The 144179-nt window shown below is 39.1% G+C and overlaps 6 protein-coding genes and 1 pseudogene across 10 annotated transcripts; 1 reads left to right on the plus strand and 6 right to left on the minus strand.

Moving 5' to 3' along the window:
- Positions 1–7590: 7590 nt before the first annotated feature.
- On the minus strand, positions 7591–34427 carry tmprss2 (transmembrane serine protease 2). Of its 4 annotated transcripts, none has more exons than XM_052117373.1 (14): positions 34335–34427; positions 33991–34062; positions 25202–25469; positions 23592–23684; positions 23397–23510; positions 23120–23249; positions 22810–22932; positions 21708–21751; positions 19085–19247; positions 18828–18997; positions 18095–18190; positions 17635–17777; positions 17377–17529; positions 7591–7753 (listed from the first exon to the last, which is right to left on the minus strand). In XM_052117373.1, exons 2-14 carry the CDS (start codon positions 34003–34005, stop codon positions 7742–7744), a joined length of 1524 nt encoding a protein of 507 aa, XP_051973333.1. In that variant the 5' UTR covers positions 34006–34062; positions 34335–34427; the 3' UTR covers positions 7591–7741. The 4 variants fall into 4 exon arrangements, with proteins under 4 accessions (XP_051973333.1, XP_051973335.1, XP_051973334.1 ...); XM_052117375.1 differs by lacking the exon at positions 34335–34427 and adding an exon at positions 34295–34320; XM_052117374.1 differs by lacking the exon at positions 7591–7753 and adding an exon at positions 10677–11403.
- A 10849-nt stretch (positions 34428–45276) lies between these two features.
- On the minus strand, positions 45277–54278 carry LOC127636356 (acetyl-CoA acetyltransferase, mitochondrial-like; annotated as a pseudogene).
- A 6349-nt stretch (positions 54279–60627) lies between these two features.
- LOC127636703 (collagenase 3-like) lies at positions 60628–64282 on the minus strand. Its single transcript, XM_052117378.1, has 10 exons — positions 64143–64282; positions 63776–64017; positions 63542–63690; positions 62537–62665; positions 62274–62435; positions 61985–62114; positions 61758–61891; positions 61261–61420; positions 61072–61175; positions 60628–60967 (listed from the first exon to the last, which is right to left on the minus strand). The coding sequence occupies exons 1-10, from the start codon at positions 64242–64244 to the stop codon at positions 60867–60869; spliced, it is 1413 nt and encodes a 470-aa protein (XP_051973338.1). The 5' UTR covers positions 64245–64282; the 3' UTR covers positions 60628–60866.
- Positions 64283–75655: 11373 nt separating this feature from the next.
- On the minus strand, positions 75656–86727 carry acer3 (alkaline ceramidase 3). The gene is made up of 11 exons (XM_052117446.1): positions 86580–86727; positions 84431–84541; positions 82853–82905; positions 82610–82662; positions 82273–82354; positions 81787–81822; positions 80882–80940; positions 80694–80795; positions 80495–80599; positions 78039–78084; positions 75656–77939 (listed from the first exon to the last, which is right to left on the minus strand). The coding sequence occupies exons 1-11, from the start codon at positions 86680–86682 to the stop codon at positions 77886–77888; spliced, it is 804 nt and encodes a 267-aa protein (XP_051973406.1). The 5' UTR covers positions 86683–86727; the 3' UTR covers positions 75656–77885.
- Positions 86728–90239: 3512 nt separating this feature from the next.
- serpinh1a (serpin peptidase inhibitor, clade H (heat shock protein 47), member 1a) lies at positions 90240–95873 on the minus strand. The gene is made up of 5 exons (XM_052117464.1): positions 95719–95873; positions 92397–93000; positions 92207–92305; positions 91243–91475; positions 90240–91144 (listed from the first exon to the last, which is right to left on the minus strand). The coding sequence occupies exons 2-5, from the start codon at positions 92971–92973 to the stop codon at positions 90842–90844; spliced, it is 1212 nt and encodes a 403-aa protein (XP_051973424.1). The 5' UTR covers positions 92974–93000; positions 95719–95873; the 3' UTR covers positions 90240–90841.
- Positions 95874–104693: 8820 nt separating this feature from the next.
- Positions 104694–130326, plus strand: gdpd5a (glycerophosphodiester phosphodiesterase domain containing 5a). Of its 2 annotated transcripts, XM_052117787.1 has the most exons (17): positions 104694–105022; positions 113340–113504; positions 123635–123738; positions 124037–124130; positions 125146–125205; positions 125303–125401; positions 125571–125664; positions 125884–126029; positions 126272–126354; positions 127052–127202; positions 127305–127526; positions 128115–128272; positions 128599–128746; positions 129078–129160; positions 129491–129505; positions 129628–129740; positions 130186–130326. In XM_052117787.1, exons 2-17 carry the CDS (start codon positions 113388–113390, stop codon positions 130299–130301), a joined length of 1803 nt encoding a protein of 600 aa, XP_051973747.1. In that variant the 5' UTR covers positions 104694–105022; positions 113340–113387; the 3' UTR covers positions 130302–130326. The 2 variants fall into 2 exon arrangements, with proteins under 2 accessions (XP_051973747.1, XP_051973748.1); XM_052117788.1 differs by lacking the exon at positions 129491–129505.
- Positions 130327–132820: 2494 nt separating this feature from the next.
- samsn1b (SAM domain, SH3 domain and nuclear localisation signals 1b) lies at positions 132821–137921 on the minus strand. Its single transcript, XM_052117789.1, has 8 exons — positions 137727–137921; positions 137582–137650; positions 137362–137493; positions 135430–135556; positions 135082–135230; positions 134790–134996; positions 134015–134165; positions 132821–133014 (listed from the first exon to the last, which is right to left on the minus strand). Exons 1-8 carry the CDS (start codon positions 137778–137780, stop codon positions 132830–132832), a joined length of 1074 nt encoding a protein of 357 aa, XP_051973749.1. The 5' UTR covers positions 137781–137921; the 3' UTR covers positions 132821–132829.
- Between the last annotated feature and the right edge of the window lie 6258 nt (positions 137922–144179).

The raw sequence follows: 144179 nt of genomic DNA on the forward strand, positions 1-144179 counted from the left end.
GCAATATTTCTTAGGTGGAAGAATGCTGTTCTACAAACATTTGTAATTTGATTTTCAAAGGACAGATTGGTATCAAATATAACACCTAAGTTCTTTGCTGTTGAAGATGATGTAACAGTACATCCATCTGGAGTCAAATTATATTTTAGTGGCTTATTTTTAGAGGTTTTTGGTCCAATAATTAGAACCTCTGTTTTGTCAGAATTGAGTAGAAGGAAATTTCTGGCCATGCAATCTTTTATTTCATTGATACACTCTGCTAATTTTGAGAATTGTGAAATCTCATCAGGTTTTGAAGAAATATAAAGTTGTGTATCGTCAGCATAGCAGTGGAAACTTATTCCACGATTCCTGATAATATCTCCCAGGGGAAGCATATACATGGAGAAAAGCAGAGGCCCTAAAACTGATCCCTGTGGCACTCCATACTTTACTTTTGTTTGGTTTGACAATTCCTCATTTAAATAGACAAAGTGGTAGCGGTCTGCTAAATATGACCTAAACCATGCTAATGCCACTCCACAAATTCCAACATAATTCTCCAGCCTATTCAAGAGAATGTTGTGATCTATCAGTGTCGAATGCAGCACTAAGATCTAAAAGCACTAGAAGAGAAATGCAGCCGCGATCAGATGATAAGAGCAAGTCATTTGTAACTCTGATAAGTGCAGTCTCTGTACTGTGATGAGGCCTAAATCCTGATTGAAATTCTTCATATATACTATTTCTCTGTAGAAATGAACATATTTGGGAGGATACTACCTTTTCTAGTATTTTTGACATAAGCGGGAGATTTGAAATCGGTCTATAATTAGCAAGTTCTCCAGGATCAAGTTGTGGCTTCTTAATTAGCGGTTTGATAATTGCCATTTTAAAGTTTCTTGGGACATGTCCTAAGCATAGCGAGGAGTTAATGATATTAAGAAGAGGTTCTGATATTACAGGAGATACCTCTTTTAAGAGCTTAGTTGGTATAGGATCTAACAAACAAGTTGTGGCTTTTGATGTTTCGATAAGTTTTGTTAGCTCTTCATGACCTATGATAGCGAAGGATTGAAGTTGCACATGAGGGAAATTATTCGACACTGTTTTCTGAGGTGCTATGACAGATGATTGCATAATTCCAATTTTATTTCTGATTATTTCAATTTTATCTGTAAAGAAATTCATGAAGTCATTACTCTTGAGCTGTGGCGTAATATCTGGTTCGGTTGAGGCTTTATTCCTAACCAATTTAGCCACAGTACTGAATAAACATCTAGGATTGTTGTGGTTATTTTCTATGAGTTTACTAAAATATGCTGACCTGGCAGCTTTGAGTGCGTGTTTGTAGCTACAGACACTATCCTTCCATGCACCCTGAAATACTTCTAATTTTGTATTTTTCCACATAAGCTCCATTTTCCGAGCTGCTCTCTTGAGAGCATGAGTGTGATCATTGTACCATGGTGCAGGGCTTATTTCTTTAATTTTCTTTAATCGAAGTGGGGCGACAACATCAAGGGTGCTAGAGAAGACTGCATTTAAATTTTTTGTTATTTCATCAAGTTCTTCTGGGCTTTGGGGTTTATTGAGTATATGAGATAGATCTGGAAGAGTATTAGTGAAGTCATCTTTAGTGGTCGAAAGAATAGTTCTACCTGAACGATAGCGTGGTGTAGATTGAGTAACATTAGCTGATTGCAGCATGCAAGAGACGAGGGTGTTTGCCTACAGTTTCGTCTGGACAGGAACCTCTTTAACCTTTGCCGCCTGCAAGCCATCACCAAGTGCACCGTAATCACAATTCATGAACTGCAATATGCCGATGACTGTGCCCTCCTAGCCCACAGCCCTACCGCAATGCAGCACACATTGGATGTTGTATGCGCAGTGTATCAAGCTTGTGGCCTACAAGTCAACATCCAAAAGACAGAGATCATTGCACAGACCACGGTCCCAACCCCCACACCCCCTGAATTCTACATTCATGGCACACCAGTAAAGGTAGTTCAGCACTTCTGCTACCTTGGAAGCATTCTAACACCCACCTGCCTCATAGACAACGAGATCCAGGCACGCATAAATCTCGCCTCCTCTGCCTTTGGCAGATTTCAATCTCGAGTCTTTGTTAATAAAGATCTCCGTACCTTCACCAAAGCGGCCGTCTACCAGGCAGTCTGTGTTTCCACCCTGCTGTTTGGTGCAGAAGCATGGACTCCCTACCGCAGGCATATTCGGTGTCTTGAGGGTTTTCACATCAGATGCCTCCAGCGCATACTAGGAGTCACATGGAAAGACAAAATCCCCCACACGGACATCCTACAGTGCACCAACTCCAGCAGCATGGAGGCAATCCTTGCTAGGCGGCAACTGCGATGGGTTGGACATGTTATCCGCATGCCCTCCCACTGCCTACACCGGCAGGTCCTCTATGGGCAGATATACGCAGCCAACAGGAGACCTGGGGGTCAGAAGCGTCGCTACAAGGATCACCTCAAGGAGACCCTGAAAAGCTGTGGCATCAACCCTGGAGTCCTAGAAACAACAGCTGCCAACCGTCAGGCATGGAGTTCTGCATGCGATCTGGGGGCCCGACAGATCGAATTACAGCACGCTCAACACAGAACTGAGCTGCATCAGCGCAGACACCAACGCGCACAGCCACAACTATATCCATACCCAGACTCAGCATTCACATGTCCCTACTGCTGCAGGACATGTGGCTCCCGGATTGTTCTTCACAGCCACCTTCAATGGCACCGCCGACAGCAGCGGTTGCCTCAACATTCCAACAATGCATCTTAGAAATGACGTCATCTTCGAAATCGATGGACTGCATAAGAGAGTGTGTGTGTGAGTGTGTGAATGGGTGAATGAGTCACAGTGTAAGGTTTAAAAAGCTATTAATATATGTGCAGACCATATTAGGAACACTATGGTCCTATCAAAGTGCCTGACATGATCTTCTGCTGTTGTAGCCTCTCTGCCTCAAGGTTTGACATGTTGTGCTATTCTGCTCACTGCTCAAATGATGATGTAATCCTAAATCCATGTAAACAACTTTACACCCCAAATAATACAGAAGTTTTAACAGAAGAATTAATTTACGAGATTTTACAAAATTATAAGCTTCACATTTCTGCCTTCAAAACCCTCCAAAAATTGGCCTCACTGTAACATGAGTCAAGGGTCGGCGTGTTGTCCATTTTGAGATGCCATTCCGCTCACTACAACTGTACATCAACAAGGTATTTCCATCTGCAGAACTGCTGCTCAGTGGATGTTTTTGTTTTTGGCACCATTCTCAGTAAATTCTAGAAACTGTTGCGTGTGATTATCCCAAGAGCTTAGCAGTTACAGAAATAATCACACCAGCCATCTTGCACCAACAATCATGCCATGGTCGAAATCACTGAAGTCACATTTCCTCCCATTCTGATGGTTGATGTGAATAAGCTGAAGCTCCTGACCCGTATCTGCATAATTTCATGCAGTGGGTCTCAAACTGTGGTGTGCCCTCAGGTGGTATGCAGCATGAATATTTACATTACAAAATTAAAATATACATTTTATACAAATGTTTTCCATGTTTTATTTCTAATATATGATTACAATTGTAATATATCTTTAATATAGTCCACCTTTTTCTTCTTTTTTTTTTACATCGGCAGTGTAGGATGTGAATAGGTAACGTTCTTGTTGCGTTAGGCTGTGCTGATGTCTCTGATGTGCGCACACCACTATATTATTCCCATGTAGAAAACAGATCATCAAAAACGGATGTGATTGAGGCAAGATATCATTCCGTATATTTTACACATTCTCAGACTTCCTTAAAATCTATGATGTTAAATGGTGCTTTTGATCCAGAGACACTGGGTTTGGCAGTATTTTTTTGTTTTATTTCACTGGAAGACAGAGTGAACGTCTGACAGCTGAGCGCAAGGCAGCACTATGTGAAGAACTGCTATGTCACATATGGCTGAGTGTCACGTGAATAGGTACAGTAGGTGTAGAGGTGTTAGAGGTGCTAAGTGAGTGCATATATGTACAATTTCATCATCAGGAAATAACTGGATCATGAAAAGTGGCTATTCCAAAATTTCAAAATTCTAAATTCACTTCTACCAGATATACAAATATTTGTTTTCTATGTCTTATACACAACAAATTCTTCTGAGAAAATGGAAAAAATATATTGATGACTCATACTACACTCCATCATTTTGTCCAATCAAATGCTCTCTAGAATGGGAATGTCTCTCCTCCTAATATCAACTGCCTCTGACTAATAATAGCAAGTACCAAATCATGTTCATGACTGTGATGTGAATTAAAGGCAACTGGCTGCCCTTTAAGTTCTGTAATTTTGCCTGTTTATTATTGCTGTAATACTTGTTATTGTTTCTGTTTTTTCTGTGCATGAATGAGGAACTGCTTTTACTCTGATTATTACACAGTAACCCCACCCTGCCTCATTGGCCACTGACCGCAACCCACCTGCCGGTTTGCCATTGGCTCTCTGCACCGATCCACTCCCAGCAGGACACTACTAGCACAATGTAATAAAGCAGCACTCTGTTAGAAAGAAAGCGAGAGAGAGAGAGAGAGAGAGAGAGAGAGAGAGAGAGAGAGAGAGAGAGAGACAGGAGAGAATGAAAGGAACCATTGAATGAAAGAAGCCTTTGAAAAGCATCAAAGCATCAAATAGAACCTTTGATACGTCATTGCAGCTGAAATTTCATTTTATGACGTGGGGTCATCGTTCCAATATTGATTCATGAGTAGAACATTAAACTGAAACACTGAAATAATAATTTAAATAAAGGAAAACAGAACTGGAAAAAGGAAAATAAGGTAACAAATGGCCTGGGAATCTTTCATGTTTTGAAGATATGAATGATATTTTTATATAACAAATTTAATGTTCAATTGATGTGCAAACTGAACAATTCCAGAGTTTTCTGTGATTAATCGCAATTATTAATGGTACATTGAACATAAGAGCAAACATTAAAATATAATCCTAAATATTTACTTTATACTTTGTCTCAAGGGTTTTTGATTAGTCATCATTTATATGTTTTAATTATTTAAATATATACATATTCAAATTTTCAGTTTTTAGTCAATTTGACCATTTCAACCTTTGATAAGAGTGCATATTTACATACCATAAAATGAGATTAAAGTTGGGCAAAATCTTGTTTTCCAGTGGACATTTTTTAATAATAGGATCAAATTGGAAGATTCAATTTATATCAAGCTTTACTGGAAAGATAAATGGGCCCACTTTATAGTAGGTGTCTTTAACTATGTACTTAAGCATTTGATACAATGCACTTATTATGTACATATGTGTTGATACATTGTACTTAAATTTAAAGTACCTGCATTTAGCCCCAACACTATACCTACCCCACCCCATCCCTTACGCTAAACCCTAACCCTAACCCTAACCTTAACCTTATTCCTAAACCTACCTTTACTTCAACCTCAGTATAAGCAAATCTGAATCTTGTGAGAATTTTGCATAACAACATATAATTACACAAATATGTATTTGAATGTTATATTTTAATGTTAGTACATAGTAGGTATAATACCAAATATAAAGTGAGACCAGAAAAACATAAGTGTACATTGCTGAAGCATTATAAGATACCATAAATACAGACGTAAAACAAATTGAATGCTGAAGTTTAATTTGCTTGTGTTTAAAAGACTCAAAACTATTATTTTCTCTTGCTGATGTTCAGTCTCTGTCCACGCTGTGTCTCTCATCGTCTTCAGGCAGTGCAAAGATATACGGCAGCTTATCCATATCTCTCCTACACCTGGCTCACCACTTGCAGGTGAAGTTTCCATTCTCCCTATAGTAAATCCGCTCCTTTGCTTATTAATGCCCAGGACATGTGCTGAGCGTAATGAATAACCATGCACTACTACACATAATAAGTTTCTGTGCTAGGATGTGCAGTCGAGAAAGACGTGTACCTCCTAGAAATGTTTATGTGACAATTTTAGCCATAGAAGTCGGGAAAAACAGTAAAACAACATTAACATTAAAAATGTTTTATATCATGTTAAACAGTAAACCATAAATCGCAGAAATGTATGCATTACATTTCCCAGCCCTAGATCAGTTTGATCTCTTCTATTCCAATCTATGTACTTACTGGGTAATATATAAAAATTGTGCAATTTTAACTTTTCCTTTGTAATCTGGGAGCACAAGCCAGATTCATAGAGGGTTCAGCTCATGTGCAGCTGCAGTGGGGTTTGATGCTGCGTGGTAATCAAAGCCTGATTGTCACTCTCACGGCCATAAAAACACATCTGAGTCAACTTCTGACAAACCCTCAGACACAGGTTGCAGTGTTGCTTAGTAACCAAAGCACATGGCTGACCTTATATTTGTGGTCATAAAAATGTATGAAGTTCTTTTTATTTATTGATTGATCTCTTTCTTTTCATTTTGTCTCAAACATTTTCTGTAGTTCTCTATAGACCACTGACATATTTTGAGCTGTGTGCTGAGACTATTTTGTTGGATATGGTTTTTCGTCCATACACCAACATATTGTGTTGCATTGTCGTTTTTCAGAAAAGGACAATAAATGTGGATTTATTATAATTTTCCAAAGATAAATGTTATGGTTATTCTATTCTATTCTATTCTGTTTGTCTTTAACCTACCCTATCCTACCATATTCTATATTTTATTCTATTCTATTAAATGTCTAAAAATGGCTTTAGGAAATGGAAAAGTTTTAAATCCTGAATATGCTTCTTATTATGAATTTTAAACATTTCTTGCCATTCTTTGTGTTTTTACAAAGTATATTTTTGGTTGTTAAGAAATTGTCCAGTAAGAAATATTAGGCAGGGAACTCTTTTCAATTCAACACTTACTGTACCTTTTTGGCAAAATCTCGGCCCAAGAACTAGTGGCCCATAGCTGTGCTTTAGGCCGACTGCAGCTGATTGGATCATCGGGACATTCCCTCCATCTGTCCCACAGGATACACAGATGTTGGACTGGCTGTCTGCTCAGCTGCAGGCATGCCACGCACGGTGGAACCTGCAACTGTCTAATGGAGAGAAGGTAGGTTGGCACAGATGGTGCAGAGTGGAGGTGAAGGCTGGCAGAAAAAAAGGGAAGGATAGGTACCAGCATATCCTCCATCTGGACTCATTGCTGGAGAACAGCCACGGGACGTTAACATTGTTTGAGCTGAAGAGCTGTCAACATGACAGACAGATGAAAGAACAGGGTTGGGTTTGGTACATGTATTTGTTACATGTGCTGAGACAGTTAAAAGTCTCTGCTGTGCACTTGAATAAAATAAATAATGCTCCTATTATTACATATTGAGCTCTACAGTTTGTGCTTTTTTTGTTCACCCAAAAATGAAAATTCTGTCATTGTGTACTCACCCTCATGTCTTTGGAAACCTGTGACATTCTTTTTTCGGTGGAACACAAAATTAATTAGTTACAGCAGAATGCCAATGCTGCCCCTTCCAAAATCAGTCAATGTATGTAAACTTATTTCATATTGTGGCCAATACCGGTCAATTTCTACATAAATCATTGAATTCATAAATGAGACGAGGGCAAAGTGTCAGTGTGAAGCTCTGGTTTATTATTGTGGCTGGAGCCCAGAGAAGCTGGAGACTTCATTCACTATCAGAGAAGGTGTCAATCACTCCTATGGAGGACGTGCTTTTCTGCAGCCTGAGGGCTCCTGTGTGACCTAAATACAAAACTGTCAACAGAAAAAATGACCAGCACAGAACAGCACAGAGAATATTCAGTCTTCACATAATCTTATAGATAGATGATCCAACATATATCTTTCGATTTGCATTGCATATACTGTAGAAGAAATAAAAAGCAAGGCTTGTTATTCATTATAGCATCATGGACGTGCCACTATTTTTTCAATTTATAATCTATCAACTTATAAAAAATTTATTTTTGAATGTCATAATACTTTGATTATTATCTTATATATATATTACTGTGTCTTTTTTAAACAGTAAAATGTGAAGCAGTTTTGTTTAAAAATAGTCTTTTAAAATATGAAAAATGTGTCCACCATATCAAAAGTCAGTAACCAACATGCAGGGAGCCATTTGTTGTGATTTGAGAAGAGAACCATAAAACAGGAAATGATGTCACAGAGATGACCCCTGTAAGGCGGGGTCATCAAAAAAAAGAATTAGTAGACCCGCTGACCTCAAGGTCAGCAACTCTATTAAAAATATCATAGAATTAGAATTTTTATAACATGGCAAGGTTAGTTCAGATGGTCAAATGTCAAATGGTGTAAAGACTTATATTCAAGATTGAAATTCATGCCTACTATTTATCTTGAAATATATGTTTGAAAACATTTAAAAAAGAATAATGATTAAGATTTCTATGCATATATTCAAGGTTATTATTATTATGTTTTTCTTGGTGGTTACTAATAGGAGAGTCATTAAAACGAAAACAGAACCATTTAGTTACAATTTTGTCATTTTAAATATATTATACATATGCACCATGAATTAAAAAATTTTAAGAGCAAGATTTTAAAATACTTTAATTTACATAATATTAAAAAGGTCCTTATTTGCCATTTTTAGGTTTGAATTTTATATTGCAAACAAAAATGTCGGATTTGAAAAATCTTGAATCGTAGCTTTACTGCTGTCTTTTTTTATTTACTAAAATTAATCTAGATCTCTTTGTTATGATATATTAATCACAGCTTTATTCATACCATTTTGTTATATGACGTTTGTGAAGCTTTGAGATCTTTCTATTATTAACAGAAGATTTGTGAAAGAAAATGCAAGGAAACCCACAGCTCGGATCTGACGCTGTCAGTGGTTTATTTCTCCTGACAGTGACGCCCCCTCCTGTCTGCCAGAGGAACTCTGCATCAAATCACGAACACTGGCGCACGCTAGGCTTTCCTGTTATTCTGTTTCCGCTTACTAAAATCAAATGAACTAATATTGTTTTGCCATAACGTATTGTCATTAATTGTTTTAAATTAAAAACAAGTTAATTCTAAGGTTAAAACTGTCATTATAATATATCTGACAAAATTTCAAAACAAAAACAGCCTATATTTGGATTCGTAAAACGGTAAAATGCTAATGAAAAGACAAGAAAGGAATAAAGTGACGACATATCCTTTGAAATGTCCTATATGTTGACATATTTTGATGTCAGCAAAAAGTGTTCCTCTAATAAGACTATATTGTGTGTGTTGCTGAGGTGAGCTAATAGTTGATGTTATTAGCTGATCTTAAAAGCTGCACAGACTGCTGATGTTCAGTAGAATCGCACACAGCTAGCACAGGGAATCTATGAACGCTGATGTATGACATCGACCTCAAGAAGAGAGAGAGAGAGAGAGAGAGAGAGAGAGAGAGAGAGAGAGAGAGAGAGAGAGAGAGAGAGAGAGACCCATAACTGCCCAGTAACAAGCTCTCCCCCTCATTGGCTGCAGAGGCAAGTGTATTTGATCAGACCCTCACACACTCCATTTGATCGGCAGACACACAAACTACATGTGAGAGCTGTTGAAAGACTAAAGGGATGACCTCAGCATATGTCCTCTCTGGAGAATATTTGACCTACTCACACCTGGACGACTCCTTAGTTCAGCCAAAATGGAAATATCTGCCATCATTTACTCACCCTCATACCGTTCCAAACCCCTATGATTTGGAACAAAAAACACCTCAAAGGTAGCTAATCCATCAAACTTGTTTGCTATATTGCAATCAAGCTATCTTATGAAGCCATAAGCTTGATTGTTATTCATTCTTTCTCTGCGCACTTGTTCAGTTAAAAATGGCACCATTAGGGTCCGTTCACACAAACATGTTTTTAACCGCTCTCATCTTGCTGGATTTCAGCGTCTTGCACAGAAGTGCTGCAGTTTTTAGATGGCATGTGACATTAAAAAGAACTTCAACTTTATAAACACGTCTCGAGACATCTGCGTTCTGGTACATTATTGCGCTGCGTCCAGCTTATTTAGTGTAAGAATCAGGAGCAGTTTTATGTTTAGTGGATGTTTGTGGCTTAGCCCAGGCCTCTGTGGATACAAATGGGGCCGTACTTTGCTAAAATATAGGAATATAATACACTTTATGATAAAAGTTTAAATGTTACATCTGTCAGATATCAGGCTTTTGTCTCAGCTTTAGAAATTGCATGCTTTTAACACTGATTTTAAAAAGACACTACAATTGACCCCTTTGGCTTTCCATAATTTGATGTGTGCTTTAAGATAATTCAGGAGATAGCAAACTGTAAATGGGCTAAAATAGGTAGCCTACTTTTGAGGGAAAATGTGTTGCTAGATTTGCCAAAGTTTGCAAGGTTTATTTCACCATGTCTGAAATGTTTAGCAAAAAATGCAAATGTCTTAGCACGTGATGTGACAAATTATATGTTCACCCAAAAATGAAAATTCTCTTATCGTTTACTTACCCTCATGCCATCCCAGATGTGAATGACTTTCTTTCTTCTGCTGAACATAAATGAAGATTTTTAGAAAAATATCTCTGTAAGTCTATATACAATGCAAGTAAATGGTGACCAGAACTTTGAAGCTCTAAAAATCACATAAAGGCAGCATAAAAGTAATCCACTGGACAGTGGTTTAATGGGACTCCAGTGGTTTAATGTCTTCTGAAGCGATGCAATCACTTTGGATGAGAAACAGATTCATATTTCAATCCTTTTTACTAGTCAAGTGAAGTCAATTTTATTTGTATAGCGCCTTTCACAACACACATCGTTTCAAAGCAGCTTTACAGAATATCAGCATTAACAGACGATAAAACTGTAATGTCTATAAAGTCTATTAATCATCATTGTGTAATTTAGATAAAATACGATTTTTAATAGTGTTTACAAATAATCAAATGATAATTGTATTAATAACCCCAGTGAGCAAGCTGTAGGCGACTGTGGCAAGGAACACAAAACTCCATAAGATGTAGATTAATGGAGAAAAATAACCTTGGGAGAAACCAGATTCACTGTGAGGGCCAGTTCCCCTCTGGCTAACATTATGAATGTAATGTAAATATTAATTATGTATAGGTAAAATCATGGTTTAAAATTATTAAACTAAGTGTTAAAGGTCAGTGATTAAACATAGATTGTGTTTGAACTGTAAGATTAATGACCAAAGTCTTTGAAGTCCATCTTGATTAATTGCAGAAGTTCACATAGATGCAAAAAATCTCCACTTTCACTTTCAGAGTGAAAGTAGAGATTTAGGATGTGTTCACAATTGTTCTTCGGTTCTCTTGGTCCTCTTGGTCCGGACCAAAAAAGAAAATGATTCATTTAGTCCTGGTTCGCTTATCGTTCACACTGGCATTTTTAACACCGAACCTAATGATACAAAACCAAAGGCATCAGGAAAAAGTCACAACCTGATTGGACAGCTTTTATGACGTATATTTTTTGACGGAACTTGAAATCATTCAAAACAATGCTGGCTGCTGGGCGAAATGCGCTCGTTATATTTATATATGTATATATGGTGGCATGTTTACCAGCTGAGAACAAACAAAGAGCCAATAAAATGTGTAAAGGAGTCAAAACAGTGCCAGGAATTCCTCCGTCGCACACAAAACGAAGATATGCCGCAAGGACGGCGGACGGTGGTTCCGACTCCTGTACCGAACTGTGATGGGCAACACAGCTCCTATAATGAGAAGAACCAGGTGTGCTTGAAGTAAGTATTAGTCAAATTTCTTCCTGTTTTTGGTCCGTTTAGATATCTTTGGTCCATACTGCGTACATATATCAATAAAACCGCACCAGAGTTCGCTTGGAAGCGCACCGAAACCCACTTTTCAGTGGGTCTGTTTGGTGCGCACCAAGGTTCGTGTGACAGCATTCACACTTGTTCAAATTAACCGCACTAACAGAGCAATCGCACCATAGTTCGTTTTAATCGAACCAAACTTGCCAAGTGTGAACACACCCTTACAGGCAAAAAATTACTTAAATATTAATATGTTTCTCTCCCAAATCTAATATATTGCATCTGAAGACTTTAAAGTCTTTAAACCACTGGAGTCATATAGATTACTTTTATGCTGCATCTATGTGATTTTTGGAGCTTGAAAGGTCTGGCCACCTTTCACTTGCATGGATTTACAGAGCTGAACTATTCTTCTAAAAATCTTTGTTTGTGTTCTGCTGAAGAAAGAAAGTCATACACAACTGGTATGGCATGAGAGTGAGTAAATGATGAGAGAATTTTCATTTTTGTGTGAACTATCCCTTTAAAACACTCTACGTGGGCAAAACTATGGAAAGCCGAAAGGGACAATATAGTGAATGTTTTTTTGTTTTTTTCAATCACGTTTTAAAGTATATAGTATTAAAAGCACCCAATTTTTGATCTTGGACTGCATCTGAAGCTGAGACAAAAGTTAGTGGGACCTTTTAGTTTTAATGTAATTAGTAAAACTGTATATTATATTATATTATTTTATTCTGATATTTCATTAAAGGATGTATCCACAGAGGTCTAGGATACATATTAATTTATGTTCCATGGAAAAAAAGAAAGTCAAGGTGAATAAATTATTTCAGAATTACATTTTTGAGTGAACTATCCCTTAAACCATGATAGAAAACAATATACAGAATTCTTAAAAATCTAATTTAGTCATTTTCAACTAAACTTGTCAGCCAGAGTAGCCAGAATGGACTAAATCAGCCAGACATTTTGGGGTTTACTGAACTCTAAGCATATTTTCCCCTGGTGGGAAAAAAAATCCCAGCAAGCAGATTTGTTTGTCAACACACTGTGGGTTCCCTGCCAACACTTTTCTCTCACAGAGACCGAGAATCAAGCTGAAGATGAAATGGGTTCCCGGGCTGCCGTGTAATTGCACAGCCCTTATGTTGGACCCCTTGAGCATTCATTCAAATGAGTCCATAATTGCCACATCTGTTAACCCTCTGAAGAGCCGTCAGCCGAGTGTCACGCATCTGCTAATTGGTACAAACAGGTAGCAGACGCTGATCTCCTCCGCTGAGCATCTGCCGATTAGAGACGCAAATTCAATGAGTGGTGATTAAAGGTCCTGCTAAAATGACATAGGAGTGGTTTAAATTCTGCCACTGAATATGCTATAACACTTCATAATGGTGATTAACTGTGAGCCAGGAATGGCGGTGCTCTGTGGGTTGGTGTGAATTCATATTTTTAGGTGTGAAGAAAAGACATGGAAAACGTCTTGGTTACTGATGTAACCTCCGTTCCCTGATGGAAGGAACGAGACGTTGTGTCGATGAATTGATACTAGGGGTCGCTCCTGCGGAGCCCAGACATCTCTGATCTTGAGAAAAGGCCAATGGAAATTGCTGTGTGGAATTTGCATGCCACTCCCCCGGACATACTGGTATAAAAGGAGTGACACTGCAAACACACATCAGGTATCACACTGAGGAGCCGAGCCAAAGACCCGGCCATTTCAGTGGTTGATTCAGTGTTGTGGCAGGAGGGACACAACGTCTCGTTTCTTCCATCAGGGAACAGAGGTTACATCAGTAACTGAGACGTTCCCTATCTGTCACTCACTCAACGTTGTGTCGATGAGTTGACACTAGGGGTCCCAATGGAAAACGCCACAAGAGCTGAACCGAGTTACGCAAACTGCCGGTGCGAGACGGGCAGACCTCTTTGTAGCCTGGTAGCCAGTGCAGCAAGCCGTCGCATAACTACCCCCAACACACTGGCAGGCATGAATCGGTCCCCTGCACCTAGGGGAACGGCAAACTGCTCAGAAGTATAAGGACTGGCTGGCCCAGCCATGGGCTGGGGGCCAAATATATGGTCCAAGCTGGGGGGTGTCCCTCCAAAAAGGAAGACACCGCGGAGACCACACCCGGCCCTGAGAGGGGGGAGGTCTTACCGGTTAGGAGTGGAAGCACATTATGCGGAGCGGCGTCGTGGTAGGTCCTACCCAAGGGGGGAGGAGTTACTACAAACAAGCACGATGTGCTTCCACTCCTAACCGGTAAGACCTTACACACGCACGCTCGTTGGTGAGGCACGCCAACATTGAGACAGAGTCCAACTCCATACCAAGAAAAGAGATGCTCTGAATTGGGACGAGCTTGCTCTTTTCCCAGTTGACCCGAAGCCACAAACGGCTGAGGTGCCTGAGCACCAGGTCCCTGTGAGCACACAACATGTCCCACATGTGAGCTAAGATTAGCCAGTCGTCGAGATAGTTGAGGATGCAGATGCCCACTTCCCTTAGTGGAGCAAGGGCTGCCTCTGCGACTTTCATGAAGGCACGAGAGGACAAGGACAGGCCGAAGGGGAGAACTTTGTACTGATATGCCTGACCCTCAAAGGCAAACCGGAGAAAGGGTCTGTGTCATGGAAAGATCGAGTCCTTCAGGTCTACCGCCGTGAACCAATCCAGATGCCGGACGCTCACTAGAATGCGTTTCTGCATGAGCATCTTGAATGGGAATCTGTGCAGAGCCCGGTTCATAACTCGCAGGTCAAGGATTGGCCGCAACCCGCCACCTTTTTAGGGTACGATGAAGTAGGGGCTGTAAAACCCCTTCTTCACCTCGGCTGGACGGACAGGCTCTATCGCGAGAGGGACCAAGGGGACTACAGCGTCGGACATACCAGCAGGTGGGGCCTCAAGACGGGGTGGAGCCAGTGGAGCTGAATCCTTGTGACTGCTCCCGAAACAGCCTGGGATGTCCTCGATTCCACTCCAGCCCGACACTAAGCAGCTGCCCGGGCAAGCATGGCCATCAGCTCCGCGTCAGAGCGACTGAGACTGAGCCACCACACCTGAGGGTAGGAGTCCAGCCGAGTCCTCAGTGTCAGACATGAAAGGCAGCGATCGTGGCCATCAGATATCGAGAGACATCGACCAGGAAATAAACCAGGAAATAAACACAAACGGAAAGACATCTTGAAAAAGACGCTTTCCGTTTGCGACACTCTTTTAGAGAAATATTACTGTTTTTGTGTGTTTTATATACCTATATATATATATATATAGGTATATAAATATATATATAAACGAAGTTATTCACTCCGTGAACTTTTTCTGCTGCTGAAGCGCCCAGGGGTGTGTGCTCAGCACAACGTAGTGTTCGAGGGCGAGTACTGCTAGAAAGCATCGTAGATCCAACAGCGTGTAGAGATGAATGGAGGCAGCAGAGGAATTCAGATCTGTGGCTCGGCTCCGAAGAAGATATCTGATGTGTGTTTGCAGCGTCACTCCTTTTATACCTGTATGTCCGGGGGAGTGGAATGCAAATTCCACACGCCAATTTCCAATTTCCATTCTCAAGATCAGAGATGTCTGGGGTCTGCATGAGCAACCCCTAGTGTCAACTCATCGACACAATGTCGAGCGAGTGACCAATAGGGAACTAGGACAAGAGACTTTTACGGACTCCTGTGGTTTGGTCAGCTGATTCTGAGCCATAATGCTTCATAAAGCCATGAAGATACCTCAAGATCTACGTATATCTCTTGCAGTGCAATGCATAAAATAATACTGGTCAGGAGCTTCTGTTAATGTTCACATCAACCATCAGAATGGGGAAAGAAATCTCAGTGATTTCAACCGTTGCATGATTGTTTGTGCCAGACAGGCTGTTTGAGTGTTTCTGGATCTGCTGATCTCCTGGGATTGTCATGGACAACAGTCTCTAGAGTTTACTCAGAATGGTGCCAAAAGCAAAATAAATCCAGTGAGTAGCAGTTCTGCAGATGGAAATGCCTTATTAATGAGAGAGGTCAGCAGAGAATGACCAGACTGGTTCAAGCTGACAGAAAGGCTACGGTAACTCAGATAACCACTCTGTACAATTTTAATGAGCAAAATAGCGTCTCAGAATGCACAACATGTCGAACCTTGTGCGTGAAAATCAGTATGAGTGAGATCAGCAGTTAAAGAAATACTCAAACCAGCCCGTCTGGCACTAACAATCCTGCCATTGTCCAAATCACTAAGATCACAATTTTCCTTATTCTAATGGTTGATGTGAACATTAACTGATGCTCCTGACCCATATCTGCATGATTTTATACCACCACATGATTGGCTGATTAGATATTTGCATGAATAAGTTGCTGTGCAGGTGTACGTAACAAAGTGGTCGGTGAGTGTATAATCCATTATAGTGTCAAAATAAAGTCTAATATTAATATTTTTTTATATTTTTAAAATTATGTCTAAAAATAATATCTTGCAAATAGAATGAAGACAACATCTGTATATTAAAGTCCGACTGTATATGCATACATTCATCTAAAACTTGTAATGTTTTTGGCTTATTTATTAGCTTTTTCAATTGAAAGAATGCAGTATTCAAATGGATATTGCATTTGTTAAGCTTGTAGGGTTTAAGGGTAGTGCAATACTTTTTAAAACATTTACATGTCCTGTGGTGTGACATGCTGTACGCCACATCAGCATTTTCTGATTATTTTTAAATTATTATTCATGCGGCTTTTATGACCTCATAATAATTGAGAGACTTCATTACATTTTTGTACTTGTAAAAATTCTCACTAATAGCGAAGACAAAAAGGGGATTAAAAATGGCTCAAAACTTACAATTGGGGACATAAGATTAATGTTAACGCAAAATTAAGTCTTGATGTTGATAAGAAAACAGTCCCACTACCCACAGCTAACAGAGGCATCAGTTTACAGTACGGTCTGTACACTTTGCACCTCACACCCTGTTATATTCTCAAACACTTGTGTTATCTTTTAGAATGTGTTTACAAAAAATATAAATGATGCTTTTGTACATTTTTGTAAATTTGACAAACCCAGAAACATGTCAGTGACATCAGTCTCAGTTCTACATTTTTATTAAATTGTTTGTACAAATGTGTTCTTTATACATAATTTACATTAAAAAAAAAACAAGGTGCATATTGAAGCAAACTGTGCAATTCACAAATTTATGGTACTAGTGAAAATAATACTTGGTTATTTTAGATTTATGGTCCGGAAGAAAAAAATAATAAAATAAAAAAGTGAGCACCCATGAAAATCTCTTACTCCCAGAGTGTCAGTAGTTTTGATCAGTCGCTCTTTGAAACTTCTTTATAAATATTATTAATATTTCTGAAAATAAAATAAAAAAATATATAAAAAGTGATTTTCTTCTCTCTTATGGATGATAATAATAATACAAATAATGACAATAATTATTATTAATAATAATAACAATAGCATTGGTATTATTGGTTATTAGTGGTAATAGCATATAATAAATGCACTCTAATTAAAAATAAAAATAAGATTTTTCAGTGACACGGTTTACATTTTTTACTTCAAATCTTACCCGCATTTGTTCATATATCCAGTTAAGGAAGTAGGTCACATTTCCGTAGACTCCGGGCTTATTTCTGAAAGCACATCCATCACCCCAGCTAGTGTCCCCGAGCAGCCACCATTGAGAATTCTCCAGTATGACCAGAGGACCCCCGCTGTCCCCCTGTGTGGAACAGCAGTCATTTTATTTGTGCTTTAGAATGCATTTAACATTTAGTTACACTTTAGAGGAACCCCTAATTGCATTTTTACAGTGGGTGTTTCTGACCTGACAGGAGTCCACTCCACCTGCCAGCTTGCCAGCACAGATCATGTTGTCTGTGATTTGTCCGTTATACACCGGCGGACTATTACAGGTCTTACTGTCAATCAGCTCGATTTTGACTTCTTGTAGAGTTTCTGAAGTAGTTCCTTTAGGAAAATATTGAGTTCACGAATGCTTTTCAGTTTCAGTGGTTTAACATAAACAATGCTTCAGTTTTAATGGTGAATTCACTAAATAGTTGAGCCACTATTGCATGTGGTATTTCAGCACAAACACTGGTGTCTTATTCACTGACCACCTGCAATCAAGTTTAACCAGTTACTGAATGCACTAAAATAGCACCGCACCATGAGTATTTCAATTAAAACTCATTGTCATTCTTTTCAGCACAAACTTGCCTCCTTTATATGTCAATTATGACTAATTATAGAGTTGTGATTATTATAAATTAAACTTTGCATACCTCCATTAGTCAGTGACCCCCATCCTGTGATGTAACACTGTCTCGGAGCAGAGAAGTACATGCCCGCATTGGGTAAACACACTGGCCTGATGTTTGCTAAAAGAAACAAACACAGAATTATTTGCCCAAAAATTTTAATTCTGTTTGCTTAAAACTGAAAAAAAAAAAAAAAAAAAACTATGGAACACACAAACAAAATTAGATTTAACAAAGTTCAAACTGCTCTTTTCCATACAAAGAAAATGGACAGTTATTCACACTGTGAAGCTCCAAAAAAAGGTAACATAAAAGGATCATATGACTTAAACATATTCCATTTGACACATATGCTATATTCCAAGTCTTCTAAATCCCAACAATAGCTTGTGTGAAGGACAAACTGGAAATTTAAGACTATATTCACTAAAAGTCTTTTATAGAAAAATGCGGCTTGGACATTCTGTAAAATATCTCATTTTGTGTTCTACAGAAAAAAGAAAGACATCCCTTTAAGGGATTAAAAGCAGGGTGACTATTTGCACTAGGTGTAAATATCATCTGCCACACAGAGTGACTATTTGCACTCCAATAGTCTGGTGGAAACAGAAATTGAAAATCAACAAGTTCTCCATATCAAGACAATTTTCACATGTTACCAGAATCAAATATGCTGATTTCCTTTATTGTAAGTATTATAAAATTATCACAGAAATTTTAGAATTTTTTATGAAAAACTTGTGTTGCTGAGTCTTACATGAAATCATGAGTGGACTGTTTAGCTTCATTAAAGCCACATCATTGTTGTTAGTGTCCGGGTCAAATTTGTGCATAACAATTCGTTTTACTGAATTGCCGGTTACGAACTGCATCTCTATACGAGTCAGATACCCAGCATACACAGTCCAGTACCTTGGATCTGAATTCCTACACATGGAGAGTTCAGCATTTAATTTATTATAGTTTATAATGATCTCATAAAATAAATGAGTTGGACTAAATGAGAGCACTTACTCATAAACACAGTGAGCTGCTGTGAGGATCCAGTAGGGGGTGATAACAGACCCTCCACACAAATGTCTTCTGGCAATCTGCAGGCTGACCAGCCATGGCCACACCCCCTTAGTGGTCACTGTGGTTCCTCCCACAATACGGTTCCTGATGTTATGTCCACAATCTAAAAGTGAATGCCTAGATTAGCACTTAAAGTAGTTTTGCTTAACTCAAGTCACTCTTTTGATAAAGTAGCTGTCAGGCTACTGATAAATGTAGTTAGATTAGTAATGAGGTGCTTCTCAATGCAAATTTCTAAATGATCTGCAAGAGGTTGAGTGGCTAATTTGTATTTAGCTTTAACAATGTACAGAGTTAATTCATCTAGACATCTAGAGATTCAGACCTCATTACTTTTTTCAGGTGACATACACATAAACAGAATGCTATGCATGAATATTGTATTTAAAAACATCTCAGCTACATATGTAACTTCGGTTCCCTGAGACAAAGGGAACGAGACATTGCGCTTATTAACGCATATGGAGTGCCTTCTTACACAACCTAGTTGAAACCTCTCTACAATTATCCCAATACTCTAATATTGGCTATGATATTTAAGCTCTGTCTGTTTTGGAGCAAAGCTGTCTGCTTTAAAAACAGGTGCACAAACACCATTTCTTCAGAATTTCTGACTGAGAACAAGGAGCGCATCGCTCGTGCCTCAAGAACTCTTGAGTCTTGTAGTGCGGCTAGCATTTGCAATGTCTCGTTCACTTCGTCTCTTGGAACCCAATGTTATGTATATAACCGAGACATTACCTTATGACTCAGCTTAAGGAGCTTGTCCTTAAAGGGAGGAGCATAAGTAAATATATTTGGTCAATGAACTAGCAAGCACTCTAAATAGAGACAACTTGTAAAGATAGAAATGTTACGTCTAGGTTGTAAAATGTCTTTGGACGAAAATGTGGAAGAGAGCCCACCATTGAAACGGTGTGCACATTGGATCGTATAACAATGTTCGATCGTTCTTTATACCCATTCTGAAATATCTGTTAGGCTTCACCACGCGTCTGCATAGCGGGACAGAGGGCAAATTGGATGATACCAATACCATATGTTATAATGAATTGCTCACCATAGTGAAGCGGTTGCGCATAATGTGTGTTCTTTGAAGAGGAAAAGGCTCCTTTTTGAGAATGTATGAACATCTCGTGCATTTGCAGCGAGTTCTGTAATCTTTATTGCATATTTTATTGCATTTATTAGAATGTAAGACACAGAAACAACATTTTGCATAACATTGTAAACAACAATATTACTTTCCCAACCAACAGCAGTGGGGAGATGGCAGTGGCAGGTGCTGGGGCATTTAGCTGGGCACTGGCTCGAAACAGAGCGAGGGCGAGCCGGCAGAAATATGCTCTGTTTGGGCATGAAGTGCCTCATAGCTTGTGACTGCTGCTGAGTCACGACATAATGCTCAGCAAACGTATTCACCGAGCTTCCAAAGAGGCTGGTTGGAGACACTGAAGCATCCAACAGAGAGGCTTTTTCCCTGTCACTCATGTCCGTGAGGGTCAGCCATATATGTCAATCCAGAATGACCAGGTTGCCCATGGACTTGCCGATGATCTGTGCCGTGAATTTCGTGGCATGCAGTCTGTACCGGTGTGGATCAAAGCCTTGCTTGTCCATTTGCCTGAGGAGCTTGGCATGAAATATATGGTGCATTGCCATTGCAAACATGCGCTTCGTGGAGATTGAGGGACTCGCGGGCATGTTCATCCTGCTAGACCTCGTGGCCCTGCTGCGCCTCTTCGTGTGAATCCTTGGGTATCACAGAAGAGGCAGGTGGGAGGGTGCGAGAGGCTGAATCGTCCCTCAGAACGAAGGCGGTTTGCAAACGAAGCGACTTGAGACTCATGCCCTCACAGTGAGGACAGTCTGTCTCCATGAGAGCTGACTCTACATGGGCATGGCCCAGACAGTAAACTCAGCTCTAATGCTGATCTGATGGCAGGATGTGTCTCTTGCACAATGAACACTTACAGAACGACATCTTTAAAAAGACGCAAACATGTAAGCAACTCTTTTAGATATATAAATATATTAATAAATATACTGTATATTTATATTTATATCACACAAAATACAATATGCAATTGCTTTATAAGGATACACAACACCTGCCAAAGCGCTGTGGGGAATCAGGATGCTGAGGCCTGTTCACCAGCGAAGCATCAAGTGGCGAGGTGGAGTGATGTTCGCATGAGTACTGCAATGGAGCTGAGAGTCTCATTGCTGCGATGATTCCGCCTGCTGACTCATGTATTTCGACGGTGAAGGTAGAGGGCTTCTAGACAAGAGATGATTGCTGTCTTGAAGGAAGAGATTCTGAAGAAATTGTGTTTGTGCACCTGTTTTTATAGCAGACAGTTTCGTGCCAAAACAGGCAGGGCTGAAACACCATAGCCAATATTAGAACACTGGCGTTATTGTAGAGAGGTTTAAACTAGATCGTTTAAGAAGGCACTCCCATATGCATTAATAAACACAGTGTCAAGTGTACTGAGTCATAAGGGGACTGCTCAAGCTGACACAAAGAAAAAAGGAAATAGATGCAAAACTGTTCTCTTACCAATACATTTGAGTGCAACTACACTGTTAGATGGGCAGTCTGAACTGGAATGCCAAAATAGAAATGACAGAGAATGTTTACACAAGCTGATTCTATGAAAAACAGCACTAACAAAAAATGGTTTTCGGACATGGTTCCATAATGTCTTATTCTCATGCTTAGCTCAGATTCACCCACAATAAAACAAAACAATACAAGACAAAAACAAACTAGAAAAAAACCACACGTTATAACGACTTTAAGGGATAGTTCAACCAAAAATGTTCTCGTCATTTACTCACCCTCATGCCAACCTAGATGTGAAAGTGGAGAGTTATAGTAAAAAAAGTAAAAAAGTGGGTGTTTCTCACCCATACCTGTTAAATCTCTTTTGAAGATATGGATTTAAAGGTGGAGTGTGTAATTTTCATCCAATACACTTTTTGTCAAATTCCGTGAATATCTCTTCATGGTCCACTACTGAAGGAGCACTGAAGGGAGGGGTGTTTGTTTGGCTGTTCAAATATCAACAGTATTTCTCAGGAATCGCTTACTCTACCTTTAACTTGAAAACCAGTTGAACCGTAACATTGGCAATGTTATCGGACAAGCTGATTCCTCTGCAACCCTTTCTGTCTGGTGTGTTTATGTTATAGTTAAGATCTTGTTTATTAAACACGTATCTTCTTTTATTCAGAATGGCCTATTTGTTCATAGGGAATCAGAGAGTGCGAAAGGGTGTGATGAGACTGAGAGATTCAGATTGTTTGAAAACATACTTTTTTTTGTAATTCTGTTTGGTGCCACTAGTAGCGCAGAAATTACACACTCCACATTTAACCACTGGAGTTGTATGGATTACTTTTGTGCTGCCTTTATGTACTTTTTGGACCTTCAGATTTCTGGCCACCATTCACTTGCATTGAAAGGACCAACAGAGCTGAGATATTCTTCTAAAAATCATGGGTTGTGTTTGGCAGAAGAAAAATAAGTCTTATACATCTGGGATGGCATGAGGGTGAGTAAGTGATGAGATCATTTTCATTTTTGGGTGAACTATCCCTTTAATAAACATTTGAGAAATCATCTGAACAATCTGAAAAAAACAACAACTGTAATGTACCTTTTAGTGAGAAAACTGTGTGTGGACATATTCAGGTTGGAAGAGTTGAGAGAATCTGTATTAACCATCATGTAGTCTAGTAATGCTCTTGAGGATACTGTATCATAGCCTACATAAGTATCCCTGTGAGAGAAGCAAGAATTTCAGGCCAAATATTGCTGTTAAATAAAAAAAAAAACAATTCTGAAATCTGTGACAAAGGAGCCCAAAGTATCGAAAACTGTCGGTCTTTGACAGAAAAAGGGATCCATACCCTTATATGCCTTTAATTTATCTATGAATCTTGTTTCAAAAGTCAGGCTAATGTTACCTGCTGTATCCGATCTCCTTACATGCTTGTCTTCCGAGGTTGTTATTCCATCCAAGAGAACACACATTCTCCCACTTATGGCTCTCATTTGAGTACATTTGAAGAAGGAAATTTGATCCATACAGACGAACTACAAAAAGTCACATACAGTAGTCAGACATTCACCTGACATTACAGGAAATTTGAGGTAAAAAGAGAAGGCAAATGGGATTGGAATGTGTTGCAAGCTAGGCCATGTGATACTAAAGGTTTTTTATATGTTGGTGCAAAGGCTTACAGCAATGAGCTTCATCTTCTCTTGATGGACAGTCTGGAACCCCATTACACCACTGAGAGTGGCTGATGCATTTGTTATCTGCTTTGCAGCGCCGCCCTTGACAATCGAACACACCTGTCAAAGTCAGGGCATTAGAAAGGAAAAGGCACAAAGGTGTGGATATACTGTATGACATCGAGTAAGTGGGATTCTTACCGAAATACCAAAACAATGCAACTATAACTGCGACAATGATCAGGAGGGTGATGACAGTGCCCACGACATAAGGCCATATTCTTTTCCTGGGAACTGCCAGAGAGTCAGAATGTCACTTTATGAAAATCTGCATTGTGATCACATGGGAAATTGACATGTTGCTTCTGAATGTTTTTGTTCTCTTAACCCCATTCAGCCAAATCACTGACAAGCGGCATCCCCCTCATCCAAAATTTTTTGCATGAACACACTTCCCTTTAGTGCTACTGATCTGAGCAACATCCGAGACCATGAGGTGGCAACACTTAAGTATGTCCACCATTGTGGACATGCTCCTGGAGTTCTGGTGATGTGGGAACCAGGAAGTAATTGGGTTCACATAAAAATAGGTGAGCGCTAAACTTGGGATCGATGCCTTTTTCACGCATCGATAATCAGAAGATTTTCACGATGGTTAGTAATGTATATTTTTTTCAGATAAATAGGGTCTGCTCGTTGCACAATAGTCTTTGTCTTTAAAAATATATATTTCTCAACACAATTTTAGTGATGTGAGAGTGGCAGGGTAAATTGTCATGTTCTATAATTCAAAACAATTATTTTCTACAAAGGTACACACACACACACACACACACACACACACACACACACCACCAATGCTCAGCATCAAAATTCTGCAGTGGCATGCTGACGCAACTCGCATAGTTTTCCATCAAATTAAACCCAAATCATTATCAAAGGACAAAGATTATTTACTCAAGCATCACTGGATGATATATTGTGTATATGCGTCTCTCATATAACCTACACAATGTATTTTCAGTTACAAGTATGTCATTTTGTTGGTTTACAGTTTAAATGAAAGACCTATTCAAGGCTACATACAGAGAAATTGCTAAATAAACATCGCCATTTCGAATCATTCAGTTTGCGCATTTTCACCAGTTTCATACACTAACCTGCAAACTCATCATTGTCGCTTTGTTAATTCTTGAACAAGTACAAAAATCTTCATAACTTTGGACTGCCATCTGCCTGCAACATCAGATTATCCATTGTGTTGTGATATTTGTGCCATTCCTAACCAAGACAGAGACTTTTAAACAGAAAGCCAATTGAGTAAATTGGAAAGCTCGCAAATTAGGCTTCTAATTTAAATGTTGGCTAATTTTTATATATTAATGCCTCAAAAATATATCGATAAAATAACATGCCGATCAATCATTTATTTATCAATATTTTATAACCCCTAGTGAGCGCATTTTAGACGTTGTATTTTTGTAAAACAAAGTTAAATTTTATCTCCTCTGATGGTTAGGTTTAGGGTTTGGGTTAGGGGGAATGGTTACTAAAATATGCATTCCTGTTGACTGTATTACATAATTTCTATCTAAAACTATCACTCACATTTGCGCCACTCTGTGGACATTTCACCCAGAAACTGAAGCTCACAGGTGCCCATACATTCAACAACACTTCCAGCTTCAGCCATTGGGGGAAGCGATTAGAATTTCGGTAAGCACAGACAGATTTCAGCAGCAAAACCTTCAACATACTGTCTGAAATCTGAAACTTAGTACTTGAAAAATGTTGGAAGAAGAATTAAGTACCTTTGTGAATGGCAGGGTGTAATCCAAGTGTGGAAGTGGAGTGGGTATTTACAGGTGCTGTTTGAGGTGTATACTGATGTAGGCCCTGAGCAGGTGAGTATCTGTCAGATGGATATGAGGGAGAGGTATTCAAGTATAGAGGCGATGGGTTTTGTTGACCAGGGTACGGGGGTAAAGCAGGGTACATCCCAGATGAAGGTGCATATGGAAGAGGCTGCTCTTCCTTGTGTTGGAACGCATAGTTCACATGAGCAACATTGTCATAGATCTGAAAGAAATATACAGGGTTTGGTCTGTTTTCAGATACTTTTAAAGTCACCATGACATAGCATTTGCAACCCATTTTACTGCTACAATGTGATGTATAGTAATTTTGAGTTCAATTCGATATTCAACGAGAAACAAATGCAGGGCAGCACTTGATTTTATCCATATCCACTTGCAATTAAGGATTATGGAAATTGACAATTCCATAATAAATGGAGTTGTATAGAATAACTCTCTTACACAACTGGCATAAAATTTTTGACCAGGACGTCAAATTCCCTCTCCAGAGTCCCTCTACATATCTTAATAGAAATGCTTATTTTTTTCAAATCTATTGTTATTATGTTGGCTTGACAAATCCAACAAACATTTACTCTACCGATTGGATTTTCCCTAAACCAAGACCAAATTTTCTGACTGTAACTCACCCTAGAGCTTTCAAGCTACATCTACCAAGCTTGGCACAGTCCTTCAGACTGTTCTAATATTCTGTTCTGAGAGCTCTATCTTTTCTAACTGATAAGAATTTACAGTTTTCACAATGCAAATGTTCCAAAATCCCCCAAATTCCTTAGACTTAGGCAACGTCCACACTAATCCGTTTAAGTTTGAATCCTCCATTTTCAGTTTTCTAACGTTGTCGTTTTCCAAAATATGCAGTTCCCTCTCGAGAGGTCTCTCCTATTGCGTAAGTAGCTTACGCTATGGGAAAACTCAGTTTCTCGAGAAATATTGAAGTCTTTATGTAAAACGCATTGCAGCTGCACAGCAGACAGCAATGAGCGAGGCAGCTCGGTCATTGGCTGTGCTGCGGCAACTTGCTCGAACCAATGGCGGGGGCGACTCTGAACGCGCGACCAATGGGCGCTCGCTTCGCGCTCGCGCGCTCAGAGCCCGCCAAGATGGGCGTGGCTAGGGCTATATATTAGGCGCCCCGTCGTGAGAGTTCTTTAGATTTAATCTCCTTCAGCAAAGACCTTCTCTTCGCTGGATCCTCCGGATTATTGGAGTCTTTTCACCCGCCGTCGACAAGCCTACAGCAGGACTGCTACGAGGACGCCGGCGCCTTCAGCCGCCTTCAAAGCCTTCTGCTACGCCATCCGGCGCGCATCACCCTGATATCCTTTTGCTAAGCTACTTTGCAAGTGTTCGCCTCTGCGACGCTTTTTGTATTTTAGTAAAAGAGCAATTTTGAGGCGTTGTTCCAAATGCCTTCCACCTGCGCCTCGTGCAGAGGCCTTCTTCCTGACGGGGACCGTCACATTATCTGCACTCGCTGCCTGGGACCCGACCACGCAGAAGCTGCTCTCACTCGAGGCGGATGCCCCGAATGTGACTCCCTGGGCCTCACCGAGCTGCGCGCTCACTTCGCCGCCTTCGCCGCGAACGAGCCTGCTACCACCGTGCTGCCGTCCCCTCTGTTCGAGCCGCACAAGAAAAAGCGCCACTCACAGAGGCCGCCAGAGCCACTACCCGAGAACTCCCCGCCGCCAGTCCATTTCACGCAGGTGGACCAGCACCCCTCCAACAGAGCGGTGGGTCTCGTCTCGTTCGGCGCGTCAGGGGACGACGGTGAAAAGGATGACAGCCTTTCCATTGACGCTGCATCCGACGACTGGCCGGGCTCGGCCTTCGACCCCGCGCCGTCGACATTAGTGGACACGAGCACGGGCACCAGCATGGACTCGGAGATCGTCCGCATCCTATCTAAAGCCGTGGAAGACCTCGGGCTGGACTGGTCTTCTCCGGAAGAACCCGCCCGCAGCCGGCTGGACGAGTGGTTCCTACAGGGGGCGCCGGCAGGCCCCCTCGACAGAGACCCTCCCCTTTCTTCCCCGAAGTTCACGACGAACTCACAAAGTCGTGGAAAGCCCCGCACTCTGCTCGCCTGAAGCCTTCTTTCTCTTCCTCGCTCTCCTCGGTAGACGCCATGAGAGAAAGAGGCTACGAGGGAACCCCGCCCCTCGAGGAGACTGTGGCCAACCATCTGTGCCCACCCTCCACCGCTGGATGGAAAGCTAAAGCTTCTCATCCCTCGAAGCCCTGCTGATCTACCTCAGCTCTCGCCGGTCGCGCATACGCCGCCGCCGGCCAAGCTGCGTCAGCGCTTCATTCCATGGCTGTTCTGCAAGTTTATCAGGCCAAACTTCTCCGCACCATGGATGAGTCTGGACCTGAACCTGAGGCTTTCAAGGACCTGCGCAGCGCCACTGATGTAGCCCTGCGAGCCACAAAGGCCACCGCCCAATCCATCGGCCGGGCCATGGCTAACCGGACTGTCCTTGAGCGCCATCTGTGGCTGACGCTAACGGAGATGAAGGACGCAGATAAGGCGCCATTCCTCGACGCGCCTATCACTCCAAGCGGCCTGTTCGGACCGGCAGTAAGAGAGTTCGCGGAACGCTTCACTGAAGCTCGGAAGGATTTGCAGGCTATGCGTCACTTCCTGCCCAAGCGCTCCAGCTCGTCACAGAGCCGCCAGAGACCGCAGCAGCAGCGAGCCAGAGCGGCGCCTCCAGTCTCCCAGCCAAAAAACAGACCTGAAACAGACGCTCGACGCCGCTCGACGCCGCTCGCATTCCGCTAACCGAAAGCAGCCGCCTGAGCGATGGGGACCTCGGCCCAAGATCGTGCTGAACCCGGAGCCTCGTAAGTCTTCCTAGCCATAGGAAGAAAAAGAGAGAGTGCGTGTCTCGCAAAAGCCGGACCACTCCAAAACGTGTAAAACATTACCCAGTCCCCTTACAGGCGGCTGGAAATGTCTGTACAGCAGTCAATGGGCCAGTCACAGAACTCGCTCACCTGCAATCAAACGCCGTTTTCACGGCGACACACAAAAATCACAAAAATAATCATTTTCTGCTTGTGTCACTAAGGGGTCACGTGTCCACACTAAAGTGCGCATTCCCACATATCAATACTGTCCAAACAGTGCTGAATACTTCCCCAGCTCCAGCTGGACGCCCCATAAATGTAGATCGTGTGCCTATTGTCATGTATGCACCACTACACACAAGCACTGTTCCCACAGTTATAAACACTTTCCCAGTAAAAGCGGGAAATACTATAAAGGTAGCACGCGTGCCTGCTGTCATGCATGCACCCCTACACACAAACACTGTATGCATGGCCAGAAACCCCCCGCCGCGAGCGGGAGGCTTTATGAAATTGGCGCGCGTGCCTACTACAGTATATGCACCCCCACCCATAAGCGCTGCCCATACAGTTTCAAACAGTTCTCTGGCTCATGCCGCGAGCATCACAGATGCGACGCGCGAGCCAAGAAACTCCCCGCTAAGAGCGGGAAGCTTTATGAAAGTGGCGCGCGTGCCTATTACAATGTATGCACCCCCCCGTAAACACTGTCGATACAGTTTCAAACATTTCTCCAGCTCATGCTGCGAGCATTACGGAGATAGCACGCGTGCCTGTAATCTCACACGCACCCCTGCACTCGGCACTCAACAAAGCTGCTCAGCGCGTCCGCGCTTCTGAGAGCTGTAAGCTCAGTGTTAGCACAAGGCGATTCGACCCATACGTCACTGCGACACGCCCCCAGCCAGCATTCAGCCCATATCTGTGCGAGCAAAACCCTGGGAAAAAATCCCCGACATACCGAAATGGGTTTTGAACATAATAAAACACGGTTACTCGCTTCAATTCGCTCGCAGACCACCCCGCTTTTCAGCGGTGGTCGAGACGAAAGTGAGGAAACATGTTTCACATGTTCTACGCACCAAGGTGCTCAAACTGATAGAGAAGGGCGCTATAGAAACTGTCCCTCCCTCTATGAGCGAGGCGGGTTTTTTCAGACGCTATTTTCTCGTCCCGACAAAGGACGGTGGCCTCCGCCCCATCCTAGATCTCAGACATCTGAACAAAGCTTTAATGATTCGCTCGTTCAGAATGTTAACGACCAAACATATCCTCATGCAAGTTCGCCCCGGGGATTGGTTCCTATCAGTGGATTTGAAAGACGCTTACTTTCACATCCCGATAGCGCCTCATCACAGGCCTTTTCTGAGATTCGCTTTCGAGGGACAGTCATACCAGTACACAGTACTACCATTCGGCCTATCATTGGCCCTCCGTACATTCACGAAATGTATGGACACAGCACTTTCCCCCCTGAGACAGCGGGGAGTGCGAATACTGAATTACCTCGACGATTGGCTAATCATAGCACAATCAGAGAGTCAGTTAACAACGCACAGATCTTGGATTATCAGCCATCTAGAATGCCTGGGTCTGAGAATCAATTCTGCAAAGAGCATGCTATCCCCCAGCCAAAATATCTCTTTTCTGGGAATAGTGCTAGACTCAGTGCAGATGACGGCGCGCCTCTCATCAGAGCGCGCGCTCGCTATTCGGCGCCTTGCAACATCATTCAGAGCGGGCGCGCACGCCCCCGTCAAACGATTTCAAAGGATGCGCGGTCTCATGGCCTCGGCATCAGCTGTACTCCAGCTAGGATTGTTGCACATGCGTCCTCTCCAACGCTGGCTCAAGAGCCGTGTCCCCACTCACGCGTGGCGCTCAGGCCACTTTTTAATCAGAGCGAATCACGGCTGTATAAAAGCCCTGACGCCCTGGAAAGCCGTCGACTGGTATCAAACCGGCGTGAGTCTGGGTGTGAACACACGGAGAAAAATGATCACGACAGATGCCTCCAAAATAGGATGGGGGGCCCTTTACGAGGGCAGGCCTGTCTCCGGCTTTTGGTCAAACCCGGAAAAGTGCCTACATATAAACTGTCTGGAAATGAAAGCGGTTGCCTTGGCTCTCAGAGCCCTGCTTCCGTACCTGAAAAACGAACACGTCCTGGTCCGAACGGACAACATGACGGTAGTATCGTATATAAATCGCCAGGGTGGACTCAGGTCGAGCTCCCTGCACTCTATGGCCAGGGAGCTCATCTTATGGTCACAGCACAACCTGCGCTCGCTGAGAGCAGCGTATGTGCCAGGCGTCCTGAACCAGGGAGCGGACATGCTGTCCAGAGACAAAGTTCTCCCAGGGGAATGGTCTCTCCACCCCCTGACGGCTCAGTGGTTATGGCAAACCTTTGGCGAGGCAGAGGTCGACCTCTTCGCCTCCAGGGAAAATGCAATGCGCACTGCCCTCTTTTCTTCTCAAAAAGCACGGACGCGCTCGCCCAAGTCCGGCCGAACCGCCCCTTGTATGCTTTTCCCCCGATCGCGATGCTACCTCAGGTCATCAGTCGGATCAGGGAAGTGAAATGTGCAGTGCTCCTGGTAGCCCCACTCTGGAAGAACCAGACGTGGTTTCCAGAACTGATGCAGATGATGCAATCTGCCCCATGGCCGATTCCGTTGAGGCTGGACCTCCTCAGGCAGGCCAATGGGATGATTCTTCATCCCCGCCCCGATCTGTGGGCCCTTCATGCATGGCCCCTCAACGGGTTCCCGAGAACCTCCCCATTGGAGTGTTGAGAACCATCACTGAGGCGCGAGCGCCCTCTACGAGGCGCTTATATGCCCAAAAGTGGAAAGTGTTCAGTGACTGGTGTGATACCAAGAGCTTGAACCCCAAATCGTGCGAGATACCAAGTGTACTCGCCTTCTTGCAAGAGCTGCTGGAGGCGGGCCGCACACCCTCCACGCTCAAAGTCTATGTGGCTGCCATAGCGGCGTCACACAATCCTGACAAGGGACGCTCATTAGGGAAAAACGACCTAATCATTAGTTTCCTAAGAGGCGCTAGGAGGATGAACCCTCCTCGCCCCCCCTCGGTGCCGATCTGGGACCTGGCGACGGTCCTGGATGCACTCAAGAGTGCCCCGTTTGAACCTCTCCGAACCTTAAACAGCTCTCGCTCAAAACTGCGCTCTTGCTGGCGCTCGCCTCAGTCAAGAGAGTGGGCGACCTGCACGCGCTGTCATCAAGCGCTGCTTGCCTGGAATTTGGACCTAACGACTGCAGAGTTGTCCTTAGGCCAAAGCACGGGTATATTCCTAAAGTGCTCTCCACACCCTTCAGAATACAGGTTATATCTCTGGCAGCGCTATCGTCTCCAGCAAACGAAAGCGACGCTAATTTACTCTGCCCGGTCAGGGCGCTCAGAGTATATTTGGAACGTTCTGCCCCGTTCAGACAGATGGAACAATTATTCATATGCTTTGGCGGCCGCACTAAAGGTCTCGCAGTTTCAAAGCAAAGAATATCGCTCTGGATAGTGGATGCTATAGCGCTGGCTTATGAAGCCAAGGGCCTTCAATGCCCCTTAGGCGTCAGAGCTCACTCTACGAGGAGCATGGCCTCCTCGTGGGCGTGGTCGTGTGGGATACCCATTGAAGATATTTGTGCGGCGGCAGGCTGGGCCTCGCCTTCGACATTTATCAGGTTTTATAACCTACAGGTCCCCTCATGGCATTCCAACATTCTATCAGCCTGACTGTAGTTTGAACTGGAGTATGTATTTGCTGAGCATTATCTCCTCCCTTATAAGGTCCGTCTCTGACTGACTTAGAGGGTTTTTTATGCATATCAGTAACTAAAAAAAATCAGTACATAAGATATGTGCTTATGTTTTTACAATGAGCACCCCACCATGGGCCACCTTGGGGCAAAGGCGCTCTGTATTATCCCATTATATAGCTCGCCGTTGGCCGGCTCCTTGAATAATCACTTTGCTTTAAGGCTCAGGCATCTGCCTCTGGCTTTATAGAGCGAAGTCAGCACGCACAGCGTTTTGCATGGTGTTCCCATAGCGTAAGCTACTTACGCAATAGGAGAGACCTCTCGAGAGGGAACGACTCGGTAACGTAACCTCGGTTCCCCGAGAGGAGGGAACGAGTATTGCGTAAGCTGCTGTGCTTGTGCTTGGTCAGTTCGCTTCAGTCGATTGAACCTAAAGAACTCTCATGACGGGGCGCCTAATATATAGCCCTAGCCGCGCCCATCTTGGCGGGCTCTGAGCGCGCGAGCGCAAAGCGCGCGCCCATTGGTCGCGCGTTCAGAGTCGCCCCGCCATTGGTTCGAGCAAGTTGCCGCAGCACAGCCAATGACCGAGCTGCCTCTCTCATTGCTGTCCGCTGTCTGCTGCCGTTTTACATAAAGACTTCAATATTTCTCGAGCAACGGAGTTTTCCCATAGCGTAAGCTACTTACGCAATACTCGTTCCCTCCTCTCAGGGAACCGAGGTTACGTTAGTAACCGAGTCGTTATGGAGTATGTTTTCAAACACTCAGTTCAAACACGGTTAATCATACAAGACTTTGTCAAGCCAAAACCATTGCTATTATTGTTTTAATCTTTATTACATGAATGTTAACCAACTTTAAAATATTGCATTCATTATTTTAGAAAGACTGCATTACCCACAGTAGTAGCGTAAAGCAATGCTTAAATAACTGTTTGGCTATTGATTAACATTAACTAATTGCCTGTGTGGTCTTGGTGACATCATCCAAAAAGTAATTTAAGAGGCACAATGAGTTTTTACTGTACATTTTTCTGAAAGATTATAAAAGTGTTTTCTTTTCTTTTTTCTTTATAAAAATGTGCGTTGATGAATTGTGCACAATAAAACTGGGGAATGTGTATTGTGAACATTTTGACTTTAAGCATATTTGTCTTTGCCATGACTATAAAGTTCCCTGTAGCTCATTCAGCATATACTATTGCCTCAAACAAAACAGAAACTCATTAAACAATGTCACTTGGTCAAACACTGATAAGACATTTGAATGTTATCTTAGTTATTTAAAGTGTATTGTTTTCTGATGGCCAGATCTAACTGACTTTGTTCTGTATATAAAGTTCAAATGACCTGGCCGATGAATCATTCATGAAGTGTTCCATTTGTCATTTTCAAGTTGGTTAATGCTTGATAAATATATGTTGCATTTCTGAGAAAATAGTCTCGCAGTGTGATCAACTGACATTACCCAACAAACAGCTTATAAAATCAACACAAATAAATTTCATTGGTGACTGATAGATAAAATGATGTCAGACAAGGATAAACAGTAACACTAGTTTCTATTCACACTATTAACATTGTAGCATAGATACATTAACATTAGTTGAAGCATTTATTAATATTTGTTAATGTTCATTTATCAAAATACAATTCTTTATTTTTTATTCCTGTTCATAATGCATTAACTAATGTTAGCATGTAAAACTTTTTATAAATGTACACCTATATGTAGAAAGAAACATTAAATATGATTAATAAATGCTGTATATGTATTGTTCATTGTTAGCTCATTTGAACTATTCCATTAACAAATACAAAGTTATTGTTAAGTATACTAATAATTTTGAACTAATGTTCACATAATATACATAACATTTGCTACATAAATGTGCTACTATTTGTTAAAATTAACATTAGCCAAGATTAATCAATTCTGTAAAAGCATTCTTCAAAGTTACTACATGTTAACTATTACATTAATTAATGTTATACAATGTTAACATATATTAACTTAGGTATATATATAAACAAGGTCAGAAAGATGGAAGGATCAGAAAACAACTGGATCCATTATTACCGTCTTGTTATTCATCTTCTGCCCTTTGTTTCTTGTTAGGGTTGTAAAACTCAATCCAAGAGGTTCTGTAGACTGAACATACAGTAAAATAAACATTATTAGACTAGTTTCTATATTAAACCACCCACATATGCACACACACACAGAGTGGAGGACTTTTTTTAGGTTACAAACTGGTAATTACAAGGGTATTATGCTATAAATGTGGTTTATGAGGACATTTCTTGTGTCCCCATAATTAAAATAGCTTAAAACTAAATACTAAAATATATATACATACATAGACATATATAATATATATTACCAGACATATTGTATATTATATATTTATTTTCCAAACTTACCTCCCAGAACTCCTCTCCTATTTGAATGTTAACGGAGTGTCTGCCTCTCTGTCTGCTCTCTTTAATGAGCAGCCCATGCCACGCCTTTGCTGGTTAAACTTGCTGAAAATTCCCAGTCATGTAATGGGTGATATCAAGTTTCTTATCATTATTATTGTATTTTTATGTATATATTTATTTATCTTTAAAATGTTTTCTCAATGTGTCGGGTTTGCTGTATTCTTGTTTAGATATTGTGTTGTTTTTGAAGCACAGCTGTAGACCTATATTAACTACCCTGTCAGGATTAGTACAATAATAATAATAATAATAATAATAATAATAATAATAATAATAATAGGTAAATGTAAATATGCAAATCTATAATATCACTTGGTGATCTGCACTGGGCATTCCAATGTACCATAGTACCATGTTCTCTTACAGATTATATAGATAGGGAGTGGTGGTGGTGTAGTGGGCTAAAGCACATAACTGATAATCAGAAGGTCACTGGTTTGATCCCCACAGCCACCACCATTGTGTCCTTGAGCAAGGCACTTAACTCCAGGTTGCTCTGGGGGGGATTGTCCCTGTAATAAGTGCACTGTAAGTCGCTTTGGATAAAAGCATCTGCCAAATGCATAAATGTAAATGTCACATTTTGCATTGAAATTTCCCAACCAAACGAGGTGTGACATAAACAGAAATAGGAGAAAATGGAAATCAGCTAAACTTCCTTCTTCTTAAAAAAAGAAAAGACACTTTCCCCTTGCCCGATTTGTTTCACGAGACGGTTTTGTATATAAGGCAGTGATATGATAATTTTGTGTTTGTTATATAAGTAAGCATTGTTCTCTGTGCTTGCATTTGAAAATCTTTCCTGTTCCTAAAATCAAGTGGGCCCAAAAAAGTACAAAACAATTATGTTGATCACCACAAATAAAATATTTCAACTTGTCCCTTATTTTATATATATATATATATATATATATATATATATATATATATATATATATATATATATATATATATATATAAAAATAAGAACAAAAAAAAAGGAAATGTCTTGGTTAAAAGTGAGGCATTTACAGTGGAATTGAATGGAGCCAAACTGTAAACAACTTTTCAAAAGTATAGCCACAAGACAAATAATATGCGTGTTAACATGATTTTAGTGAGATAATGTCACGAACCCCATTCCTCTGCCCCATCTCCGCTTCCTCACACACGCACACTATCTCCCTTCTCACACACGCGCACTCCCTTGTGCTTACTCGCTCGTTCCGCCCCCTTCGAGTTCGGACGCTCGCATTGCTCGCTCGAGCCCTCACGCCCACTATGCTTCCCCGGGCTCTCTTGTTCGTAAAATATCTCCTCCCTCTGGCGAACTCGCCTCAATCAGCCTGAACATTATGACCACTTGCACTCACGCGCTTCCAATCTTCACACATTGTTTACACCTGCACTCACGCGCTTCTTGTCCCCACACATTAGTTACACCTGCACTCGTCTCGTCACCTGTCATTGTCTACACCTGCACTCGCCCCTATAAATACACTATCCCTCCGTTTGAATCCCGTTGGTTATTGTATTTAGTTCCCCGTATCGTTGCCCTGCTAGTCTCGTCTAGTTTTGACCACCCCTCTGTTTGATTACCTCTTAGCTTGCCAACTCCCTTTTCCTCTCGTTTCCCTGTCTTTGTTCCCGCTAGTCTCGTCTAGTTCATCGCCCTACTTGTTAACTGTTTTCCCCGCTATCGTTCACCTCCCTCATTGGATCTTCCCCTTGTTATATCTTTGATTCCCGGCTTTTGACCCTACGCTTCCCACGACTACTCTTCATTGGATTTGCCCCTTGTTTGTACTTTTGTCTGGACTGCCTTTTATTAATAAAGCAGTTTTCATCCAACATTGTGACTGTCTCATCTTGTGTGGGTGTGTTCGCTACAGAATAACCAACCTCACCGTTGACAGTCACAATGCCCCGCGCTAAGGATTCGCGCGGCTCAATAGAGCGGAGGAACACGTCACATTCAGCGCGAGGAGCTACGGTGTGGAAGCATGATCGCGCGCTCACAGCCCAGGGCCAGCAGGTACGTGCGATTTTTGATTTTTGTCACCCTGCGTCACCTGTGTCTGCCCCTGAGCCCGTTTATGCTTCCCATGCGTTTTTGAGCGCCGTAAGCTCTCCACCCCCGGAGAGGTTTTACGGCTCTTCAGACGCTGACCAAGGGGTTTTTATGCGAGGCAGCGGTTGTGTAACCCATAACCCCGCCCTCGGCATTATGGACCCAGCGGCCCAACTCGTGGGTTTGCGTCAGGGAGCCAAACCGTGGAGGCTTATATTATGGATTTTTGTGTCCTAGCGTACCAGGTGAATTTTAATGAGGTGGCTCTGAAGACCATTTTTCAATGTGGTCTGAATGAGCCAACCTCATCATTAATGCCTGGTGGTCGCTGCCCCCTTAACCTGGCTCAGTTTATTGACCTCGCCCTACTGTACTCTGGTTCCTCGTTCACTGTGGGGGAGGCAGACACTGAACCAGCGCTCCACACCACGGCCCCCGTCTCGAAGCCTGTCACGGCCCCCGTCTCGAAGCCTGTCACGGCCCCCGTCTCGAAGCCTGTCACGGCCCCCGTCTCGAAGCCTGTCACGGCCCCCGTCCCTAAGCCTGACACGGCCCCAGTCCCTAAGCCTGACACGGCCCCAGTCACGAGGCCTGTCACGGCCCCAGCCTCGAAGCCTGGCACGGCCAGCGAGCCAGCGCCCATGCCCGCCACGGCCAACGAGCCAGCGCCCATGCCCGCCACGGCCAACGAGCCAGCGCCCATGCCCGCCACGGCCAACGAGCCAGCGCCCATGTCTGCCACGGTCAGCGAGCCAGGGCCTGTAGCCTCGACCGTCCCCATGGCCACGTCCCCTGTTGGCCGAAGACGTAAGAGAAGGAAGAGGGCCCCTTCTCCCCAGTCTCGTCTTGTGCTCAAGACCGCAGAGGGTCCCGCAGAGTCTCCCACGGCTCTGCAGACCTCTGCTCCACCCTCAGGGTCTCCCACGGCTCTGCCGGGTTCTGCTCCGCCCTCAGAGTCTCCCACGGCTCTGCCGGGTTCTGCTCGCCCCTCTGAGCCCTCCCGGGCTCCGCCTCACGAGTCTCCAAGGGCCCCTCACGAGCCTCCTAGGGCTCCTCCTCACGAGCCTCCCAGGGCTCCACCCCTCAAGCCTCTCACGGCTTCGCCTCTCGAGTCCCTCAGGGCTCCATCCCTCGAGTCTTTCATGGCTCCACCCCTCAAGCCTCTCACGGCTTCGCCTCTCGAGTCTCTCAGGGCTCCATCCCTCGAGTCTTTCATGGCTCCACCCCTCAAGCCTCTCACGGCTTCGCCTCTCGAGTCTCTCAGGGCTCCATCCCTCGAGTCTTTCATGGCTCCACCCCTCAAGCCTCTCACGGCCGCCTCTCGAGTCTCTCAAGGCTCCATCCCTCGAGTCTTTCATGGCTCCACCCCTCAAGCCTCTCACGGCTCGCCTCTCGAGTCTCTCAAGGCTCCATCCCTCGAGTCTTTCATGGCTCCACCCCTCAAGCCTCTCACGGCTCGCCTCTCGAGTCTCTCAAGGCTCCATCCCTCGAGTCTTTCATGGCTCCACCCCTCAAGCCTCTCACGGCTTCGCCTCTCGAGTCTCTCAAGGCTCCATCCCTCGAGTCTTTCATGGCTCCACCCCTCAAGCCTCTCACGGCTTCGCCTCTCGAGTCTCTCAGGGCTCCTCCGCCTCTCAGGGCGTCCCCTCTCGAGTCTTTCATGGCTCCACCCCTCAAGCCTCTCACGGCTTCGCCCCTCGAGTCTCTCAGGGCTCCTCCCCCTCTCAAGCCTCTCAGGGCTCCCCCTCTCGAGTCTTTCATGGCTCCACCCCTCAAGCCTCTCACGGCTTCGCCCCTCGAGTCTTTCAAGGCTCCCCCCCTCAAGCCTCTCGAGCCTCCCAGGGCTCTGCCTCCCGAGCCTCCTATGGCTCTGCCTCCCGAGCCTCCTATGGCTCTGCCTCCCGAGCCTCCTACGGCTCCCCTCCAGAGCCTCCTACGGCTCCACCTCCCGAGCCTCCCAGGGCTCGGCCACTAGAGGCTCCTATGGCTCTGCCTCCCGAGCCTCCTACGGCTCCCCCTCCAGAGCCTCCTACGGCTCCACCTCCCGAGCCTCTCATGGCTCTGCTCCCAAAGACTCCAGAGCTTCCTAGGGCTCCGCCTCTCGAGCCTTCCACGGCTCCGCCACCCGAGCCTCCTACGGCTCTGCTCCCTAAGACTCCAGAGCCTTCTAGAGATTCGCCTCCCGAGCCTTCTACGGCGCCACCTCCCACGGCGTCACCTCCCCCGGCTCTGCCTCCAGAGCCTACCAGGGCTTCACTCCTGGAGCCTTCTACGGCGCCACCTCCCACGGCGTCACCTCCCTCGGCTCTGCCTCCAGAGCCTACCAGGGCTTCACTCATGGAGCCTTCTACGGCGCCACCTCCCACGGCGTCACCTCCCTCGGCTCTGCCTCCAGAGCCTTCCAGGGCTTCACCTCTGGAGCCTCCTACTGGCGCCACTTCCATGGGCTCCACTTCCTGAGCCTTCCAGGCCTTCGCCCCTAAAGCCCCCCTTGGCTCCACCTCCAGAGCCTTCCAGGCCTTCGCCCCTAAAGCCTCCTTCGGCTCCACCTCCAGAGCCTTCCAGGCCTTCGCCCCTAAAGCCTCCTTCGGCTCCACCTCCAGAGCCTTCCAGGCCTTCGCCCCTAAAGCCTCCGTCGGCTCCACTTCCAGAGCCTTCCAGGCCTTCGCCCCTAAAGCCTCCGTCGGCTCCACCTCCGGAGCCTTCCAGGACCCCACCTCCAGAGCCACCTACGGTGCCACCTCTGATGGCTCCGCCTTTCACGGCTCAGCCCGGACTTCCTGACCCTCTACCTGTCCTGTGGCCTCTTCCCTGGCCTCCGGACCCTATTCCTGTCCGGTGGTCACCTTCCAGACCCCCAGACCCAGTCCCTGTCCTCCAGTCGCCTTCCAGACCTCCTGACCCAGTCTCTGCCCTATGGCTGCCCCCTAGACCTCCCGACCACCCGCCTGTCCACTATGTTCCCCCTGACCTTGTCTTGAACTGCCCATTGACCCCCATGGACTGTTTCATTTCCCTTTTGTGCCTTCTGCCCCCCGCGAGCTCACACGCTCGTTCTGTTCCCCGCGAGCTCACACTCTCGTTCTGTTCCCCGCGAGCTCACACTCTCGTTCTGTTCCCCGCGAGCTCACACTCTCGTTCTGTTCCCCGCGAGCTCACACGCTCGTTCTGTCCCCTCGAGCTCACACGCTCGTTCTGTCCCCTCGAGCTCACACGCTCGTTCTGTCCCCTTGCGCTCCTCGCAGCCGAGCGCGGCCGTCAGGAGCCGTCCTATTCAGAGGGGGGAGTACTGTCACGAACCCCATTCCTCTGCCCCATCTCCGCTTCCTCACACACGCACACTATCTCCCTTCTCACACACGCGCACTCCCTTGTGCTTACTCGCTCGTTCCGCCCCCTTCGAGTTCGGACGCTCGCATTGCTCGCTCGAGCCCTCACGCCCACTATGCTTCCCGGGCTCTCTTGTTCAGTAAAATATCTCCTCCCTCTGGCGAACTTCGCCTCAATCAGCCTGAACATTATGACCACTTGCACTCACGCGCTTCCAATCTTCACACATTGTTTACACCTGCACTCACGCGCTTCTTGTCCCCACACATTAGTTACACCTGCACTCGTCTCGTCACCTGTCATTGTCTACACCTGCACTCGCCCCTATAAATACACTATCCCTCCGTTTGAATCCCGTTGGTTATTGTATTTAGTTCCCCGTATCGTTGCCCTGCTAGTCTCGTCTAGTTTTGACCACCCCTCTGTTTGATTACCTCTTAGCTTGCCAACTCCCTTTTCCTCTCGTTTCCCTGTCTTTGTTCCCGCTAGTCTCGTCTAGTTCATCGCCCTACTTGTTAACTGTTTTCCCCGCTATCGTTCACCTCCCTCATTGGATCTTCCCCCTTGTTATATCTTTGATTCCCCGGCTTTTGACCCTACGCTTCCCACGACTACTCTTCATTGGATTTGCCCCTTGTTTGTACTTTTGTCTGGACTGCCTTTTATTAATAAAGCAGTTTTCATCCAACATTGTGACTGTCTCATCTTGTGTGGGTGTGTTCGCTACAGATAAAGTGTGTACAGTTATATTCAATTTTATAACTTTGTTGTCATGACAATGTAACATTAACCCTAACATTACAGCAAAAATTACTTTACAGCTCAAATAAACACAAGTTTTAACAGAAAAAATGAATGTTAAATGAATAAAATTATGCACTTCACATTTCTGCCTTTAAACCAAAACAGTGTCCTCATTTGCTTCTATTATAAGTGCTTCACTGTAACCTCGATTTTAGCTTTTTTATTTAAAGAAAAATAGGGACAAGTTAATTTTTGTGGTAATCAACACTATGCCACAGATGCTGTCGATTGAGCTTAACTTTATATTCAGTGTCCAAATACTTTTTGGGGCCATCTTATTATAAATTCTAGCTGAAGTCAAAACCAAATAACACACCAAACACTCTTTCCCATTTGTGTCAATAGATATGACCTTTGCAGAACTTTTCATCTTGTGTATCAGAGAGAGATAGAGAGTTAAACAAACATAGTTATTTTACACAGTGTAAACGGTTTACACAGTTTAACTCTCTCACTGTTTTTAGCTAAAGCTTCAGAACCAATCAAATATGACATGGAAATACGACCATTTATTTTACAGATGCAAAACATGGACAAACAAGCATATGCACAGACAACAAACATCAACAAATGCAATGAAAGAATAGACATGCATAAAAGGTTTCCTCAGTATTTTTCAACCACTAGAACAATGCCCGCCACAAAATGCAGGAAATAATTTGACGTATTTCCAGGATTCACTCGAAAGCTATAAAACCATTGACACCTGCACGTGACTTAGGCCCTGTTTTTATTAAAAGCCCTGCTGTTACTCTGTAACTGAGTCATTGGGGGCGATACTTTGTAATCCATGACTTTGCAAGTGCTCTTACAATGTTTTGTTAATATTTGAATTGCTGATCAACACGGAGATGTAGCAACACAATAACTTTTTAATTATATGAATAATGAAGAAACTGAAAATTAGAAGCTAAACATTGTTTGTCAGGATAAGTGTGACGTTGGGCACATTAATAGAGGAGACATTTTTTAGGTGTGCAACTGGTGGATTATTTATAGTGATCCTGAAAAGAACTTGCTCAGTCAGGATAACTAGAAAAAATGAATGTTCCCCTTCTTTTGCAGAAATCCAGCTTTCAGTCCAGAGAATAGTAAACACATCTTTTGCTTGTTACACAGTTAAAGTTGGTGCAATGGATGAACCATTTTTTGTTGTTCCAAATATGACATTCTAACTTCTGTGGAACACAAAAAGACATCCTGCATCCTTCCTTAACCTACAGTGAACATTAATGGGGACGGGGGATTTAAGGCTTTTTTGTCCCTGTAATAAGTGCAGTGTAAGTCGCTTTGGATAAAAGCGTCTGCCAAATGAATAAATGTAAATGTAAATGTATTCCACAGGAGAAACATGAGGCTAACTAAATTATGCCAGCATTTTTATTTTTGTTAATTATTCCTTTAACGATCTCTGTTAGTGTTCCCTACATTTGGCGAACAGTCATGCGCACAACACTTGCACGCGCTGGATAAACAAAAACACCTGTAAAAGCATTTGCATGCAAGACGAAATCAGTGTTGTTCAAAAGGCCCAGGTATTCTCAGAAGTGATGGAGAATTCTGACCAATCAGATTGCTTGATGTTACTGCAGCCTCACGTGCCTGAAGTGAAAACAACGTGAGCGTTGAGCAATATAGCAAGTTAGAGTGAACGGTTCGCTAACTTCACTCTTCGCACGTTCTTTGGCAGTACTTTTGAGTTTTCCCTGGGGATATGGTGTGCGTGCATATGAAGTAAGTGCAAGTGGACTTTCTGTTCTTAATCAGTTGTTTGATCTGATGCATCATAGTATTAAACTAGCGACATTCTACCTTCATTAATATTCAATCTAGAATGGTATGAGTGTCTGAGGACTGTGCTTCGCTGTATGTTTGAATCTGTATTGCACACTACTCTTTAATGATGATTACATGCCATTCAAGGTGTTGTGTTGAAGATTTTCGTAATAGTTGCACAACGTTCACGTCTACTGATGTTTAGATGGACTCTATTTACGGTTCAGAGGCGCCACCCTGTGGGCATATGAAGAATAACCATCCAACAGTGTAATTTACCTACTTTATTATTATCACCTTTTGTTGTGGTAGTCAATGTAGACATAAAAGGTATTGTTATATATTCAATTGGGTATTTATGTTGTGAATAAGAATGTGTACTAAGTTTATTTACTGTGTTAATTTGTTCCAGAACCACATGTATGCCCAACGAAGTGAATTTCAGTAAACTCATTGAAAGAACTTGGAAACTGCCTGGTGATTCTCTTCAAATAAGTGTCATCACACACAGTTCAGACCAACTGTCTGCAGCGTTGTGAATCCATCCGAATTAGTGTCTATTTCTAAAACCCCTCTATTTCTAGGGTAATGGGCAAAATATCTACCAGTGATAATTAGATTTTATTTTATACCATTTATGAAGATATCCCATTAAAAAAACATTGTTTAAGGAGAATACATGATTAATCATTATCGGTGAGAATGTGCATGTAAACGTGCTGATTTCACTTCATTAAAAGGGTACAAAGGGGCTGTGTTTTTTAACTTATGTGTAAAATAAGGTCCATGGTAAACATTACTTGACAATACGTGGACTTTTGTTCCTCAACATAAATTGCACACTCATACCTCAAATGTGAATTTTGAAGCCATATTTAATTATACCTTTTTTTTTTCTTTTTTTTTTTTGAGGCATGAATGAGTAATTTATGTAGACCAAAATGTCCACATATTGTCAAGTAATGTATACCACAGACCTTATTTTAAACACAAGTTAAAAAACCTTATTATATTTGAAGATTCACCTTATTCACGGTGGTTTATTTTATAGTTACAATAACATACATTGCGATCTTCTTTTTACTTTTCACTGAACATTATGTTCACAGACAGGCTATTGGCTTCTATCATTCCGCATAAGTTCGGAACTGCACTCCTGCATTAAATGCTGTATCCCGTCGCCCCTCTTGTTTAAAGTAAACTATCCTAGTATGTAACCCTCTCGCTCACGGAGCTGAACTGTACTTCCCTCCCCTGTGCTGCTTTTTATCTGTCTGAAAAGACTCACACAATAGAGGCCAAATGAGCTCAAGGGATGGATGTTATGTAAAGAAGGAATGAGAAATCACAAAACATAATGTAACCAAATGCTTGAATTTACTTAATAATATCTCAATATGTTAAATAATTGTAATGTTAATTAAGACTTTATTATTGCAACTGTAATACAACAATACATGAACAGAACAACCACTTTTATTTTTTGAATCAATCATATTTCTCACTAAACACTGTGAGAAATGTTTATTTTTGCCTTATTTTATTCAGTTGGCATGTAGGAGTTGATAGCAGTTTGCTTAATAATCTCATTCCATATCTGGATAATTGCTGCAATATTGTAGAGGATAAGTTTCCTCTATATGATATTGCATTATATTAGTTTTGTTCAGTATGTTAACTTAATAGCCAAAATACTTGGACATACATGAATGAGAATAAACCTGCAATAGGAATGTGTTTCAGTCACAAAGCACGTTATGTCGTTTAGAGACGATTTAGAGATATTTTGAATGTTACAAATGGCTAATTCTATGTTGTGTTCTTAAAATGTTCTGTTTGTCCAAGAATACTCTTGCAGCAATGCAGGCCTTTGTCATTAATAAGTTGCTAGTTTAGGACCTGTGAGGAGTCTGTTTCTCAAATTAGAGACTGTGATTGACTTGACTTTTTGATGTGCATCTGGGCCGTCCACTTCCCTCTCTGTCCTGGCTAGAGATTATTTTTTCAAAACAATAATGAATGTAATAGCCTTCATCTCTCTAAAACAATAGACTTTAGGATAAAATAGAAATTCAGAAGAAAAGTGTTTCTTTTTGCACATTTTTAAAACCAGAATTTGACTTGCAAGTGTAAAGCAACTTGTATGAACTCAATACCTCAGCAAATGGGGAAAAAACTCCATTGTGAATTTCGCATGGTAGCGCAACCATTTACAATTGTTCTAATAATAAGAAAATGTTCTTGAGTACCAAATACGCACTTTAGAATGCTTTTGTAAGGAATAGGTGACGCAGTATATGTCTACATCCTTGGTGAAAGTAAGACCAAAAATGTCAATGTCAAAAATGGAAGTGTATTTACTATATATAATTTTCATAAAGTAACTTGTATCGTAATTACTTGAGCAGTTTTTCTGCAAACTACTCATTTACTCTTATTTGAGTCATATTTCTCAGTACTTCTTGTACTCAAGTGAATTATTTCTTCAGTAGCAGTACTTTTACTTAAGTAAAAAGAAATCAGTACTCTTTCCACCACTGTCTATCCCTCACAGCAAATAAGGTCTATGGCCACACAATATATTATAGGACAAACGCCATCTGGTGTTCGTTCAGAAGAACTGCATTGTGTCTTATTTTGAGCATCTCAACTTCAGAGACCCAGAAGCTTTGTTTTTAGAATAATAATCACATTCAACAGCAACACAAAAAAACAAAAACAATCTATTTTATTGCAGTTACAGAATGTAACAATTTAATACCTTTTCAATAAAAACTATATTTTGAGAAAGACATCAAATAAAGAGAAATGCAAGCTATGACATTTCAGAATAAATACTTCTATTTGAATACAGTTTCAGTGATCACTGTGTGAGTTTTAACAATTTAGTTTTTAGTGAAAAACAGGAGTAACCTTGTCCGGAGAGATCGACAGCTCACAGTTCGGCTCTAGGCATGGAGATATGGAGACTCTGGTGTAGTCTAAAAATCCCATCATACATTCTGTTAACCTTATGAGATTTACAGTCCTAATGTTTCTGGATCAGAATAGAGGAGGCGCCACCTCCTCCGTTGCAGATTCCAGCAAGTCCGTACTGCTCCGATTTCAGATTGTGCACCATATGTCCTACGATTCTCGCACCTGACATTCTAGAAAATCACGTCATCAGCAAATTAATTAAAGAGCAAATGTAGTTATAGCTTGTCTATGTAATCTACAGTGATGCATTAGAACAATGTTGCTTATTACCCAATTGGATGTCCGAGGAAAACTGCTCTACCATTGATATTGACTTTGATGGGGTCGACGTCTAACATCTTGATGTTGGCCAGAACCACAACACTAAAGGCTTCATTGATCTCCCACATGGCAATGTCTTCTTTCTGCACACCTGCTGACTTCAGAACCTGCGCAAAACAGACATTAATGCAGTGAACGACTTCAGAAGCGCTTTAGCTTAGCAATAAACACACAAATTTCAGCTCACCTTGGGGACGGCAAAGGCTGGAGTGATGGGGAAGTCAATGGGGGCAACAGCGGCATCAGCAAAAGCTGGGAATCGAGATTAATATGGTGGTTTAGAGGTGTGAAAAAAGCCAACAAACAAGCTTTTCTGAACAAATAGACCCAGTATGGCTTGCTTTAAACGCAGGACAATACCTTCACACTGTGAATGATACAGCCATATTGAGCAGTGTTACAACCAACTTACTACCAGCTATTGTTTCCAGCAGGGAAGCTTGACAAAATGCTATCAGCATGAATCTCATGAAAATATTTAATGTCAAAACAAATCCTTCTAAAGACATAGATTAAACCACTGGAGCTTCAGGTAAAACTTCTGGAAGATGTACTTGATGTAACTTAAGCTAACAACTAAAGCTACTATCATAAATACAATCTGTCGTTGTTAATGTAAATGTGTTTGACAGCACTACCATCTTAGTACCTGTTCAAATCAAATGCTTATGCCATATAATTGTTGAAAATGGTCTGAAATGCCTCACCAGCGATCCTTGCGAGTGGTGTTATGTTTAGCCTCTTTGCAGCATCCGCTGACATTAGCAAGAGTGCAGCCGCACCATCGTTCAGGGTGCTAGCGTTACCGGCCGTCACAGTGCCTACAAACACATGGACCCATTAGTTGGTCAAATCATCTTTGGACCTTTAAAATTATTTCTGAGTTAGAGTATTAATCAGATAAGTAAAGTACCGTTCTCTTTCTGGAACACAGTCTTCATAGTTTGGGGACTTTGAAGTTTTAAAATGAAGACATGGAGAGGGTCCGCACATGGGGGCTGCCTTGTTAGAGTCACATGACCAGCTAAATACTACTCCCTTAATCTCAGTAACCATCCAGTTATATGACACTTTCAATCATTGATTAAAGTAATCATGGCTGACTGTGAATACTGAATTTCTACAATGGCAACTGAAACTGAAAACTATTGATTTTAAATTGTGCTGCATCTGTTGTGGAAAATTTATATTTTACTTTCTTTAAGGCATTATGTGGATTTTCTTTCGATTCAATTTCTCTCCTCTAAGTATTTTCTTTTTCACCTGGCAGGCACAGAGACACACACACACACACACACAGTAAAACAGATGGTCAAGGGAAAAAAGTCTTTTGAACTCCTCAATATGAGTATGGGAAAGACAGAGTGATTATTTAGCCATAAATAAAGCCTTTTGTTGAGTTTCACGGGTGTGAAACTCAGTGAAGCTCAACAAAGGACCACTGTCTTCAGGACAAGATAGCATTTATATGGCCTTTTGTTGACCTCACAGATGTAAAGATCGTAAACCCAGAGGGCTTAGAAGAACCATTGGTATTTCTAAAAACTAGCTAGATCGGGTTTTACTGGGATTGAGTGGAAAATTATGGAAGAGGGGACTTTGAGGACGGGGGTATAAATAGGCCATGTGTTTTCTGTGTGAGTTAGGGTTTTTTGTTCCTACTGCGAGGTAGCTGTCGCAGTATTTTTGTGAACAAACCTCTTTTAAAAGAATAAACTATCTTTTAAAATATAATTTGGACCTTGATGTCTCTTATTCTTGATGCATATTTGTTTAATGATTGTTTTTGCCACAACACATCCAAGCCGCTAGGTGTCAGTGTAACTCCAAGATGACACTAAGACAAAAGTTACTGAGTGCACCTTTAAACCTTCTGACTGACCTTCTTAATTTATAAAACCTATCATACAATTATAATACACTGTCCCCAAAAAGTGTTTGGAACCACACACATTTCATTACATTAGATAACAAAATACAGTAAAAAATCAAGTGTGTTTTTGCTTTATATCTTACAACTTGCACAAATACTAACTGTTGTGATAATTTGCAATAGAATTCAAATCCATAAATGTTTAAGTGCAACTTAAATGTCCAAATATTTTTTGAATTCAAATGACATATTTTCACTCATCATATGGGAGACCTGTAAGTCATTGTGAATGATTTAGAATCAAACAGCTACAACAGTTAAACCAACCTCTCTGAGGGATGCTCACAGGAACTACTTGGCAAGGATGCCAGACTCCCATGCTGCTTTGCTGTGGCTGTAAGAGTTAATGGCATACACGTCCTGTTCCTCTATGGAGATGCTGCTGTTTTTGGCTGTATTTTTGGCACAGTTGCCCTAAGAATGGGTTGAAAATGTAGGTATTTTACACAATCATGGCATCTCCAGTGTGGCCTTGCATTACACTATTATTTGTTGTACAATGTTTTTACACTACCACAGAGGCGTTTTTCATTTTGTTTTGTATTCGAAACCTTTGCACCTTAGTATTTGTAAATGTTTAATTTTGAGTGGTGTCACACTGTATTATAACAATGGTCTATTATAAAATAAACTGTAAAGGACATAATATAAAATGATATACAGCACAGTTACTGTACCTCTTCCTTACAGGTGAACTATGAAATTTCAGAGCCACTAGAGTCACCAAACGGAAATGCAAAATTAAGCGTTCCAAAAACACAGTCAAAGACTTAATATTAACCTCCTGAGACCCCACATCTACATGTGTGGACATTACGTTTAGTCTTCACTATAGGCTATGCGTAATTTAAAGGGGTCATGACATGAGAAACCAAATTTGCCTTGATCTTTTGGTATATAAGAGGTCTTTGTATCATTAAAACGTCCTGCAAGTTTAATATTTTAAGACGTCCTCCCCATTCTAAACGAATCATTTATTTAATCAAGCTCAAAATACAGCTCGTTCTGGATTCATGGTTAGAAGTGACGTGTCGGTTAGAAGTGACGTAACAGCGTTTGCATATGACCGCCTCCAGCACAAGATAACTACGCTTTAAGCGCAAAGAGAGCTACGCTCATTTCAGTATCGCCGTGCGCCTCACAAGTGTTCAGTCGATGGACAGCGAGCTCTGACAGAGACTACTTGTGCACAGGAAAATTACGATGCCACACAGATGTGCTGTTCCTGGCTGTGGTCAAACAAAACCTCTGAATAAGCTGCCGAAAGATCCAGACGTCAGGGAAAAATGGATGCAGTTTATTTTTTGCAGACGTTCCAGTCACGGCAGTGTTAACTTAAGCGTTTGTTCTGTACATTTTAAGGATGACTGTTTTGAGAACAAATCTCAATATGATGCTTTCTTTGCCAGAAAACTGTTGCTCAAAGATAAGTCCGTGCCGACTATTCTGGGAACAACGACGACGCAAACTGTAAGTAGGCTAATCTATTTTAAACTTTAAACTACTTTTTAAAGCGCAATTTCATTCATTATGAATAATCACAGTGTTTTTACTTAGTTTACTTGCATATTGTTCTGGCTGGAGGCGTCAATAATTGATACATAGGCACTGACGTTAGCCAATCATAACAGTGGGCGTTAACACTGAAGTCTTAAATGGAAAACGCCCCCAAAACAGACTGTTTGAATCAGAGGATGAGAAACAGGGTGGGAAAAGGTCATAAATCACTAGATTTTAAAAGTTTTTCTTAAAAAAAAATATATTAAAACTATAATTGCACCTAAGGGAACATAATAATACAATAAAAAAAACCATGTCATGACCCCTTTAATTTAAACTGACTGATCTCAGTTTAGGAGACTCTAGGCTGTCCTTAAAGGGGTCATGAAACTGAGAATCAAATTTTCCTTGATATTTAGACATATAAGAGGTAACTGTACTATAAAAACATACTGTAAATTTCAGAACTCAAAACTTCCTTTTATATTTATAGTTGCAACCCTGCTGAAATGTCTCATTTTGAAATCTGTCTGTTCGTGACATCATGAAACATTAATAATTTGTATTTACACATACCACAACATGCGTCATCGCACCCTTGGCCCCGCCCACTGATGCACAGTTAAAGTCAAGGGAGCAGAGGACTTACATGACTAACTATTCCTAACATAATACCAAAAGGGACAGATCTCAACTATTTTGAATTATAATGTATATAAACATGAACTACGCAGACTCTTTGCAGCTGCCATGAACAGTAATTTGCCACTTTTAAAAGACGCATTGTTAAGTTACAACTCTGAAAGGGAGAAGCAATTCGTTCATTCAGCTGCTGCATCTTGTTATTTTGAGCACAAATATGTCATGGATGTGTTGTTACACCAATCTGCACAATTTTTAATTGTTGTGTATGTAAATAGGACATCTTTGATGATGGACATCTTCATCTCGTTGTCTTTTTGGCGATATGCACCTCAGTGCGCCTACGGTAAGTGTGTGCGCATTTCACCATTCTTTGGACTACAATGTTTTCATTTTTTCCGGCATGTCAGCATGGATTGTTTTTGAACAGTCATATGATTCAAGCTTTGCAAACAAACTGTTATAAACACCTCAAAAACGTAAGTGAATATTTCAAATGTCATGACTGTTTGATAGTTTATGGTGCTGAGTGATAACAGTTGTGCTTGAGATGAACAGTTTAATATATTCAGATGCAATGTGTTAGATGTGCTTTATGTGTAAACCCTGAAATTTTGAATGAATCTCGACATTTTGATAAATGTCGAGATTCATTTTCTGAGCTACCTTTTTTATAACATTATCATTGGACCTCAGGCAGGGAAGATAATAAATTAATGAAAAAAAAGCACTTTATGACCTCTTTAAATGGTTAAAATTTTGACAGACAGAGTCATGTGACAAAACATCATGGTGCCGATCTCAGCAGAGTTTGTCTTTGGGAGAAACCAAGTTTTTACAATAAAACATGTTTAAGTCAAAAGAATAGTGTCTAGTTTCATCCAATATGGCATTTTAAAACTTTCAATAATTTATCGCAAAACAGAACGCTGTTAAACACAATGATCATGTACGTGGACTATAGGGAAAATGCGCACAACAGTCACACTCGGTCTCAGGAGGTTAAAATGACAATGCATCTCTTCCATAAAGGTAAAATTAACTTGTAAAGAAATTACTAACATCACCTTTAACTTTCTGTACTAACACCTAATCTTTTTGCAATTTAATATATTTTTAAATGGATAATATTGGGCCAAGTAGCATCACTCATTCTAAAACAAAGGCCAATTATAGAACTTTCCTACGGTCTTACTGGAGAATCGTAAAATAATTAGCATGCAAAATTTGTTATAGACATCAGTCAACCCATCCTTTACAATCAAATCATCCATCTTCACTCCACCATAAGGAGGCGTTTCTCTGGCCATCACATAAAGCACATGAGACATACTTTCCCTTCCACCAGCAAACATCACATCCTGAAGAAACATAGATTTACGACCTTTGCTTCATAAGCTTATTAGATATATACAAATAGGCTATAAAAGTAGTTTGAGAGTGTATGGATACTCAAACCTGATTACCTGATGTCCACACATGAGACTTTGAGCGGCCATCATGATGGACTTCCTCCCAGAGGCACAGACTTTGTTGTTGCTGGAGTGGAAAATCGGAGGCCTAAAAGAGGAAGAACATAAACATTACACACATACTATGCAGCCTAAGTGAAACCCTTTCATCTGCACACACAGCCTAAATAAGGCAAATTCCTTATTTAGAATTATTTTAATTTCAGTAAACCAAAGTTAAAGGGGTTAAATATCATGAGGAAAAGTGATACTATTGAAAAAATACAATGAAAACATACTGTAACATTCAGAACTCAAATCTTGCTATTCTAAGTATCAGAGAGAAGGTGGAAAATGGTTGTGCTTTTGGCATAAACAATTAAAAAACTTTATAAGTGGGGGGAACACAATGTTAAATATGTTTGATAGGACCATAAATCCATAATACATACTGTGCATGCTGTCTATGTGATACACCTCAGTGCTCAACCTGTGCAAAGAAATGATAAATGATTTCTGTATTTCCATTCTTGCCATTTTATTTACAAGATTAATCCTGCAGCATTGTGTTCTTTTATATGGTTCTCTGAAGAACTCTGGGGCCCGAGTGTGTGCGTTTTACAATGTTTGTGTTTGTTTACGCATGTGATATATGACACATTCACCTGCGCCCAGAAGAGCTTGTCTGGTTGGTGCTTGTCCTTCTCCTGCCTGTAACACATTTCCCATGTACACTTCCTTCATCTCCTCCACAGGGATTCCTGATATTGGTGGAGGTAAAACAAATTTCCAAACATGAGGTCAGAACAAAATAAATAAACATACAGTGACCCCAAATTACGAAAGATAAGAATGATTTGTTGGCATTCTTTAAAATTAGTACTAATTGAACTTGAATTTATGAGCTACGTATTTCAAATGAGTGTATTAATACATTTGCCCCAGAAGCTTATAGGGCACTTAAAAGTGATAGTTCACCCAAAAATGAAAATTCTCTCATTTACTCACCCTCATGCAATCCCTGATGTGTATGACTTTCTTTCTTCTGCAGAACACAAAATTTTGAATCACCAAAAAGCACACAACAGCAGCATATAGTTTATTCATAAGCCTCCAGTGTTTTAATCCATGTTGTCTTAAGCGATCAAATACATTTTGTGTGACCAAAATATATCTAAATTGTCACTATAAATCTTGACATCAGCAAGCTCCATAGCGATCAAGATTTCAAGCATTATTAAACTTCCTGGCGCAATCATCAAACACAAGGAACTGAAATCAAGCTTGAAATTCTGATCGTGCCTAGAGACTGCAATGGCAAGATGTACAGTGAAAAAGGAGTTACATTTTGGTCTGTTCTCATTTAAAACCAATTGGATAGCTTCAGAAGACATTGATTAAACCACTTTAGTCTTATGGATTACTTTTATGCTGCCTTTATTAATTTTTTTTAAGCTTCAAAAATGTGGCCACCATTCACTTGCATTGTATGGACCTACAAAACTGAGATATTCTTCTAAAAATCTTCATTTGTGTTTGATAAACAATAGATTTACTGTTAAAAATGTAGACAAAACTTTTTTGTTTTGTAGTCAAATGGCAGTGGAACATGTATATATTTTAAAATAATGTGTGTGATGAACTACACATTACTCTTCTAGAACACCTGTTTAAACTTGAGGGGAACAGACTTTAATCATCCATCAAAAAGTGGTTAAAAGTTATTGCAAAAATGGCTAAGAAATGTGAATTTAATTCTGAGAAAAGGTAAAAAAAATGTGTTTCCAGATGCCACTTGGCTTGATATTGTGTGACCTAATGCAATGACATTTATAGATTTTTAAGTGTGGCTCAAATCAAGTGTCCAAACACTTCTTGCTAATATTTAAAAGACCATCTACTCTGTGGACATACACCAATCAGCCACAACATTAAAACCACCTTCATAATATCGTGTAGGTCCCCCTTGTGCCGCCAAAACAGATCTGACCCATCGAGACTTGGATTCCACAAGACCTCTGAATGTGTCCTGTGGTGTCTGGCACCAAAACATTAGCAGCAGATCCTTTAAGTCCTGTAAGTTGTGAGGTGGAGCCTCCATGGATCGGACTTGTTGGTCCAGCACATCCCATAGATGCTCAATCTGATTGAGATCTGGAGAATTTGGAGGCCAAGACCAACACCGTGGTCCAGTTCTGATGCTTATATGCGCATTGTAGGCACTTTCGGTGGAGACAGCCAGGGGTCAGCATGAGCACTCAGGTCTGTAGCTATGCAGCAAGCTGCGATGCCCTGTGTGTTCTGACACCTTTCTATCATAGCCAGCATTAAGTTTTTCAGCAATTTGTGCTACAGCAGCTCTTCTGTGGGATCGGACAAGAAGAGGTAGCCTTCGCTCCCCACGTGCATCAATGAGCCTTGGGCGCCCATGACCCTGTCACCGGTTAACTGGTTATCCTTCCTTGGACCACTTTTAATAGGTACTAACCACTGCATACTGGGAACACCCCACAAGACCTGCCGTTTTGGAGATGTCTTGACCCAGTCGTCTAGCCATCACAATTTGTCCCTTTTCAAAGTCGCTCAGATCCTTAGGCATGCCCATTTTTCCTGCTTCCAACACATGAAATTCATCCCTTGACAGGTGCTATTGTATTGTTATTCACTTCACCTGTCAGTGGATTTAATATTGTGGCTGATCAATGTATTAAGCTGTAGAACCTTCCCGACATGCATTCCACTTGTCAAAACCATCCAGATTCAACAGACTATCAGTTATCTACCTGCTTGCTCAATGGCCCCTTTTATGTAAATGGAACCCAGTTTGGTTGCAGGAATGGTGGAGAGGCTTCCCTGGAAAGACCTTATAGGGGTTCTGACAGCACTGACGATGACAACTTCCTATTCAGAGAAAGATCACAAAGGAAAACATTTATTCAATCAATGCACACCTGACAGAAACCGCTCTAGATCCATGCGCTGATAAATGCACTTAAGTGTCTCACTCACATTTAGAGATGGTCTTGTTTATAGGTCCTGCTTAGATATTTATGTGCCAGCAAGTGCAGATTCAAAAGTAGGTTTGCTGGTATAATCATTGGCTGTTAATGTGTTAAAGCGTTATATATGAGTAGTTTAAATTATGAAAAGCTATACAAACATCTAATGAATTCTACTGCATGTCTTTTAAAGGTAAACAGTCCTGCAACTAAACTGCAATATGTGCTGTCACATTGATTTCGCTGTATCTTGTATAAACTCAGCAGTTGTCAGCACAGATGTGTGCCCATGCTGTAGAGGGCACAGGATGACCTAATCGCAATGGAAAACCGCAGACACAGGGGGACAGACTTCCCCTTCAACCCTCCAATCGAGTGAAATCACAGTGAGACGTGTGTCTGCATTACATAGTGATGCCCCAAAGTATTATGGGTAGTGTAGTTTACCCCACGAGTAGAAAGAAAAATGTGTAAAGTGGGACTTTAGGAACCACTCTCTCTCTCAAAGGGATTTTAAGGGACATTTTTGTATTACCTTTATAATGTGTCAGTTTGAGAGAAAAAAATATTGTGCCATTATAACATTTCTGACAATAGAGCGCAACAGTCTGATAACATTCTACACTTTTAAAGACATAACTACTATGAGCTCAGAAAATTGTTAAACACTAGCTGGGTTTCCATAAATATGTTTATCATTTTTTTAAAAACTCGACTGAAGAAAATGAGAGTTGTAGCACGTTTCCATCCACTACGTCATGCGCATATTCTTGAGGGAGTCTGCCTTGTCATGATGGAGCAGCTGAATGAGTGTAATATCTGAAATAATGAGGGCTGAAATGGCTGTGATGCCCTCACACGGTCACCATGCTCAAAACTGTTCTGGTGGATTTGAGGACTAACTGTAATGACCAGTTGTAGGTTAAACACTTCCGAATTTCAAGGGCTATGTTCGAAGAATTGTGTGCAAAGTTTGAGCCTTTCATATGGCCAGTCACATCAAGCTAGCGCACACTCATACTATATGCACAAATTGTCAAAACATGTCATCGCTTTGCGAATAAACTGTATCTATTATCTTAATGCACATTTTAACTAATTTGAAACACCAGAAAATCGACCTTCTCCTATTGCATAAAATTTTAAGCTAATGTTTAGAGTTTATTCACATATCAAATGTTTCAGGATTTCTTATGCTCAATTTAAAAATGTGCATAAAATAGTTTATGGACACCCAAAAAATTATGAATGCTTTTCTTGAAGCCATCAGTCCACAATATTTTAACTTTCAACAATTTTTTTTAAATAGGTGTTTAATAGTAGAATTTATGGTGAAGAACTACACTACCCATAATCCAGCAGAGAAAAATCCACCAATTAAGAGAATTGCTAAAAACACAATGAGCAAAATGAGCCAAGCAGTGACCGCCCGCTCCCACAACACACTGTGAATAACGCCATTGAGTCGAGTCTTCCTGAACGGTCAAACCATTTTTATATTTTTATAAATCTGAATATTTTGATAATATTGTTTCAGCACTTCTAATCAACATCTTTAATTCAGTAGTTTTTTTTTCCATTATTTTGTTTTGTCGTTTGTAATGCTTCATTGGGTTGTAGTTTATTCCCTCATGAAGACGGTAAATAGTCTTATACCTTTGTATTTTTGTTAGATTTTCCAATACTTTTTTCTAAAATTCAAAGTTTGTAATGCTGTGAATCATGTCGGAGCTGTTGGTTTGGTTCATTGCTTAGAACACTTTTATGAAGAATTTTATAAAATTCCTATGAAATAAAATGAATAAGAAAAATACCTAAGACAGTTAAAAAAGTTGCATTCTGTTACATCCAAATGCCTGCTATATCCTTGTTTTCTAAAATAACTGACAGGTGTGTTTAGTTTGAATTAAATGCATTGGTGTTTACATTTTTTGCCTTTTATGTCAGGATCTGAGTCAAGGTTTTTGTCAAAAATAATCTTATTTCTTTATGAAACAATTTGTACATTTACATTTCTGACATTTAGAGGTACTTTATTAGAATGCATATAAAGGAAACATTTACAAATTTTTGATTCAATGTTTAGTAACATTACAGCCATCCATAATTCAACTAAATACGATTAACTTTTTTTGAGCCAAAGTCATACTCCGTTTGTTGTGCACCATCTGAGAAATACAGTTAACCTAAAAAGAAGGTAGAAAAAAGACACAAGCAATAATTCACTCAATACAAACAAACATTCATTCATATTTATGCATAAACAGGGTTGGGGAGTACTGAAATACATATATTTAAAATACAAAATATAAGTAACTGAATTCTACTACAGTTACAATTTAAATAATTGGTAATTAGAATACCATTACATTCAAAAGATATTTTGATTGCTGAAGAGATTACTTTGCATTTTATTGTCATTTGTTTCATTTAATAATTAGTCCTTTCAGATGGAAAACATTTATACATATAAATGATGAGATCCAAACGTGCATTTGAACAGCAGTGAAACACTTTCTTATGATGTGTCACATTAATACGAGCAGACAGAGAAGTAAGTTTGAAGTAAGTTTGGAGCAGAAGAAATAGAAATAAACCTTGTGTAAATTGTCAGCTTTACTCTAAGCTAAAATGCTATTTCTTGCAATTTTACATGCACGTTACCAGGCACAATTATTTTTTTTTATCAAGCAAATTCACGTTGGATCATAATTTAGTTTTTCTAGTAAGACCTTTGATATTAGGGCACAAATCTCATTCTTGATAACAATTTTTGTATTGTTTTCTTGTATCCTTAAAAAAATCCTTAAAACAAGATTAATTTGATTTATCTTGTTTTAGAAACAACACTGCATAAGATATTTAGGTTTTTCAGAGAATGTATTTTTAACATGTGTATTTTGTCTTACTGTACTTTCAGAGTTTTTATAGTCAAAACAAGTGAAAAAAAAAATCTACCAGTGTTTAAGAAGTAATCCAAAGTATTTAGAAGATGTTACTGACCTTGAGTAATCTAACGGAATGTTACAAATTACATTTTACAGCATTTATGAATACATTTTATGTATTCTGTAATCTGTAGTGGAATGCATTTCAAAAGTAACCCTCCCAACACTGTGCATAAACATATCTTTGTGAAAGATTAACATCTTTGTTTTGCCATTTTCAAACACAGTATAATTGTCAAAAGCAGCATCCACCCTTGACCCGATGCCAGGAAGATTACCATGAATATTTTTAGGAAAGCCTGGGTCCATTTGAGCTGTCCTTTCATTGAAGCAGGCACCGACCATCACGCCATGTACAAAATCACTGAGATAAAAAAATATATTTTACAGTACACTGGCCCACGGCACCTCCCTAGCAGACTCTGCGGGCTGGGCAACACCCAAGACCTTTGCTAGATTCTACAACCTCAGGATGGAGTCGGTCTTGTCCCGTGTTTTGTCAGGTCCGAGCCTGTAGAACTTGGTAAAATGCCTGCTGACCCAGCCGACCGGGTGTTCCGCTTGCACCTTGCACCCTTCACCAAGTTGATCCAGTGTGCCTTCTCTCCCAGGTTATCCACTAAGCTCTTGCTTCCTGGATGTTCTTCCTCCCTAGCCCTGTAGCCTGCAAATTCAGCGGAGGAATTCGCCGCCAGATCCACCATGAGTCAAGGGTTCTGTGTTGGGCTTGGGCTCCACAGGCATAGTTCCTGCTTCAGACAACTCCCTGTGATGTATTTTCCATGGTACGGTCTCCCTGCTGGCAGGACCCGCGTTTCCCTTGGGCAGTCCCTGCTGCCCCCCGGTCACCATGTCTGTAGTAACTCCTCCCTTATCAGGCAGGATCTACCACCGCACCATGTCCACGTGTGGCTTGACAACTCCTGTGTGTATTGGCCACAAGTTTCCTCCCCCCAGTTTGGGCAGGTTGTGGTCTCTGCAGAGCCTTTTCCCCCTGAAAGAATAGGAACGGAAAAGGACGCCTTCCCTGACGCATCTATAGGATATAAGATAGCCCCAGCCGCTTTAAACTCTATGACGCATGTTCTCGCATGTTCTAGATACATTTTCGTTGTTCTCGCATGTTACAACAGTAACCATGACGTTTTTGTCCTTCTCTCTGTTGGTCTGCGAGACCATACTGGGACAGTCCAGGGAACAGTTCTCTTTCACAAACCACCTTATTCATGCCACCCTGCTTCAAGGGGACATGTTTGAACAGTACAATATGGCATTTCCTGAAGATGCATTGAGCAACACCTTAAAGGCTTATCCAGTGCTCCATGGAAGTAAGCTGAAGACAGAGCTTAGTCTCATCTACAGCAAGGAAGAGTTCAGAGCTCCAGCTGTTTATGGAGAACAATCTTGAAGTCTTTTCAGAGACTGTCACTCTCCTAAAGATCCTCATCGCCACACCCATGAACACAGCAGAAGCTGAGAGGTGCTTCTCAACCTTGAAAAGAATGGACTTTTCTGAGAAACATGAAACATGACCCAGGTGAGGCTGAATGCATTGTCCATGCTTTCAATGGAAAAGAGGCTGGTGATTGAGATGACTGACTTCAACCAGAAAGGCCAGAAGGAAATTAGTTCAACTGGCCAGTGTTTAGGCAACATTACAGTGTGTTTTTTTTTTTTTGTGGTTTGTGTTGTTTGTTATAACAGGCCAGTAAAATGTATATAATTAATATATTAATAGACATTAAATTGATTTAGCAAAAATTAAGTGTTTGGCATTAAAAAGTCTTACGTTTGATGCACTGCATTAAGTGTTTTCCTTTAAGTTTTCAAATTATACGTTCCAACCACTGATCTTTTATATATATATATATATATATATATATATATATATATATATATATATATATATATATATATATATATAGATCAGTGGTTCCAACTGATAATTTGATTGATTTTAATTTAATTCAGTTCTTTAAATGTATTTATTTTCTAAGATTTCCTATATTGCTGGTACTTTTAAATGGGTTATATATTGCTTTGAGCGGGTTTGGTGGTGTTGGAAAGAATTTGAATTTTTTAGTTTTTTGTTAATTTGCAAACAAACTGGATTTTTTTGCACCAGTCGTGTCTGATTCTTACTCACTAACACATTTCACACTGGTAAACACAGACAGCAAAAGTTAAACACAACTACAACACAACTGTCATTGTTTACACACAATGACTCAAAATTGTTCACACTTCTTTATAATGATGAGAAAACGTGATGCTGGGGCCAAATTAATCTCTCCTTGACTTTTTGCAGTCATAATTTTTGAGATTACTGTAATATGTTTTTCATTTAGAGTGTTCTTTGTTGAGTGCTGAATATACAGACATTCAATACTGTATTACTTGTAGTAGAATATATTCACTGTACAACTGTAAGTTGTGATTTATTAGACTACAGTTTGCATGTGCACATGGGGACAAATATCTTACTTATTTGGAGAAATGTCCTCTGGTCTGCTGAAACAAATATTGAACTGTTTGGCCATAATTACCATCGTTATGTTTGGAGGAAAATGGGTGAGGCTTGCAAGCCAAAGAACACCATCCCAACCCTGAAGCATGGGGGGTTAGCATCATGTTGTGGGGGTGCTTTGCTGCAGGAGGGACTGGAGCACTTCACAAAATAGATGGCATCATGAGGAAGGAAGGAAAATTATGTGGATATATTGAAGCAAAATCTCAAGACATCAGCCAGGAAGTTAAAGCTTGGTCACAAATGGGTCTTCCAAATCGACAATGACCCCAAGCATACCTCCAAAGTTAGAAATGGCTTAAGGACAACAAAGCCAAGGTATTGGAGAGGCCATCACAAAGCCCTGACCTCAATCCAATAGAACATTTGTGGACAGAACTGAAAAAGCGTGTGAGGGCAAGGAGGCCTATAAACCTGACTCAGTAACACCAGTTCTGTCTGGAAGAATGGGCCATTCCAACAGCTTTATGTGAGAAGCTTGTGGAGGGCTGCCCAAAATATTTGACCCAAGTTAAACAATGTAATGCAATGGCAAAGGCAATCCTACCAAATACTAAAAAAAGTGTATGTAAACTTCTGACCCACTGGGAATGTGATGAAATAAATAAAAGCTGAAATAAATCACACTCTCTACTAATATTCTGACATTTCACATTCTTAAAATAATGTAGTGATCAAACTGACCAAAGACAGGGTATGTTTTCTATGATTATATTTCAGGAATTTTTAAAAACAGTTTAAATGTATTTGGCTAAAGTGTATGTACACGTCTGACTTCAACTGTATAGCATGTACAGCAACTGCAGTATAATGCTGACATTGCTTTGTCATGTTACCAAGTCAAACTTTCCACATAGGCTTACAGCACGTGTTTCGTTCACAGGTGTCTGGTAGATTAAAATAATAGGCCTAACAATAATGAAGATGTTGATAATAATTCTAATACTAATAAATGGAAAAATAAACATTCATAAAATGTTAAAGTCTTTATTTTTAAATATTAATCTTTTGTTTGGTTTGGTTATTTAGTATCACATACAAAAACTTCTGTTAGGGCTACTGGCTACCTAAAAATAATATCAATATATCTTTGATCAAATAAATACACAAGTTCAATCATCAATACTTTACTTTCAAATACTGGTATAGATTCAGATTTTCCTTCAGACAGGCAGTGCATTGCTGTGCTTTACCAAGAAACTCAACATCAGACTAACAGGGCAGAAAGTAATTGTTGTTAAGAACACGGAACAGCTTCTTGTTATTGGAACCAAATTCCAACAATTTTGGTCCGCTGAAGAGATAGTCGAAACCTAATAATGATAAAAGAAAGAATATAAATAGAGGTTTAGACATTTAGGATTATGTTTAAGATTTTATTTTCAGCTTTTGGTTATGTTTTTCTTTAAACCCATACCTTTGTACTGAAAGGCTGCAGTCACCTTCCCTGTCATTCCTGGGAACACTTTATCCAGCCGTTTAGGATAACCTTTTTCCATTCTCCGGTTCTCCTCATTATAACTGCACAAAGTTAATTATCTCCTTACTTGAAGATTCTTTAAAAACATGTTACTACTAACTCCATTAGAATAAGTGATTGATTTACCTATAAACCTGATTGTCAACGAAAAACATTATTTTGTGGGTATTTTCATCGTACAGGGCTGCATTGATTTTCTTCACTTTTTTAGGCAAATTGAAGCTGCTGAGACTCTTGGGATATCCCGGTACCATGTCATAGCCATAGAGAGCCCAGACCTTTTCACCTGACAAATGACAGCATTATCAAATGATGTTATTGTTTGCAACGAAAATGTATCTAGAATGTATGTATTCAAATTTATAGTCATCTTAATCATTTATAGTTTATTGCACTTATGAAGCCATTTGTAAATGTATAACTATCCTACAACATAATTTACAATATAATCATTGCTGTATTTTCCTGGCACAAACAAAATGAGGGCTTTTGAATTAATTAATCTAAATTAGGGTCACAATAATTACTTATTAAAAACACTACTATAAAATGTAGTTAGTTTAGAGGTATTGCTACTTCTTACTGGTTACTCCCAACATTGGCCATAGATATATGGTTTTTACCTTTGAAAAGGAAGACTTTGTCCTCAAAACTACTCTCAAATGCTGCATCAATACTATCTGGAAGCTCAGGCCAGAAGCTTTTAATGAGATGCTGTTCTCCTGTTCTACTCAAGGGGTAACTGCGCCAGAAGAAGCTGAAAATAAAGCCCAAAATCTGCAGGTCAGAATCAACTTTTCAAAGCTCATTTAGTAAGGCTGACACTAAATAATGTTTATTTTTTGTATACCTGCCCTTGAAGAACATTATCTCTCCACGCAGCATGGTGACAGCATCCAAAACAAGTTTAGGATCGCATGTATTCGGGGTAACTTGTGGTGTGGGTTTTGGTTCATTGGGGTCGACATCAGGGTTTGGGCCTGTTCATCAAAGATCACCATCATGTGCATTAGAAAGGTTACATGGGATAGACAGTGTCTGAATGTGATTACATTTGTTAAATAGAAAATATCAACCCAAGTGGCATTTGTGACAGTGCATTTAAGGATCACTAATGTTTGTAATTTGTGACAGTGTACCATAAAGAGACTGGATTCCATTGACATCATCTTGAGGGAGGGAGAAGGTACTGACATCTCTGTAGGCGTAGCTGGGATACATCAGTGCACCTGGATCCTGGGAATGTTCAAGACCCAGAGAGTGTCCAAACTCATGGGCAGCAACCAAGAACAAATTGTATCCTGAAGAATAAGTGGTCATGTGAATACATTTATTTTTTGTTCTATATAAGTTTGCGCATTGGTACAAGTTGAAGCTTTTTTTTTAATGAAACTGTACTCACCTTGAGGAGATAGGTAGGAAAAATCCTCGTCATCATCAAAATGGGCATCGCCACCAATACCCTCAAAAGGTGGGAAGGCGTGAGCCAGGAAACCATTTGGCCCATCAAAGGGGTAACCATCAGCATGATCTGGAAACAAGCAAGATATTTGTATTATGTGAACTGATAATAGTAAAATACATGACATCTAATCATTATATAAAAGGTTAACGAAAACCATTCTTCATATGGGTAGCTGACATTAAATACTTATGTTGAGAGTCACATGCTAAACTCCATCTGAAACATTTTCTTAGTTATACAATTTTTAAAGGTGCTCACACACATTTAGGCCAGTAAATTTCAACCTGATCATTTTGGATCAACTGTCTAGTCTCCAACATAAACAAGCTACTACTACAAAAATATAATATATTATTTACAGTGTTGGGTAAGTTACTAAAGAAAGGTAATCCACTACAAATTACTAACTACTCTAAAATTCTAATCAGATTACTTTACTGATTACTTCATTGCAAAGTAATCTCATTACTAATTAATTTACATTTAAGATAAATTCTCAAACACTTTTTTTCCACTCAAATTCAAAATGTCTATTTTCTACTTGTTCATTGTCGCACACGCTTCAGTTGTCACAGAAATGCAAACCGACATACATATGAACATATGAATTCACATTTTAACTGTATTACACATAAATAATATTTTTTAGGATTATTTGTGACCCAAGTAACGTAATTAAAAGTAACAACTTTTATTAAAAGTTAGTAACTGTAATCTGGTTACAAGAATTTTAAATACAATGTGTTGGACTACTTTTGTGCCTAAAAGTAATTAGATTACAGTAACTAATTACTTTGTAAACGAATTACACCCAACACTGATTATATATGACGTACATGGACATTACAGTATCTCTTATTGTAAAGAAAGATATTTAGCTAAAATTGTGATTGAAATTATTTTTTGTTTGCTATTAGCTAATGGTTAGTTTAAGAAACTGACCTCTAACTGCAAAGGAGATCATGATGTCAGCTGTGCCGCTGTGGATACGAGTGAATCTCAGTGGAGTAACATCTGCCCACACCTGCAAGGCTTTTTTAATGGACTCATCCACCTCGGCTTGCGACATGTCAGGTGTGTAGTTCTCAATCCTGGAACAAAGAGAGCAAAAGAAATGTGAATGTTAAGTTCTTTAAAGTCAGTTTTGTCTCAAACAAGTCTGTTAGCAGTTCTTACCTGTAGGTCAGATTATTTTTTTTCCACTTGTATTCCCCTCCAAAAGTCGAGTATGCTGCTACGTCTGGAACCCCACAGCGTGGCTTCTTCATCACATCCAGGGTCTCTGCATTCAGCTTTCCTGTTACCTGAAGTCCGAAAAACACTTGCATCTCTTTCAACCGTAGACTCAAATCACTTGAGCTTTTTAGTTTAGAGTGGTGGCTCTGCTTTTGGAGGCCATACAACTTGGTCAGGTAATTCTGTAAAAATAAATGAAAGTTAGTTTGCAAACAGAAAGTAAATAGCTGTTTTATTTTCAAGTATCTAAAAGTGTCATTAACTTTCCTAAAAGTAGCTAATAGTAAATTCATGGCGTGCACACTACCATTGCTATCTTCTCCTGGTCTTTATCAATAGGTGGTGCTATTGGGCTGGTGTAACCAGCGACCACCAACACCATTAGTACGAACAGCTTGGAGCTCCTCATGTTGCCTCTTCAAGAAACTGAAGCAGGTCATGTTTGCTCCCGTCTTAAATACACAACAGAATGAGTGATTTGGCAATACGAGACTGAGTCACAGTCCCACCTTCCGTCGCATAGAAGGAAATCAGGGAACAGCATTGCACCAAGCATAAAGTTTCAATAAATAAATACAGACAATAGGATTTTAATGAGCAATGAAGTAAATACAAATTAAATCAGTTAAGCTAAAAGGGAAGCTTTGTTATGCCTACAATGGCATATCTTTGTGGCATATATTAAACTATTATTTACACCAGGGGTGGTCAGCCTTTACTAACCCAGGGACCCTCCCACCCAGACTCATAGACAACTCAGGAACCACCTAACATACAAATTCTTGGCAAAACCTATTAATGTTTGTTAATGTTATTAATTACATTTGTTATACAGTATTGCTGAGAAAATTCAAATTATTTTGACCTAGTTTCCCAGTTAATTATTGTACCTTTATGTCCTTGATTCATTATCCTCTGTATTGTATGACTATTGTTTATAGGGACTATTAAACAAATATAAGAAAATACATTTAGAAATGTATAGAATATATGTATGTATGTAGGTATGTTGGTATGTATTGTATGTATGTATGTATTAAAACTCTATGTTTTATATCCGTCCATGGACCTCCTGCAGTGTCTTCATTTGAGCCCTAGTTTAAAACCCCGGATTTAAATATTAATGATTTACATATTATCTCAAATTTATTTGTTTTATTCATTGTAAAATTGGTAACCTGTATTTGTTACTTTAAGGAGCTTATCTAACCATTAAACTCAAAACTGTAAAAATGTGTTGATTCATTGATGTTAAATAATATTTTTAGCATGTTAGCACTTTTTCAGTGTTGGTCCAAAGATGTAATTTACCCACAAACATAAAATAAATAAATACTGTTATTTGCTATTATTTAAAAATTATATTAAATAAATAAAGAATAATTATATAAACCACATAACCATTCACATATATTATATGTATGCTTAAATGCTAAATATTCATATTTTATTTGACAAAAATATTAATGACATTTTCATTCAGACTTATTTAATGGCACAGTTTATCCATTATTTACAGAATATTTGCTAAACATCCTGTTTTTCTCATGTTTCATCTTCTTTAGGGAAACCCCTTTACATCCTGACAGTTTGCTGCGCTGTTGCAATGGGATGCATTACATGAGCAGATGAGATAGTACAGCTGTGTGTTACTCATTTGTAAAAGGGGCCAGAATAGACTGGTTTGTAACTGTTTCTTAAGGGTTTTTCCTGGCAGGTTCTCATTTATCCAGGACATCATTTGATTCCATCTAGTCTCATTTCGTTATATATTGAGGATGTTTAGCAACTGATGTTAGCTTGTGTTGAAATGGGACTAATGATCTGTATGTACTGTTCTGAGCAGACTTATGCACAAATGTAGGGAGAACTGAATGACTTCCTCAAGGCAAAAATCTTAAGATGATTAATCTCCAAAGACAGCATGCCGAACAACACTCATTGCATATCATTAGTAGAGGTATAGAACTTATTTTGAGTTTGAATACAATGCTTTATTTATAAATTACTGCATTTACTAATTAAAGAAAGACAACACTGTGTCTTTACGGAAGTTGGATTCAGACTGTGTGTAAATTTGCACGCAGAAAGGAAACATTTTACCAAATGTGTACAAACACACTTTCATCATCACACAATGTGTTTCTTGTTGTGTTCTTCCACCACCAATGAGGCAATTTATTTTCAAAATAATTTATTGAGAAATTTACAATATCGGGAATCATGCAACAGGAAACCATAATGCCAGAAGATGTGAGTGCAACAGGGAACTGTTGCAGTACTGATGTACCATCATTGCCAAATGTTTTTTAGAACTGGAACCATGTGTTTGCTGCCATCTGGTTTGGGGTTCAAACTCCAGTTTCTGTTGTCCTATGAAGAAATAAACACATCTTAGGTGAAAAAAAGGTTTTAAATATGGAAAATATGACCAAAAGTAATAGAAAAGGGCCCTCTCCGGACTGTTGCCGCAAAGTTGGAAGAACACAACTCATTAGAATGACATTGTGTAGCATAGCATTAAGATTGGCTAGCCATACCCTTTAATTAGAAGGGGGGTGTCTGCATACTTTTGCACATGTAGTGTATATTTTGGTATACTGCGTTTTACTACAAAAAATATCAGTGTCTGCGAAAGTACAGTAATAGATTTCTAAAAAAAAAGGGTAGTAGGCATCATCACTGGCTGATTTGGGTCACTGAAGAAAAGTGTTAAATTGTGTAGACATGCTGAAGTGTACTTTAGGTATTTCATACATATTGTGTGAATTGATTATACACATGGTTTTTAAACTTTCTAATTAAATTGAATGACAATATTTCAGTGTATCAACCACAAATAGCAACAATAATCAAGGTGAAGTTGTATAAGACTTTTTGTAGTCGTTACAAACAATCATGGGCCACTTCAGCATCCACGGGCCTGTCAATTCCTAGCCACTCATGAGCAATAGGTTTGGGGAAACCCTTCCATTATTTACCCTGCTTTTTCATTAAACCTTTATACATCAAAATAGACAAGAACATCCCTCAGAGAAAGATTTCAATGATTGCCAGCATCCAATTTGATTTCTTAACAATAAAATAACTTTGTCAAGCTGTTAGTGAGAATTTGTGAAGTGATTTCTTGTACCTCCAGCATTCTCCTCTAATAAAGAAGTCAGTGAGACGTGTTTCATGGAAATACAAGGCTGTATCGATGCTTGTAACATTGGGTGGGAATCCAAATTCAGATATGTTTCTTGGATAGCTATGCTTTATTTTAAGAGCTCATCTCCCAATATTCAGAACCATAATGAGACATGCAATATTGTAGATAGAAATGGATACAGTACTATATGTACACAGTAACAGTGTTGGGTAAATCCTCAAAATAAGTAATCCCCACAAATTCCTAATTACTTCTCTGGAAATGTAATCAGATTATTTTACCGATTAATCTAAAAGTAATCACATTACTAATTATTTTACATTCTAAAACACTTTTCCTAGGAAAGTTTTTGGTTTTCCACTCAAATGTAAAATTTCAATATTTCATTATTCATTGTTGCACACCCTTCAGCTGTCGCAGAAATGCCAACAGATGTAAATACTGTATTAATTCATATTTTATGTGTATTAAACATGTTACTTTAGTGCAAGTAATGCACTTAAAAGTTATAACTTTAATTGAAAGTCAACTGCAGTCTGATTACTAGAATTTAAAATGTAATGTGTTACACTACTTTTTTGTGTCCTGGCCAAATACCCCCTATTGGCCCCTACCTACCATGGCATCGTATTAATCTCCATCCCTGAATTGGCTACATAACTATACTCTCTCCTCTCCACCAATAGCTGGTGTGTGATGGGCATTCTGGCGCACTATGGCTGCCGTCGCATCATCCAGGTGGATGCTGCACACTGGTGGTGGTTGAAGGAGATTCCCCCTATACTATGTAAAGCGCTTTGAGTGCCTAGAAAAGTGCTATATAAATGCAAGGAATTATTATTATTATTTTTTGACTAAAGTAACAAATTATTTTGTAATCAGGTACACTCAACACTGCACATTATATACCTTACCTTTGAAAAATAACATGCTGTTTTTGTTTGTGTTCTCATAGGCAGCATCTATGTGAGCTGTGACGCCAGACCACAAACTTGTTATTAGTGTTATTCCTGTGTGTTCAAATCTGGGACGTACCTTCCATATAAACCTGCAACAGGCATCTTTAAAGGTTAGTTATTTTAGTACAATAATCAGTGGGTCTCATCTACTGATTGTGCATATATACATATTTGTGCTTAAAACCTGTGTGCGTATGGTTTCATGCAGAAATCATAATTTAACCACACATATTTTTTTCTCAATTTAGATTTTATTTAGAATCCAATGTAGAACCAACTCAAACCACATGTACATTTCTGGTGACCTTAGAAGCAAGGAATGTGTCTAAAATGTACACATTATATATACTGCATATATATATATGCTGTACACACTCGCCGGCCACTTTATTTGGTACACCTGAACATCTACTTAGTCATGCAATTATCTAATCAGCCAATCATGTGGCAGTAGTGTAATGTATAAAATCAAGCAGATATGGCTCAGGAACTTCAGTTAATGTTCACATCAGCCATCAGGATGAGGAAAAAATGGAATCTCAGCGATTTAGACCGTGGCATTATTGTTGGTGCCAGACGGGCTGGTTTGAGTATTTCTGTAGCTGCTGATCTCCTGGTATTTTTATGCACAACAGTATCTAGAGTGTAAAGACAATGGTGTTAAAAACAAAAAACATCTAGCAAGCGGGAGTTGTGTGGGAAAATATGTCTTGTTAATGATAGAGGTCACAGAAGAATGGCCAGACTGGTCCAAGCCAACAGGAATATGACAGTAACCCAAATAAACTCACGCTACTACAGTTCTATGCAGAAAATAATTTCTGAAAGTACAGCACACAGTTGCAAATCAGTGTGTGTGCCAAGATTATGGGCAGGGAACCAATGGCTCCAGGATCCGATGAGTGAGGAAGTCCGAGAGCATGTCCAAACCAAACAGCGAAGAAGTTGTAGCCTTTAAGAGAAGACACAGGTCTGTCATGTGTTACTGTAATCGTTATTTCAGCACAGTTGAGTATACAATGTATACAAAATTTAAGGTATACAATGGTCCCTAAAAAGTGTAGGCACACACACACACACACACACACACACACACACACACACACACACACACACACAATGATGCATTATATAATAAAATATCAAACCAAGGTGCATTTATTTTATAGATAACCCAATCACACAAAAATAATTTTTCAAATGATAAAACAATAAATATACTGTTAACAATTAAGACAAAAGCATTTGGAGTTTTCCGTCAGCTCGAACCAGTATGACCATTCTCTGTTGACCTCACTTATCAACAAGGCATTCCTGTCCGCAGAACTGCCGCTCACTTGATGTTTTTTGTTTTTGGCACCAAAACAAACTCTCAGAAAATCAGAAGTTACAGAAATACTCAAACAAGCCTGTCTGGCAAAAACAATCATGCCATGGTCGAAATCACGGAGATAAAAACAATTCTCCAGTCTGATGGTTGATGTGAACATTAACTGAAGGTCCTGCCCCATATCTGCATGATTTTATGCATTGCACTGCTGCCATACGATTGGCTGATTAGATAATTGCAGGAATATATAGGTGTATAGGGGTATGTGTGGCCATGTTTTAAGCTTGGCTCTTGTCAAGCACTCAGTGCAAGTACACAAATGTCTATAAAACATTCAAAACATAATTTTCCTAAAACTATCACTGCTATGGATCTGGTCTATTAGTTTCAAAACTCAATGTACATAAGTACATGTGTAGACTACTACCTCATTACTACCACACAGATCGACCTTTGCTAGGGTTCGAACCTGCAAAATTTTGGTCATGGATGGTCATGATGTTTAACAACTCACATCATCCCTCAAGGCCTCATTGCTCAGAATGAGTGTATGTATAGAAATGCATGTGGCTTCGGTAAAGTCACAACATTAAAGATGTTTGATTTGCGTAATATCACACTAACAAAGAGGACGTTGCCCAGAGGGCTGTTTACTGTAACTGTTTCAAGAATTTCACAGCTGTAGTCTGTCGTCTGTATCACGACAGAGAGAGAGAGAGAGAGAGAGAGAGAGAGAGAGAGAGAGAGAGAGACCCCCACACACAGGTGCAGATTTTATTTTCAGACCATAACCTACAGATAAACAAAATGTATAGGCTTGGAAATTATCTAAAGAAAAGAAAAGAAAGGAAGACCTTTGAATTCATTCAAATATAACATGCTTACTTTACTGTATCTGCTTGAATTGAATTATACTCTTTGTGCAGTTATACACAAAATAGTTCACCAAACCAGCTCAATGACACAAAACACCACCTGAAATGCAGGGATATTAACGGTGAGCTGCTTTATACAAATAGATCCATTCGAATAATGGATGTTCGTGTGATTACACACTAGTGACTTCCCTTTTGGTGTAATTGAGGATGCTGTGGTTAAGATTGAACCTGGGAAAGGCACAGATAACTTATGGTAAAATGTTTTGAAACATCATGTGACATAATATTGAGCTTCCTGCATTTCATGGGATGGTTTAGATCATGATTTTATGGATTAAATTAGTTGATGGAAATGGATCAGTAAAGCTTAATATGAAAGAATTAAGATAGATTACACGCACAACTAATTCATCCAAATGAAGATTGAATTCAGTAGCTTACTCTGAAAGCATTTATGCAACATTCATAATATAATACAGTATGTGTAATGCAATAAGCAAAAGAAGAAAAATAGGAACATCAAAAAATATTCTAATTATTTCAGCACAATTCCTGGATACATCACTAATGCTTTAGCATATCTGACCAAAGAAACTTCAAAAACCTGCACATACTATATAATTACTTGCAATGAATGACTATTGAAACATATACCAAAAACTCAAAAATATCCAATCCAGGAGAAATCAATGATAATCCATAGGTCTCTAGTTTAGGGGGTTGACTCCATGGCCACACAAAACACCCTAGTAACATGGCAGTGAGTGTTCCATGGGCAAGTACCACACACATTTTCTTAATAAATGTAAAAATCTAGTTTTTCATTGCTGATTTTGTCTTGTAAATACCTCTGCAAACTCCAGGCTGCCATCATTGGATAGTTCTACATACTGCAGCGGGGAGGCGTACAGAACATCAGGCTGCAGCAGTATGAGGATGCCTAACCTTAGATTCTCCATGTCTGTTACACACTCAGTGCTTTCGGCTCTCTATATCTGAATCCCTGACATCCAAACCTGAAGTATAGACTATCTGGAACACATCTTTAAAGTCGAAACAAGTCACACAGCACACAGTGGTTTTTAACATTGATTATATTTTTTTGTTGAATGATCCAAAGTTCTGAATTTTAATGAAAAGATTTTGCCCTATGGTGTTGGGTGGTACAAGGAGGAGTTTTCTATGTTTTTACAAGCATACAGGGAGCAATCTATCTCTATATGTGTATGTGTAACCTTGTTGTCTATCAAAGTTTAGTCCAGTCAGTATACATGTACCTTGTAGTTTTGTTCTAGTCAAGTCAGAGTACTTGTAACCTCGTGGTTTTTGTTTTGCTTTAGTCTTAGTCGTAGCCATAGTCAAGTTATATCAAGTCTAGTTTAGTTAGGTCTATGGTTTCTTGTTTTTGTGTCCTTTCACATTTATAGTTCGGGATTCTGGTTTCACGTTTTAAGAAATAAACTGCACTTGGGTTCATCTTAACTTTATCATCATCGTTTCTGCCTGTTTTGTCAACACCGTTACATCTTGGACTCTGGACTGATAATCCTGTCTAGATATTCAGCAAGCTTGTCTACTTTGAGTCACTGCTGACTGTTAATTAATTATTGTATGAGTAATATTGCAGTTATTATAGGACAGATGTGATAATAGACATACATGCCAGCCAGTACCACCCTTCTGAGTCTTAGTTCCTCTAAAGGTTTCTTTCTTAACTTTGCCATCATTTTTCCTTGGCACTATAGGCCTTTTTTTCACAGATAACAAACTGTTTAAATCTGCTTAAATGCACAGCAGTTATAAAATAAAATTGAATATATTACAATAGGACAGAGATTATTCTGATGACAAACACAGTCCCAGCCAAAGCTCACATCAAGCATCAGTTAAAATTTTGGATATACATTTACCAAGACAAGGTTAGTTAATGACTTAATGACACTAGTCTTATGTTTACGTTTATAAAGTTTAAGTCTTGCGTTCAAAACTTTTTTTTATGTGAGACAGAGACTTGCTCCATAGACATTCATTGTATGTGCACTGCTGTAAATGCTATTTTGGCTTGTTTTTAACAAAATGAGGGATGAGTCAAAATTATTTTCTGTGTAAATGGGCAGCGTGCACAACACATTAAAACCGGACAGAGATGTTGTTTGTTTATAATTTATGGTAACAGGTTTCACTGACTCAAAGATTCTAGAGAATAAATACTGCATATTTGTGCAAATCAGACACAGGCCCTCTCAAGGTCCACCGAAATCACCGCAGAGATTGAAAACATATGAAACAGCACATATTTGTCCTGTATAATAAAATGCTCATCACTTCCTTTCCACCTCCAGGTCTGGTTTGGTATCACAGTCAACACCTCTACATCTGCTTAGTAATCAGCATTATCAATAGCCTAGTGTTGGTGACACATAAAGGACAGTCTGTTGTTTCAGTATGTACAATCAGAGATTTATTTCCATTAACTGTGGTGTTTTCCCATTATCGATTACTCCTCTTAAAATAAACATGGATAAGGGCTGAGACCTACCGATACATATACAGATTTACTGGGTAGGTAACAGTAATCAGTACCAGTTTAGAAGCTGACTGACTCTGATTCAGTTTTTTGCTTTAGTTATTAGAATTCATGATATGAGTGTTTACTTGCAGATTTTATGTTATAATGTTATCTTAGCGTGTTTTTTTTATTATTATTATTTTTTTTTAATATGAAATACTACATTTTTATTTGTATGAAAGAGTGTTTTATGTGTAAAACCCTGTTTAAAAGTTGCCGCCACAATGCACAAACGCAAGGGCGTTTGGGATGGTTGCTACTGTAGGTCCTTGCTTGGTGTCAAAATAGCCCACCCCCCAAAGTACATCAAAATATCATTCATGTTCATAAATGTATGTGCTCAAGTTTAATATTAGGCTTAGGGGTATGTTTAAATCTCTAAATCTAAGTATAAACAATAGTAAAGCCTTATCAAGCACCACTAACAAATTAGCAAAAATGCTAAACATGTAGCAAAATATGTCAGGAAAAAAACACACTTGATCTGTTTTTAGTTTAGTTTGTTTGGTTTTGCTATTTATATTGAAAGCAATGCCATGTGAAAAAGACCATCATTCCACTGACCAGAACACAGCACATGAAACAGTGACTCACTATAGCTGTTAGCATGAGTGTTTCTCATTTTTAGTGGCAGTAAAAAGCACATGACAGCCAAAATGCAAACAAAACAGTTCATCCTATCATTCACAAAATTTATAGACAAGCAATGCTAAAGATTTCAAAATATGTTTATTCCACTACATTTACGTTTAAGCTATGTGTGTGTAAGTAAACTGATATTGACAACTGGTTTGGGTGATTGTTATCTAATATTTGACTTTTCTTACATTTACATTTATGCATTTGGCAGACGCTTTTATCCAAAGCGACTTACAGTGCACTTATTACAGGGACAATCCCCCCGGAGCAACCTGGAGTTAAGTGCCTTGCTCAAGGGCCCAACAGTGGCGTCTTGGTGGTGGTGGGGCTTGAACCCCCAACCTTCTGATCAGTAACCCTGAGCCTCAACCACTGAGCCACCACTGCCCCGGTGGGGCTTGAACCCCCGGCCTTCTGGTCAGTAACCCTGAGCCTCAACCACTGAGCCACCACTGCCCCATTCTTAAATATATATATATATATATATATATATATATATATATATATGTAGCAGGGTTCAGAATGAGGCACAGACAAAGGGGAAATGCTTCAACGTCCCCGGAGGGGTGTTTAATACTAGTCAGGTGTCTTTATACAAGAAGTGCAGGTGACAGTGCTGCAGATGGCTTGAAGTACTCTGTGTTTTCTCTGGTTGCAAAAGGCTGAGTCTTCGAGAGTGTGAGGGTGTAGGGGAAGTTGTTGTAGTGTGGTTTGCTGTCCTCGTGGCTTTTTAGTCTGAGTTTGAAAATACAGTCAGAGAGAAAAATTTGTTTAAAAAAAAATGTTGATGCAATCCAAAGTGCATTCGAACAGCAGTGAAACACTTTCTTATGATGTGTTACATTCATACGAACAGACAGAGAAGTAAGTTTGAATGAAGTTTGGAGCAGAAGATACTGAGGTACTGAGATACATACTGAGGCCATTTAAGCAATTCAAGACTTAACATTCAACCATACCTGAAACCTCTGACGTAGAGGGGTATTCCCCTGCTTACTAGTGCCTCCTAACTACAAACATTCAAACATGCTGAGGGTGGGAAATGAGTCAGCTTCATCTGTCTGACGTGACTTAATGACGGCTGTTGGCATGCACAGGTGTGTCCACAGGTAGAGTTTACTATAGTGACGCCCTGTACTGTTGATCTGCTGCCGGTGTTTTGCCAGTGGCCATGTCTTTTACTAGACATGTTAACCAGTTGAATCCAGTTGTAACCAGTTCTATTTGATTAAATGTGTGATAATAGGAACTATATAAATCAGCTATATTATAAAAGACATCAGTGTTCCATAATTAATTAATTATAATAATTATTATAATGAAACTATTATTAACTAGTTTTTGATAATTTTGAATAGTTTCTTCTTTTATTTCACATTGATGTCTTTTCTCATATTGCTGTTGTCGTTTTATAAAATCATAAAGCCAGTTGAGAAAGTGTACTACAGTGATTTAACGTTAATTGTTAAAAGAATAGTTCACCCAAAAATGAAAATTCTCTCATCATTTACTCACCCTCATGCCATCCCAGATGCGACATTCTTTTTCAGATGAACACAAACAAAGATTTCTTGTAGAATTGTTCAGCTCTGTAGGTCTATACAATGCAGTGAATGGATACGAAAATTTTTAAGCTGCAAAAGCATACAAAGGCACCATAAAATTCCAGTGGTTAAATCCATGTCTTCAGAAGTGATATGATAGGTGCATGTGAGAAACAGGCCAATATTTAAATCCTTTTTAACTATCAATTCCAATTTCACTTTTGTTTTTGGTGATTTGCATTCTTCGTGCATATCGCCACCTTCTGGGCAAGGAGGGCAATTTATAGTAGAAAATGACAAATACTGATCTGATCCTCCACACCTATGATATAGCTTCTGATGATATAGACTTGACAACTGGAGTCTTATGAATTAATTTTATGCTGCCTTTATGAGCTTTTTTGAGCTTCACAATTTTAGTCACCATTCACTTGCATTGTATGGACCTACAGTACTTAACTATTCTTCTAAAAATCTTTAGAAAGAAAGTCATACACATCTGGGAAGGCATGAGGGTGAGCAAATGATAAGAGAAATTTCAGTTTTGAGTGTACTATCTCTTTAAGGTAAATTTATACAATGTGAAGCAAAAAGTGTTACAAAAGTGATGCTTGCATTTCTAAAAGTTTTGTTTAAAATAAAACTGAATATATTAATATTCATAAAAGAAGAACTTGCACCAACTGATTAAAATAAAGCAAAACATTTTTAACAATATTGAATGTTTTGACAACACAGATTTTAATGGACAAATAAAAATTTTCACAAAACACACATACAGTAAATCATTACATAGCCATTACAGGACATAGGTATTGTATTCCATATATATATATATATATATATATATATATATATATATATATTCAAACTATTTCTGCAGAAAGAACAGCATCATTGGATTTAGGCATAGAAATTGCATTGGCAGTGGCATGTTTGCTGTTTGAACTCTTAGCAAGAAGTTTAAGCTGACCTCATTATTTTGCATATTAGTTAGGTATATGGGATGCATTGTGTACTTTACACAAATTCATCATTTGATATAATAAACATCCAGACAATATGGAATAAACATCCGTTTAATATAAGGCACCCTCAGTGGTACAAGCCCCCCACTCCAAACTAGCAGCAGCACTTTAACTAGAACAGAAATTCATATAGAAATCTGTCAGGGTTCTGTCTGTTTTTAGTCCTGTTTTTGCCTTTCTGTCTGTGCATGCTTGCATTCTGGTTTTGTTTGGTTAGATTATGTGCCATGTGTTTCTTTACCCTGCCTGCAAGTTTGCTTCCTGGCCACACCCCTTTGTAGTCCTCATTTGTTTATGGTCCCCACCTGTTCCCCATTACCCCTTATGTAGTTTCCCCATTCCTGCCTTGTTTACTATGTTAATTTGCTGAATTATATTCTGATATTACCTGTCTCAACGTATTCAGTCTTGTTTCCTGTTTGGGTGGTTTTGCTTGTGGGTTTTTGTATTTCCGTTTTTTTGCATTCTTCTTTTATTTATTATCCCAGCCCTGCATTTGACTCATTATCTTTCTTGTTACCTGACAGAAATCTTGAACAGAAATTGTGTACCTCACATCTCGCTCGCTTGCTACAAATAGAGATAACTGTGTTCTCATTGAACCATAGGAATGTGGCACAATACTGTACATAAAAACAAATGGCAAATCAATGTTAATATACAACTTCATTCAAAACCATGACACTGTCCCTTTTTCTGACAGTTTGCACAGTGGCAGTTCAAGTAGTCAATATTTGAACACTGCTACATCAAACCAAAGAGGAGAGGAGTGTAAAATTGATCTCTAGATTATTAAACATTCTCTTACTCATAATAACAAGTTTAATTTAATTAAATGAATTTATTCTTAACCAAGCAACACCAATTAAAACATTTGAGAATCTTGCTACCTCAGCAGCTCAGTTAATTTGCACACATGATATCTCCTTCATAAAATTACAAAAACATATTCCCGTTAACACTTTCTTCATAATCTCAACCATTTTCCCACACTGTAAAATAAACAAAAATAATACCATTGCATATTGATGACATGATGACATAAGGGTCACACTTAACCATGGTGTTCATATTACAATGTAATTACAATGCAATTACTGAGAAGTAATTTATGAACAAGACGAACTTTAGATTGTGGAGTTGTTTGTGACTACTGTTAATTAACCCTGCTGTAATTAATTATATTAATGTGTAATTTATGTAACATGGACACTTACTGTATGTAACATGCTACTAAATGTTATAGAGGAAAACAGGACATAAAACACACGGTATCTCAGAAAACATGCAATAAAATTACCATATGTCATTAACATTACCTCATGTATCACATGGCCAAATGTTCTGGTGGTTTTCCAGGATGAAATGAGGAAAAACAAGGATCACACTCTTGTCCAAATACATTAACTCCCTTTAAATCGGTTGTAATCTGAAGTATACATATAATGAAGTATAATCTCACCATTTTAGTGTTGACACATTCAGTTCATGTAGCCTACAGTAGTGCTATTTTATATGTAAAATATTTGATGTGGTAAAGTTGTTAAACTAACCATCAAAAATGTATCTAAACCATAATGCTCTCACATAATTTATTCCAAAAATTTACCAGCTGGGTCCAAATTCTATTGTTGGCCACAATTTTTGGCTTCATTCCTACTAATTAGACCCTCAGATTTATAGGACAATTATCTAATTGTTGCATTGTGCAAGACCACTACAAACCGCTCACTTAATCTATAATAACAATAATAACAATAGTAATAAACTTTCCTTCATTTGGCAGCTTTCTCACAAATATACTTGGCAAATGGCGCTGGAAGGGGAACGAGGGAATGGGGGAACCAAACCAACAGCCGCTGGTAACTTCCTGTTGCCACTGAAGTTCATTGGCTGGACCTCTTTCTGCATGAGGTCTGTGATTTGTCCATCTTCCTCCTCTCTTTTCCCTTTCAACTCGCCTTCTGAGATTCAACGTGCAGCATGGGCCAAATGCCACATAAAAACTAAACACATGATAAAAATAATAATTAAATAAACGGATCAAAAGATTGAATTCACAATGTGACATCTAAAAAAAGGAAATCAAATGCAAATGCACTCACCTTCACTTTTGGTCTGTGCTTGAGGTAGGTTGACCGAATCTGAAGGCTATGGCAAAAAACAAAAATAATAATAATATTAATAATGATAATTATTATTTGTTTCCATACAAGTGGTAACCTGCACCTTTAACCTTACGAAACTATTTCTACTTCATCTAATACTTAAAATATAGTTCAGACATGACAACTCTCACAAAGATTCAGCATGTTAATGTGGGTATAACATATTGATAGAATATTGTTCTTGATAAACTAGATATGCTACACTGCTGCAGAACAAGTATGGAGACTTGTTATTAATAGAACATACACAGACATACTGTGTTAATATGTGGACATTCTGATGCAGCTGCACAATTACATAAACACAAGACATGCTGCATCAAGCATGTATGACATCCTGATACACAATCAGATATTAATAAATTAATAAAGACAAGTGGAGATCTAGACAAGTGGAGCTGGGGAGGTGGAGGGTTTAGAGCAGGGGTGTCAAGTGTAACCCAAACTCATTTTGGGTCACAGGCCTGATTGGTCCAAGTGATACTTCTTGGGGGCAAAGTTTATATTTATAAATTATACATACTGTGTGTGTGTGTGTGTGTGTGTGTGTGTGTGTGTGTGTGTGTGTGTGTGTGTGTGTGTGTGTGTGTGTGTGTGTGTGTGTGTGTGTGTATGTGTGAGCGTGTATTTATCACTTTGTGGGACCAAATGTCCCCATAAGGATAGTAAAACCCGACATTTTTGACCTTGTGGGGACATTTTGTCGGTCCCCATGAGGAAAACAGCTTATAAATCATAATAAATTATGTTTTTTGAAAATGTAAAAATGCAGAAAGTTTTCTGTGAGGTTTAGGTTTAGGGGTAGGGTTAGGTTTAGGGGATAGAATATAAAGTTTGTACAGTATAAAAACCATTATGTCTATGGAAAGTCCCCATAAAACATGGAAACACAACATGTGTGTGTGTGTGTGTGTGTGTGTGTGTGTGTGTGTGTGTGTGTGTGTGTGTGTGTGTGTGTGTGTGTGTGTGTGTGTGTGTGCATGTGCTTGCAGTATATTTATTAAAATTATGAATTATCTTTAACAAAATTTTATCATCTTTTATCATATTTGATCAACTTTGCACACAAAACTTTTAGAAATGACTGAGAGCAACTTGCAGAAAATCATGTATTCATTCAGCCTCTCAGAGTAATTCAGTAAGTTCATTCACTGAAGGATTCCTCAAACTGATTCAAAAAGAGAACTCCTGAGCTGGTGAATCACTGTTTAAAAGTACCGGCTAATAAGAGTCATGTAGTCATGAATTGGACAAAACCAGTCACCGTGTTTGTTTTTGAGTACAGCCAGCGAACACAATGCAATAGAAAGGCATGCTGTATTGGTGTTATTTCACAGTGCATGGTTTTTTTATGTCACCATATTCAATTCAGTCTGCAATCTCATAACATGGGTAAAATATAATTTCGGTTTAAATTGGGTTTAGTGATGCTGGTAGATCAGCAGTGGAGCAAAGGAAAATTGGAGCAGGAAAATAGAAAGATGTTGTTATAATACCACAGTTTAACAGATTTTCAAAACAATCACAAAGTGTAATATGATATTTGTAAGACATGAAATACAAACATCTGCTGTAAGCCACAAATAAAACTAAAAAATTATTTTTTACCTTGGACCGTTCTCTAACAAATGTGCCATTGCTAACTGCTCTGTGAGTTTGCTTGTGTGAATAATCCAACATTATATCTTAGAGGTCCAGAACAAAATATGCAATCCTGAAAATCCTCAGAAATATATGTTATTGACTATCAATGATAAATCACCACACAAAGGGGAGGATCTCAGCATTCCAATGACACCTAGATTGAGCTTCTAGTCCACTCAGACCCCGAGATATTTGGTCGAAAATAATTGGTGGTGGTGCATGAACTGAAAATTAGATTTCAGATCGGCATTTTGTGATGGAAGATAATAGAGGAAATAACATTTTTGTAGTACATGCTGCCATCTAGTAGAATAAAATAAGACTATTTGGTGGGAGATGGAGTGAACAGACTACATGCTTACAAATTTAGGACAACATGTAGGGGGTTCTGAAAAAAATTAGACAAAGTTTCTCCACCGTATGAGTAAATGGTGATCTTCTATATTTGAGTGAGAAAAATTGCTGGAGGCAGCCCAAAAATGCTCCAGAGCAGAAGATGTTAGCATATCACATGTGAGCGAGCTGATTGGCTAACAGATATCAAGTTCAAAGATCCTATCAACTTCCACCATGTAGTTTTTATGCCTGAACTTAGCAATTTTTGTCAATGTAACATGATGAATCAGGTTGATTCAGTGATGTTAAATAATATTTTGGACTTGACTAAAACCAGTTAATTTAAAGGGTTTTTTAGTAAAACAAAAAATTTCAGTGTAACATTCCAAATGGCTTCATTTTAGGCTCTGTACCTGAGAAGTATGTGTAAATATGACCCCAGTCCAGTTAGGATGTGCCACCAGGCATGAAGCTGTGTAACTGCCCCAATTATAGGGGGCAGCTGTTGCCGTGAAGCTCTAAATGAGACAAAAAAAGAAACAAATATTGACCACTTGTCAACACAGTAACTCTGTTGTGACTATTTATGCGATTTCAACACAGCATATCTACCTGAGAGAGTCACAAAAGATATTATCAATGTTCCATAATAGAAATCCCAACAGAAAGACACTTAAAGATGTGAAACAGAGCCCTCTGAGCCATGGATAGACCCTGCAAAGCACACAGGTGATGTTTAATACTACAAAGCACAGGGAACACAGTTAGGACCACTCCATAATAAAACTCCATTTACTCACCATGTAACTATGAAAATTGATCGAATCACCAAGAAAGCCACTAGTATGGCATACATGACCTAGGGAAAATTATAAAACTGCTTTTAAAATGTGTATTAAACAGTACAGCACAACTATCTGATATATATCAAAATGATTGTTTGAATGGGGATCCTTTTATGAGCTTTACAGGATGTGTTGTGTTTGGATTGCTAGCTATGTTTAAAGACATCACAACAACGTGTATACAGAAGCTCATGTGCAGGGCTGGACTGGTAAGTGAAATCGGCCCTGGATTTTACATAGTAACTAGCCCAAAAGTTGAGCGGGTGTGTTCGCTGTCGTTTTCTGCATATCGCGGTGCTGTTTTGTGATCTGTTCTGCATGACGCGGCGGCTCATTTTAGCATATGGCGACCCATTCGGCCCGTTTCGCCACCGACCCACCGGTCAGCTCAGTTTTCCCGATGGCCAGTCTGCCCCTGATCGGCCCCAAAGTGAGTCCGGTATGCCAGACTACCAGTCCAGCCCTGCTCATGAGCCATGAAAAGAGGTACCCCCAACTCTCATGCCCCTACACAATAGTGACAAACAACAAACACTGCCAGAGGACACGTTTAGACACAACATTGTCTAACATGCTCGCATAGGCACTTGTAAGAGCAAACAAACCAGTAAGGTTTGATAAGACACAAAGACAAAAAATATCTATTTCTTCTAGTTGTTGTTGTTTTTGTTATTTTTATTCGAGAAATATCTATTTTTTAAATAACAGCACACGCTTATAAGAAAAAGTTTAAATACAAAAGAAACTGTAATGCTCAGATAGTTGAAAAACAAATGCATTGTCAATCAAGAGCTACCAGCATATAGAAAAATGTATAGAGTTAATCTAGAAATTTCGCTTAGAATGGAGTTAGACCTCACCTGATGAAAGACGGGCTCTTTCCACAAGAGGTAAATCTACAAAAGGCACACAAATTGAGACAAAAAATACAGAAAATTATGTATTTATTTCACAGCTCTCTGAAATACTTGATTCTGAAGCGTGGCATTCTGTGGTTAAGCATTTTTGTATAATGACATATATGACATAATAGTATAGATTTCCTACATAGCTGAGTCTCTCGTAACAAAGCACTTTTTTCTCACATTATCAAATTATTAAAACAAATGAATAGTTCATATGCATTTATTTATTTATGCATGCAATACGCAGAATTTGTACATTCAGCCGGTTCTTATCTCAAAACAAACCCCTTCAGGGTGATGATAAAAACCTATATAATAATGTATATAAGTCCTGTCCTGATCATCCTGTCAGGGGTTATTTTGTGATAATGACTGGCTGACGGTACATTATCCCTAACACATATATGTTTTAGAAAATGTAAAAAAGCAAAAAAAACTTACCACACTAACAATAATACTGAAGGCCAGCAAAAGTGTTATTGAGAAATAGTTAACTGCACGCTCTTGCTTGAAGCATTCGTATCTGTAATATTTGCATTCATGTGGACTATCAGTGCAAGACAAATTGCAATTTACCATGATACAACACTTCACAAACTATTATGGTTGTACTTGTGCAATCAATGCAAAAGATTATTGACAAAAAACTAAACATAAAACATAAAATCCATGGTAAATATCTGATCTTCTCTGTTTGTTTAGCTCATAACAAATGTTTAGAGGTTAAATGTGAAAGCATACTGTGCGACCTTTGCAGATGTGAGAAAGGTCAACTTACAGACAGTAGACAAAGACGCAACAGCTATAGATCATCGGCAGCTCATCCAGTAGCTAAAGGCAAAAGGCAATGCAGACACAACAGCATTTGTGTCTCATTTGTGTGAATTATTGCTATTGCTTTGGGCATTAACATTAGAACATTAGAAAAGTGGCTTTGTGGCTATGCAACTGAAAGTGAATATAAGCTTTTAATTTGCTACAGAACAAGCACAATAAACACTTCACAAAAAGTCAAGCTTACCTGCATTTCATACTGTAGTGTCATGTGAAAACTCCATGAACCAATGCCAACAGCTGAACCAAAGCAGAGAATACATGTGTGTCATGTGAGAAGCCATATGTATAGTTAACACTTTAGGAAAATGTGTTCACCACTTCACATTTTAAATGGTTGTTACAAATAAATGTTTAAAGGTACAAATATTCCATGTAGTATCTCAGTTACTATAGGTAAAGTTTGGCAAGACAAACTTTTATGTTAGCTTGACAGAACCTTTTAAGAATTAAGTTTGATGGTTATGGATGGTCTTTTATGAGTTTGTATTCACTGAATTTTTTTGACAGATGGAGCTTGAATTAACGAGCATTCCGTTGACTCGTCTGAACATTATGTCGATGTAACTGTGGTGGTGGGGCATGGTCTAGCACCGGCTTGTGAATGGAGAGCGAGATCGGGAGATGAGAATGGTGAGGATTAAACACACCAGTTTGAGAAGTCCCCATTTGAACTCCTGTAGGGATGTCAGCCGTGAAGCATGCTAGACGTCCTACGAGAATATTGGGAGGGACATTCGACTAGTAAGAAAGAAATCCAAATCGTTCTTGACTTGAGAGCAAAACTCTACACTTTGGGGCAGCTAATATAGGAGAATTTGCTCCAGACTCAAGAATGGAAAAGCCGACTGTATAATAGGGGCACTCTCCTACAGAAATTTGCACCGGGAGATAAAGTGCTTGTAATACTCCCCACATCGAGCTCTAAATTACTCGCCAAGTGGCAAGGGCCCTTTGAGGTCACATGCTCAGTCAGGGAACTCAACAATGAGGTTAAGTGAACGGATAGGCACAGGGAACGTCAGATATACCACCTCAACCTCCTAAAACCATGGAGAGAGGGTGTCCCTGTGATGTTGGCGATGGTGGTTCCTGAGAGGGAGGAGCTCAGACCGGAGATGAATTTAAAATCACCCCGGTCACTTGTGGAGACCACAAGTGCAAAAAGAATTGTAAAAAGAATTCTCTGACGTGTTCTCGCCTCTTCCTGGATGCACAAATCTCATAGAACACAATATCGAGACAACCCCAGGGGTAGTGGTACACAGTCGTCCCTACTGCTTACTCGAACACAAAAAAAACAGGTGGTATGGGAGGAATTAAGGACCATGCTCGATATGGGAGTAATGGAAGAATCCCACAGTGATTGGGACAGCCCGGTCGTTTTAGTGCCTAAGAGCGACGGCACAGTCTGGTTCTGTGTAGATTATAGAAAAGTCAACACAGTGTCTAAATTTGATACGTATCCAATGCCTCATATTGACGAACTGCGAATTGACAAAGGGTTATTGGCAGATCACCTTAACACCAATGGCCCGCGACAAAATTGCATTTTCCACACCGTTAAGCTTACACCAATTTGTGGCCCTTCCGTTTGGTTTGTTCGTGGCCCTGGCTACGTTTACGTGCCTTATGGACAGAGTCCTCAGACTGCACTCTGCTTACACTGCTGCCTATCTGGATGACATCATTATATACAGTAACGACTGACAGTGGCACATACAGCATCTGTCATGTATGAAAGATATACAATGTCTGTTCTTACCAGCAAGTCCTAAAAATGACCACACATAGCGTATTTCCAAGCCATCTCTACACGTCTGAATGGCTCCATAAATAGGAGGGAGGATCATTATCAGGTTACTGACTGTGTTCCCTGGAGAGAGAAAAGACAACAAGAAAACTGTTGAAACTTCAACACAAAACATTCTACATTCTACAAAGTAGGATTTCTGGAAGTAATAAAGTGTGAATGGACAATAGTTTCATGATGAGTTGTATTGCAATGAAATAGCATTTTATTTTTGGTCATAATGAGCTTCATGGACATTAAAATTGGGCAATATTTGAGCTGCACATCCAAAACTCCACTTGAATGGACATGAACAATAGTTGAGTGAACTTCATCCAAACTGGTGCCTTAGCACTACCAGCAGCTTTCACACTGCAACTGTGCCTCTTTGCTGAGTCCAAGAAAACTAAATCTATGTCAGAATGAGCTAAAAAAAAAAAAAAAAGAGTGCATGGAGGTCTTTTGTGTCTTTGTTTGGATACATGGCTTGTTATGCTGAACATGGCACATTCCTTCACAAGGCAACAGGTTCCCAGTGTACCAATAGCAAAGAGCCTGATCTGAATGGGTCCAAAATTCCTGCGGTTTCACTGTTAAAATTAAAAGATACTTGTTGCATCATCTGGGGTTGCTCAGATGCCACATTGGCAGAGCCCTCTGAAGAACCTCTTAGCACCTCAAGGAACTTCTATGTATTTCAAGTTCCCTTATTATGGGTTTAGTGAAGAAAATCAAGTCTTTATAGAGAATCTCTTTGCAGAAACTAAGACTAAAGTTTATTTGAGATCTGAAAGGGCCTATATACCCTCCTGCATTTATAACTCATTAAAGTTTATTAAACAGCCCTACTGGGGTGCTTCTAATCGCTGTCTGCAGCCAAACCTTTTGATTGTTTTGACAAATAAAACATTGAACTACGGACCAGTTCATAGCATATAAATGTGTCAATCATTGCACTTTGGCCAACTTATCAGGACATTTTGTGTACTTCAGCAAAACACATGAGAATCAATTGGCTTGCCAACTCTGTCTTTCATATACATTATAACCAGCAGACAAGCAAACCTTTTGTGCATTAGTCCCTTCATTTAAATGAGTCCTAGTTAACAAGGTTTACATTCGTAAAGCCTTGCCAGTTTTACATGTGTATTCTGTATGTAAATATTATATTGCCCTTACAAAAAAGTACTATGGTGGAACCATGGTACAGTGATGGTGGAATCACATGTTAAAACCATGGTAATAAACGATTACCATATTCAACCACCATGGTTTTAACATGGTATGGTATTTCAAAGAATACTATACGATTATCATACTACAAAGCTATGAAATAACCACGGTACTTTTTTGTCCCTGTAATACTGCATTAATAACTATGTCATGTGTGCGCATGGATTTTTATTCTTTGTTTATAACCATGTTGAACTGTCTGATTTGATTCCAGTAGATCCGACTCGAGTCTGCTCACAATTGGAAATCACACTAAAAGTCTTGTTATTGTTAATCTTGTTATTAAGGAGGAACAAAACAGGAAAGCGTCTACGTGGTGTGAAACTCTCTTTTCATTTGATACTCTTTGATTTCGCTAAAAGTTAGTATCGTCGTCACGAGCTCAATCCCACATACAGCCACACGTTGGGTTTCATTCATTTCCCTTCCTGTAATTTTTGCGATTTTCATTTGTTAATAGATTTTTCGATTTGAGTTCAACATGCACAGCAGCGGACGGGCTGGTCCCTGACCTCTATCGGCTGCCAAGTTTCAAATCGCACTATGGTACAGGTTTACCTCATTAATATGAATAAAAACTATGCTGACGTTGCTCCTTTGCATTCCGATGAACAAGGCTTGGCTTTTTAATATTAATTACGCAATGTTGACGCTGCTCCTTAAATTTCCAATGGCGAAGAACTGACTTATCAATATTAATTAGGTTACGCTGACGTTGCGTGGTTCTCGCCATATAGCAAACGCTTGCCTCGTGAATATTAAGCGCCACCCCTTCTCCATAGTATGATACGGCAATTCTTCGCTTTCTCGGTTTGACATCCGTGTTTACAATTTTACACGACCAATAAAAGCGTGTCCCGGCACAAGTGCAGCGTTCAAGCGTACTTACAGAATTCAGCGATGTAATACGATACCATATAATTCTCTTCACACCAGTCGAGAGTTGAGGTCGGTGTTCCCCAGTAGCCCGGCCTGTCCGCTGCCGGAGCCATGATGAGAGAGAGCGCGATCAGATAGGTCGGGCGTGAGGAAGGAGGAGCTGCTCGTACTATAACGGATTCCGTGCTCCTTGCAATCTGAACTGGCGTGCGTGCGAGTTACATTGCAAACAATAGTGTACTGTACCGCGATATAATGCAGTTATCGTTGCTCTCGTGCACTTGGAAAGTACAGCGTAGTATTACACTGTGTATTGTCTCTCTATTTAGACTGTGCTACCTGACCTTTAGGATGAAATTGTTTTTATTTGGCTTTTTGATACACATTCACAGTTTAGATTAATTAACAAAGTCAGCAGAGATTATATTGATTTATCTTCCTATTTAAGGTTTCCTGGGTGACCAAGTAAGGCCATGCTCAATATCACTGCACGAGAAAACAACACCCTTTCACATCCACATAATAACCAAATATAACAATAAACATTGCAGTACATACAGTAGTTAGTCACTTTGATTACACTTTGATTAACAAATATGTCCATATTTGAATGTACACGAAGTACTGATTTGTTAAGCATTATAAAATGCATCCAAGTTCATCTGTCAGCTTCTGAAACAAAGCAATTTACAACCTTACAGTATTGACATTTACAAATTATATGTATTAACTTTCAGGAAGACATACTGTGCAAAAACAAGTCATACAAGCAAATACAATCCCTTTTTTTATGTAGGTTGAAGGTAAAATATCCAGATGTGTAGTGAAAAGCATTCTTTTCAATGTGTCTGACCAACGTGTTATTCAGTTCTCAGTGTACGTTCTCCAGAAAAATCCAGATTGCAGTGATTTTTGCTTAAGCATAGTCTATTGTAAGTAAACCTTGATGCCGTTTTAGTTGTGGCCACTAGATGTCGCCACATACAGAGACTGTTTAGCCTCATATTAAAGTGATAGTTCACCCTAAAATGAAAATTCTCTCCTCATTTACACACCCTCATGTCATACCAGATGTGTAGGACTTTCGATCTTCTGATGAACACAAACAAAGATTTTTAGAAGAATAGTTCTGCTCTGTAGGTCCATACATTGCAAGTGAATATATCCTAAAAGGTTGAAGCAACAAAAAAAGCACATAAAGGCAAAAAAAAAAAAAAGCAATGCATAAGACTCCAGTGGTTAAATCTATATTTGCAGAAGCGATATGATATGTGTGGGTGAGAAACAGATTCATATTTAAGGCCCTGTTCCAAATGGCACCCCAAGCCCTTGTGGTCGTCCTCTGAGTTCAGACTTTGATGACGTAAGCGAGACCATTGGGGCGCTAGTCAGCAAGTCCATGAGGGTGCATGAGTGATAAAACTGTGCATATGGGACAGACTTCAAGACGTTAATCAGATAATTCTTTTCTATGCATTGTGTTCTTCAAATACACAAGAGTTTAAATTATAAATAATTTTTTGAGAAGTCATGGCATTGATAGAAAGGGTAAAGGAACACACTTTAAACCAGGGGTGTCCAAAGTCCGGCACGCTGGTCATCTGTGGCACCTGTGACTGCCCCGATGCGGCCCGAGAGAGACTTTAGAAAAAGAACAGAATTAAGCCCGGTATGGAGAAATTATATGAAATTCATGTTCTGGGCACTGTATTTCGCTATTATGTGCAGTCGCTTTTCACAGCGCCGTGACGTCACCAGCTTCATCCACTGGCAGAGTTCAACAGGAGTTTGGGATACTCCATATTTCCAAGGATTAAGCCCCCCGCAGAAAAAAAAATAAAAAATATGCATTTATTAAAGGATTGGCATCAGGTTAGATACTCTACGTAGGCCTATGTATGTGTTCTTGTTCAAATGTTCCGATACCTCACATCATACAAGAGTAGAGCTGCTGTTGTGCGCGCGACTGATCAGAGTTTATTGAGCGTGCACAGAGACGAGCAAACCGAACATACTCTTCCAGAACGTCCTCTGTAGCACTGGGAAGTGTACTGTAATGACATGGTTCGTTCTGATGTTTCGTTGAAGCAAGAACAATTATTCACAGGTTTCCCAGCCCCATTTGAGTGAGGACATAGGCTACCGTAGAAGAGAGCGCTTAAAACACTTGCACATAATGTGCGCGCTCAGCTTGCAAATGCACGTCTACAAACATAACATAACGCGCAATAATTTTGATCAAATTAAAATCGTATTTGTAACTCAGCAGAACATACGTTATAATTGTATAGCTATAAAGAGTAATTCCTTGGAAAATAAAGAGAAATTCCTTGCATCACTTCATACTGTGATAAAATGCAGGCTAATCTGATTCTGATTATTGTGATGGGTCACACCCAAAACTACGTAGCAGATCTATGTTCTTTGCAATGCCATTGAATGGACGTCAAAAGGATTAAAAATATGAATAAATGAGTATAATATTTTGTATTGACGCAACACTGTTCCATTATAAGAGTTCTTTGTGAGTGAAATACCCTATCCTTTGTTTACAGTAGTGCCTACACAAGCATACAATAGAGAACATATTATGATTAAAACGTGCATAATATTAAGCGTACAATATAAAGATTATGCATAGTGGCAATAGTAGCTTCTAGCTATTTTTTTGTATTATTATTATTACAGTGTTGAGGCTCGCAGCACCTTTTGTTTTCGACCGAAAAAGTTTGGACACCCCATGCTTTAAACCAACTCTTAAATATTTGTTTTATTTAATAATTCCAAGCAACATACTGATAATAGATCAATTGCGTGACAATTAAAAAAAAAATCCTGTAAACTATAGACAGCGTAGTTAATATTTTCTTCTCAGAAAATTCAGTAGGTTATACAGTGATTACTGGCTGTCAGATTCAGTTTAAATTTGTATAGATTTGTTTAAAAAAATATAATAAATTGTGTCTGTGCTTTACCAAAGAGTTTTCAATCGACCAATTAAAAGTGCATCATAACCTGCAGCAAAGATACAATTGCACTTAATGAACCAGGATTTGAATCCAGATCAATGACGTATCTGCATGCCTTACCACTGAACCAGCATCTCAGCTCCAATTACCTGATCACTTTGTTCATTTTCAATGGGAGAAAGTTACTCAAACTATCATGTCTAATTAAGCCATTACTCATTATTAAGAAAATAAACAGCAATTGAATGTATATTATTGACACATATCAGCCTATGATGCTTTAGTGTTATAAACAAAAGAATTCCACTTGCGATTTACTGCTCTTGACAAGTGTAATCGGCCGTTCCCATTCAAACCAATGTCGATATGATATCCCACATCAACATGGGGAACTAGATATTACACTCTTAAACAGTGTCAAATTCATTAGAACAGACATCCAAAAAAAAAAAAAAAAAAAGTGTTGTTAAAAATCGTGTCTGATATTTGGCTGTTTCTGGTTCATGCATCACTCTGAAAATGGATGGTTAGGCCAAACACATTGTATTGTAGTAAACAGTTTTCACTCATTGTGCTCTGTTGTATACTTCACATTTTGACAAATGTAGTAGAGTAGTATTCCAATATGAACATCATAGAGCTTACTTTTACTTTACAAACTGTACGGCATAAATAAAAACCCAAACAGATTTCTAATCATTGCTTATTTTATTGAAGAAAAAAAAAAAGGAGTAACAGTTGTACATTTTAAACAACTATGTTTTGGTGCAGTGTGAAAACAAGCTTTAAAATGTTCAGTGAGAAGCTGTGTACAGGTGTGGACTCATATCACATGCTCTCTAGGCGGGAATGTTGCAGTATGGCATGATGAACTTGTAGGAACTTTGTGTAACATCCACGTATTTGTGCAACATTTGGCATAGTGTTTTATGTGCTCAACAAACCATCAAAATGCAAAGAAAACAGATAAACCCCTGAGCAGAATGCTGTTCATGTGGATTGTTTGGTCAGTTTCTAGGAAATCATGCTTAATATAAGCATGCTGTCCTTTTCAATACTCAGGTTAGCGTAATGACTTGTAGTGTGCATTATTTGCGATACTTATATACTTGAATAGATTTGCATTGTTTTAAGTAAACATTATGGCCCATACATATTAAATGGTATGAACTCCCATGTATCAGTCTTACCATTCACTTTCCTGCCCTCTTTAAATGCTTACACACATACACAAATCAGCAAACACACACACACACACACAGAAACACATACACTCACATTTAAATAAGAGCTTGGATATGAATTACAATTCATCTCTCATTTTATCACCCTTCGGCCGGACCAGCCTGCCAATAAAAAGGATGGTGTTTGTCTTATTGTCCTTCACTAGAAAGATGAAAGGATGGTCAGCATAGAAGAGTTTGGGGTTCTTGAGCTTGTCTGTACCAAAGATGCTGGTGTCTGGTGGATTTCCATCAATATCCCACTCCATGGCTGAAGCATGGAACACATTGGACAGGTAGAGGTCTTTTTTCCCTGAGATGTTAGACAGATCAGCTTTGGCCTTGTCCACAGCTTCAGTCAGACCTAGATCAGCAAGATGTTTCTGGAAGACAGTGTTGAGCTATATCAATACCTGAATACGCAAAGTGAGTATATAGCAAGTCTTCCGAAAGCATTTGAAACTGCAGATTTTGCTCTTACCTGCAGATTGTGGCTGACCTCCACATTGACCTTCGGCAGCGACACTGCAACGGCTCTTTGTTCAAGTTTACCAATCCAAGTGTCAAGTTGTTTTCGTGTCAATATTTTCTCTACTCTCTCAAGGGATTCTAGATGGTACGGCATGATGAACACCACAGAAGACATCTTGTGGGCCAGCGGCATGTTCAGAACAAAAAGGTTGTTGACTGTGTCATCATAGAAGCCATAGATACCTGAAAGGCAAAGTCAATTTCAAGTTTACAATAGAATAGTCTTCATTTGTTACAAAATCAGAGCAATTGAAATAGAGCAACTTGAAATTAAAGGGATAGTTCACTCAAAAAATTGTATTAACTCACATTCCTGTTGTTCCAAACCTGAATGACTTTCTTTCTTCCATGGAACATACAAAATATATATTTTTAAATGCACTTCTGAAGCCATACAATCACTTTGTGCGAACAGACCAAAACCTAAGTTGTTATTTACTCTTAAATCTGTCCAAGTAAGAAATTTCAACTTTGTCTCAGATTGGACGTCAACAACATCAAACCTCATTGGTTCTTGCTTGTCTCATGCTTGACTAAACTTCATGACTTCCAACCTGCACCATAGTCAACATATTGGTTTTGGACAGTGCATACTCAGCTCATTAATTATTTGATTTTACGGTGAAAAACACCTGAAATTATCAAAAAAATTGTCATATGGCTTCAGAAGTCTTGGATTTTAGTGCTTGAGCCTTTACTAGATACTTTTGGTAATGGTGTTTTTTTTTTTTAACCTTGTCAAAAGTGTAACATTAGGATGAGTAAATAATTTTTGGGTGAACTATCCGATTAATTGCCATTACCATGGACTTAATTATAAACTACATAAACTACAACAAATACATAATAAACTACAACATTTCAACCACCAGCCCAAGTGTTTCAGGACAGTGATGGTTTTTCCATGTCCTCACCTGTGCGATGCATCATTGGTACAGAGACAGTGTAGGAGCGATGGACTAAGAAACCACGATTATCCACCATCTTATGGTGGAACTTCTCATCCCAGTGTGCTAGAGAGAGATAAGGGAACCAAACGTTACCTTTCTAAAAACTTCACAAGTTCCCTCTTATTTTAAAATGAAAAAGTTGATAAGGACATACGCTTATAGAACATGGCATTAATAATCATGGCTCCATCGGTCTTCTCCACGTCTTTGGTCACCTCAGGCAGCTTGCCATCTGTGGACTTTGATGCCCAATCGTTGATCGCTTTTACCGCGCTACGCTTGTCACGGAAGTTTATTTTGGAGTGCCCGTACTTATAATGCTTCTTGCTTTTTTTCAAAAAGTCATCAACGAAGCTTACGGAGCTGGGACCATACAGCCGGTTGCTGATCTTCCAGGTAACGTTACGTGCTGTTGAGTTGCTGACCTCAGTGAGAAGCTCAGACAGTCCTGAGTGCAGCAGGTCATCTTTCATCGTAGTGCCACTGAGGACGGTCTTCACCTGGGATGCAGTGTTTGATTTCCCCCCAAGAGCTACCAGGCCCAAAGAGGAGGCAACCACAATTGGGGAGATCAGGATGTTCTCCATGTCCTTCTCTTTTACCATGTTGTGGTACAGGTTAAATGCCAAAGTTGCGCTGTTATCTGCCAGGATGGTGGCATGGCTGCTGAGGGTCTTGTCGGCACTCACGGTGGCCAGTAGGAACAGGAGAACCACATTTGTCATCAACATGATGGTATGTTTACAGCCTGTAAGGGACTATTAAAATATATACATAGTCAGTTAATTTGTTTTGGACAAAAATTATACATAGTGATGGTACATATTTTCCCAAAAATCTATTTGTATACTGTGACGAGGAGGAGAGCATTGCTGGGCCGTGAGGACACATCCTCCTCCTCATCACAAATTCTTAAAGGGATAGTTCACCCAAAGGTGAAAATAATCTCATAATTTACTCACCCATGTGCCATCCCAAATGTGCATGACTTTCTTCTGCAGAACACAAACGAAGATTTATTTGAAGAATATCTTAGCTCTATAGGTCCTCACAAAGTGAATGGTGACCAGAAATTCCAAAATTCCAAAAAGGAGGTAAAGTCAGCATAAAAGTAATCCACAAGACTCCAGTGGTTTAATCCATGTCTTCTGAAGTGATCCAGTTTGTTTTGGTTGAGAACAGACCAAAATATAACTCCTTTTTCAATGTGTATCTTGTCATTGCAGTCTCTAGGCATCATCATGATTTCAAGCTCTATTACACTTCCTAATGCTTGACACATGTGCAGAGGGTTAGATGGCGCTATACAAAGTGTAATCGAGCTTGGAATCATGATAGCTAAATAGACTGCTGTCAAGATATACAGTGAAAAAGGAATTCTATTTTGGTCTGTTCTTAGCCAAAACAAACTGGATCGCTTCACAAAACATTGATTAAATCACTGGAGTCTTATGGATTACTTTTATGCTGCCTTTATTTCCTTTTTGGAGCTGTTAGAGTTCTGGTCACATTAACTTGCATTGTATGGACCTACAGAGCTGAAATATTCTTCTAAAAATATTTGTGTTCAGCAGAAGAAAGTAAGACACACATATGAGATGGCATGAGTGTGAGTAAATGATGAGAGAATGTTCAGTTTTGGGTGAAAGTTTTCCTTTAAGAAACACTTAAAAATCAATCCATTTTTTTTTAAAGTGGTATTTATTTAGAATATATCAATGGCATGTGGTGAACATTTGAAATGAGGTAGAGTGCCATTCAAATTTCAGTTCCATAAGTTTTACAGAAATCTGATAGAGTGCAAAACACATATATAATATATATGTTCATGTATGGTTTTCACTCATTTCAAAGTCACAAACTTGTACATATGTGCAACAACATATATTTCAAAATATTACAAAAATGTCTGTTTTAACATATGTAACATATTTTCCCAAATCATAGTTGAATTTGAAATATGTACAAATATAGAATTTCCAAATATATATTATCTATAGTTTTATATCAGTGGCATTACATATCTACTGTATACACAGTATATATAAACTCACTAAATAAGCTATATATAGTATATATAAACTCATATTGAAAAGTTTCAAATAATCAAACAACACCTTTAATGTTCAAAAGTAACACAAAAAGTATTTGGACAATTTCTACTTGTAAAACTTTGTGGAACATGTTCATTGTTAATGTAATGAACTTCATATACCACGAATTCATGCATCCATTAAAAAAAAAAAAAAAAAAGAGCAATGGCCTAGCATCATTTGTTTGCAGAGGCCACTTGGTTTAATATTTTGTTATCTAATGTATTAGCATTCATCAATTGTTTAGTGTGACTGGTGTCCAAATGTGGCCCAGTACATATTTGAGCTTTTCCCCACATCCTTGCTAACCATCTTGGAGAGTTTTTCTGTGCCATTTTCACCTTTTGCTCACTATGGGCTTGTAAGGACTGTACTTTGTAAAGCTGCTTTATAACAATATGAAATGTGAAAAAATGGCATACAAATACTGTAAACTGAACTAGACCTCTGTAGAGCTGTAGTCTTTCATTTGTGACCACTATAGAAGGGAGAGGTGTGCCAAGATATTACATATCACATTACCGCTACAATTTCAGATTCCCACAGGCTGTTAATAACAGGCCTTCTATGCAAAAGGAAAGAGTCCATCAGATATTTAAAGCAGAAAAGTTACACAAGTGCCACGTGCACATCTGTATACTTTTCAGAAAATTAGGAATCCTTCACTGCAACTTCTTTTTGCTTTGAAATGAGAAATATTCCACACAGATCCATGTTTAGATAAAGGCAATAGGCTACTTAATACAGTCAAACCTGTTTAAGATTGAAAGTTTTCTTATTTCTTTTTATCATTGACATAAAGTATCTTACCCAAGATACTGGACATAAGGTGAAGCTTAAGTCTGAATATCTTTGCATGCAAGTAGGACGAAGAGCTCATTGTTCAGACAGTCATCTTAAACAGGAAATCTTACATCCAATCAGCACTGCCATGTTGGCAGGAAGTTCTCACATTGGTGTGTGAAGAATTTGACTTCAGGCATGTTTCAGTCTACATGTGTTCCCTTCCCTCTACAAATGATCAGTCAAAAATATTGCCTTCAGCCATGTAAAATGCACCATTCCCCTCACCCGCTCACTGAATGACCTATTGTGAACCATATATGGACAACCGTTAAGAGGGCGAGTCAGAGCCTGAAGAAGCAAGTCACAACATCAGTGTGGAACTTTAACAGAATAATGCAAAAAGATATTACATCAGTTTTCTGTAAAACATATTAAAGTTCCAACATTATATGCATGCATTCCTTTTACATTTCAAAGTTTGAAAAGAAGGATTCTGATTTGGAATATTTTTCAGTGCATGTGACTTTGATTCACTTTTCTTTAACACTCATGCATTCTACAGATGAAGACTCAGATGAAGTTTGATCTCTTACTCACCTCTCAGTGTTCTCAAAAATGTTCAGAAGCTCTCTGATCTGTCGGCTCTCCCTTACAAAAAATCCTTCATGCAGACTTTATAGTCTGGAAAAGAAACTTCTGGAAGTTGGGAAAGGAGTATTATTACGGCCTGTTGTCTTTGGGACCTCCCCTAGATCCAGTTACTACCAGTGCTTTGGGAACTGAACTCTTTCCTCAAGGTCCTAAAGGCAGCATGGACTGCCTTTTCTGCTTACACAGTAGCTCTATATCAAAATGAAACCCAATTCGCAAGAGATTTTTCTGTTTTATTTAATCTTTTTATTTTTTGGCAAAGACAAATTGTAAATATGATTCTATACAGCAGTTTAGATGTTTAGTGTCTTTTGTGAATGACATCAGAACACAGTTCAAAGACATCCTAGCAAAAACAAGATTTCATTTGGTCTTAGTATTTGATGTTATTTTGGTAAAATAAGGGGTAAAGAGTGAGCATGTTTTGCCTGTAAGATTAATAAGAGGTTGCTCACTTCCACCCTTGCACCCCCACCACTGTCTGTCTCTTTTCCCTCTCTCTCTCTCTCTCTTCCGTGTGCCACGTTTATAGTGGTCGTGTCTGGACCTGCAAGCGGACAGCAGATGAAACAGGATGGGGATTGTGTCTCTCTTCCTGTGTGTGAAACATGCTTTATCATTTCTACTTTAAAAGATTACACAGTCTTTTAAAGTAGATTTTAAAAATCTACATAATGTTCTGAACTTTAAAATGGAATGTATCTGATTTACAAACATGTGAAAGAACTAAAAAAATTCCCAGAGAAAACTATTTATTGCTAAGAAGTTGCTCTTTAAAAGTTGCTGTTTCATTAGCAAGCCTTGTTTCAGATGTTTCTCTATATATATATACATCTGGTTCAAAATAATACTCAAAGTTGAAAATGATTTGATTGACATACAGTACATCAAGAATTTAGATCTATAAAACTAATGTAAGTAGCATATTTTGTATTATTTGTTTTTAGAAGGATTTGATGAGAAATGTTTTCATGAGTTAATTTTGAATATATCCGACTTTTGATTGCAGATTTTGGTATTTTAGCAAATCTGATCACTGTTTGCGAAAGCGTTAAGATCTCTATCTATATGGTGCCTTGATCCTGCCACGGAAGGAAAAAATATATTTACATGATATAAAGTTATTATTTACAAGATAATATGAGAAATAAAGTCACAATTGCGAGATATAGCTAAAGTCGCACTAGCGAAATATAAAGTGAGATCAGCAAGAAATAAATTCACAATAATGAGAAATAAAGTTTCAATTCAGAGAAGAATAGTTGCACTTGTAAAATCTAAAGTCACAATTATGAGAAATAAAGTTGCAATTGTATGGTCTAAAATCACAGTTACGATAAATAAAGTCCTAATTCCGAGATCTAAAATCACAATTAAGAGAAGTAAAGATGCACCTGTGAGATCTAAAATCACAATTAAGAGAAGTAAAGATGCACTTGTGAGATCTAAAGTCACAATTATGCGAAATAGTCTCAATTCCGAAAAGTAAAGTCGCACTTGGGAGATCTGAAGTCACAGTTACGAGAAGTAAAGTTGCAATTGTAAGATCTAAAGTCGCAATATTGAAAGGCAGTTGCACTTGTGAGATATAAAGTTACAATTAATAGAAGTAAAGTCGCAATTTGTGAGATACAAAGTCACAATTACGACAAGTAAATTCACACTTGCATGATCTAAAGTCACAATTACTACAAGTTGCAATTCAGAGGTCACACTTGCGAGATCTAAAGTAAAAATTACGACAAGTTGCAATTCCGAGGTCAAACTTGCGAGATCTAAAGTAAAAATTACGACAAGTTGCAATTCCGAGGTCACACTTGTGAGATCTAAAGTAAAAGTTACGACAAGTTGCAATTCCGAGGTCACACTTGTGAGATCTAAAGTAAAAGTTACGACAAGTTGCAATTCCGAGGTCACACTTGCGAGATCTAAAGTAAAAAAGTACGACAAGTTGCAATTCCGAGGTCACACTTGCGAGATCTAAAGTAAAAGTTACGACAAGTTGCAATTCCGAGGTCACACTTGCGAGATCTAAAGTAAAAGTTACGACAAGTTGCAATTCCGAGGTCACACTTGCGAGATCTAAAGTAAAAGTTACGACAAGTTGCAATTCCGAGGTCACACTTATGAGATCTAAAGTAAAAGTTACGACAAGTTGCAATTCGAGGTCACACTTGCGAGATCTAAAGTAAAAGTTACGACAAGTTGCAATTCGAGGTCACACTTGCGAGATCTAAAGTAAAAGTTACGACAAGTTGCAATTCGAGGTCACACTTGCGAGATCTAAAGTAAAAGTTACGACAAGTTGCAATTCGAGGTCACACTTGCGAGATCTAAAGTAAAAGTTACGACAAGTTGCAATTCGAGGTCACACTTGCGAGATCTAAAGTAAAAGTTACGACAAGTTGCAATTCGAGGTCACACTTGCGAGATCTAAAGTAAAAGTTACGACAAGTTGCAATTCCGAGGTCACACTTGCGAGATCTAAAGTAAAAGTTACGACAAGTTGCAATTCCGAGGTCACACTTGCGAGATCTAAAGTAAAAGTTACGACAAGTTGCAATTCCGAGGTCACACTTGCGATATCTAACGTAAAAGTTACGACAAGTTGCAATTCCGAGGTCACACTTGCGAGATCTAACGTAGAAATTACGACAAGTTGCAATTCCGAGGTCACACTTGCGAGATCTAAAGTAAAAATTACGACAAGTTGCAATTCCGAGGTCACACTTGCGAGATCTAAAGTAAAAATTACGACAAGTTGCAATTCCGAGGTCACACTTGCGAGATCTAAAGTAAAAATTACGACAAGTTGCAATTCCGAGGTCACACTTGCGAGATCTAAAGTAAAAATTACGACAAGTTGCATTTCCGAGGTCACACTTGCGAGATCTAAAGTAAAAATTACGACAAGTTGCAATTCGAGGTCACACTTGCGAGATCTAAAGTAAAAATTACGACAAGTTGCAATTCCGAGGTCACACTTGCGAGATCTAAAGTAAAAATTACGACAAGTTGCAATTCCGAGGTCACACTTGCGAGATCTAAAGTAAAAATTACGACAAGTTGCAATTCCGAGAAATAAAGTTGCACTTGTGCAACATAAAGTTGCAATTACAAGAAATAAAGTTGCAATTAAGAGAAATAGTCGCAATTATGAAAAATAAACTCGCAATTATGACAACTAAAGTTGCAAATACAAGAAATAAAGTCGCAACTGCGATATATAGCTTAAGTTGCAATTGCGAGATATGAACTTCCAACTATGAGAAATAAAATAGCAAACGCAAGATATGAAGTGTTGATTATGAGCATTTGCAGGATAAAAAGTCACAATTGTGAGATATGTAAAAAATCACCATTTTATTTTTTTTAATTACATGATGAGATCGAGGCACCATACTAAAGGAGACACAATGAAACTACTAGTGTGTAGTCTCACGGTAAAATCTCATTGCTGTTCAGGAGAAACAGCTAAGCAAATCACTAATCTCTTTTTTCATTTCTGCAGATTGCAACAAACAGTATACACAGTAGACAAATGTATATGTCATCATAAAACAATAAAGTCTTGTTTGCTGCAGAAAGCTGCATGTGGGCTGAACGAGTGTCTCCTAATTAACAGCTAACATGGTGAAACCGTTATTATCTTTCAAAGACCACACCTCCAAAAGACCAAGCCACTTTCTATAGATCAGTGAAAACAACGTATGGCAGTTGGCATTCCTCAGCCATAAGAATGCGGAAAGAATGTTGCTCGGTTCAGTAGACAAGTGGTTGTTCAGGTAACTCTGAATAGTTCATGATTTGACAGACTCTGATTAACTGCCATGAAAAAAGGGAAAGTGAGTCACTGAATCACAATGAATCTTAAAACAACCAGTTCCTAGGAGACCTTATTTCAGTAATTCTAGACACTTTTATCTGCATATATCAGTCCAAAATGCTGTTCCATTCTGGAAAGAATGATATCCATTTGTGACGTAAGCATCAATATCACTATTGCTCATTCTGTCCTTAGGGTTATTTGAACCCCTAATCCTAAATTTTTGTGCTATTGACATGTTGAGAAGAGGTACGCTATTACTTTTATAAGCGATCTGATGTATGACTTTCACCTTACAGATGATAAATTGTCAATAAATAAATATATCGACCTGAGACATATCTAGGGACCATGATATCATGGAGACCTGTGGGTGGCTTATTTTGTCCTGGGCCAGTAAGTAAGCACCAAGCAACCGATTAGCAATGCCCTAGCAACTGCATAGCAACACAGTAAAAACCATTCAGAACACCTTAGCAACTGCATAGCAACACTCTGTCATCATGGTTGTGAGTTTTACATTGGTAAGCGCCACTTTTTTTCTTCAGAATTTTATTTATTTATTTATTTTTTATAAGGGGTTTCATTTCTGATGTAAGTAGCAATGACATTGTATGTCTATATATAAACAAATGTAGAACACATGTATATACACAATGAGGGTGGGGAAAATTGCAGGATGCTCTTCCCGTAGCTCTCTGTCCTGCTTACATTCAGTGTATCTATAAATAACTGCCTGGGGAAAAGAATGTGGGAGATTAAAGATCATTGTGCAGACCAAGACAGACACAAGTCTGCCAAAGTCCAACAATGTGATTAAAACAAGTCTTAATTTTGACATAGGCATAATCTGACATTTTTGCTGCATGTGTCTGTTTTTGTAACCATAATGTAGTAGTATTACATAATGTCAAAATAGGTCTGTTAGGTTGGAAATTTATGAATGTTGGTCTATGCTATTGTAGGTCTTTACCATATGTGTGCGCTCCTGTATCATAGGTTTAGATCAGTCGAAACCTGTCCAACAATTGTGTGAGTTTCCATTGCACAGATGGCAAAGTAATTTCACTCTTAGCACATGAAAGATGTCTGTTCCATTGTACACTGCAGGGAAAGCAAATCCAAAGCAGATATGATCGTTATGTCATGATAGAGTCTAGTCTTTGTCTTAACTGTAAACTTAAACTGTGTCCTATACATAATCTCTCCTTCCTTAATGGTGTCAGTAATCTCTAAACTATATTTTCTAACAAATGTCAGTTATTGTGAGCAGGAAATAGAACCTAATACTCCATTTTGATTATGGTAGTCTACAGTATTTCGTAAAAGCAGTATTCTCTAAAAGAAAACATTTTCTCTCTTTCTCCTGGGACAGGCGGAGGAAGGGATGTAGCCATAGCGAGGTTCCTCCTCCGAGCAATCCTGTGTGGTTCCTCTTCATGCTGGAACAATACTTAAACTCACTCACTAACACAATATTCATATTCATATATAAAGACTTAAACTCAGATTCTCAGAAGCAAGACTCATTTTTAAAGTCTGACTAAACTGCCAGGCCTTTCCTACATCACAGTCATTTCTCTTTTCCAAAGTTTTCCATTGAACTCGCTGATTTTGATTTCTTGTGTAAAAAATCCATTTTTTTTTATGTTACATGTAAGAGACACGCAAAGTATGTGGTGCTTCAGATCCACTTTTGAAGACTCTTATTACTGGAAGAAAGAAGATTAGAAAGACAGGGAGGAAAAAGTGAGATTGAGTGATGAGGGTGTCATCTTGTGGACTAGTATGAATATTACGCCTCTCTTTGGTGTCTGCTTGCTGCTTTGTGAATGCATTGTGTGAAATGTGACAGACACATATATATGATCTATACATGAATTACTATAAAAGCCAATCACACTGCATGCACACTGCTTATAGTCTGAAAATGTTATTTTTAAAACAGGTGGTGGTGGTGTTTAATACATTTGGCCACCAAGTGCTGCAAATGTCACAGACACGCACACTAAACCTGTCTGTCCAACATTCCCATTGTTGATTCCCTAAAGAAATACTGTATATCACATTGAAAAAATATTGATTATTTGATCTACAAATTGTTTTATAATATTAAAACTTTTCATTCAATTTAATATTTTACATACAGTATATATTTATGTGACAAGATTTGAGAATTCAATATATATATATTGGAATAATATACAACTTTTGCTCTTATGGAAAGAAATTGGTACTTTTAATCACAAAAGTGGCATTCAACTGATCACAATGTATAGTCAGGACAATAATAACATGAACATTTTCTTTTACAATTTGAAAAAAAACCATTAACTACTTCTACAGTTCTCATCAAATAATCCTCCACATGCAGCAATGACATCTTTGCAGATCCTTGGCATTCTAGCTGTCAGTTTGTCCAGATACTCAGGTGACATTTCACCCCAAGCTTCCCACGCTGTCTTGTCGGGCACTTCTCACAGTCTAGCTGATCCCAAAAAAGCTCAATGCGGTTAAGATCCATAACACTCTTTTCCAATTAGAAGTAGCTTTTTATTTGCAATACTTGTATGAAATCTTCAAGCATTGTATAGCCTTCATTCCTCAAAACAATGAATGACTGACAAGTTTCTAGAGAAATCTGTTTCTTTTTTTGCCATTTTTGACCTAAAATTGACCTTAACACATGTCAGTCTACTCAAAAACAAACACAAAGACAATGTTAATCTTCATTTATCGAACCAAATAGCTTTCAATTGTGCTTGATATAACGGCAAGTGATTTTCTAGCATCAATTTAGCAATTTACATGATTGCTCAAGGATAAGGGGTTGTTGTTTTTTTCAAATAGTGATGGTGCTGTTTTTTACATCAGTAATGGAATAATACACTATTGGAATAATGTACAGATTTTGCTGCTTCCAAGTGGCATTCAACTGATCACTTGGATATATATTCTGATCAGTTGAATGCCACTTGGAAGCAGCAAAATCTGTACATTATTCCAATAGTGTATATATATATATATATATATATATATATATATATATATATATATATATATATATATATATATATATATATATATATATCCAGCTGACTAGGGCTGATATAACAGAACAGATGCCAGACAAAAGACAACACAACACCGACACCCAAAATGAATACTTGTATGCCCGCTTCAGGTGTTTCCTGCTAGTGTGTCATACTGTATGTTGTAAATGATACACACACATAAAGGTAGTGCAAGCTTGCTGAAGGACAGCTTCAGTCACCGGTTGGTTGTTAAAGATTAGAAGGATGTGATGCAAGCTTGGGCCAGGCCAGAGGTTAATCTCTCACAGTCATCCTGGAATAGAAGTAGTGGATGGGCCTGTTCTGGCTCTCTGCCTGCAGTCTGTATAAGTAGCCAGTGTCACTGACAGAGGTGGAGTCTGTCTCACAAAACTCTCTATCTGTCCGGGTAGTAGATCTGACAGAAACAGAGGTAGCAACCATTAGAAAAACTGTAAATAATAATAATAAATAAAATAAAAACTAAATGTCGATCATTTTAACGGTTAAAGAATGTAAAAGTGATTCAGTAAAAAAAAGAAATGTTAATTGGTTAAAGGAATATTCCGGGTTCAACACAAGTTACACTTAGTCGACAGTATTTACAAAACAACTTTGCAGCTCAAATCATTTAGGCCTATCCAGAAGAATTAATGTAAGCGCTTTTATAAAATTACAAGCTTTACATTTCTGCCTTTAAACCCTTCAAAAATGTGTCTTTTTTCTTATTTTTTTAAAGAAAAGGAAGGAAATTATTTGTCGCAATTAACATTATGCCACAAATGCTGTCGATTAAGCTTAACTTCTTTTGAACCTGGAATATTGTTTTAACGGGTACCTCAGCATATACAGTAAAAATTATAGTATTTAACAAGACAATACATTACATTTTAGTGTTATGTGTGTTGCCCTGATGGTGTTTTGTTTCTCTATGTCTCCTAATTATTGCTCCTGGAAGGGCCACTCTTGATTAAATTTAAGTAATCTTTTTGCAGTTATTACTGAGTTAGTATAGCAAGTTTATATCATAGAATAATATAAATGGTAGTGAACCGTAAAATATATGGGCATCAAAAGGGCATCCTGTAAAGCCTGAGACATGGTCACCTTAATTTCTACATACATTTCTGGCAACCACAGCTGCCAGTATCTTGACCTACTCTTACCTTTCATTTTTTCAGGATTTTTTGTGTGTGTGTGTGTGTGTGTGTGTGTGTGTGTGTGTGTGTGTGTGTGAGCGTGTATTTATCACTTTGTGGGGACCAAATGTCCCCATAAGGATAGTAAAACCCGAAATGTTTGACCTTGTGGGGACATTTTGTCGGTCCCCATGAGGAAAACAGCTTATAAATCATACTAAATTATGTTTTTGAAAATGTAAAATGCAGAAAGTTTTCTGTGAGGGTTAGGTTTAGGGTAGGGTTAGGTTTAGGGATAGAATATAAAGTTTGTACAGTATAAAACCATTATGTCTATGGAAAGTCCCCATAAAACATGGAAACACAACTGTGTGTGTGTGTGTGTGTGTGTGTGTGTGTGTGTGTGTGTGTGTGTGTGTGTGTGTGTGTGTATGTATGTATGTATGTATGTATGTATGTATGTATATATATATATATATATATATATATTATTATTATTATTATTATTATTATTATTATTATTATTATTATTGGAATTTCCAAAGGTAAAATTCTCCACTTATTTTGAGAGATAATCTATAGGCTACATAAGAGCTTATATTATTTTGATTATTGATTTTTAGTGACCCCATGCCCTAGTGCATGACACAGGCTATCAATGACTTTCTTTTTTTTCTTTCTTTTTTTTCAGAATTCTTTGGAAATGACTATAGTGGTAAGCACTTCTGTGACTTTAAAAAACTAAACAATCAGTCAGGCTGAAAAACATATCAGTTGAAAATAAACACATGCAATGCCCTCAATTATAATGATCTCTGGTTGTAACTTGTAATCGCTGCAGGAGGAGCAGATGGAAAGACGCGTCGCGCGGCTCCTCCCACGAGCTTTCGTTTCGAATGGATTTGACCTGCTTGTCGTGTGCCGAAATGCCTCGATGAATCGCAGTCCTCCAAACACAACGCGAAAAGACATTATTGAATCAAATGATTGAAACTCTTGTTTGAGATCGTGTCAGTCAGATTGAATATAAAAGCGACTTGTCAGTTTAAAGCGCAGCGGATTGACGGTGACTTTTATAGTTTATTCCACTGATGTCTCATCTTATCAAGCTGAGTGTGTTAAAGCGCTGTTTAACATCTAAAGAGACATACAACTACAAACGCACAAGTTAAAGAAGAGAGCCCAGGAGAAATACAGAACTGAATACCTGCGCTGTTCACCTTGGCGATCAGGTGAGTCTGGATAAGTAGCCTATTCTTAATCACATTTACTATCACGTGCATGTGTAGTACGTTTACATTTAGCAATTTCACTAATATATGACGAAGAGTTTCATAGGCTACAAGTGTTTCCCAACCACTGTGCGAGAGATTGTCAGGTGGGCCGTGGAAAATTATCAAATTCCGAATACCGTTTTTTTCCCGGAATATAAATCACAGATTTTGTTTATCATCTGAAAGGTCCTGCGATTTATAGTCCGAAGCGATTTATATAGGCCTACATAATTTATACGTAACTGATGTCGGCTGGTCAAATAACCAAAACAGATGAAAACATAGAGACGGTAGAAGCCAGTTCAGAATATTTTGCCTTTACAAAGTAGCCTATTTTATGCAGCAAATTTGAATATTTTGTCCATCATAACTTGTCCCAACAAACTCTAATCCTCTGTCAAACGCAACTCCTCACATGCTCACCAAATGACGCTTCATCAAATAACATTCAGTCAGTGAGAGGGTTGTAAATATCAGAAATATCCACAGTCACTGACATTAATGTATGAATAGAATACAACAGGTCTATTTAACTCACAGACTTAAAGCTGTTTATTTGTGCACAGCATCGAGTTACATAGGCCTATGTAATAAACAGATGTGTCTTAATTGTCACGTTTCTCTCATGAAACATAAACCGAATATGAGAAACTGTAACTTACACACGATTACTAAAAGCAAATTCTCCCGTTTAAAACAAGCCCAAAAACACAGTGACACACGATGTGTAGATTCTGCGGTAGGCTACTGTAACCTTCAAGGAGAGCGCTTGACATCTGAACCGCGTCCTAGTGCCTGCAGGATCCAAACAGAGTTGCAACTTCTGTGTATGTGCTTTTATTCTCTCAACAACCCGATTTTTATTTATTTATTTTTATTTAGATTTTTTCTTCTAGTCAGGTGCGACATTATTCCCGGAAAATACGGTAAAAAAAATAGGCCTGTATATATATATATAGTTTATTTTTATTTATGTTTTTGCTGTGGCGTTGCAAGAATGACTTTTGCAAGAACAAATCCAGAAATTGGAAAATACTAATTTTGTTTTTCATTACCTAATTAGCACTCTTGTCACCTGTGACCTCATTATACAGCGTACCTATGTTACTTGCATTTTTTGCATAGCCGAATTTAAAACATTACGAGTAAACACACTGCTAAGACAGAAAACATGGACAAGTTCTTGAAAAGGAAAACTATCAATGATGTTATGTGGGATAGTGGTGTGCCGTAGGATTTTTTTAATCGTAAAATGTGTGCCGTGGCAGAAAAATTTTGGAAAACACTATATATACTACAAGTAAGTATAATTTACACATAATTACACATAAATTACAACAACTGTGCACTAAATGAGGAAATTCAAAATTGTCTCAAACAAGCATCTGACTACAATGGACAACCACAAGCAAGTTACAGGATGAATACCATATTCATGTACCATGATATTTACATGATACTCCAAGGTACCTCTAAAAATATTATTGGTATTGGCATGGTGCATGTCCCAACAACAACAAAAATTAAACAGTTGTTGTCATTGTTGACTGAAAATCGCATGGCCGTACATAATCTTCACTTTATACTATTTTAACCAAGTATAGAGTATTTAATTACATATTTGTTATCACAATAACCCCTGTACAGTGATCTACAGGTATCTTAAAGGAACAATTCACTCAAAAAGGGAAATTATCTCATCATTTACTCACTCTCCTGCAATTACAGATGTGTATGACTTTCTTTTTTCTGCAGAACACAGATGAATTTTAAAAGAATATCTCAGCTCTTTAGGTCCATATAATTCAAGTGAATGGTGACCAAAACTTTGAAGCTTTAAAAAGCACATAAAGGCAGCATTAAAGTATTCCACATGACTCCAGTGGTTTAAATGTTTTCTGAAGCGATCCAATAGATTTTGGATGAGAACAGATAAAAACATTTAACTTCTTTTTCACAATAAATCAAGACATCAGCAGTCTCCTTGGCTGTCATGATTTCAAGCTTGATTATATGTACTTCCTAGTGCAATCTAGCACTCTGCACATGTCAAGCACTAGGAAGTGTAATCAAGCTCCAAATTCTGATCGTGCCTAGAGACTACAATAGCAAGATTTTCAGTGAAAAAGGAATTCCATTTTTGTCTGTTCCCACCCAAGCCAATTGGATCGCTTCAGAAGACATGGATTAAACCACTGGAGTCGTATGGATTACTTTTATGCTGCATTATTGTGATTTTTTTAGCTTTAAAATTTTGGTCACAATATACTTGCATTGTATGGACCTACAGAACTGAGTTATTCTTCAAAAACATCTTCATTTGTGTTCTGTAGAAGAAAGTCATACACATCCGTGATGACATGAGGGTGAGTAAATAATAAGAGAATTTAAATTTTTGGGAGAACTACTCCTATAACATCTATGAAAGATATATACTGTATTTGGCTCTTTTTGTACTAAATGTGACTTTAAAACCTTTGTCTTGTCATTAAAATTATGTATTGAAGATGCCATCAAAACACTGAAAGTGTAACCTAGAGGAGCAGACAGGCCTGTTTAGATGACCAGTGATAAAATAGGTCCACATGTGACCATTTGTACTGGTTTTCTCTCATATCAGCATTTCTCAGGCATCTGAGCTGCTTTCAGAGTTAAAGAAAAAAAAATTGTGGGTGTTGGAAGTGATGAAAAGTCTCATATCCCTCATATTTCTTTGGACATCCAAAATCTTGGCTTTTGGGTTGCCAGCTGTTGTGGTTGAGCCAGAGAGGAGAATGTTTCTCTAAAGCTTCAAAAGTTTTGGGCTGAATGTGGAGGGAAATACCACAGACAGCTCCTTAGGAAGTGTTCAAGAGAGAAAAGCCTAACAACAGGCAAAATGGAAGTGTTGCACAAGGGACGGAACATTCAACCGGAGGGGTGTTGGAAGTTGATGTCTTTTATCTTCTTTAGATCAAAGTTCTAACTGTAGACTTGTTCATAACAAGCTTTTTCACTTTTCCTGAGAGCTTATTGCCTGAATTTACCTTTGTTTTGGTGTCAACAGTTGTGTCTTCGGTTTTAGTTGCAGCTGCCAAAATATCAAGTTTCACTTGCGCTATGACATTTTTATCAGAAACAGTCATTATGAGCTGTTGACAATGTCCAACAATGTTTAACATACAATCTTTGAGGGTGTTGTTTCTCAGAGCAGGTAGATTAGGTCGGTATGGTGTGAAAACAAAAGCTGCATACAAAGAGAAAGTGAAGAGAGATAAATGAAGTTGTCTTTGCTCGCATTATCTCAGAAAAATTCACAGAGGGCCCACCAATGGAGACTGAATACAAAGGCCATGTTTCATCCCTGGGAAAGTAAACCCTTTCCTGCCCTCCTGGGGGCTCGATCAAACCTGTTGGATTCATTCCCACAGAATCTTCCCAGAGTCGTTTTTTTCTGAGCCCATTCTTCAATGTTCTACGCTGTCCAATCTTAAGCTGTACAATGAGTAAATGTCTCTATTTGCAGGTTTTTGAATTTTGAATGAATCCATGAATAGAAAGAATGGTCATTTTTAAAATCGCATTAATCTTACTGTCATGCTGGAGTTAATGAGAGTTCTGGATCAGGTTTGGACTGAAAATCAGAGGTGAAGATCTCATGAGGAGGTTGTTGATGGCAAACTGAAAAAACGTTGCTCTTTTGTTCTGTTGAAAAGTGTTTTGACTTTATTCTTACATGGAACACAAAGGAGATGTTTTTCATAATTATTTTTTCTATACAACAAAAGCAGGTAGTGACAAGGGGCTAATCAAAAATCTTAATAAAACTGATCTATTTGACTCCTACGCCACATTCCAGGTCTTCTGACAACATGATTACATTGGAACTTGACATATTGCTACCAAATGTTCCAGTGCCCTGACATCAACCACATTCTGCAGAGTTACCGACAAGAGCAATCTTCCATCAGGCATCTTTTAATAAATTCAAAGGTGTTTATCTTTTCCTGTGATGCGACTGACAGCGTTGTGTGTGAGAAGCCCCAGAGACATCTGGTCCCATGGAAACCAGGAAGTAACCACATTCTCATTAACAATGTTGAGCGCTAATCTGAGGTTGCATTTTCCCTTTAAAATTACGTTTTTACTCCACTGATGGTTAGGTTTAGGCTTAAGGTTTGGGTTAGGGTGTATGGTTTAAAAAAATATGTAATCCTGTTGACTGTATTACGTAATTTACAACTAAAAACAACTTGCTTTAAAAAACACTTTTGGCACCATTTTGTGGACATTTCACCGGGCAACTTGGGCTCATATGGGCCACTACATTCAACAACACTTCTGACCTAGGGACGCTGTATATGGAGGTAGGGTGAAAATAATTTGCTTTCAAACTGTTCTGAGACCAGTTTCATTAAGATTTCCTTTCATTCAAAAACGCTGTCATTAACTAAGCAGGCAGTAAGGCAGCAAGCTACCGAATGTTCATTTTTGGGTGTCAAAAGCTGGTCCCTCATTGTGTTCTCCAGAGTAATATCGAAGATTTTAGTGACAAATTTCCTTCCTGGTTAGACCTAACCCACTATTCCCTTGCCGGTTGGCAGGGCTTCTGAACTGGGCAGCTGCCATCAGTTCTGTAAATTCCCTTCAGTATCAAACAAGGAGTATGTTTGTGCAAACGCTGCTCTGAAGTTTCTGAAAGTAGCATTTTGTTTTAAAGTCTGGACAGCTCAGTCATCTTACAGACATCCAAAGTAATGTATCTGGTTTTGGATGAATGGAAAAAAGTAAAACCCTTTATTTTTATTGGAACCATTTTAATGTGTTGCTCTTTACAAATTCCACTCATCCCTTCTGAAGTGGATCTGTAATGTCATTTGAGAGCCACTAGTCACTTAAGGAGAGGGTCTGCTGGACTGCTGCAGGAACATAAGCAGACAAAAGAAGCATCCTGTTGCTGGTCATCATACAGCATGGAGGTGAAACAGGGACTGAAATCAGACCTAGTATGAGGCTCAAAGCAGCAGGCTAATTTTACTCTCCTGATGATGGAGAATTCAGGCTTTTGTGAATCTGAAAGCGCATGGTAAACTCAATGTCATGGAAACAGGCTGGAGCACGAAGCCCCACACCAACTCAGCTGATAAAACACACACAGCTGCTGGATACACACATGCACAATTACAGCCGTATACTGCTTCTCCTCTGCTTAAAATGGGGAGTGTGTCTACCACTTTAAATATTGAAAGATAGTTTAAGAGATTTAAGAGCATTTTAGTTTTTTGGTGATGACCTCACATGAGTGGCTCTAATCAACTCTAATCTGTTCTGAACCAGTTGAAGGAATAAAGAGTGCTGTAAATGGTCTGCACTTATATAGTGCCTTTTTAACCTTTACGGTATTCAAATCGCTTTACACTGTGACACATTCACCCATTCACACACACATTCATACACTAATGACAGCAGAGCTGCCATCCAAGTTGCTAGCCTGCCGTTGGGAGCAACTTGGGGTTCAGTGTCTTGCCCAAGGACACTTTGGCATGTGGAGTCGTGTGTGCCGGGATTCGAACCGCCAACCCTGCGATTAGCAACTCTACCAACTGAGCCACAGCCGCTCCTAATGTGAATGTTGGATTTTGGTCACCAGTGGGGTTAACTGATATTTCAGCCTCCATAAGATAATAATTTGTCATTGTCGTTTGTGTGCTTCACCCCAGCTCCATTCTAACCAGGGGTTGTGCTAACCAAAAATTCTCCATCTTTTACAGATTTTTTTAAACATTGACGGATAATTCCAAATGGTGTGCGTGAGCGTGTGTGTGTGTGTGTGTGCCCTGTTTATTACCTGTTGTTAAGATGCGTTTCACGCTGTCTGATCACAAGTGGACAGGGATATCGCCATTTACACCTGGTAATATGCTTCTCCTTTAATCAGTTGTATTGAGATTTCGATTGTAGGGTCTCTGATTTCATCAATCATCAATCATACATCAATCATTACATCAGTGTGTTACTGCATGATAATAAAGTGCAAAAACGTGGTGAACTGTTTCTGCCAATTATAATTAATCTTAGCGCAAACATGAAGTCTATAGCAGAATCCTCTGTTATTTTAGTGGAATAGCTGTATTAACCTGAGCTTTACATGTGTGTGTTTCTCAACTGTGTCACAATTATTGTGAACTTGTGCAAGTGTCTATGCACTTTTTAAAATGTACCAACCGGATAATTTCCTTTGAAAGCTGCACATAACCGGTAAAGTTGAAAAAAACTTGTTTTAGCACAGCAGTTGATTGACAAGTAGAACTTTCACCCAAGAACTCCTTTATTTTACCACGCTCGCTTGGAAGTCAAAAAACAATTTTAGATCCACTGTCATGTGTATACCATTAGAATTAATGCTACGCCCCTAAATGTAGCCCTAATAGTTAAGAAATTAAAACAAGTATTGACTCCAGCCAGGTCTCCTATGCAACCAAATTGGACCGGTTGCTAGGGAGGGTAGAGTCACATAGGGTAACCTCCTCGTGGTCATGATTAGGAGTTCTCGCTCTCAATGGGGCGCGTGGTAAGTTGTGCATGGATTGCGGAGGGTGGCATGAGCCTCCACATGCTGTGAGTCTCCGTGGTGTCATGCACAGTGAGCCACATGATAAAATGGGCAGATTGACTGTCTCAGAAGCGGAGGCAACTGAGACTTGTCCTCCCCCACCTGGATTGAGGTGAGTAACCACACAACCATGAGGACCTACTAAGTAGGGGCAATTGGTCATTCCAAATTTGGAGATAAGGGGATAAAATAAAAAATAACAAAACAGTTCCTCTGATTCACAAATCATGATGGTCAGGCGATCCAGGCCATTTAAACTGTCAGGAGATTGCTGTTCACGCTGGATCCACCTGAGCGTGTGAGTCTTTCTAACAAGTCAGTCCATTGTCGACCATGTTTGGAACGCACTTGGAAAGCTATTTCCAGTCATGACAGTGCAGCTCCTATCTACTTAAATGGGGAGAGACCGAAATCTCCAAAATGGTTGGGCAAGATTACGATCAAAGAACATACATGTATTTCAAATCAGCTGTAAAATCTGACAACACTGGTATCATAAATGGTGCTTACTTACCTCAGATTACACTAAAAGGCAATTTTCCCAGCTTTTATAGCACATGCACGTTCTCGAGCTGATTGACAAGTGATGTCTGTATTTAAAGGTGATTGGCTCTTTTACCTGTAAGGTGGGACTTCCTATATATAAAGCTCAATTTAAATGGAAAACAAATTACAACAGAAACATATCACTACTGTATACATTATTTATGTAATATTCACTGTAATAATAGTACTACTACTACTACTAATGCTAATAATAATAATAATAAATCAGTAGTAATTGTATTATATTTAAGCAGTATATCATATCTGTGATGGTCTGTTACACAGCACTTCATGATTACAATATTATGTTGTTCTATTTTCATTTGATTAAAGACATCATTTCGATGTTAAAATTAAACTGTTGATATGGAATTCAGAACATTTTAACAACAAAACAGGTATCGGTATCGGCAAGTATTGAAAACAAAGTATTGATACTCATTCTCAAAAAAAACGTTTTTGTTTTGGGACATCCCTACTAAAAAGAATGGCTGATTCATTCAGAAGGCATGTGCAGTATGTTTTATGTCATAAGAGTTATTCGTTATTCAGAAATTGGACCACACTGGTTGTGATGTATGTTATGAGTATCGTCAATGCAATCATTTGGTTCTAGTATTTATTTATTTTAAATGGAAACGGTTCTACATTTGAATCGGTTCTCGATTCCCAATCCTAATATTCTGCTTTATTTTCTAAGTAATAATGGCTGTGAAATTCAATTTCAATCAAGTTCTTGTTTTTGGAGGAACAAAAATTCTGATTGCAATGTCTACTGACATTTCCAAAGTTTTTAATGTGATTGCATACTGCTATAGAAATGTCGTCCTCTCTGTTACACATGGGTTAAGACAAAACCAACAATAAACTCAACCTCTCATTACCTTCTACCTACAGATTCCTGATATTATTACTAACATATTGTTTATGTTCCTAGTCCATGGGAAGGTAGGTATTTCTGTGGTATGTTGTCCTTAGGCAAGTTTCCCAGACTCAAAGCTTAACGGCTAAATCCTTCTCTCAGTTTTTCCGTGCAATATCAACATTGACAGTATAATTTAGTTGCAGACAGAGTTTCATCTCAGTGTTTTTGTTATGAAGTTTCTCCAACCTAGATGTATTTGGTCATAATTGCAGGCTTGCAGTGTGTGAGTGGGATGTCTGCAGATCAGCTGTGGCCTGACTATGGTGAAACACCAACCCTTGCAGGTCTATGAGAGACAGCTGTGTTTGTCCTGCCTGACCGGGATCTACGGCTGCCGCTGGAAACGGTACCAACGCTCCCATGACGACAGCTCCAAGGTAACAATGGCATCATCATTTCCCATACAGCTATTGTGGGGGAGGGCTTTATATTCTAACGGGATACAATGGGTGTATATAATGGGAGTTTGAATTGCACTCAGATGATTTAGGACAAAATGCCACAGATCTGATGTGTAACTGACAACTAAGTCTCGCCTTTAAACATTGCTGACCAATCCTACATTTTATGAGAAAAGCTATAGCTCTAATTAATACCTAACATTAATTCAGTTAATAATGTATTCCAGTTTTGAATATCTTCACTATCCTTTTAAGGCTGATAACAGGACTGAAGGCCATTTGGTAATGAAGACTTGCGTAATGAAGCAAAATCCCTTTCTCTTCTCCTGTCTGACTGTCTCTCCATCAAACTGAGAGAAACTCAAGCCAGGGTTTCACATTCCCTGGAGGACATGTTGTAGGTCAATTCCAATCTGTATACTACATAAAGAGTAGATTAATAAGGTCCCTCTCTCAGCGTCTCTCTTTCTTTCTCTTTGTCTTGTTCACGCAATGTCTGGTGACATTCACCAGCAAAGCTATTCAAGCAGAAATGCCTATTTTTTTAACCGAGCATCCATTCCAGTACAGTGATCAAATGTTCTGACCTGAACTTAGCCGCAGCCAGACTGGAAATCAACACTTATCTAATCTTTACCTAAACTACTCTAATATTGATAAGGAATCAAGCTCAAATGTAGAAATATCCTCTGAAGTTTAAAGACAATCAGACATATAAATGGATTAATGACTAGTTTCAATGATAAGACATAAAGCACAGTGTCAAATTGTGCAGTATGTGAAACAGAATGCTTTAAGCTATGTTGTTGTCTATGCAAAGCACACAGACTATTCATTGCAGAAATAGTAAGTGCCATATAGTAGTATGCTAGTCCAAACATAGTCATTGTCTATATAAACCACAGACTCCAATTTTAGCTGAAGACTCGGAAAACTGGTGCAAGATGATCTGGAGAGAATATTTGTAATGCCTTTGCAGTTTTCCATCTACACAATTTCCATGAGATTCACATAACCATCTGACCGAAAATATCCAAGAATGTCTGCAAACAATAATGAAAATATGCTGTGTAAAATTGAAAAAATATCTACTCAACCAACAAAGGTCTTTTGCTTTTGAACTGTCGGTCTCATATTGAACAAATCCAGTACAGACGTTTTATGTTATTGTAAGACTACAATAATACAACATAATACAACATTATACATTTATGTTTCAGATCAGAACATAATTATATTGTGTAAAGTCCAAGTAAAATTCAACAAAGTCATAAAAAATGTATATGATTACATTGATATGAAATTATATGAATTTGGACTTCTAATGGATAGTGTTCACTCAACATAATTGTTCATTAAATTTAGTTAATCCAACACAAATCTTTAGCATTTGGTCTCAACTTAATTTAATTGTGTACAATCTAACTATGCTTACTTAATCCAATTGTGTTGGGACTATGTGAAAAAGATGTGTTCCATCAAATTATTTCTGAAATGGGACAGGGAATTTACATTTCCCAGCATGCTTTGCATGAGACTGGATTGGGAGAGGACATTTTAAAATGAAGTGTCATTTTAATGTATTTCTACACAAAATGAATGCAGTAGTAGACTTACTGTTTAATCTTCTGTGATGTTGGGATTTAGATAAGTTTCTCTCATGGTGGATATTTTTCGGAGGTTACCATTGTGGAGAAGAGTGAAGCTTATAGTTAGGTCTAGGATGGGTGATTAACAACATTGTACTTTGCTGAGCAATGTGTGTATATTGTTACTGTCATGAAGCAAAGACAGAAGGATCATCAGCATACAGACTGATTGATGTTAACTGCCATCCTTGTCATATTGAACAAAAAGATGTCTATGATATGCTAATGTGTATTGTTGCTAGCCAGCCACAAGCTATTAAGTTGAGTGGAGTAATTTGGACTGATCTAATTTAAGTGAGGTTAACTCAATTCCTTTGGGTATATGCAACACAAAACATTTAAGTAGAGCCTACAATTTCATTTCATATTAAGGAAATGCATTTTCATTATTTGGAACTGATGTCCATGATTGAATTACTTAAAACCAACCATTTTTAGTGAAAGATTGTAATGGCGTTGTGTTAGACAAGTGGGACTTCTCTCTCTTTTTCTCTGGCTGTGTTTGAAATTGCATACTACTCATACTATTTCCTGTATACCTGTAAAAATGCAATGAGCCCAACTTGACTGATCAGTGAGTAATGTCAAACACAATTGTTTAACTTGTAATTTTTTTACTTGACTGATTAGTTGATTGGGCTGCCTAATGTTAAGACATTTTTACACAAAACTGGAAAAAATAGCAAAAAATCTGCATTTATTTGTGAGATAATTGTTGGAATATAACATGCAACATGGCAAGGTCATGTGACACCAAGGTAGAGTACTACTGTTTGAAATGTTTATCGTTTCATTTTGCATACACAGCTCTCTGGAATACTAGGAATAATGGCAAGTAATGTGTAAATACAGTAAATAACTCTACAGTAGAGCATGCAGATAGCAATACACCATTCCAGTATTCCATTCCAAACATTGTAATGATTGAGTTCATGGGTTTTATTTGGGCTGTCAATCGATTACATTTTTTTATCAAATTATTTACGTCATATGTCGATTAATTAATTTAATTATTCGCATATATTAATATTCTCAGAGAAAGGCCCCCAAGTGAAAACATTTGGTAACACTTTATTTTACAGTGTCCTTGTTATACATATTACAAGTACTGACTATAGTAATAACAGTAAATTGTGCATATTACTAGCAACTAACACTAAATCAAACCCTAACCCTAATCCTATAGTAATTACATGTTGTTAATTAATATTACTCAGTTCTTTCTTGCGTAATTACTTTGTTACAAGGACACTGTAAAGTGTAGCCAAATATTTAAATATTTAATAATTAATTAATTTTAAATAAGTTTATATAAATAATTATATATATATAAATAAAATAATTTGGGTAATTAAAATATACATCACATAATTGGGGCAGACAAGTAAAGCATTGATTAGACAATACCAAAAGATGTTTTAGAATGCAGTATATTGTTTATTTCCATATCACTGAACAAGCCTTTCATTGGACCTACAGTCCACAGTATTCCATTTATTTTGTAATTCCCCAAAAGCCATCAAAAATGTTGCACACGCATGCAGACATTAGACATCATCTTTCTGCTTCAACCGGGTCCCTTGTCATTTAGAACTTACTCATCAGAAGCTATGTGACTGGCTGGCTCAGGCTGTGTCAGCATGGTGACGATGAGTCCCATCCGCTGAGCAGGTCTGGAGGAGATAATTGGATTGAGGAATTAGCAGCTGTCAGCTGTGTAGAATGAATAAACAAAGCATCAAAATGTGTCATCCGCTGTGGAGTGACATCTCTCAATGTCTCATCTCCACCAAAACCTGAAAGACAAATACAGTATAATCAGTTCACTTTTAAGTCTATAACGGGGCTTGAGTGGAATAATTAGGAAACTTTGCATGAGTTGTTGTTGTACGCAATGGTTTGCATTTTGAGCTGTTTGAAGCCTGTCGTCTGATGTTGTTTGAGGCTTTGTGTCCAAATGTGGATTGTCAGAGTTGGCAAAAAGCTTAAGTATGTATCAAGTGCTGAATACTGTATAATATGGAAGGCTGTTGGGCATAATGCTAAAGAGAATTAACACTCATCCTCTCATCCCTCTATTTATACACACCTTCAGCTCTTTGGTCCATCTGGAGGACATTCATCCATAAAATCCTTTCATCTCCCAGTGTCATGTCTCATCCTGTCCAGTCATTATATGTTTTGTTCTTGTTCTTTCCTGCTACTCTTTCGCCATCTGCTGGCCCTCTCTGGTTACTTCTCCCCCTTCCTCTCGTTCTCCAGCTGCTTCTCATCTCTCCTTAATTCTCCGTCAAGTCCCTTCCCACCTGTTCCCGTTTTCCCGCTGATTAGATCTCTACTTCTTTCCCTGCTTTCGCTGCTTTCGTTGTCTGAGTCTCACTTGAGTTTCACACGTTGAAACAAACCGTTGTCTACCTGTCGCTGTCCAGTCCTGTCCTATTGGCATCCGCCTCTCTACGTTCTTTTCTCCGTTAATTACCTGGATATATTTGTGTTCTGTTCAGTTCGCCCCGCGCTGCCAGAAGTCTGGTCCCCACGGTCTCGCCTCGATCCCTGTCTACCCCAGGGGTGTCTACAGCCTGACGGCGCAACACTGCAACCCCCGGCTGCTGCCTAAGGGACACTCGCTAAGAGCTCAGAAGAAGCTTCCTTTATTCATCGCCCACTCTGCGGGTTGTTTGTGTTAACCTTTGCCTCTCAAGGAGAAAATTTTGTGTTCATTTTTGTGTTGCTAAGAACTTTTCATTAAAGAACAACATTTCTGTTACATCGCTCTTGGGTCCTCACTTACCTCCACAACAGAAGACTCAGACCAGAATGGACCCAGCGATCCCGAACCCTCTTCAGCCAGCTGTCGAGCTCCAAGGGGCAATGTTAGGCAGACACGAGGGGGAGTTATCTGCTGCGCGACATGCCATCGAGGCCCTGGCTGCTCAAGTCTCCGATCTCACCGGACAGATTCATGCTCTTCGCCTCGATCCTCCGGCTGCCTCCAGGGCTTCCGGGCCTCCTGAACCCAGGATCAACAACCCGCCTTGCTATGCTGGTGAGCCCATGGAGTGCCGTGCGTTTCTCACCCAATGCGATGTTGTTTTCTCTCTCCAGCCCACCACTTACTCCCTGAGCAGGGCTCGCGTCGCATACGTGTTATCCCTCCTCTCTGGACGGGCTCGTGAATGGGGAACGACCATCTGGGAGGCGGAGGCTGACTGTATTAACCGATATCAGGACTTTAAGGAGGAGATGATACGGGTTTTTGACCGCTCCTTGTTTGGCGAAGAGGCCTCCCGAGTCCTGTCCTCGCTATGTCAGGGTAAGCGGTCCATCACGGATTACTCCATTGAATTTCGGACTCTTGCTGCCCCCTGCGACTGGAACGAGCCGGCGTTACTCGCCCGCTTTCTGGAGGGTCTCTGCGCGGAGGTCAAGGATGAGATTCCCTCCCGTGAAGTTCCCTCCCGAGTGGATTCCGCGATTGAACTCGCCGTCCGCATCGAGAAGCGAATCAACCTTCCTCGTCGAGTCCGTAGGGCTGATTCTGCTCTCCCCTTTGCCCCACTCTCCACTACACTACCACCATCCTCCACCACCATGTTTTCGGAGCCCATGCAACTAGGAGGCATCCGCATCTCGGCTAAGGAGAATGAGCGAAGAATCAACCACCGCCTCTGTCTCTACTGCGGCGCTGCTACTCATCTCATCACATCCTGCCCAGTAAAAGCCAGAGCTCACCAGTGAAGGGAGAGCGACTGGTGAGCGCAACAACCCTGGCCTCTCCTTCAAGGTCCTGTTCCACAGTCCCCGTCCATCTCCGCTGGACCGGTTTTTCCGCCGCCTGCAAAGCTTTGATTGACTCTGGGGAGGAGGGCTGTTTCATGGACGAGACTTGGGCTCGAGAGCATTATATCTCCCTTTCTGATTTGAAGGAGCCCACGGCCCTGTTAGCCTTGGACGGTAGTTCTCTCCCCGGGATTCTGCGTGAGACGTTATCCTTGACCCTCACTGTCTCTGGTAATCACAGCGAGACCATTTATTTTTTTATTTTTCAGTCACCGTTTGCTCCAATTGTTTTAGGCCATCCCTGGTTAGTTCAACATAATCCCTCTATTAATTGGTCTAAGAATACCATCCTTTCTTGGAATGTCTCTTGTCATGTGAAATGTTTAATGTCTGCTATTCCCCCCATTTCCTCTGTCACGTCTCTTGTGTCAAGCCCGCTGTTCGTGCTCCCACTCGCCCCTCTTCCTCCCCCGTTCGCGTTGAAGGCGCGCCCATCTACAGGGTCCGCAAGATTCTAGACATGCGTCCCCGGGGTCGTGGTCATCAGTTTCTGGTAGATTGGGAGGGATACGGTCCCGAGGAGAGAAGTTGGGTTCCCTCTCGGGACGTGCTGGACCGTTCGCTGATTGATGATTTCCTCCGAAACCGCCAGGTTTCCTCCTCGGGAGCGCCAGGAGACACTCGCTGAGGGGGGGGGGGTACTGTCATGTCTCGTCCTGTCCAGTCATTATATGTTTTGTTCTTGTTCTTTCCTGCTACTCTTTCGCCATCTGCTGGCCCTCTCTGGTTACTTCTCCCCCTTCCTCTCGTTCTCCAGCTGCTTCTCATCTCCCCTTAATTCTCCGTCAATTCCCTTCCCACCTGTTCCCGTTTTCCCACTGATTAGATCTCTACTTCTTTCCCTGCTTTCGCTGCTTTCGTTGTCTGAGTCTCACTTGAGTTTCACACATTGAAACAAACCGTTGTCTACCTGTCGCTGTCCAGTCCTGTCCTATTGGCATCCGCCTCTCTACGTTCTTTTCTCCGTTAATTACCTGGATATATTTGTGTTCTGTTCAGTTCGCCCCGCGCTGCCAGAAGTCTGGTCTCCACGGTCTGGCCTCGATCCCTGTCTACCCCAGGGGAGTCTACAGCCTGACGGCGCAACACTGCAACCCCCGGCTGCTGCCTAAGGGACACTCGCTAAGAGCTCAGAAGAAGCTTCCTTTATTCATCGCCCACTCTGCTGGTTGTTTGTGTTAACCGTTGCCTCTCAAGGAGAAGATTTTGTGTTCATTTTTGTGTTGCTAAGAACTTTTCATTAAAGAACAACATTTCTGTTACATCGCTCTTGGGTCCTCACTTACCTCCACAACACCCAGTTTCTGTATGACTATCTTTCAAAGTTATTGTTATATTGTCAGTCAGCAGTCAAGTATAGTGTAAATTATGATATTCCAAGGCCACATCCACTCTAAACTGTAAAAATTCAGTTTCCTTGCATCATGATTTGCCAAAGTATGTGGTACTGGAGTAGTCTTTGTTGGAGGAAAACACTGTTCTAGTGTGAATGAGAAGCATAAACGTAGCAAAATTAACAGATTTCCTGCATAGCTGTGCTAGTTTCAAAACAATATTTAATTTACATTCATTTATTTGACAAGTAAATCAGTGTATGAGAAGTGGAATAGTGTATGGTCAAAAGTCAGTTGGTCAAAATCACAAAATAAACCCTTTCTTCATGTCATTGTCCTGACTCCCTGATCTTGTTTTATTTCGTAAGGATGTCCTGCTACATTATCCCTTACATATACCAGCTGTATTGTCAAGTGATTGAGGTCTGCTGAACTCCAACACCAACCACTGTGAAGAAATTGCTTCAGTTTCTTGGCGCTTTTCCTTCCAATAACAAGCTTACAAGCTGATGTCATTTGACACGTACATCATGTAAATTGAGCCTTTCAGTTTTTAAATGAGAGTATCTTCCTCTAGGATTCTCACAAGTACAGCACAGAATCTTGAAAGGTACTGAAATTCATTTTAAAATGTATACATGCAAGATACTAGATTAAATCTTTGGGATGTCCCCATCCACCGAGTAAGATCTTTTACACTATTGCCAGTGTAAAAGATCGGGAAAAGGAAAAGCGCCAAGAAACTGAAGCAATCTCTTCACAGTGGTTGGTGTTGGAGTTCAGCAGACCTCAATCACTTGACAATACAGCTGGTATATGTAAGGGATAATGTAGCAGGACATTGTTTTACACTATTGCCAGTGTTTCCCCTAGGATTTCTTTCAGCAGCAACCTAAATCTCTCGAAGAATACATACAAACCAAATATTATTATAACTATCTATTTATTGCCAGTACGGTTCATCTGTCCTAATCATTCCTTTTTGTTCTCTATTTATTAACAAAAATTAAAGAACATGAATCAATCATTTCAAAACTTCTCTAATTTAAAGTTATATCAAACATCATTGTAATGTCAACAGTTTTTTCCCCCTCATAATACTTTTAGCTACTTTCTCTCCTTCTTGAACAAGATTACAAAGTAAACAAACAACATTCCTCGGTGAAGTGGCATATTTGTTTAGTGGGTCAAACCAATTATGTGTTCCTTCACAGCCCGCACTCGAATGATAATGACTCGTACTTTAGTCAGTCTTTACAGTCATGAAAAGCCACCAAAGCAGTATCGTGCTTAAAATAGAGGTTACTGGCTTCGAAAGGAAGAGATGTCAATGAATGAGAATTATGAGTCATTGTATGAAGGTGAACAAACACTACAGCATCACTACTGCACACAGCTGACTGGGACTAGCGATCGTTGCATTGCCTCAAGATTATTTATGAACCATGTGAAATTTTAGCAGCGTGCTCATAATTCAGCATTGGAGGTGTGTCCACGGTGACCATGTCTGGTCTCCCGGGAAACTATTCTTTTGTGCCAGATGATACCTTTCTCTGTCTCAAAGATCTTGCTGTGCTGAAAGTGTTATATCGCTAAAGTAATTTGCTGTGGAACTCTGTGTGGTGATGTTTCTATGGTTAAGGAATTTAATTAAACTTCTGTTATTTTCTTTTTTTAAACTTATTAGTAGTTGGTTAAAAGCTCATAATTTATCATGATGCCAAAAACAGTTGGGCATCTGGAAAGGTATTGGACCCACTGATATGTAATATAGAACTGGATTACTCATGATGTCATATCATTGAAGCCACTGCGCCACCATATTGCTGTGCCCAAACTTTCCAATGTCTCTATTGACTTGGTAATCATCTAATTTCATCTAAAATCACCGATTTTATATCTGAAATCTGCATGTACATCCCTACAACGCAAACCGGGTCAGGTGAATGCTTTGACATCGCAATCCGTGTATATCTTCTCCCTAACGAGCAAATTAAACATTAAACATGATTGTCACTAGAGGGCGAAATGCGACTGTCGTATCCGCAGGTCGGAGACAGTAAAACGGTGTTTTCGCCTGTCAGTCATTGATCCTGTATGATTGTTTAGGCATACCAATATGGCCGGTCGAATTCTTCTGGTGGCTTCACCTCCTACTAGCCGTTTACCATTGCGTCAGCGATCCAGTTCTATATACATATATATCAGTGGTTAGACCTCAGCAGCCCGTGTCATCTATTTACCACATTCTATATGTGATAAATGACCACCAAAAGTCAACATGACATCATATTTACAACACATTCCTAATCTTATTGTGCATGATTCACCAGCGCACATCATTCTAATATTTGATCAGAATTAAGGCTTTCAATCGATTAAAATGAATTAATTTAAAGAATCTCATGAGAAAGTTCATAAAATTACATATATATTATTTAATATGTTTTATATATATAATATGTAATATATTATATATTACATTTATTAATGAAATAATTATAGTTACAGGATATTTACATTTTATATTTAAATATTTATAAATAGAATATATATATATATATATAATAATTCAGATAATTAAAATGCATTACATTATTGTGACAGTCAAGTAAATTATTGATAAGACAATGCAAAATATATATAAACAATATATTGTTTATTTCCATATTATTGGCCTACAGGCCACAGCAATCCATTTTGCCATTGAATTTGCAATTGAATTAGATTTTTTTATATAATAAAACGCGTTAAAACAACAACCCTACTCAAAATTTTATAACTAGTTTTGTCCCTGAAACGACTTTCCTTTTCCGCTGACATCACCTAGGCAGCATGTTTATTGGCTAATGTTACAAATTGCCAATTAGCTATTTAGGCATTGTTTTAGCGAAACACTTTCAGATCTGGTTCCAACCTAGTATGGAACACCCACTTTTTCTGATCCTGTCAGTTCCCGATGCATAAACAAAAAAAAAAGTCGAACCTATTTTTTCCTTAAAATATTTGACATTAAATACATTACAGTAATAAAATGGGTTGCGAATACCATTAAATGTTGACTTAATACTTTCCGCTAAAAGACTCTATATTATTATATCGCCACACTCTAATAGCTTGTGAGACATAACGGAAGATGTTAAAATGTAAGAAATCAAAAATGTACTCTATCAGAACTGACAAGCTGAAAAGTCAATCAATAGTTTGGTATTACGGTAAGTCTGCAGTGATACGAGTGAATGTGTTGTGTGTGTTTACATCACTTCTTGTTTTTGCTTTTCAGTGGGAATGTTCATGGTTCTTTCTCCTCTGCTGTTCGTTTTTCCTCCTCCTCGTGTGGTCATACTTCTGGTGGGAAGCTCGTAATGACTACAACGAGTTCAACTGGTGAGTTCAGTGTTTAGTGGATCCAGCTGTTGCAGCAGTGTCGTCAGCTGCTCATTAACTCTAGACCCTGCTGTGTGTCCTCCGTCCAAGGCTTACTGGTTGATTTCTTGTTATGTTTTATGAGCTTCCTGAAGTTTATTTGCAAGATTTACACTGTTATTTTCAAATCATGGATTGCATAATCTTCTACTAATGGTAGTATTTCCCTCCTATGTGTAAAGCATGATCAGTGGGTTTCAGCATGCTGGTGTTTTTGTCCCCTGCGGGTGTCTGTGAGCAGCTCTTGTTTCTCTGGCAGGTTATTATATAATCGTTCAGGCGTTTGGAAGGATGGCACGGCCCCTATTCTCGCCACAACACTCACTGGATTCACTTACATTGCATTTTTAATGGTGAGCGCTCTTCACACACACACACAGAGAAAGCAATGCGGATAAACTTTTAATGGCTTTTTAATTACCGCATTTACATTGTGTAGATTTGAATGTCTACTACGTAGAATTAAACTGAATTCCAACTAATGTTAAAATTGATGGTTTGCGTAGCATATGTTAACTAATGTTCACTAGTTATCAGAAATGTAATTTCTACTTGGGATAATGACAATTCTTACATTTGCACTAGTAAAAAGGTTCATTCTAATTAAAACTAGTGAAAATGCTAATTTTGATATCTGTAATTGTAATTCAACAGGTTAGATTTGGTATTTCAGATATCAATAAATTGGAGAGTAATTAAAGATATCTAAAAAGTAATTCTTACTAGTTACAGTCACATCTCACAAAATGAGCATTTTCACTAGTTGCAGTTTAATTATTGATCTAGAGCTTGACATTTCACTAGAACGTTAGAACATTTGTGCTAGTAATCATGTAATTATTGATATAAAACAATTTTACTAGTAAGAAGTTCATTGCAGATTTGGGAAATTGTAATATTGAACTAGTACAAAATTAATTTCAGATATCTTTCAAAAGTGTTATTAATAGGAGGGAATGAGAGATCGTTGTGAAATTCTACTGGTGAAAATGCAATTACAGTAAAAATGTCATTTCTGCGAGTGATTTCGTCATTTTTTAAATCAAGAATGAATCTTTATACTAGTGCAAATGTAATTACTGATATCAAGAATTTGCATTTCCACTAGTAGAAATTAGTATTCTAACTAGTGAAAACTGAATTGTTGATATCAAAAATTAATATCCTGCAAATGATTAAAAGTCAAAACAGCTTGTGTTTTTATATGGTTAGAAAATAATATGTCCTCATAAAGGTAAAAGTGCTCCTGAAAACCAATTCCAAAGGGAAAATATTGCCCCTTAATAAATAAATAAAAAGTTTTTAAAATAGACACTTTCCCTGTATTGAGTTTATTGTACGTTTCATTGGAAAATAAATTGTTTTCAGGTTCTTGCATTTTGTCACATTGTACTGGGGCAGCAGCTTAACCTCTACTGGATCCACAAGGTAAGACCACACCTTTTTCAAAAGTCTTCAAGTCTGAACCTTTAAGATTGAGGTTTGAATGAATGTACATTGAATATCTGGGTTTTATTTCCCTTAGATTGGAGTTCTGGCTGTTCTTCTCACCACCATCACAGGTGTAGTGTCCATTGATGATTTTTGGCAGGACGAATGGGACATTATACTTATTTCTCTACAGGTTAGACAAACTTTATTACTCTTTTACCCAGATGTGTTATTATGGAATGTCTTTATCTCAAACTGATTTAAGCCACGCCCAACTGTGATCACTGTAATGTGCCATTGTGTTTTTTTTATTTTGAGTATAATGTGATATTTGCAAGTGTCTTGAGTCTCTGCTGCTGCAGTTCACAGGTCCATTCCTGCACATTGGGGCCTTAGCTGTGGTCACAGCATTAGGGTGGGTCGTCGCCGGTCTGGTGGTAAGAGGAGAAAGATCAAGTGAGTTTAAGGTCGTGTGAAGGACAAGTGGCAGTTCAGGCCAAAGAATTACAGGAGACACACTGGACCAGTGGAATTCTAATTAGGCCCTTATTAAATTAACACATCCTAACGTAATCTTACTGTATTCATATGTGAAATGGAGAATGTGCATTACATTTGTTTATACTGTAGTACCCCTTTTCTCATTTGTGTGTGTGTGTTTGTTTGTGTGTTCAGGACTTCAGATTGTTATACTGGTGGTTTATGTATGTGTTCTTCTGGTGCTGTATCTGGTTCCTCTCTTCATCTCTTCTCCTTGCATCATGGACCGGTCCAAGCTCGGTCCTCGTCCTGCTGTCATTGGCCGTCGTGGAGCTCCAATGGTGAGACAGTCGATCCTAATCCAGTTTTTTCCAGTCATGTTTTTGACAACATGAGTGTCAATTGAACGAATAGAAAGCACTGGAAGTGTCCATGCTGTATGTTCCCGCTGCAGTCATTAGAGAGCCCCACTTGCACTTTGTCTTAACAATAAGCTGATTGTGAGACAAAACCTAAACCTGTTTGTTGAACTTCCTTCCTGTTAAGATTGTAATTCTCATTACACACTCTCTGTCTCTCTCAGCTTGCTCCAGAACACACTTTTATGTCCTTCAGTAAAGCTCTGCAACAGAAAGTCACTGCCCTAGAAGCAGATGTTGCCATCAGGTATCTTTTTTTCTTGCAAAGAAAAGTTTGAAAATGTACTGTATTCATATAGCAGAGATTCTTTGCTGCAGTGCAAAGGCAAACTGCAGTAACTACATATTTTCAAAATTGAGATTCACACTAACACCAAGTGACTCAAAACTTATTTCAGTTTCAGTGTTTGTGTAGTTACTGCATTTTGCCTTTGTAGGGCAGAATGAGTGCCAACCGGATAAAAATGATCACACAAATGATACAAAAAGTAAAAAAAATTCCACAGAAATGTAAAATTTGGGGGCAAAAAGTGCCCTGTTAATGAGTATCTCTGTTTTTAATTTGTAACATCTGATATACGTAGTTCTTAATTCTAATTTAGGCCTATTTGTTAAACATATTTGCTGATGTTGACTTAATTTTAATGGTAAAACCTGTTTCTTTGAAAATAATTAGTTTGACAAAGTATGATACGGAGTGATTTTTAGAGAAAATACACCCTCATAAAGGTAAAAAAAAAGAAATACCCATTAAAATCAAATCCTGGGGACATGTATTGATTTCTGACACTGGTGCTAACTAAGCAGACAAGGCTTTGGACTTAATAGTGATATAATTCAGCAAAATAAATAAATATTGCATGAACAATTTTGGGCCTTTTTCCACATCTGATTGGCTCTTATTACCAAAACTTTTATGTGATTGGATGCTTCACTCTCCTTAGTCTGGACGGAGTCCCCTTTCTGATGAGGGATCGGACATTACGCAGGACCACAGATGTGGACAAGCTGTTTCCTTCCCGTCAGGACAACGACGCCTCGCTCTTTAACTGGACAGAGATCCGCAGTCTCAATGCTGGACTTTGGTTCCTCAGGGTAATTCAACTTCCTCTCTCCTTTCTATCTTTTCCACCATCTCAGATATGTTTTTTAACATGTGTGTTAGGATAATAATGTTCAAGGTTATTTGTCCCCCAGGATGATCCGTACTGGACAGTGCAGTTCATGTCGGAGAAGGACCGCAACCGTACGGCCAATCAGACGGTGTGTAGCCTAGCAGAGCTTCTGCGTCTGGCGGCTCGAACAAATCAATCTGTGATCTTCAGTCTGCGTCGACCTCCAGCCCAACACCCCCGACACCAGCTGTGGGTCAGTGATGCACTGAAGGTGATTCAGAGATCCAGCATCCAACCAGAGCAGGTGAGAGCTCAAAATAAACACGATGTTGTGGTTTATGTTATAGTTGGTTTGGTTCATATATAAGAACACTTTTATGAAGGATTTTATGAAAAAACCTATGGAAAACATTAATGGGAAAAATACTTCCCAGATGGATGAAATCACTCCGTGATGCACTGTGAATGACAGAACCGAGTTATTTTGCCTACACTCTCAAACTACTTATTTATTTGTATATATCTGAATATTTTGCAGTAAACTTCAAATATAGTGAACAACTTTGGGGGCCTGGGTAGATCAGCGAGTAAAGACCCTGACTACCACCCCTGGAGTTGTGAGTTCGAATCCAGGGCATGCTGAGTGACTCCAGCCAGGTCTCCTAAGCAACCAAATTGGCTCGGTTGCTAGGGAAGGTAGAGTCACATGGGGTAACATCCTCGTGGTCACTATAATATGGGGCGTGGTAAGTTGTGCGTGGATGCCACGGTGGATGACATGAAGCCTCCATGTGCGCTATGAATATTCAGAAAAGTATATTCAATATACATTAGAGAAAAAAAGCCTTTATCAGTTATTGTTTATGAGAGAGTGGTCTCTCTCTCTGTGCAGGTGATGTGGACTTCTGACTGGTACAGGAAGAAGGTGCGTGCGGCGGTGCCACTCCTGCAGCAGACGTCAGATGAGAAACTTCCTGTAGCTGAGCTAAAAGACAGAGGAATCAGTACACTCACCCTGCACTACAGTCAAGCCAGAGCTCAGGATATCAGGTACACACATTGGTATACCTTAACATTATAAGGACTTTCCAATCACTTCTATTGGTTTTATACTGCAGTAATGACATTTTCTATCCCCTACCCCTGAACTTCACGCAAACTTTCTACAGTTTTACATTTCCATCAAGACATTATTTAGTTTGTTTATTAAGCCAGAATTGCAGAGACAGTTGGAATGTCCTCATATTGTAGCAAGGACATTTTGTCCCCATAATGTGCACACAGACATACACATTCATAAACTCAGCAGAGATATGTAGCAATGAAAGTAGAGAATCACATCTTTTTTCTTTGTGTGTGTGTTGTGTTGTGAGCAGGCAGTTTTCTCACAGTAATGTGAGTGTGAATGTGTATCCAGTGAATGAGCCGTGGCTTTACTCGCTCGTGTGGTGCAGCGGGGTCCAGTCTGTCTCCTCTGATGCTCCACACATCCTGAAGAAAGTGCCTGTTCCAATCTGGATCATGGTACTGCTGCATTTGTTTCAATATCTCTGTATCTTTCTTAGGCTCAATTTCAATTTGCATACTTCTATTAAAGAATATTCCGGGTTTGATACAAGTTAAGCTCAATCGACAGCATTTGTGGAATAATATTGAATACTACACAAACTAATTTTGACTCGCCCCACCTTTTCTTTAAAAAAAGAAATACTTGCAGTGGAACATTAAAATACTCATTTTTGAAAATTTGAAATACAATTTTGGGATTGGGATTCAGCTGCTCTTATACTGTTATATCGGATTATACTGATATCTAATGGTGAATGCTGTTATAACCCACCCTGTTGTTTTCTAGAGCGCAGATGAATATGGCCTGATATGGATCACTTCAGATTTAATCTCTGTAGCGATTGTCATTGGCATTTTCACATTTCAAAAGTAAGTTTTATCATAAGTTTTACACTGTTATTAATGTTACTTAAGGAAATGCTTTGGTGTCTGTGTCAGATATGACAGTTCAAACTGCTGTTAGCTTTTCTGAGCTTTTTCACACCCATTTGCCCAAACATCTGCCTGATTTTCTGAGCAGTGTTCATAATGAGTCCGTGTGTGCTTGCTGTATCACTGCTGTGCAGCTAGTTGCTTTTGAACTGATTGCTCTGCTCTTTTTCTCTCTGGCGCTCTCTTTCTCTCTTATTCCCTCTGTTTCTCTCTGTCCTTTTGCTCTTTGCATGCGTCTGTCCTCTGCTGCACGCTGCATTTGCTCAGCTATCACCTGATCAGGTAATGAGGATGGGTATTATGGGGTTAGAATGCTTTAAAATGCTGTTAGGTGGTGTTGGTGGAATAAACAACCAGCGATGTGTATTGCGTGTGTGACGGTGTGCATTCTTGTCTCAATTAAGGTGGAAGATGAGTGGCATGCACACTTACAACCCTGAGCAGATCATGTTGAGTGCTGTAGTCCGTCGGCCGAGCCGTGATGTTAACATCATGAAGGAGAAACTGATCTTCTCAGGTGAGACTAATGTGCCCAGAGCTGTAGAGCTCTTTTTGGAGATGAGCCCTGTCGAATAAAGTCACAGCACTAAAGAGCACTGTGAAGCAAAACAATAAGCTTATTTTAAAAGTTTGCATATAAGGCAGGTTTCTAATATAGTCTATTACATAATAGTATTGTATAAGTATTGATAGCCATTCCTTTGTATCCTGCAAAAAAAAAATATAATATATATATATATATAATTAATTGATTAAAAAACATATGCGTGTGTTGTTCAAATTATTTTATAACTGTGGAGTTATATAGAAATTACATTTGCACAACTATGAGAAACAATGTCTTGATTTTGCCCTGCTGCTTCTATCTCTTAAAACAAACCCAATACCACCCCCTAGTGGAGGTCTGTCCTCTCTGAAACTCTCCCATGATCCTAAAGAGATTTGTGCTCTCCATCTTTTAGAGATAAGCAATGGTGTTGGTAGCACAGATGAGCTTTCCATGTACACAGGAAATGGACTGGATGCATATGCGCTTGATGAAGTCATGACCCCAATATGTCATACAGCTAAACTTTAGAGAATCCTGGACTTCATGTTTGCATCTGCTTTATTGAATGAACCTCTCAATATCTCAACATTGGAACGTGCATCTCTGATGTTTATTTTTTTTTAATTTTCATCACTTTATGCACAATCTGGAGACTCGGGAGATAAAGAGTGTCAGCACTCCATCCAAACTTCTATACAGAAATGTGTTCTGCTTTAATGCCTTATGTACTGTTCTTTCTGTATCAAACTGTGTTTAAAATGGAGCTGAGTTACTGTAGCACTGTAATGTTTGGAGTCCAAACTGTTGATAGCAGGTTATTAAAGTGTCTTTTTAATAATGTTCTTGAGCTGGTGAACAGACTGAAGTTTAATGGACTAAATGTTCAAAGCAAAGCAAGTCGGAACGGTTTTATGTTTTATATCTCTTGTAATAGAGGGAGTAGTATTTGACCCAAACTAGCCAGACATTAAAGCTTATAGAGTCATGTTATTATTTATATTTAATTTATTATATTTTTATATCTTATTTCCTTCCTGGTGATTCATATATCTAATTGCAATAGGTCAAAATCTGCTTCCTTCTGCACTGCTGTATTGTGGTCTTATTTTGTAATGAAAGTTTTCAAGTGTGTTGAGTGTTTTTCGTAAAGGTCTGTGAGCTAAAGTTTGGGGCAATTGACTAATATGTTGTGTGGATTCAGGTAAATTTGGCCACTTTTTGCATTGAGATAAATGAGCCACTTTTGCCGTTCATCTTAATGCAAAAAGTGACCCATACATCTAAAGTACCAAAAAGTACTTTAGATGTAAACTTTAAAGAAGTCATAAGAGCATTGCAGGTTTTCATGCATGGTTTAATTATCGGGTAACATAGTCATTTAAGTTACGAACAAACATTAGGCTATAATTCTTAACACATTTTTAGTTAATGTACATTAAAATATGAAAATAGATGAAATGATATACCATTTTTAAGTGGGACTTAAAATTGTGGGACCATATTATGCTGAAATGTTTAGCCAAACTGTGTTTTAAAGCACTAAAGGCTTTTCAACACTTTTAATTAGCCTAGTATGCTTCATTAAAGTTTTAAGTAACATTGACCAGTTGCCTTAAGAAATGTCACTACACTTAAAGGGACAGTTTACCCCAAAATGAAAATGATCTCATCATTTATTCACTCTCATGCCATACCAGATGAGTATGACTTACTTACTTCTGCTTTTAGAATAATATTTCAGCTCTGTATGGTGGCCATAACTTTGGCTCTGGAAGGTCCAAAAAGTATATAAAGGAGGCATACATGTAATTCATAAGGCTCCAGTGATTAAATCTATGTCTTCACAAGCGATTATGACAAGTGTGGGTGAGTAACAGATCAGTATTGAAGTCCTTTTTCCTATTAATTCTCCTCCCTTCTCAGTAGGCAGCGCTATACACAAATAATACGAATCACCAAAAACAACAAAAGAAGAATGTGAAAGTGGAGATATATATATATATATATATATATAAGGACTTAAATATTGATTCTCAAACACATCTAACATATCATTTCTGAAGACATGGATTTAATCACTGGGGTCGTATGGATTATTTTTGGGCCTTCAAAGTTCTGGTCACCGTTCACATGCATTGTATGGACATACAGAGCAGGAAATATTTTTTCTAAAAAATCTTTGTGTTCAGCAGAAGATATAAAGTCCTTCACATCCATGATGACATTAGTGAGAGTAAATTATGAGAATTACCATTTTTGGGTGAACTGCCCCTTTAAGGATAGAGGCGTACGTTTACATACACGCAAGTCGTTGAAATTACCTTGTACGTTGTCGGTTTATTAAGAATACTCTGTGTAAGATCGTGTATGCAAACGAGCTCAATGTTTTCTGAATGTAGTAACTGCTCACACTAGAGGTCAGCAACGGTACAAGTGTGCCGTGCATGACAACTATCATACACATTGATGTCAAATGGCTAATGGTGGTAAAACAAGTGTTAAACGCATACAATGAATGAATGCATAAGATTATTACTGATCTTAAATACTTTAGCATTTCGGTTTCACTTTAAGTCTCAGTAAACCATTTACTATGTCTGTGTCGGTACAACTACAAACAAAAACAGTGCATTAGCTATATATCAGAATATGACAGGAAGTAGTATGAAATTTGTATGATATAAAGAATTGTTTTTATTGCATAACCTTAATTTTCTCTTTTATCTAACACCTGCAAGGCAATGTTTAAACAGTGTACAGGAGCAAAGCATTATCCCACATAATATTTACAATTTATTTACATGTCATCTGTGATTTCTGTGCAAAAAGAAATTAAATTTCCCTCGTGTTTACAGTTTCAATTATGTAAGAATCCAGTGTCCTCACAGCATAACACTGGACCAAAACTTCCTAATGGAACAAGTCTAAATTTACCCAAAAATACAGAAAGTCTTATGCTCCGGCCAAGCTAACTTGTGGCCAGCAGATGTCCTTGCACCAGCCAGAGGCAGGCAAGAGGTTAAACACAGCGTCATGCAGGTCTGGAGGTGTTGTGGTTAGGTTTCAGCTGCTGGTGGGCTCAGAGGGGCCATCTGGTTTTCGGTGTCCTCTTTACTGTTATCTGAACAGTCAGATCCAGTGTAACAGCCAGAGTCTCTGGGACAGTCATTCAGCTCTGTTTTAATTTGCTCGGAGGGAGATTTGGGCACCTCGTCTGTCTCTCCATGGCTCTGATTATTATCTGTTTGAGAAAAACAAGTTTCACAACAAACACAACTCTGATCTTGCACACACTAACGCAATGATAATGTCATGAAATGATGCTTAAAATGCATTAACCGTGCACTTTAAAAAAATGCAATGCTTCATGTTTTTGGTGTACGTGTATTTTGGCGTTTGATGCAGTTTTTGAGGTGTGACTGTATTTCTGAAAATGTGTGACAGATAGGTCCTAACCACACAAACTCACTGCTCAACACACTTCCTTTGTTATTTCATCACACACAGGCAATGGCCTCAATGACATTCACTTTTTTCCCTTTTGAATTAGATTTTTAATATTCAGTTTTCTTTCTTTGAATTTTCCCCAAAAATATTCAGAACCTCCGCTTTAATGTTTTTCTATTCTTTTGGACAGATTTTGATATATTTTACCTTTCTGAGTTCTATGACTTTAGATTTGTGCAGCTTATGCAGTTGTTACTATATAATAATACTGAACTTATTGTGTTACTTCATAAGATTTCACAATTATGTCCGAGTGGTTAAAAGAAGAATAATAGATTTACACATGAAAAAATGCTGGTTGGGGAGACTTTTTTTTTTTTTTCTGAGGTGTTACGTGTTCACTTTTTTATGTAACTGTGGTTATGACACATACGGAGTGGAAAAACTTATCTGAGAGAAAATGTGTGAAAACATTTCACCAGTGTGGCTTTGATGAGGTTTGTTTTTAAGCACAAAACCAGAGCTTCTAAAACAACATATGATCAGTGCGCTGACGAGCTGTAATCTAAGATCAGCACTTCTTTAACCATTAGAGGTTTTGTATCGAAGATAAATTGCAAAAACATGTCTTGTAAAACAAAGACAGAATCTGCATTTTGTTTCCTGTTTGCGCAGAAATACGTTCTGAACAAGTAGTTATTATATTTCTATAATTAACTATAATTTTCGATAGTGTTAACGTTTAAATCTGCATGCATAAAATGCAGTTTGTGTTTATGTGTTACACCACTTACATTCTGAATCCTGAAGGCATTCTGCTGCCGCTAGCAGTCGGTGTCTATGTTCAGGGTCGATAATGTTGAGCTCTATGAGATGCTTCTCCTTAAGATCTCGAAGATCATCCACCGTCTGATAACCGTTCAACAACAGAGACGAAATGTGCTCCTGCAGTAACAATTGTCCATGGAATTGGTGTTTAAGAATGTTGTATCTACATTTTTTCATGCCATATTGTTGACCAGACAACGTCAATAAAATTTTTGAGATGCTTGAATTTGAATGGTTCTGAAGTAGGAAACACTGTAAACTCGAATAAGTTTGCAGAACTCAACATATTTGAGGTAATCAGTTACATCAAATATTTCAAGTTAATAAATCAGTTATTTCCATCACTTTATACACCCAAGTTATGTCTGAATAGTGACTTGCTTAATAATGGATGAAGCAGTCAGTAAGATACACACTTGGTATCGGTGCTCAACCTACGCTCAAGCACCATGGTAACCCCCAAAACTGCAACACAACAGAAACTCTTCTATATGGCAACATAACAAAACATTAAACACTAACAAGTTTCCCCCTTTGCATTCATGTTGCAAAAACACATTAAATAACAATTCATTTTAACATTTACTTTCCCTATCGAGTCCCATGCAAAGCATGCTGGGAACAAGAAATCCTCTGCCCAATTTGAGTATACCAAACCAAAAAAAATAATTCAGTTCAAACTCAAACTCACAACAATAAAACAGTTCAGGTTAATTAAAAGGTTAATTGTTTTTTAAGTACCTCCAGGTTGAGTCTCTCCAGAAGTTCCTGGAGGGTTTTGGGTCGAGGTCTTCTGCTCCTCCTGTGAGAACGAATCCTTGGTTCTGGCACGACTTCTTCCACCAGCACATCAACGTAGATAAACTTAAAGTTTCCCACTTTGCCGTTCAACATCCCTGTCCAGATTCCCATTGCAGGTTTACTGATGATGTCAATAATGTCTCCCATCTTTTAAAGAGTACAAAAAAATAGATGCTGATCTGAGTGGATTACATGCAGTTTTATGTAATTAATATCTCCATTTGGTTTTTACCTTGAGATTGAGAGATTCCGTGTCATACGGACTGGGAAAAAAGTCAGTGTGGACCTTGGCTCTCCCACAGAAAAGGCCTGTGTAGGGCATGTCTTCTAGACGCAGGCTGTCCCTGTTACTATAACCCTCCGAGCTGCTGGTCACACCACCTGAAATATCAGGAAATGCAGTATACACAATACACAACCAGTTAAATGTAAACCACATGCTCAAAATGTCAAGAGCACGTCTATGCTAAAAATGTAAATTCAGTAAACAGTGAACCACTTTTATGATGGTGAGAAAAATAATGAAAGAATATTAATTCAATGCAGTTTCCTGATGTATGATTTTAGGCTGAAATCTTACTGGATGAGCTCTGTCCGCTGTGCAAACTGAACAAACTCTCCACAGAATTACTGGAATTGTTGCAACCTTTAGCTAAAGGACTTCCACCGTATCCCTCTTCAGTTGCCACAGGTTGCTTTTCCTCTCCCTGCGAAAAACAAACAAACTGTGCTTTAGTTGTTTGGGAAGAGAGAATGTCCTAGGGATGAGTCCCAACAAAAGCTGATACATGTCTTCAGGTACCAAAGCAGCTCAGCATCCCGGGTTGCGCAAGGCCACGACCCCACTCTAGGGAGCAAAGGCCGTAAGAGCCATTGCCATTTTTACCTCAGACATGAGAGCTGCATGTAATCTGCCCACACACCTCCTTACAAATTGTTGGCAAATAAAAGGCACAGTGCTTTATAAATAAGATAAAAGATAAATAAGATAAATGAGGAAATCATGTCTGGTTTGCTGTTCTGAATTTCAGGTTAAACAAAGTATCTGGTACTGAAGGTACCGAGTTTGTGCATGTTCACAGTCTTAAAAATAAATGTTCCAATTGGAACCACAAAGGTTTTACAGCTTGATCCTATACAAGAACCTTTCTATATTCCATACAGAATGTTTTATGCTCTAATTCTTGAGAAAACCATCTACACTCACTGAGCACTTTATTAGGAACACCTGTAAATCTACTTATTTATGCGATTATCTCATCAGCCAATCGTGTGGCAGCAGTAAAACGCATAAAATCATGCAGATACAGGTCAGGAGCTTCAGTTAAGGGGAAAAAATGTGATCTCAGTAATTTCGACTGTGGCATGATTGTTGGTGCCAGATGGGCTGGTTTGAGTATTCCTGTAACTGCTGATCTCATGGGATTTTCAAGCACAACAGTCCCTAGTGTTTACTCAGAACGGTGCCAAAAACAAAAAACTTCCAGTGAGCCGCAGTTCTGCGTATGCAAATGCCTTGTTGATGAACGAGGACAACGAAGAATGGCCTGACTGGTTCGAGCTGATAGAAAGGCTACGGTAACTCCGATAACTACTCAGTACAATTGTAGTAAGTCAAGTCATTTTTATTTGTATAGCGCCTTTCACAACACAAAGCAGCTTTACAGAAGATCAGGCATTAACAGAACAGTAAGCAGAATCTCAGTAAGCATCTCATAATGCACAACATGTTGAACCTCGAGGCGGATGTTCTACAACAGCCGGAGACTACGTCGGGAACTTTATTAGGACCATCGTGTTACTAATAAATTGCTCAGTGAGTGTATATGCTGGTGCTTTAAATGGAAAATTAACATTCTGTAATCATTTTCTCACCCTCTTTCTTCTGTGGAACACTCAGTCTGTCATCGTGACTGTCAGTCATCATTAATTTTTATTGTATGGAAAACAGTTTGGAAAAGTGCAATAAAAGTGAATGATGATTGTGGCTAATCTACTTTTGTGTTCTACGGAAGAAAAAATGCCATAATAGATTGAAACAACACGGGGGTGAGTAAATGACAGAATTTTCATTTTTGGGTGAACTATCCCTTTAAGAACCTCTAATATCAACTTTTTTAACCTCCAAAGACCATTAAGCCAATTCAAGATCTATACACTTAAAAAAGGGTTTTTGAACAACTAAAAACATGTAAAATGTTGTTACCATGTTTTTGAACAATAATGTGATTCTCAGACATGTACCAAGTTATTCCCTTGGTGTTTTCTTTGAAGTATCTTGGAGTAGCATGTAAATACTATGGTAAATAAATATGTTAATCATTCAGGATGAAATTATAGAGCATTACCATCTTATGTCATCACATTACCATAGTACCACCAACGTACTTTTTTGTAAGAGCACGAAAAGGGCAAACAACCTTTGAAGAACCTTTGTTTTTACATCAATGGCTGTCAAGGTTTGATGTTTTTCAAACCTTGTCAAAGGTGCAAAACTGTCACGCAAACTCACCATTTCCTCTGACAAGGCTTTAGTATATTTCCTGCCCATCTTTTTACGCATGGTCAGAGAGATGGTCTTCATCCTCTTCCCAAGACCTCCTGTTTTACCGGGATCCACCTCGGGAGACTCTGTTTCCACAGGCTACACAAACAACATTTATAGTTTGGTGAAGGTGGTTACCTGTAAACATGCATATTTTGCATGTATTATTAAAAAGAGAAACATTCACCAAACCATCTCCTTTTTCTTCTGTTTTGAACTGGGTGGGCCTGTCAAAAATCCCAAAACTGGTGGAACGCTGCAAAAAAAAAGTATAAATAAAATAAATAAACATGTCTACGGTGCTCTACAGCTTAAAAAAAATCTTGTTTTACCTTTGGTTTATTCCTCTGTTTGTCAGAGACATTAGATAGTTTCCTTTGAAGCATTTTGTCAATTAAATGTCAGATGATGATCTCTATAGTTCTCCAGAGAAAAAGACGCCTGACTCTTATTGAGCACAACAGCAGCAGCAGCAGCAGCAACACTGCCCTGAAGCAGCTCAAACATGCTGTGAGACACTTCCTCTACACACACATACACATACACACACACACACACACACACAGGATGTGAGCGTCTACTCTGACATCTCTAATCAGAGACTTTAAAGTGTTCTTCAGGGGAAAATATTGCACTCTGATCAGCACAACAATTAGCTTTTAGTGTACCACACTTATGTCATTTCTGTGAGAAAGAAAAAGTACATTTAACACTTTACAATAAATTGTATTTTTATTAGTAAATGTGTTAGATATCATAAACTAACAATCAATATATTTTTACAGCATTTAGTAATCTTGGGTAATTCAGTTAATTCATGAAAATACAAATGTTCATTGTTCGTTCATGTTAGTTCACATTGCATTAAATTATGTTAACATATTCAACTATTAATTAAAAAATATATTTGTGTATGTTGCATATTTGTATATGCTAAAATTAACATAAAAGGAATTTTCCAGGTGCAAGTTCAATCGACAGCATTTGTGGCATAATGTTGATTACCACAGAGAAAAACTTTGATTCGTTCGTAATTTTCTTTAAAAAAGCAAAAATCAAAGTCACACTGAGGCACTTACAATGAAGTGAATGGGGCCAGTTTTTTAAGGGTTTAAAAGGCAGAAATATGAAGCTTATAATTTTATAAAAGCAAATACATTCATTCTTCTGTTGGAATATTCTCATGTATTATTTGAGCTGTAAATTTGTTTAAATTATTGTTTTTTTAACAGTCATTTTAGGGTTTGTTGACATTACATCATGGCAACGGAGTTGTAAAAAATGGCTATTACTTTAAAAAGTTGGTCAGCTTTATTTACCACACTAAAATCATGTTAACAATCATATTGTTTATGTATTGTGGCTATATTTTTGAAATAGTGAGTATTTTAACGTTTACGAATTGGCCCACTTCACTTCCATTGTAAGTGTCTCACTGTAACCCAGATTTTTGCTTTTATAACGAAATGAGGGCCAAGTCAAAATACATTTTTGTGGTAATCAGTATTATGCCACAAATGCTGTCGATTGATCTTAACTTGTATTGAACCAGGAATATTTCTTTAATCAAGATGAATAAGTGGTGTAAAACTATTGTTCATGTTAATGAATGTCAACTAATGTTGTTAAATAAAGTTAACAAATAAAATCTTATTGTAAATTACTACCAAATTAACTTCAACTGGAAGTTTATTTTCACTAAGCATCAGCTGATTAATATTTACATAAAAAGAAATTATATTGTATATATATAGTATTGTTAAGACCAACTACTTTTTCGATAGCAAAATTGAAAAAGAAAATTATCACACAAATAGATAAAACACAAGTCTCATATTTCTGTTGATATCAAAAGGTCGCCAATGATCTGATGGCTCAGTAAACATACTTTTTAAGGGAATACAGTGGGTACGGAAAGTATTCAGACCCCTTTAAATTTTTCACTCTTTGTTATATTGCAGCCATTTGCTAAAATCATTTCAGTTCATTTTTTTCCCTCATTATTGTACACACAGCACCCCATATTGACAGAAAAACACAGAATTGTTGACATTTTTGCACATTTATTAAAAAAGAAAAACTGAAATATCACATGGTCCTAAGTATTCAGACCCTTTGCTGTGACACTCATATATTTAACTCAGGTGCTGTCCATTTCTTCTGATCATCCTTGAGATGGTTCTACACCTTCAATTGAGTCCAGCTGTGTTTGATTATACTGATTGGACTTGATTAGGAAAGCCACACACCTGTCTATATAAGACCTTACAGCTCACAGTGCATGTCAGAGCAAATGAGAATCATGAGGTCAAAGGAACTGCCTGAAGAGCTCAGAGACAGAATTGTGGCATGGCACAGATCTGGCCAAGGTTACAAAAACATTTCTGCTGCCCTTAAGGTTCATAAGAGTACAGTGGCCTCCATAATCCTTAAATGGAAGACGTTTGGGACGACCAGAACCCTTCCTAGAGCTGGCCGTCCGGCCAAACTGAGCTATCGGGGGAGAAGAGCCTTGGTGAGAGAGGTAAAGAAGAACCCAAAGATCACTGTGGCTGAGCTCCAGAGATGCAGTCGGGAGATGGGAGAAAGTTGTAGTAAGTCAACCATCACTGCAGCCATCCACCAGTCGGGGCTTTATGGCAGAGCGGCCCGACGGAAGCCTCTCCTCAGCGCAAGACACATGAAAGCCTGCATGGAGTTTGATAAAAAACACCTGAAGGACTCCAAGATGGTGATAAATAAGATTCTTTGGTCTGATGAGACCAAGATAGAACTTTTTGGCCTTAATTCTAAGCGGTATGTGTGGAGAAAACCAGGTACTGCTCATCACCTGTCCAATACAGTCTCAACAGTGAAGCATGGTGGTGGCAGCATCATGCTGTGGGGGTGTTTTTCAGCTGCAGGGACAGGACGACTGGTTGCAATCGAGGGAAAGATGAATGCGGCCAAGTACAGGGATATCTTGGACGAAAACCTTCTCCAGAGTGCTCTGGACCTCAGACTGGGCCGAAGGTTCACCTTCCAACAAGACAATGACCCTAAGCACACCGCTAAAATAACGAAGGAGTGGCTTCACAACAACTCCGTGACTGTTCTTGAATGGCCCAGCCAGTGCCCTGACTTAAACCCAATTGAGCATCTCTGGAGTGACCTGAAAATGGCTGTCCACCAACGTTTACCATCCAACCTGACAGAACTGGAGAGGATCTGCAAGGAGGAATGGCAGAGGATACCCAAATCCAGATGTGAAAAACTTGTTGCATCTTTCCCAAAAAGACTCATGGCTGTATTAGATCAAAAGGGTGCTTCTGCTAAATACTGAACAAAGGGTCTGAATACTTAGGACCATGTGAGATTTCAGTTTTTCTTTTTTAATAAATGTGCAAAAATGTCAACAATTCTGTGTTTTTCTGTCAATATGGGGTGCTGTGTGTACAATAATGAGGAAAAAAAATTAACTTAAATGATTTTAGCAAATGGCTGCAATATAACAAAGAGTGAAAAATGTAAGGGGGTCTGAATACTTTCCGTACCCACTGTATATTCATTCAAATCAAAACATCCACTTTTCTTCAAACATATTGGTAGATTTTAGTTTAAAATGCTATTAGGTCACCACGAAGGAACACCACCTGCAACTCAACCCAGCCAAGACCGAACTCCTTGACTTTTCAGCCAACCCTGCCGTTGAACACAACATCACCTTGCAGCTGGGTCCAACTACAGTATTGCCTTCCAAAACGGTCAGAAATCTAGGGGTAACCATCGATAACAAGCTAAATTTCACAGACCACATCTCAAAGACTGCAAGATCATGTAGATTTACACTCTACAATATAAGGAAAATAAGACCTTTCCTCTCTAAACATGCCACACAACTGCTTGTTCAGTCACTTGTCATAACTAGACTGGACTACTGTAACTCTCTCGTTGCAGGCCTTCCTGCATGTGCAATTAGTGATCCATAAATGATCCAGAATGCAGCAGTATGTCTGGTCTTTAATGAATCAAAGAGAGCGCATGTTACACCACCTTTTGTCTCTCTCCACTGGCTGCCGGTTGATGCACATATTCAATTCAAGGCTCTGATGCTGGCATACAAAACAGTCACTGTGTCTGCTCCAGCATACCTAAAATCATTTAATCAAATCTACACTCTTGCCAGAAGCCTGCGGTCAGCTAAGGAACGTCGCCTTGTTGTACCAACACAAAGAGGCACCAAAACACTTCCCCGGACTCTCAGTTTCATCAAACCACATTGGTGGAATGACCTTCCTAACTCCATTCGTGAAGCTGACTCACTCTCTGTCTTCAAAAAAATGGCTAAAAACCAAATCTTGGCTAAAAAAATATTTTCCAAGAGCACTTAACCAGTCACAAAAAATACATAAAAATAAATCTTGTTGCACTTAAATCTGTTTTTAATGCTATTCTGATGCTAGTAAAACTTTGTAGTATGGCACTTTTCGTACAAATGTCTCCTTAAGATGATTCACTTATGTTTTCCTCTTTTGTAAGTCGCTTTGGATAAAAACGTCTGCCAAATGAATAAATGTAAATTTAGGTCTCTATTAGGCTGCTGTTGTTCTGGTGTCCTCGCCAGGCTTCTAAACTAGTTTAACCCGCAAACTAACGTGATCAACCAGTTTAATCTGAGAGAAAAGCTGGTCTATCAACTTCAGGTGTTCCACCAGTGTCACCAAAACCAAACCAGCAGGAACGAGTCTAGACCAGCATGCTAGTCTAAACTGGCCTAGAACAGGTCTGATCAATAACTTACCAAGGGGTCAGGCATGTCCAGGTCCATGACGGAGTGGGTGATCCATCTGGCCTGCTGGTCTCGTTTGTAGGGGTCCAGTTGGTGGAAGAGCTCCTCGTATTTGTCCCAGTCTGTGTCTCTAGGGAGGGTAAAGTTGAAGTTGTACATGACCTGTTCAGGTGTTGACCTGTGACAGGTGTGACTGTAAGTATCCCAGGCTGGAGAGTAGCTCATGGGGTTCCAGTACTCCTGAAAGAGCCCTGGACTCCAGGAACTCTCTGTTTCCATTATATCCATCTCCTTTTCTTGTGGGGGCTGCTGGGATTGCAGTGTTTGCCGTGTCGACACCCTTGCAGGCTTTTTCTCTGTTTTTTTTGTCAGACTGATGCAGGTAATGATAGGACTGTGGTCTTTGCTCTCAGATTCTGTCAAATGATCTACAGGAAGTAATGTGGATTATTGCAAAGTTATGTAGTTTTGTGTACTATCATTATTATTATTATTATGTATAATAAAATGCATTTAGGGAAATATATTTTAAATGGAAGAATAAGTACAAGGCATTCAGAATTGTGAAACTGATATTTTTGTTAAGGCAAGACAAGGCAAGTTTATTTAATTATTTATTTTTTGGCAATTAACATTATGCCACAAATGCTGTTAATTGAGCTTAACTTGCATTGAACATAGAAACATCTCTTTAAGGTATGTACAGTGTGCATGAGAATCATCACTAATATGAGGTTTCTCACCGCCAGTGTATGTGCTGTTCCTGTGCTGTTCCTCAGTGCTGCTTTGACCCCCCTTCTTCACTCCCACCAATTTCTGGATCCTCTTTAACTTTCCTTGTGCCTCCTCTTCACCCTCTGCTCTCCTGGTCTGAGATGGAGGAGTATTGTGATAATTACAACATGTGAGGGGGATCGGGATGCTCCGTACGGTTGACCTCTCAGTTGATCTGTCTCAAGCCCAATCACTCTGCTCATCAAACACACATTCTCTGAGCTTTGATATTACACGAACTGCTGAGGCTTCTGTGTAATACTAAGGCTCTGACCTCAGTCTCTGATCCTTTTAGATTAATTTCTTACACTGATGATGTAGCAAAGAAATAATGTTGTTTGAGTTCTTGTGCATGATCCACTTGAAGTTTCTTTCCATCCATCCATCCAACCATCCTTCCTTCTTTTCTTCCCTTTCCTTCCTACCTTCCAAATTTCCAGCCTTCCATCCTTCCTTTCCTTCCTTCCTTGCTTCTTTCCTTCCTACCTGCTTTCTTCCCTTTCTTCCTTCCAAACTTCCAGCCTTCCTTCCCTTTCCTTTCTTCTTTTCTTCCTTCCCTTTCCATTACTTTCGGAGTGGTGGCGGCATATAATGATTTTCCCTGTAATAAGTGCACTGTAAGTCAGTTTGGATAAGTGTCTGCCAAATGCATAAATGTAAATGTCCTTTACTTCCTTTCTTCCTTCCTTTTTTCTTTTTCTTTCTTTCTTTATTTATTTCTCCAACAGTTTCTGCATAATTGGAATGCTTGTCAAGCTCTCAGCTACCAATAGCTTTCAGAATCAGATTCAGACAGTATACAGTACATGTATTATAATTGCCATTTTGTACACAACAAAGTGCAATAACTATGTAAAAGTTCTAGGTTTGAGGCAGTCAACCTTGAAGTAATTATACTCACCACATCTTGCTGTCTACCTTCAGAATTTTCTCTGTTGGGATTCCAGGATTCAAAATGTACACCCTGTGAATAAAAAACTTAATGCTGAAATCAGTTTGGAATGCATTTTTCAGAGTGAAGATCTCTGGTCTTAAAAGACTGATAAAGTGCAGTATGAAAGAGATGAACCACGATTTGACAGAAATTTAGCTTTTGTCTCTAGATAGTTAATATTAGACAGAGATTCCTTTTTTGTCACTTAAACAGATTAAGGAGATGCCTTTAAAATTACATAATATAGGGGAAAACATGCTTACCCAACTTTTAAGAGAAGATAACAGCTTGTAGATACATGAAGAGATT

Source organism: Xyrauchen texanus, chromosome 44 (assembly GCF_025860055.1).
Source record: "Xyrauchen texanus isolate HMW12.3.18 chromosome 44, RBS_HiC_50CHRs, whole genome shotgun sequence".
Taxonomy (NCBI): domain Eukaryota; kingdom Metazoa; phylum Chordata; class Actinopteri; order Cypriniformes; family Catostomidae; genus Xyrauchen; species Xyrauchen texanus.

What these genes read in the sequence shown, in the direction of transcription:
- tmprss2 (XM_052117373.1), bottom strand. An exon ending in CACAGTTTTCTCACTAAAAG is followed by an intron (nt 21,752 to 22,809) that starts GTACATTACAGT and finishes TTGGCATTCCAG; the next exon opens with TTCAGACTGCCCATCTAACA. An exon ending in GGGGTCACTGACTAATGGAG is followed by an intron (nt 17,778 to 18,094) that starts GTATGCAAAGTT and finishes ATTTTCCTAAAG; the next exon opens with GAACTACTTCAGAAACTCTA.
- LOC127636703 (XM_052117378.1), bottom strand. Translation starts at nt 64,244, where the DNA reads ATGAGGAGCTCCAAGCTGTTCGTACTAATGGTGTTGGTGGTCGCTGGT. An exon ending in TTCCTACCTATCTCCTCAAG is followed by an intron (nt 62,436 to 62,536) that starts GTGAGTACAGTT and finishes CTTATTCTTCAG; the next exon opens with GATACAATTTGTTCTTGGTT. An exon ending in ATAATGTTCTTCAAGGGCAG is followed by an intron (nt 61,892 to 61,984) that starts GTATACAAAAAA and finishes CTTTATTTTCAG; the next exon opens with CTTCTTCTGGCGCAGTTACC.
- acer3 (XM_052117446.1), bottom strand. Translation starts at nt 86,682, where the DNA reads ATGGCTCCGGCAGCGGACAGGCCGGGCTACTGGGGAACACCGACCTCA. An exon ending in AAGAGCCCGTCTTTCATCAG is followed by an intron (nt 80,941 to 81,786) that starts GTGAGGTCTAAC and finishes AATTTTCCCTAG; the next exon opens with GTCATGTATGCCATACTAGT. An exon ending in TATTTACACATACTTCTCAG is followed by an intron (nt 78,085 to 80,494) that starts GTACAGAGCCTA and finishes TTTTTGCCATAG; the next exon opens with CCTTCAGATTCGGTCAACCT.
- serpinh1a (XM_052117464.1), bottom strand. Translation starts at nt 92,973, where the DNA reads ATGTTGATGACAAATGTGGTTCTCCTGTTCCTACTGGCCACCGTGAGT. An exon ending in TAATGCCATGTTCTATAAGC is followed by an intron (nt 92,306 to 92,396) that starts GTATGTCCTTAT and finishes ATCTCTCTCTAG; the next exon opens with CACACTGGGATGAGAAGTTC. An exon ending in AGGTCAGCCACAATCTGCAG is followed by an intron (nt 91,145 to 91,242) that starts GTAAGAGCAAAA and finishes ACTGTCTTCCAG; the next exon opens with AAACATCTTGCTGATCTAGG.
- gdpd5a (XM_052117787.1), top strand. Translation starts at nt 113,388, where the DNA reads ATGGTGAAACACCAACCCTTGCAGGTCTATGAGAGACAGCTGTGTTTG. An exon ending in GAAGCAGATGTTGCCATCAG is followed by an intron (nt 126,355 to 127,051) that starts GTATCTTTTTTT and finishes CACTCTCCTTAG; the next exon opens with TCTGGACGGAGTCCCCTTTC. An exon ending in GCCAGAGCTCAGGATATCAG is followed by an intron (nt 128,273 to 128,598) that starts GTACACACATTG and finishes TGTTGTGAGCAG; the next exon opens with GCAGTTTTCTCACAGTAATG.
- samsn1b (XM_052117789.1), bottom strand. Translation starts at nt 137,780, where the DNA reads ATGCTTCAAAGGAAACTATCTAATGTCTCTGACAAACAGAGGAATAAA. An exon ending in CAGCGGACAGAGCTCATCCA is followed by an intron (nt 135,231 to 135,429) that starts GTAAGATTTCAG and finishes CTGATATTTCAG; the next exon opens with GTGGTGTGACCAGCAGCTCG. An exon ending in ATGCCTTCAGGATTCAGAAT is followed by an intron (nt 133,015 to 134,014) that starts GTAAGTGGTGTA and finishes TTTCTCAAACAG; the next exon opens with ATAATAATCAGAGCCATGGA.